At 44.7% G+C, this 144,179-nt stretch overlaps 4 protein-coding genes and 1 pseudogene across 5 annotated transcripts; 4 read left to right on the top strand and 1 right to left on the bottom strand.

The window, feature by feature from the left end:
- Positions 1 to 45,904: 45,904 nt before the first annotated feature.
- LOC107374700 (non-histone chromosomal protein HMG-14A) lies at positions 45,905 to 48,937 on the bottom strand. The gene is made up of 6 exons (XM_015942932.3): positions 48,746 to 48,937; positions 47,752 to 47,784; positions 47,606 to 47,635; positions 47,117 to 47,164; positions 46,926 to 47,045; positions 45,905 to 46,850 (listed from the first exon to the last, which is right to left on the bottom strand). Exons 1-6 carry the CDS (start codon positions 48,758 to 48,760, stop codon positions 46,803 to 46,805), a joined length of 294 nt encoding a protein of 97 aa, XP_015798418.3. The 5' UTR covers positions 48,761 to 48,937; the 3' UTR covers positions 45,905 to 46,802.
- Positions 48,938 to 49,605: 668 nt separating this feature from the next.
- Positions 49,606 to 85,167, top strand: sh3bgrl (SH3 domain binding glutamate-rich protein like). Its single transcript, XM_015942810.3, has 4 exons — positions 49,606 to 49,975; positions 81,455 to 81,640; positions 84,151 to 84,231; positions 84,511 to 85,167. The coding sequence occupies exons 1-4, from the start codon at positions 49,931 to 49,933 to the stop codon at positions 84,544 to 84,546; spliced, it is 348 nt and encodes a 115-aa protein (XP_015798296.1). The 5' UTR covers positions 49,606 to 49,930; the 3' UTR covers positions 84,547 to 85,167.
- A 117-nt stretch (positions 85,168 to 85,284) lies between these two features.
- si:dkey-237j10.2 (uncharacterized) lies at positions 85,285 to 96,450 on the top strand. Its single transcript, XM_015941963.3, has 2 exons — positions 85,285 to 88,801; positions 95,236 to 96,450. The coding sequence occupies exons 1-2, from the start codon at positions 88,546 to 88,548 to the stop codon at positions 95,946 to 95,948; spliced, it is 969 nt and encodes a 322-aa protein (XP_015797449.3). The 5' UTR covers positions 85,285 to 88,545; the 3' UTR covers positions 95,949 to 96,450.
- A 2,622-nt stretch (positions 96,451 to 99,072) lies between these two features.
- On the top strand, positions 99,073 to 104,223 carry LOC107372316 (sodium/hydrogen exchanger 2-like; annotated as a pseudogene).
- LOC107397113 (transmembrane protein 182) lies at positions 101,431 to 132,150 on the top strand. 2 transcript variants are annotated; one of them, XM_054738367.2, is made up of 6 exons: positions 101,431 to 101,449; positions 111,036 to 111,268; positions 123,439 to 123,559; positions 130,324 to 130,410; positions 131,289 to 131,426; positions 131,672 to 132,150. In XM_054738367.2, exons 2-6 carry the CDS (start codon positions 111,101 to 111,103, stop codon positions 131,890 to 131,892), a joined length of 735 nt encoding a protein of 244 aa, XP_054594342.1. In that variant the 5' UTR covers positions 101,431 to 101,449; positions 111,036 to 111,100; the 3' UTR covers positions 131,893 to 132,150. The 2 variants fall into 2 exon arrangements, with proteins under 2 accessions (XP_054594342.1, XP_015796009.1); XM_015940523.3 differs by lacking the exon at positions 101,431 to 101,449 and having other exon boundaries at positions 110,952 to 111,268.
- The last annotated feature ends 12,029 nt before the right edge of the window (positions 132,151 to 144,179 follow it).

Below are 144,179 nucleotides of genomic sequence, written 5' to 3'. Positions count from 1 at the left end.
TCCCTCTGCAGCCTCATGTCCTCCCTGATCATCTCCAGAAGCTGGTCATCGCTGTCACCTTCCCCTGGATGCCCATTTTCTCCAGAATAGTCTTAACAAACATGTAAGAAAAGAAACAGGAAGAGAAAAGAGGACAACGGGTTATTCCTTTCATGTTTTCGCAGAAAAAAATAAACTCAAACGAGTTTTTAAAAATATGAGATGTTATTGTACCTCCATGCCACAGCCGCCGAATACTTTGCTCCGGTGATCATGTGGTCCATTTTCGCCCTAAGCTTAATAAATTCCCTGGTTTTCTCTTTTCCCTAAAATACAAACTTCTATTAAAATCAGGGGGAAACGTAGCGGGAGAAGTACGACACCGAGCGCCGCCGAACATACGAGCCGAGACCGCAGTACAAGCACTTTTACTCTAACATTTCTAACTAAAATAACGTTCATGTATCCCAAAAAGCCCTTAACCTAACAGTTTAAGTTTATACTGACATTTATATGCGCAATCCTCTCCGACAGCTCCCGCTTCACTGTCCGCCATTGTTTTTAAGTTTTTCTGCCGGCCGGCCCGCAAGGCATCTTGGGAAATGCTACCTATTGAAGGATACACCGGACCCATCCTTCGTTCAGGCGAAAAGAAGGCCGCATTCGTCGACCGCATTTGAAGGAGTCTTCGAATTGGGACAGGCCTAGTCGCGGCGCTGTGACGTAACCGGCCGACGAATCCGGCCGACGTAGGATGCAGACCCTGAATTGAGACACAGCCAATGATTTGCTATGATAATATGTTGATTGGAACTGTTTAATAATGGCAGTAGTACACTTTTCTATTGGCTTTGCTCAGACTAGCCATTAGCGTATCAGTCCTAACAGAGTGGCTGGGGTTAGGGTTAGCCAGCTGTAACGTGATGAAGGAGCTATTCCTCCAAAGGTATTTAACCTTTTCCACAGTTCCTTTTGACACAGCGCCAGAGTGCATGAAACAGCCTCAAGGTCATGCATTCGCTTCTAAACTGTTTACTTCCCAGCAATGAAGATAGAAGATGAAGACTCTTTTCTTTTCTTTTATTAAAATCAAAGAACTCTAATTTCAATAAAGCTAATCAAAACAACTGTTAGTTAATAATACAATGTGACCGATCTGTGAAATCACAATAGTGTGATTAATATGTTTTTAATAAGTAATATGACTTATTCTAGTCACTAGACATAGTGTTACACTAAGGTAAATAATCACATGACACATTACTGTGCTGATCCAATCAGAACCTTCCTAGTCTGAAGCGTGGCAGAGTCTCTGTGGTGTTTGTTAAATCTGTCAGCTTTGATTCGTCCAGAATCAAAAACATCCAGATTAATAAAACTGTTCCAACGCCATCTTAAGTTCAGTTCTCAAGATCTCTTCTCAAGATCCCATGAAGTTCACCGCATGTTAAGAGAAGTATGGAAAGGCCATCTATACTTCTCTTTTTAAGCTGAGAACCATTAAAGCTGGGACAAACCTGTTGTTGTTACCAACCAAGCAACGGTACCTTCAGAATAAAAGCTGAACTCGCTGACCCAAGGAGGGTCCCTTTTGGACGCTGTGAAACACCTGTCGCTTTTTACCTGGAGACTATCCAAAGACTGGTTTGTCGTACTGTCGAAGCTGTACCATTGGCTCCAGTACCGAAAGGAGGGTCCGTGGACCTGGCATCCGGATCTGTACGGAGGTCTCACTGAGGGTATGTGGATGCGACACAATGGCGACTCGTGTTTATGACTACGAGTCTAAAACTCTGATCAGTTAGGAGCAAAACATCATCTCCCACTCAGACTTGTTTCTCCGGATGCGAAGGTTCTGAATTCGACATCATTCACACACACTATTCACCTCACACTTCATTCCAACAGAACATCCATCATTAGAGAGTTAGTCTTGATAAATTGTTTAAAATTATTTGACAATAAATTTCCTTAAACGTTTGAAAGTCTCTCTGTCTTCTCTTGTCTCTCAGTTAATGCAACGTGTTATTAGAAAATCCCTGTAATAAAAAGACCCAATCTTCTGATTTAAATAACCCAGTGTCCATAAGATGGGATTCATACTAAATATGAATTTTTAATGTCTTATGGTCCTTAATTAAATGTAATTAATTTCTATCATTACTCAGCTGTTCAGTGAGCTTCCTACGACGGGTAGTAAATTAAACCGTTTTAAACCTGAAAATGATTGAGAGATAATTGTAAATAGTATGAAACAAAATAAACACTACACTTGTTTTGTACAGAGTGTTTTAAGTTAGAATTTTGATTTGCTGTTGATGTCGCCATAGCTGACCCCCCTGGTGGAATAGCACTGGTACTTAAGCGTTTTTGTGAAATTTACCTGAATATGAATTTTATGTTTCAGAATTAGATTTAAAACGATGTGTTTTATGAATATCTGGAACAAGAATTCCTACTGTTGAAGCTATTTCTTCATGTGCTTTGTCTTTTAGTTGCACCCTTGTCTGACCTTTGGCCTTTAAATTAGCAGAAGTGTTTGCCGTGATGGGAACACTTGTAGACCGCTGATTAGGTCAACCCTGGGCAGTAGTAAAACACTGAGTACCACAGTTAAACAATTAAGAGTGTTTAACAGATATCTGCATGTATCTACTACTGAATTGTTGACTTGGAGAGCACCTTAACAACCAGACTGCTTTATGCTGGGCTTTTCTGGTCCTGCTGAGCACTCCAGGAGCATTTGAGTTTCACTCACAAACTCAGATTGGCTTCAGTTTCTTGTCCAAAGATACTTTGTCATGTGGAAGGGGAAGCTAAAATAAAAATAAAAACCTCTCAATTGACAGATCACCCTTCTGAGCCGAAGCCATTCCCCTTCTAGAGATTCCCAAAGCAGCAATGTTACTGTTTCTCTGTCAATATTCCTTTCAAATAATTATTTTCCTGAAAACGATTATGCAAAAAGTGCATTAAAATGTACGTCTTTATACTTTTTCATACCTGCTAAGTAAACGTGAACGCATGACCAGACTCTGCTGCGTATTAAATGCATATTTTTGACAGGACTTTACATTTTTGCTCAGCTGCAGTTTGTTTGAGGTTTGACTTTTGTTTACAAGAAGGCCATCCTGTCTATCTCTGTCTATCTATGCATTTACGACAGAGCGTAGCAGGTGATGTTACCATGGTGATTAGGGATGCACAATATATCGGCATCAATATCGGTATCGGTGCGATAAATTAAACTGGGCCGATATTAACAACCGATATTTTTCCATCTTATTTCCATTTGTTTATCTGATACAGAGGGTCTGTGTGTGTGTGTGTGTGTGTGTGTGGGGGGGGGGGGGGGGTGATGTGTAATTGTTTAGTCACATGACAGTGACTGTAATCATCTCAGAAGTGTAAATGTGTGTGGTGTGTGTACATAACAATGTAAATTCAGCTTTAAAATGTTTTATTCTATTCAAAATCTGCTGATTTTAGAAGCATTAATGTCAGCATATCGGTTATCGACCATGACAGTGATCTTAATATTGGATATTGGTATCGGCCCAAAAGTTTCATATCAGTGCATCACTAATGATGATCATAATCAGCTACCGGCAGCAGCTTTAACATTTTTGTTTTCTTCTTTTCTATTTTAGATTGTTACAATTGTACTATTGTTAAAAAAGTTTTTTGTTGTAAGAAAAAAATGTCTCTAAATTATTCAATTATGTTTATGATGAAATATAACTTCTGTAGAATGTGAGTAAAATATCTTGCATTTAATTTTGACATAAAACAAAAAATAAACCACAGCATGCGTCTCCTTATGTTTTCCTCATTAAACAAACAAAAATGAATAAATAAGGGACTCTTTTTGCCACCTTTGTCTAAGATAAAGTAGTTCAGCCACTGAGCCCTAAGGCTGTGTTTAGGGTCCACTCCTGTTTTATTATAGATACACCCTCCTTTCATAATGTCTCCCATCACCCATATGCAGATGACATCCAGCTGTGCTGCTCCTTTAAATAGATACTTAGCAACTTTTTTGTATTTTAAAAAACATTTCTAGACCCAAAATGACCCTTTACAGGGTTAATAAAATGTCGCTCAGACCCCCGCCGCCCTTCTGTGCCAGAATACTGCATTTGCAACTCCAGTGTGGGCGGTCCGCTCTCTTTGAATTTGAAAAACCATTCAGCTGACATACCTGGCGTTACAGTCTGGTTCCAGTGCATTTCCTGCATGTTTTAGATCGTGGACACAGCTGATTTGTTTAATTTAGACATTAATCAGATTCCGAATCAGAAGGGTTTTATTGCTATTTGTGCGAGAATCCCAACATTAGGAAATTGCTGCGGAATTACTCCTGTAGACACAAAGGCAGGCTGGGGAAACTTTTCAGCCTTCAGATTAAGGTGTTAAAAAAAAGGAAAAATGTTTTGCTTTCGGTTCTACTAAACGGACACTAGAGGGTGCTAAAAGCATGCCAAACTGCCTAGTCCCTCTTTAAGGATTCTGGGTTATATTAGCTGTCTGAACTACTCAAGTGCCTGTCACCAACACATTCTCACACCCAAAGTGGCTAAAACTGATTCAGCATTAATTGGGAACTCCAACGCGTTGGGAGGTGACACATTCTGCATGAGCGTTGCTTTCCGACGCTCGCGGTAAAACTGAGATTTTAGCTAATTGTGACCTTTACCCTCTTGCGACTAAACCTTCCCCTAACCCCCATCCTAACCTTAACCCACTAGTGCATGCAAAACTTTGTTTCTTGTTGTATCGTTCCTCTCAAACCCATTCTTTCGTTCTTTTTTAAACACAGAAACAGTTTTGTTTACCTGTTTGTAGCACACGGGGCCGCGTAACTAGTTAGCATGCCGGAGTCTCGTTCGTTATCGTGGTGGTGCATGGCCGTTCTTAGTTGGTGGAGCGATTTGTCTGGTTAATTCCGATAACGAACGAGACTCCGGCATGCTAACTAGTTACGCGGCCCCGTGTGCTACAAACAGGTAAACAAAACTGTTTCTGTGTTTAAAAAAGAACGAAAGAATGGATTTAGAAAGACACAGCAAGAACACACCTAAGAGGTTCCTCTCAAACACGGTTAAAGGGAAATTTAGAACAAGAAACTGGGTTAAGGTTAGGATGGGGGTGAGGGGAGAGACTGAATGTCTCATCATTGCCCTTGAGAGCATAGTTCCTCTGATTAGTCAACAACTTGAATATGCAACAATTTAATAAAAAGATATATTAAAAAACACACATGAGGCATTTAGAGGTGTGAAGAATGAAGATACACTATTTTGGCTTGCTTTTAGCACCTCCTAGTGTCTGTTTGTAGAACCTAAAGCAGAACCTATCTCCTTGCTGTGCGTTCATCTTTTTAACCTTAACCTAACAGCTCAAATGTCTCCCCAGCCTTCATTTGTGTCTACAGGAGTGATTCAGCACTAAATTAAACAAATCAGCTGTTCATGATCTAAAACATGTGTCAGACACAAGGCCCGTAGGCCAGATGTGGTCCACAGAGCATTTTTATGTGGCCCCCGAGATAAATATCAAAAATATATTACAACTGAGCCTCTGGCCGATTTTTCAACAAAGACTACAACTCCCATGATGCTTTGCGGCGTTAGCGCGGAGCCGAAGCGCCCCCTCCTTTGTGTTTTTTCCAGCGCCTGCTGCCGGTCTCTGCAGCTCCGCTGTCTCGGACAAACTACACTCCTCTCAATCAGCGCCGAGTTTACTCAGCTATTTTCCGACGCTGAAGCCCAGAAACGGAGATTTTAACCGCTCAGTAATGTGTTCACGACTGAAAAAGAACATTTTCCAACTAACGTCCAGACAGAGCTGATATAAGTCCAGCAAGCAGTGACACGCCCAAACCAGCACGGCTCTGTGGCTGCTGTAGTTGTTATTTTTCCTCCCCGACACACAACAACGTGGTCAAGCTGCTCAGACATGTTCATCAGCACAAACCTATGTGAGCACCTGTTGTCATCTAATGTTGTCATTATTATGATGAAGATGAACAAAACAACAGGAGTCTCCTCCTCAGCTCAGATCAACCCCATGATGCAGGTATCTGGCTGGAACAGGTGAGCATCACAGTAAACCAGTGGAGCAAACTGAGCTTTAAATATGTTGGTTTTATGCTCTTTTTCTGCTCCAAAACATGAAAGTTAACAGGTGAAATTTTACATTTTCATTTAAGATAAAATTATATTTTTATTCTGTTGTTGGCCCATGAGAAAAGATTTAACCTACAGTAAACAGGAAGTGGAAAGGCTGCAGATAGATGAATAGAATAGAAAATCCCTTTATTGTTCCTCAGTGGGGAAAGCTAGACGTCACAGCAGCGATGACACGTATTACAGGAGAAAAAAAGGAGAATAAAAAATAAGAAAAATTAATAAACAACAAGAAAACATAAATCCTGAATAGATTTTAAAAATGCTGAATATACCACAAGTAATGAATACCACTGATGCCTTTTATTTAAAATTGACTTGCTCGTGTGTAATTTGGTTATTCCACATTCAGTGTTAATGCAGAAATAAGTGTGTTTCCAAATTTAAACGTTCAAAATTGCATATATGTTGATAAAGAAAATGTGCAAATTTGCATCACTTAAAAAAAAAATAATAAGTTTGGCCCTCGACTCCGTCCCAGAGTTTCATTTTCGGCCCCGTGTGAGTTTGAGTTTGACACCCCTGATCTAAAACATGCAGGAAACGTACTGGAACCAGACCGCAGTGCCAGGTATGTCAGCTCCATTTTATGAAGTCCCAACAGAGCGACTGCCAGTCAGAAGTTGCAAGTGCAGGGGGTGATGGGGCTGGGTGACCTTTCATTGACCCTGTAAAGGGTCATTTTAGCACATACTGGCTCAAGAAAAAGATTTAAAATATGAAAAAGTTACAAAGTATTGCTTTAAAAGCTACATTTTAATTAAAAAGATAATCAAATATTTATTTTGATGGGCACAGCACTGGGTTTATGTTTACAACGACCAGCCAATAGAGGGCGGGTTGCCAAATAGTCACAGTGAGGTTGGCACTGTGGAAAATGGTGGACTCTGCAAATCTAGCAGCTACTTCTGAGCCCAGAAGATGTCGTTATCCTTCTCATAAGAGGGGTGACCATAAAAGATCTAAAAGTAGAGTGATTTTAGGTGAAGCCTACAACAGATGGACCCAAATAGAAGATGTCAAATGTCGGCAGCGAAACAGGTCCCCCGACAGCTGAAATTCTTGTTCTGATGTTTCAACTACAACCGCCAAAACAAACTTAAGGAATTTGGGTGTGATTTCTGACAAATCAATGTCTCTTGAATGCCACTCAAAAATGCTGGTCTGGTTTTTATCATTTGAGAAATATCTCTAAACTTCAAAGATTGGTGGCATGAACTTGAAATGGTTACCCATGCTTTTATCTCCTGCCATCTAGATGACTAACACACTTTTTACACGTTTTAACAAAAATTATTGCCTTCATTTGGTCGAGAGCTCTGCAGCAAGGTTTCTAACTGGAGCAAACAGAAGAGCGCACATCACTCCTATTCTGATGTCTCTGCACTGGTTACTGGTTTTTAAAATCCTGACTATAATTTTCGATGCTCTACATGCTCAAGCCTCTCCTTATATTACTAAACCATGGACGTAATTTGGGGTGGGGGGTGGGGGGGGGGGGGAACGGGGGGACATGTCCCCCCCACTTTTTCCAAAGTCAAGTTTTGACCCCTGCACTTTTTACCATCCAAAAACAATATTACGCTGTATTAAATTGACACTGGTTGAGCTCTAGGACCAAGCGGAAAACAACCGTTTGTGTTGAAGCCGGTTTCCCCTTAGAACATACAGGTGCTGGCCAGTAAATTAGAATATCATCAAAAGGTTGAAAATATTTCAATAATTCCATTCAAAACGTGAAACTTGTACATTATATTCATGCAATGCACACAGACCAATGTATTTCCGATGTTTATTACGTTTAATTTTGATATTTATAGGTGACAACCAATGAAAACATCAAATCTGGTATCTCAGAAAATTAGAATATTCTAAAGGCCAATGAAAAAATGTTTGTTTCTCTAATGTTGGCCAACTGAAAAGAATGAACATGAAAGGAATGTGCATGTATAGCACTCAATACTTAGTCGGGGCTCCTTTTGCCTCAATAACTGCAGTAATGCGGCGTGGCATGGACTCGATCAGTCTGTGGCACTGCTCAGGTGTTATGAGAGCCCAGGTTGCTCTGATAGTCGTCTTCAGCTCCTCTGCATTGTTGGGTCTAGCGTATTGCATCCTCCGCTTCACAATACCCCATAGATTTTCTATGGGGTTAAGGTCAGGCGAGTTTGCTGGCCAATCAAGGACAGGGATACCATGGTCCTTGAACCAGGTGCTGGTGGTTTTGGCACTGTGTGCAGGTGCCAAGTCCTGTTGAAAGGTGAAGTCTGCATCCCCATAAAGTTGGTCAGCAGCAGGAAGCATGAAGTGCTCTAAAACTTCCTGGTAGACGGCTGCATTGACCCTGGACCTCAGGAAACAGAGTGGGCCAACACCGGCAGATGACATGGCACCCCACACCATCACTGACGGTGGAAACTTTACACTGGACCTCATGCAACGTGGATTCTGTGCTTCTCCGCTCTTCCTCCAGACTCTGGGTCCTTGATTTCCAAAGGAAATGCAGAACTTGCTTTCATCAGAAAACATAACTTTGGACCACTCAGCATCAGTCCAGTCCTTTTTGTCCTTGGCCCAGGCGAGACGCTTCTTGCGCTGTTTCTTGTTCAAGAGTGGCTTGACACACGGAATGCGACACCTGAATCCCATGTCTTTCATGAGTCTCCTCGTGGTGGTTCTTGAAGCGCTGACTCCAGCTGCAGTCCACTCTTTGTGGATCTCCCCCACATTTTTGAATGGGTTTGTCGTCACAATTCTCTGCAGGGTGCGGTTATCCCTAGAGCTTGTACACTTTTTTCTACCACATTTTTTCCGTCCCTTCGCCTGTCTGTTAATGTGCTTGGACACAGAGCTCTGCGAACAGCCAGCTTCTTTAGCAATCACCTTTTGTGTCTTGCCCTCCTTGTGCAAGGTGTCAATGATTGTCTTTTGGACAGCTGTTAAGTCAGAAGTCTTCCCCATGATTGTGGTGCCTTCAAAACAAGACTGAGGGACCTTTTAAAGGCCTTTGCAGGTGTTTTGAGTAAATCAGCTGATTAGAGTGGCAGCAGGTGTCTTCTATATTCAGCCTTTTCAGAATATTCTAATTTTTTGAGATACCAAATTTGGAGTTTTCATTAGTTGTCACTTATGAATATCAAATTTAAATGTAATGAACATTGGAAATACATTGGTCTGTGTGCATTGCATGAATATAATGTACAAGTTTCACGTTTTGAATGGAATTACTGAAATATTTTCAACCTTTTGATGATATTCTAATTTACTGGCCAGCACCTGTATTGTAAAGATACCCCCCCCCCACCCGTGTCCCCCCCACTTCTAAAGTGAAAATTACGTCCTTGTACTAAACTGTTAAAGCCTTACGCCAGGACCACACCATCAGCGAAGCGCCGCGAAGTAGATCGCTGAACGCTGCTCCTCTGTTCACATCAGGCGAAAATTCGACGAGCGCTTTGCTCACGCCTACTGTTTTCCAGATCCCCCCACCCCACTCCCGTGTCCTTGCTGTGTGTGTGTGTGTGTGTGTGTGTGTGTGTGTGTGTGTGTGTGTGTGTGTGTGTGTGTGTGTGTGTGTGCTCATTTACGTCTCTCTAGTGTTTTTAGGTGCACAAAAAGGATCACATTACTCAATTGCAGTGTTTTAGTTAGAAACGTGCCTTTATTTTGTTAAATTTACCGGCCTGCCTCTTCTGCTTTGGTCTGACTTCCTGCCAGATTTGACACGGCTCACGAAAAAAATAGAGTGCACGCTGGAACGTTTGCTGCGCGGTGTGAGGCTTCGTCGTGCTTCGCGGCGCTTCGCAGCTGATGCGATCGAGACCGTTACGGTTCATCGCCACGCGTCCACCTCTGATGTGATCCAGGCTTTATGCTCCATCCCAGCCCTCGGGTCCGCAAACCAGAACCTTCTAGAAGCTCCAAAGACCAGATGTAAAAGTCGAGGCCATCGCTCCTTCCAGGCTGCTTTACTAGATTTTGGAAAGAACTTCCTGCATCCTTACATTAATAGTCACGGTCACCTTTAAAAAGCAGCGGAGAGCCTTTTATTTAAATGTTTAGTTCTCTTTTCATCGGTAAAATTACTTTTTATTATATTTCTGTTCATTTATGATAGTTTTGTAGTTTGATTTATGATCATGTTTTATTTTCATGACTTAGCAGTTTATTTGAATTTCTGATTTTAATAATCTTTCATCTTAATTTTGTAATATTTGCTGTTAGTTTTAGGATCATTTGATGACTTTATGATTTGTTTCGCACTTTGTGATTTTCCTTCCTGCGATAAGTGATGTCTATATATGAGCTGTTTCCTTTATTACATGTATGATGAGGCAGAAACCCACAGAAAGTGGCTTAAAGTGCTTTTACCATGTCCACACAGGAAGGTATTGTTGTTCTGCTTCTGAATATTTCATTCATGAAAAGACTTGAGAGGTGACATCATCTCTTGTTTGGTTTGAAACAGAAAAAATAGACATATTTTAAATATTGCTGTAAAGAACCACCTCCGAGCTATAAATGGCACCTATGATGAACGAGTCTTTCCAGTGTGTGAATGGCAGCCGTGAGAGCGTGACCTCATGAGCCAGGTCAGGGATGAAACTCAGAAGTGCATGTCTGAGTGTTTGTGCTGATGTTAGGGATCCGTGGCGCTGCTGCTGTCTGTATTAGCATGGGACTGGAAGAGGAGTGTCTAACTCGGCGTGCACGAGCGTGTGCATGTGTGTGTCTACACTGATTGACGTCACAGACGCCCACTAATTTCCATCTTGTCTCCGTGCACGGAGAGAATAGAACCCCATCTGCATCCAGCTCCTCTCCTCGCTCTCATCCTGCCTCTTGTACAAGCTTCCCACCCCGTGGAGCGCAGCCAGTCTGCTAGATAAACAACTCAGAGCAACACTAACTGTTTAAGACAGCCAGACACCATCATCCTGGCTGAGGAGGACGTGTTATTATTAGAAGTGCACCAGAAAAACGCCTGCTCATTTCCACTGCTTCCGAGTTTAAAAGTCTGGAGAAGAGCCATCTGACCTCAACTTTCTTTACGTGACCCGTTGGAAGATCTTGACTGTGCACTTTGTCCGTCGCGCCTTTTTACGCACGAGCAACAAGCGTGACGTTCTTTCCACAACAGTTGCTCATCCACATTCACACACAGCGATGTCTCTGCTGACGACAGAGCACGATTTAAATCACTTCCTGGCAAAAGGTCATCTTCATTCTTTTCACAGAAAACACCCCCCGTCCATTCCTCACACCCAACCCCCTGCCAGCTTCTTTACAGCAATGTGCACAGATGAGCGTGCACGGTCCTTGACCAGAACGCTGTGGACTGTGGACATGAATAGATACAGACGGGGGGTTGCAAAAGGCGCTGGATGAGAAAAGGTTGATTTTGTTTTTTTTATTAAAGGCAATCATTTCATTCATCAGAAGCAGAAAGGGCAGGATGGCGGGTTCATGTGTTGCTGGTGCAAAACTCCTCTGTGATGAGACTAGACAACCAAAGGATACAGAGGAGGATGCAGCAGTCGGGGCAGATGGTCAGAGACATGGACATATGTGGTAAATGGTAAATGGTCTGTATTTGATATAGCACCTTCTAGAGTCCTAGAACCCCCCAAGGCGCTTTACAACACAACCAGTCATTCACCCATTCACACACACATTCACACACTGATGGTGATGAACTACAATGTAGCCACAGCTGCCCTGGGGCGCACTGACAGAGGCGAAGCTTACCGAGCACTGGCACCACCGGTCCCTCCGACCACCACCAGCGGGCAACGTGGGTTAAGTGTCTTGCCCAAGGACACAACAACAGCGACAGACTGAGCGGGGCTCGAACCTGCAACCTTCCGATTACGGGGCGAGTACTTAAAGAGCAAGTCACCCCCTACCAGAATCTTACTCCACTCCCACTTCCTGTTTGAAAAATGCAACAAATGCTGTTGCCAAGCAGACCGAGAGGGCGGAGCCGCTAAGAAACACACACAAATACAGGTTCACAATGACATTGTGACATCATATGGTACCAGTTGATGTCATTTGATACTTCTTAGCCAATAGCAATGGCAGATTTAAATAAAAATGCAGTGCAGAGTTTTTAACTGAAGGGGTGCAACAGTGACAGTTTAAGGCAGAATATTTATATTTGAACAAAGATGCACTACAGCGCCAAATTATTGATGGCATCTGTCTACAGTACGGTCAGACACTCATTTATATAGTTTATCAGCAAAAAAAAGTTGATTTGGGGGTGACTTGCTCTTTAACTCCTGTGCCACCGTCGCCCAGGACCGCACCATCATGCAAACACTCAGTTCCAACATTAAAACAAGTAAGCGGCTGATGAGCCTTCTGATGCCTCAGGAGAGAGTTGCATGACTGCATCTTTCAAAGTCCTTAATGAGTCAGAGAGCTGATCACAGGAAACAGGATGAATGGACAGATCACCGAAGGTGTAGGAGCTGTAGGAAGATCACAAGAATGGATAGGGGATGGAGGGGGCGCAGAACGAAGAGACCACCCTGGCTGAGATCTGAAACTTTCAGCCAGATCAATAATGTGTTTCCTTTAGTTTTCCTCACATCACTGCGCTTTATCGACAGATCTCACACGCGGCAGCCACTGCTAGATCCATACTCCGGGCCTGATTATGTGCCCTCAGTGTTAAAATGAAAAGCGAGTGCATTAAACAGTTTGATAAAAGAGGGCAGAAATAAGATGTGAATGAAAAGGGGAGCTGGGAGACATTTGAAGTCTTTGAAGTTTTTTGTTATTTTTAACGAACAAATGCGTGAATCCAGATTTGGTTATTTGAGGCCCAGCATTTCATGAATAAATTCCTTTTGCCCCCTGAAATCTTAAAGTTTGCAGAATCTTATATTCTTCTAAGATTTTGTGTCATCTGTTAGTAGGGGGGGGGGGGGGGGTCGGTATCGTTAACAGATCGATACGAGCCTAGTAAGATCGATGCTTTACTTTAAGTCCCGCTCTTGTTTCCAATGTTGTGGTTTTGGCAAAAAGGAAACAGTGAAGTGTGTTTAGACGTTGCGCTGTCACCTGAGTCACATGACTTAAACCAGCAAAGCAAACCATAGAGGTCATATATTCATAGAGGCGACATTGGGCACTGGAAAGCGTAACTGCTTCGCTGCCATATTGGATGGGTCTCTCACTCTCCAAAACCAAGCTGGAGTCTACCCTAAGTGAGCAACTATGCCCGTTTTTGTGCAGCTTACTTTTCTAACGACTGGCGTACTACTGAAAACAGGTCAGGTGACTTTTTGCTGGTTTGCATGCACTTTTTATTTAAGTTTGAAATTTTTGAAAAGAAAGCGTTTTCTATTAAATTATGAACTTTGTTCCAATTCTGTCCTGGGTTTTAACTATAAAATAATTAAAAAAAAAGATCAGAAAATCACTTAAGATCACGAACATTAATTGAGATTTAGCAATTCAATGACACGTCCGTCTTATTTATTGAAAAATACTGGTATCGGCATCAGTATTGTCGATACTGGCCCGTATGTACTTGGTATTTGGATCGATACCTAAATATGCAGTATTGCACACCTGAATCACACATCGGTTAGTGTCATGGTGCTGCTGAGTTGAAGGGCTGAGGTGAGGATCCAAACGCAGGTGAGTGACACAAAAGGCTGGTGTGGATGTATTGAATGGTTTTAATGAGAAGCACGAAAGACAAGGAGACAATGAACAGACAAGACGCACAAGACTGAGAGGGTTTAAGTACATGAGGAGCTGGGACCTTGAGTGATTGGGAGACGAGAGGCAAGTGGGAGCAATTAACATGGACACAGGACTGAACAGAAACGGAGTGGGGGCCTCCGTCTGGGGCACAAGAGGCGACTGTTTATGGGAGCCCGTGAGGACCAGATCCCTGAAAGCAGGATAACCAGCTGGGCTGGGCCACTGGGGGCTGGATAGGCTGGAGATTGGAATTCAGGAGGATGCGGGAACACCTCTGAGAGAAAGCTCGGGAACGACTCGTCCGGTGGTCAAACTGGGCCTCTTGGACAGGCTGGGGCGGAGCCTCTTGGACAGGCTTGGCTGGGGGTGGAGTCTGTTGGGAGCGCTGGCTGGACTGAAGATGGCTGTAGCGCTGGGGGAAACTGGAGCTCCAAGCCAGAGTGCAGAGCAGGGGCCTCTGAGATAGGCAGCACAGCTTCAAAGGCCCCGTTGGCTGGTCTTTGGAGAAGGAAATCCCAGGTGCGAGACAGCTGATAGGCCCCCTCGTCTCTGTGCAGGCCTATCAGCTGTCTCGCAATGGGATTGCCTTCTCCAAAGACCAGCCAGCGGGGGTGGGCGTGACCGACCCAACAGCTCTGACAGATCTGGTTTGATCACGCCCACCAGAAAAGCACTAGCAGCTTGCTCCAGGAAAGGCCTTGCGTTAAAATTATTTGGCCATTTTGATTCGGAGGTCTGTGGCTCACCGAGCTGCTGTGTTTCTGTGGTCTCCCTCAGAGAGCAATGCAGGCAGCCAGGACTGCTACAGCCTTGCACTGCAGTGATCAAACATGGGGAGCCTGAGCATGCAGCTGACCCCAGCCCTTACACTGGTCGTCCACGGTCAGATATCTGCAAACTGCTGCTCCAGAATGTACCATCTCCCTGGAAGATCTCTGACAACAGTGAGGGCAGCAAACCGGGAGCCGCTGGGTGCTCTTGCCGCCTGGGTCTGACTGCTGTGGTGTGAGGCTGCTTGCCGTGCTAGCTGCTTGTGGAGTTGTCTGAGGGAGACCACAGTAACACCACAGCTCTGTGAGTTGATTCCTGCTTCACGTTAGACACTAAACAATGTTTTTCTTCAAGCATAGGCATGACCAGGTAGATGTAGACGCCCCATTGGGAGAGCGTAACAGCACCGCCGCCATATTGGATGGGTCTCCTCACTCTCCAAAGTCAAACCAGGGTTGGCAACTATGTCCGTTTTTGTGCAGCCTACGGTTGCAACAACCAACATACTATGGAAAACAGATCACGTGGGACTACTATTGGCTTTTCTAGCCTATCTGTTGGAATTTTGTAGTTTCATTTATTTTATTTAATTATATTTATTTTTTTAATTACCGTGCTATACCATGTGTCTGAATTTGTTAAAATGGATTATATAATGTGTTTTTAAAATAGAATAGAATAGAATAGAATAGAATAGAATGGGAAAGAAAGGTGATTTAAGCTATTTAGAGCGTGGCATGGTTGTTGGTGCCAGACGGGCCGGTCTGCGTATGTCACAATCTGCTCAGTTACTGGGATTTTCACCCACAACCATTTCTAGGGTTTTCAAAAAATGGTGTGAAAAAAGAAAAGCATCCAGTCTGCGGCAGTCTCGTGGGCAAAAATACCTTGTTGATGCTAGAGGTCAGAGGAGAATGGGCCGACTGATTCAAGCTGATAGAAGAGGCACTTTGACTGAAATAAACACTCGTTACAACCGAGGAATGCAGCTGGATAGCTTCCAGTCAGGTTTTCGTAGAGCTCATTCTACTGAAACAGCTCTTCTTAGGGTCTCTAATGAGCTTCTGACCCACAGTGATGCAGGGGACTGTTCTGTTCTGGTCCTGCTGGACCTGACTGCAGCCTTTGACACTGTTGACCATCACCTGCTACTGGAGAGGCTGAGAGACTGGGTAGGCCTATCAGGATCTGCTCTGGAGTGGTTCTCCTCTTATCTCTCTGAGCGCTCCTTTTCTGTGGCCGTCTCCAAGATTAGGTCCTCCCCCACCTCCCTTACCCATGGTGTCCCACAAGGTTCTGTGCTGGGGCCTCTGCTCTTCTTCCTCTATCTGCTTCCTCTTCAGCACATCCTGAGCTCCTTCAAAGGAATCTCCTACCATCTTTATGCAGATGAAATCCAACTGTACATCTCCTTTAAGCCCCATGAGATGTCTTAAGCCGAGCGTACGCTGTGCGACTTTTTCACTTTTTTGAGCCGATTTTCCACTCGTGCGAGAATCCACGACATCGGGGCGAGTTTTGCGCCGAGCGTCGTGTAGTGTACAGGGGGTTACGAGAGGCGATTAACACCACGTGACCAGCTGCCGATCAGCAGTCGTGAGGTCGCACGGACTTCTGGCGTGTTTAATATTTCGCTCGTCCCTCGTGAGGGGATCGCACTGTTGAAGCGGCGCTGCGAGCAGCTGCGACCCAAAAAGTATCAGAACCGCTCACGGCACATGCGCAATCCTGCATCAACCCCGGTCGCTCGCTATTTCCCTAATAACACACGCTGTTCGTTTTTGTTTCTACACGTTTTTTTTACTCACAAAGATTGTCAAGAAAGCGTGTTTGTCGTGTTCATGTCAAATTAAACTGATCACAAAACACAGATTTACTTTCTTTATTTCGTTTTCCTCATCCAACCCCCATAAATCCCTGTGTGTCCTCCTGCAGCACTCCCGAAGGACAACAGGCAAATGACGTGTTGAGTAAAAACTGCTATTTTTAGCATATTTTTAGGGCCAACATGTTGCTACCAGACGTGCAGTGTGAGCGCATGACTCGTGAGATCTGCTCTGCGAGGAAGTCGTACAGTTTGAGCTGAAGCTGAGTGCTACGAGTAAAAAAGTCGCACAGTGTACGCCCGGCTTAAGCTGCAGCTGTTACACACCTGCTTAGACTCTATCAAAGCCTGGATGGTGGGAGCTTTCTTCAGCTGAATGAAGATAAGACTGAGATCCTCATCTGTGCCCCAGACAAGCTGGTTCCCAAAGTCAGAGACTCTTGGTCAGCTTGCATCTCACACCAAACCTTCTGTCAGGAATCTTGGCGTGACCTTTGACCCAGCTCTCACCCTGGATTCTCATGTCAGTTCTCTTGTTCGCTCGTCCTTCTTCCATCTCAGGAACGTTGCTAAGCTGAGTCCCATTCTGTCCCGCTCTGAACTTGAGACAGTTCTCCACACCTTCATCTCCTCACGCTTAGACTACTGTAACTCTCTTTTCACGTGTCTGAGCAGAACCTCCCTGAACCGTCTACAGGTGGTTCAGAACGCCTGTGCTCGGCTTCTGACCAAGTCCTCCAAACACACCCACATCATCCCGCTTCTCCTCCAGCTTCACTGGCTGCCAGTCACCTTCAGGGTTCATTTCAAGATCCTGGTTCTGGTCTATAGGGCCTTACATGGACAAGCACCATCTTACATTGGTGATCTTCTTAGTCCCTACACCCCCAGCAGGTCCCTGAGGTCCAGTGACCAAAGCCTACTGGTTGTGCAGCACCAGGCTAAAGGTCAAAGGTGACAGATCATTTGCTGCTGTGGCCCCCAGACTCTGGACCTCTCTCCCCCTGAGCCTGAGATCAGTGGACTCTAAAAAAGCAACTGAAAACTCGCCTGTTCAGACTGGTTTTGGTGTGATCTTCATCACCCTCTCCTTGTTCTGCTCTCCCTACCTGTTTCACCTTCCTCCGGATCCGCTGATTTCCGTCTTTTCTACTCACTCTCTCTCTCTTTCTTTACATTTTTTAATCACAATTGTAAATTTTTTGCTCATTTTAAAAATATTTTTAATCATTTTCAAAAAAATTTTTATATTTTACATTTTTTGTTTTTGTGAAGCGCCTCGAGATTTTTATCATGAGAGGCGCTATAGAAAAGATCTTTTCTTCTTCTTCTTCTTCTTCTTCTTCAAAGCATTTGTGAAGTCACAACACGCACAACCTTGAGGCGGATGGGCTGCGACAGCAGAAGACCCCACCGCGTACCACTCATCTCCACTACAAACAGGAAAAAGAGGCTACAATTTACATGAGCTCACCAAAATTGGACAGTTGAAGACTGGAAAAATGTTGCCTGCTGGTGAGTCTCGATTTCTGTTGAGATATTCAAATGGTAGAGTCTGAATGAGAACATGGATCCATCATGCCTTGTTACCACTGTGCAGGCTGGTGGTGGAGGTGTAATGGTGTGGGGGATGTTTTCGTGGCACACTTTAGGCCCCTTAGTGCCAACTGGGCATGGTTGAAATGCCACAGGCTACCTGAGCGTTATTACTGACCATGTCCATCCCTTCATGACCACCATGCACCCATCCTCTGATGGCTACTTCCAGCAGGATAATGCACCATGTCATAAAGCTGCGATCATTTCAAACTGGTGTCTTGAACATGACGATGAGTTCACGGTACTACAACGGTCCCCACAGCCACCAGATCTCAACCCGATAGAGCATCTTTGGGATGTGGTGGAACGGGAGCTTCGTGCCCTGGATGTGCGTCCCACACATCTGCATCAACTGCAAGATGCTGTCCTATTAATATGGGACAACATTTGTAAAGAATGCTTTCAGCACCTTGATGAATCAACGCCATGTAGAATTAAGGCAGCTCTGAAGGTGAAAGGGGGTCAAACACCGTATTAGTATGGTGTTCCTAATAATCCTTTAGGTGAGTGTATAGGTCTGTGGTTTCAGGTTTATGGGGTGCTGTTTGGAATGTCAAACACAATTTAAAAGCTGTATTTAGGATAATTTTGCCCTTTGTAAGAAAGATACCAATGGGACTTCATTTTTCAGTCATATTTTCACCGTGTTGTGCATAGATTTATAAATGTAAATGTTCCCAAATAAATGTTTAGTTAGTAAGCAAAATATTTCATTTAGAGGTAAATATTCATTTTACAATATGTCTGTGAAAGTTCTCAGTCATCCAGGTCATTGTAGTCTAATGAGCTTTGAAAGAAAAGCGTCTGGACTTCTTTGAGTTGCTTGAAGACGTTTCACCTCTCATTCATTTTACAAACTAAATATTTTGACCAGACCTCAATATTTAGTTTGAAAAATAAAGATTTTATTAACTAAATCAATATTTAATTTGGCCACCCGATCCACATTGCACCTTGCAATGTGGATCGGGTGGCCAATCCACCCGGGCTTGCAATCTTGTTCACGAGTGAGGGTAGGAGGGATCGGGAGATCGACAGGCGGATTGGTTCGGCGTCTGCAGTGACGCGGACGCTGAGCCGATCTGTCGTGGTGAAGAGGGAGCTGAGCCAGAAAGCCAGGCTCTCGATTTACCGGTCCATCTACGTCCCAATCCTCACCTATGGTCATGAGCTTTGGGTAATGACCGAAAGAACGAGATCGCGGATACAAGCGGCCGAAATGAGTTTCCTCCGTGGGGTGGCTGGGCTCAGCCTTAGAGATAGGGTGAGGAGCTTGGACATTCGGGAGGGACTCGGAGTAGAACCGCTGCTCCTCCGGATCGAAAGGAGCCAGTTGAGGTGGTTTGGGCATCTGGTCAGGATGCTTCCTGGACGCCTCCCTGGGGAGGTGTTTCGGGCATGTCCTGCCGGCAGGAGGCCCCCGGGTCGATCCAGGACACGTTGGAGAGGTTACATCTCCAATCTGGTCCGGGAACGCCTTGGGGTCCTGCCGGAGGAGCTGGTGGAGGTGGCCGGGGAGAGGACGGTCTGGAGCTCCCTAGTTGGGATGCTGCCCCCGCGACCCGGACCCGGATAAGCGGAGGAAGACGACGACAACGACCAATATTTAATTTGGAGTTAAATATTTTACTTTGATCCCAGCTAAATATTTGTTTTGGAGTCGGGACATTTAGTTTGCAAAATCAATTTTTAGGTTTAGCCCTAAAATATATATTTAGCTGGGATCTAAATATTCATTTTGGAAAATCAGTATTTATTTGGAGCTGAAATTTTAGTTTTCAAACCAATACTATTTAGCTCCAAATCAAATATTTAGTTAAGAAATTAAGTATTTGTTTTCCAAACTAAAAAATGTAATCTGACCTAAATAATTTAGTTTGTAAAATAAATATTTAGCCTGGTAATTGAATATTATGTGGGAGATTTAACATTTATAAATGAATGCATAACAAGGTGAAAATATAACTCCCTTTTTTCACTTGTGAAAGGCAAAATAACCCAAAATTAAAGCTGCAAGCAGCGTCGTTCGGCCCTCGCAGCTCCGCGCCGCTCCGGCCTGGCCGGCAGCCCGGGGCACCAGGGCATGTCTGGCAGAACAGAAACGTCAATCATCCCGTCACCGGAAACAGCAAATGGCCTCCTAGTCCGCACCTCACCCTGACTAAGCATCCCCTCTGAGCTCACCATTAAATTGAATTGTAAGGTTACGGCGTTACGCCAGAATTCGCCATGGCATCAAAGCCCCTCCCTTTCTGGAAAGCTATCAGATTTGAATGGCCATTACAGCATCATGAAGACAGTGCATGACCTAGGTGTCATGTTGACTAAATTAGAGGGGACAAATATGGGCATTTCAGCATAAAATAATAACTTCCTTTAGTCAGGGGGCGGGGCTTGGATGATGTCAGCTGTCCACATTGTCATTGTTTACAGATATGGTCAATGATCACACAGACAAAGTTCGAAAAAGATCTGATCATGCACATGGGAGTTATTAAGTCAAGTAATGGCGAAAGGTCAAAGTTTGAGGCTTAGCCACGCCTACACCTTTCAACTTTTGAAAAATCCGACGGTTGACTTTTTTCCCCTATGCCTTAAGAGTATATAGCAGAAGTTTGAAGGCGATTGGTGAAAAGGGCGAAGGAGCATCACTCTCCAAACAACGTGTGCGAAAACCACTAAATCGCGTACTTGGACCAAAATGGCCGACTTCCTGTGCAATTTTGTGCTTGGCTCCAAGAGACTTTTTTGTAGGTCCTGGGACACCACATTAGTGTACCAAATTTCGTAATCCTCAGTGAAAGCATGGCTTGGGGCTAATAGTTTAAATGGTCCTAGGGGGCGCTATTTCAGAAATTAGGCCACGCCCACATATTTCAGGTGTCTATGTCTCTTTGGGGTCAGACTAGGATCACTCACCAGAAGTTTCGTAACAATATCACGATAAATGAAGAAATGAGAGGCAAACGTATTTCCATGGCGTGATGGCGATTTTCGACATGCTCCCAAAGCCCCGCCTTTTTTTGAAACCTTCCAGTACTGGATACCAAGTGACCTCAAGTTGTCTACTGCTATTTGCCAGAGACTCCTGCCGATTGGGTAAAAGGAGTCCAGTAGGGAGCTGTGAAAAAAAGAGTGGCGCGGCGACAGGTCAAAGTTTGAGGCTTAGCCACGCCCACACCTTTCAACTTTTGAAAAATCCGACGGTTGAATTTTTTCCCCTATGCCTTAAGAGTATATAGCAGAAGTTTGAAGGCGATTGGTGAAAAGGGCGACGGAGCATCACTCTCCAAACAACGTGTGCGAAAACCACTAAATCGCGTACTTGGACCAAAATGGCCGACTTCCTGTGCAATTTTGTGATTGGCTCCAAGAGACTTTTTTGTAGGTCCTGGGACACCACATTAGTGTACCAAATTTCGTAATCCTCAGTCAAAGCATGGCTTGGGGCTATTAGTTTAAATGGTCCTAGGGGGCGCTATTTCAGAAATTAGGTCACGCCCACATATTTCAGCTGTCTATGTCTCTTTGTGGTCAGACTAGGATCACTCACCAGAAGTTTCGTAACGATATCACGATAAATGAAGAAATGAGAGGCAAACGTATTTCCATGGCGTGATGGCGATTTTCGCCATGCTCCCAAAGCCCTGCCTTTTTTTGAAACCTTCCAGTACTGGATACCAAGTGACCTCAAGTTGTCTACTGCTATTTGCCAGAGACTCCTGCTGATTGGGTAAAAGGAGTCCAGTAGGGAGCTGTGAAAAAAAGAGTGGTGCGGCGACAGGTCAAAGTTTGAGGCTTAGCCACGCCCACACCTTTCAACTTTTGAAAAATCCGACGGTTGAATTTTTTCCTCTATGTCTTAAGAGCAGATGGCAGAAGTTTGAAGCAGATTGGTGAAAATGGCGACGGAGCATCACTCTCCAAACAACGTGTGCGAAAACCACTAAATTGCGTACTTGGACCAAAATGGCCGACTTCCTGTGCAACTTTGCACTTGGCTCCAAGAGACTTTTTTGTAGGTCCTGAGACACCACATTAGTGTACCAAATTTCGTACTCCTCAGTCAAAGCATGGCTTGGGGCTGACAGTTTTAATGGTCCTAGGGGGCGCTATTTCAGAAAATAGGCCACGCCCACCGGATGTTCACATCAGATCTTTTGAGGGGCCGGACTAGGATCACTCACAACAAGTTTCGTGACGATATCTTTAGAAATGACGAAATGGAAGGCAAACGTAAGGCCATGGCGGTACGCCTGACTTCGCCGCGCCGCCACAGCCCCGCCTTCTGCCGAAAACTCCCATAAAGTGACGCCAAGCAACCTCCACTTGTCTTGAGTTACCAGCTACAAGTTTGTGGTGATTAAGTGAAATGGGGCAATTTGGGACCTTTCACAGTAAAACTTGACCTTTTTGGTCCTGAGGGGGCGGGGCTTGTGTGATGTCATCATCCGACCATTCAATTTACTTTGTGGCTGGATGACGAATGACCACAGAAAGTTTGGTAATTCTATTCCTTTCAGTTATTAAGTTATAGCAATTTTAAATTTTTTGGCGAGTAGTCAAACTTCGAGGCCTGGCCCCACCCCTTCAACATATACGAAAACTCAGAATCCTTGTCTCATTTTGTTCGCCCATTCCTTCTGAGCAATTTTACACAAGTTTTGAGACGATCGTGCGAAAAATGATCGAGCAATCCAATCAGAAACGGACCCTAAAAACGGCAAAAACGGCTAAAAATCGCCATTTCAACCCAAAATGGCCAACTTCCTGTTTGATATTGACCATGCTTGCAAGAGACTTTTCTGTGCGGACTGTTGAGTTCTACAAATGTACCAAATTTCATAACTGTACGATAAACTAAGCTTTATGGAGAGGGTTTTTTTTCACTTTGTAGGGGGCGCTGTTCAGCCATTTTCTTTGCGATTTTTTTGGGACCTTTAAAATATCAAATTTTTCACCAGGCCTGAGAAGTTTGCAAAATATTGTGAGTTTTGGGGTATGTTAAGGTCCCCAAAAAGCCGTTCAAAGGGGGCACGGAATAACAAAAAATAATAATAATTAAAGCTGCAAGCAGCGTCGTTCGGCCCTCGCAGCTCCGCGCCGCTCCGGTCTGCCGTCGCACCAGTGCACGTCTGACAGAACAGAAACGTCAACCACCCCGACACCAGAAACCGCGAATGGCCTCCTAGTCTGCACCTCACCCTGACTCAGCATCCCCTCTGAGCTCACCATTAAATTGAATATTAAGATTACGGCGTTACGCCAGAATTCGCCATGGCATCAAAGCCCCTCCCTTTCTGGAAAGCTATCAGATCTGAATGGTCATTACAGCATCATGAAGACAGTGCATGACCTTAGGGTCATGTTGACTAAATTAGAGGGGACAAATATGGGCATTTCAGCATAAAAAATAAATTCCTGTAGTCAGGGGGCGGGGCTTAGGTGATGTCAGCTGTCCACATTGTCATTGTTTACAGATATGGTCAATGATCACACAGACAAAGTTCGAAAAAGATCTGATCATGCACATGGGAGTTATTAAGTCAAGTAAAGTAATGGCGAAAGGTCAACGTTTGAGGCTTAGCCACGCCCACACCTTTCAACTTTTGAAAAATCCGACGGTTGAATTTTTTCCCCTATGTCTTAAGAGTGTATTGCAGAAGTTTGAAGGTGATTGGTGAAAAGGGCGACGGAGCATCACTCTCCAAACAATGTGTGCGAAAACCACTAAATCACGTACTTGCACCAAAATGGCCGACTTCCTGTGCGACTTTACGCTTGGCTCCAAGAGACTTTTTTGTAGGTCCTGAGACCCCACATTAGTGTACCAAATTTCGTAATCCTCAGTCAAAGCATGGCTTGGGGCTGAAAGTTTTAATGGCTCTAGGGGGCGCTATTTAAGAATATAGGCCACGCCCACAAACTTCAGCTGTCTATTTCTCTTGGAGCTCAGACTAGGATCACTCACCAGAAGTTTCGTAGCAATATCACGATAACTGAAGAAATGAGACAAACGTATTTCCATGGCGTGATGGCGATTTTCGCCATGGTCCCAAAGCCCCGCCTTTTTTCAAAACCTGCCAGTACTGGAGACCAAGTAACCTCAACTTGTCTACTGCTGTTTGCCACAGAATCCTGGTGATTGGGTAAAAGGAGTCCAGTAGGGAGCTGTGAAAAAAAGAGTAGCGTGGCGACAGGTCAAAGTTTGAGGCTTAGCCACGCCCACACCTTTCAACTTTTGAAAAATCCGACGGTTAAATTTTTTCCCCTATGTCTTAAGGGTATATAGCAGAAGTTTGAAGAAGATTGGTGAAAAGGGCGACGGAGCATCACTCTCCAAACAACGTGTGCGAAAACCACTAAATCGCGTACTTGATCCAAAATGGCCGACTTCCTGTGCGACTTTGAACTTGACTCCAAGAGACTTTTTTGTAGGTCCTGAGACACCACATTAGTGTACCAAATTTCGTAATCCTCAGTCAAAGCATGGCTTGGGGCTAATAGTTTAAATGGTCCTAGGGGGCGCTATTTCAAAACATAGGCCACGCCCACAAAATTCAGCTGTCTATTTCTCTTGGAGCTCAGACTAGGATCACTCACCAGAAGTTTCGTAGCAATATCACGATAACTGAAGAAATGAGAGACAAACGTATTTCCATGGCGTGATGGCGATTTTCGCCATGGTCCCAAAGCCCCGCCTTTTTTCAAAACCTGCCAGTACTGGAGACCAAGTAACCTCAACTTGTCTACTGCTGTTTGCCACAGAATCCTGGTGATTGGGTAAAAGGAGTCCAGTAGGGAGCTGTGAAAAAAAGAGTAGCGTGGCGACAGGTCAAAGTTTGAGGCTTAGCCACGCCCACACCTTTCAACTTTTGAAAAATCCGACGGTTGAATTTTTTCCCCTATGTCTTAAGGGTATATAGCAGAAGTTTGAAGGAGATTGGTGAAAAGGGCGACGGAGCATCACTCTCCAAACAACGTGTGCGAAAACCACTAAATCGCGTACTTGATCCAAAATGGCCGACTTCCTGTGCGACTTTGAACTTGACTCCAAGAGACTTTTTTGTAGGTCCTGAGACACCACATTAGTGTACCAAATTTCGTAATCCTCAGTCAAAGCATGGCTTGGGGCTAATAGTTTTAATGGTCCTAGGGGGCGCTATTTCAGAAAATAGGCCACGCCCACCAGATGTTCACATCAGATCTTTTGGGGGGCCGGACTAGGATCACTCACAAGAAGTTTCGTGACGATATCTTTGGAAATGACGAAATGGGAGGCAAACGTAAGGCCAAGGCGGTACGCCTGAATTCGCCGCGCCACCACAGCCCCGCCCTCTGCCGAAAACTCCCATAAAGTGACGCCAAGCAACCCCCACTTGTCTTGAGTTACCAGCTACAAATTTGTGGTGATTAAGTGAAATGGGGCAATTTGGGACCTTTCACAGTAAAACTTGATCTTTTTGGTCCTGAGGGGGCGGGGCTTGTGTGATGTCATCATCCGACCTTTCAATTTACTTTGTGGGTGGATGACGAATGACCACAGAAAGTTTGGTAACTCTATTCCATTCAGTTATGAAGTTATAGCAATTTAAATATTTTTGGCGAGTAGTCAAACTTCGAGGCCTGGCTCCGCCCCTTCAACATATACGAAAACTCAGAATCCTTATCTCATTTTGTTCGCCCATCCCTTCTGAGCAATTTTACACAATTTTTGAGACGATCGTGCGAAAAATGATCGAGCAATCCAATCAGAAACGGACCCTAAAAACGGCAAAAACGGCAAAAAATCGCCATTTCAACCCAAAATGGCCGACTTCCTGTTTGATATTGACCATGGTTGCAAGAGACTTTTCTGTGCGGACTGTTGAGTACTACAAGTGTACCAAATTTCATAACTGTACGATAAACTAAGCTTTATGGAGAGGGGTTTTTTTCACTTTGTAGGGGGCGCTGTTCAGCCATTTTCTTTGCGATTTTTTTGGGACCTTTAAAATATCAAATTTTTCACCAGGCCTGACAAGTGTGCAAAATATTGTGAGTTTTGGGGTATGTTAAGGTCCCCAAAAAGCTGTTCAAAGGGGGCACGGAATAACAAAAAATAATAATAATCAGAGCAAAAACAAGAGGCCTTCGCAGCGCTTTCGCTGCTCGGGCCTAATTAAAGCTGCAAGCAGCGTCGTTCGGCCCTCGCAGCTCCGCGCCGCTCCGGTCTGCCGTCGCACCAGTGCACGTCTGACAGAACAGAAACGTCAACCACCCCGACACCAGAAACCGCGAATGGCCTCCTAGTCTGCACCTCACCCTGACTCAGCATCCCCTCTGAGCTCACCATTAAATTGAATATTAAGATTACGGCGTTACGCCAGAATTCGCCATGGCATCAAAGCCCCTCCCTTTCTGGAAAGCTATCAGATCTGAATGGTCATTACAGCATCATGAAGACAGTGCATGACCTTAGGGTCATGTTGACTAAATTAGAGGGGACAAATATGGGCATTTCAGCATAAAAAATAAATTCCTGTAGTCAGGGGGCGGGGCTTAGGTGATGTCAGCTGTCCACATTGTCATTGTTTACAGATATGGTCAATGATCACACAGACAAAGTTCGAAAAAGATCTGATCATGCACATGGGAGTTATTAAGTCAAGTAAAGTAATGGCGAAAGGTCAACGTTTGAGGCTTAGCCACGCCCACACCTTTCAACTTTTGAAAAATCCGACGGTTGAATTTTTTCCCCTATGTCTTAAGAGTGTATTGCAGAAGTTTGAAGGTGATTGGTGAAAAGGGCGACGGAGCATCACTCTCCAAACAATGTGTGCGAAAACCACTAAATCACGTACTTGCACCAAAATGGCCGACTTCCTGTGCGACTTTACGCTTGGCTCCAAGAGACTTTTTTGTAGGTCCTGAGACCCCACATTAGTGTACCAAATTTCGTAATCCTCAGTCAAAGCATGGCTTGGGGCTGAAAGTTTTAATGGCTCTAGGGGGCGCTATTTAAGAATATAGGCCACGCCCACAAACTTCAGCTGTCTATTTCTCTTGGAGCTCAGACTAGGATCACTCACCAGAAGTTTCGTAGCAATATCACGATAACTGAAGAAATGAGACAAACGTATTTCCATGGCGTGATGGCGATTTTCGCCATGGTCCCAAAGCCCCGCCTTTTTTCAAAACCTGCCAGTACTGGAGACCAAGTAACCTCAACTTGTCTACTGCTGTTTGCCACAGAATCCTGGTGATTGGGTAAAAGGAGTCCAGTAGGGAGCTGTGAAAAAAAGAGTAGCGTGGCGACAGGTCAAAGTTTGAGGCTTAGCCACGCCCACACCTTTCAACTTTTGAAAAATCCGACGGTTAAATTTTTTCCCCTATGTCTTAAGGGTATATAGCAGAAGTTTGAAGGAGATTGGTGAAAAGGGCGACGGAGCATCACTCTCCAAACAACGTGTGCGAAAACCACTAAATCGCGTACTTGATCCAAAATGGCCGACTTCCTGTGCGACTTTGAACTTGACTCCAAGAGACTTTTTTGTAGGTCCTGAGACACCACATTAGTGTACCAAATTTCGTAATCCTCAGTCAAAGCATGGCTTGGGGCTAATAGTTTAAATGGTCCTAGGGGGCGCTATTTCAAAACATAGGCCACGCCCACAAAATTCAGCTGTCTATTTCTCTTGGAGCTCAGACTAGGATCACTCACCAGAAGTTTCGTAGCAATATCACGATAACTGAAGAAATGAGAGACAAACGTATTTCCATGGCGTGATGGCGATTTTCGCCATGGTCCCAAAGCCCCGCCTTTTTTCAAAACCTGCCAGTACTGGAGACCAAGTAACCTCAACTTGTCTACTGCTGTTTGCCACAGAATCCTGGTGATTGGGTAAAAGGAGTCCAGTAGGGAGCTGTGAAAAAAAGAGTAGCGTGGCGACAGGTCAAAGTTTGAGGCTTAGCCACGCCCACACCTTTCAACTTTTGAAAAATCCGACGGTTGAATTTTTTCCCCTATGTCTTAAGGGTATATAGCAGAAGTTTGAAGGAGATTGGTGAAAAGGGCGACGGAGCATCACTCTCCAAACAACGTGTGCGAAAACCACTAAATCGCGTACTTGATCCAAAATGGCCGACTTCCTGTGCGACTTTGAACTTGACTCCAAGAGACTTTTTTGTAGGTCCTGAGACACCACATTAGTGTACCAAATTTCGTAATCCTCAGTCAAAGCATGGCTTGGGGCTAATAGTTTTAATGGTCCTAGGGGGCGCTATTTCAGAAAATAGGCCACGCCCACCAGATGTTCACATCAGATCTTTTGGGGGGCCGGACTAGGATCACTCACAAGAAGTTTCGTGACGATATCTTTGGAAATGACGAAATGGGAGGCAAACGTAAGGCCAAGGCGGTACGCCTGAATTCGCCGCGCCACCACAGCCCCGCCCTCTGCCGAAAACTCCCATAAAGTGACGCCAAGCAACCCCCACTTGTCTTGAGTTACCAGCTACAAATTTGTGGTGATTAAGTGAAATGGGGCAATTTGGGACCTTTCACAGTAAAACTTGATCTTTTTGGTCCTGAGGGGGCGGGGCTTGTGTGATGTCATCATCCGACCTTTCAATTTACTTTGTGGGTGGATGACGAATGACCACAGAAAGTTTGGTAACTCTATTCCATTCAGTTATGAAGTTATAGCAATTTAAATATTTTTGGCGAGTAGTCAAACTTCGAGGCCTGGCTCCGCCCCTTCAACATATACGAAAACTCAGAATCCTTATCTCATTTTGTTCGCCCATCCCTTCTGAGCAATTTTACACAATTTTTGAGACGATCGTGCGAAAAATGATCGAGCAATCCAATCAGAAACGGACCCTAAAAACGGCAAAAACGGCAAAAAATCGCCATTTCAACCCAAAATGGCCGACTTCCTGTTTGATATTGACCATGGTTGCAAGAGACTTTTCTGTGCGGACTGTTGAGTACTACAAGTGTACCAAATTTCATAACTGTACGATAAACTAAGCTTTATGGAGAGGGGTTTTTTTCACTTTGTAGGGGGCGCTGTTCAGCCATTTTCTTTGCGATTTTTTTGGGACCTTTAAAATATCAAATTTTTCACCAGGCCTGACAAGTGTGCAAAATATTGTGAGTTTTGGGGTATGTTAAGGTCCCCAAAAAGCTGTTCAAAGGGGGCACGGAATAACAAAAAATAATTAAAGCTGCAAGCAGCGTCGTTCGGCCCTCGCAGCTCCGCGCCGCTCCGGTCTGCCGTCGCACCAGTGCACGTCTGACAGAACAGAAACGTCAACCACCCCGACACCAGAAACCGCGAATGGCCTCCTAGTCTGCACCTCACCCTGACTCAGCATCCCCTCTGAGCTCACCATTAAATTGAATATTAAGATTACGGCGTTACGCCAGAATTCGCCATGGCATCAAAGCCCCTCCCTTTCTGGAAAGCTATCAGATCTGAATGGTCATTACAGCATCATGAAGACAGTGCATGACCTTAGGGTCATGTTGACTAAATTAGAGGGGACAAATATGGGCATTTCAGCATAAAAAATAAATTCCTGTAGTCAGGGGGCGGGGCTTAGGTGATGTCAGCTGTCCACATTGTCATTGTTTACAGATATGGTCAATGATCACACAGACAAAGTTCGAAAAAGATCTGATCATGCACATGGGAGTTATTAAGTCAAGTAAAGTAATGGCGAAAGGTCAACGTTTGAGGCTTAGCCACGCCCACACCTTTCAACTTTTGAAAAATCCGACGGTTGAATTTTTTCCCCTATGTCTTAAGAGTGTATTGCAGAAGTTTGAAGGTGATTGGTGAAAAGGGCGACGGAGCATCACTCTCCAAACAATGTGTGCGAAAACCACTAAATCACGTACTTGCACCAAAATGGCCGACTTCCTGTGCGACTTTACGCTTGGCTCCAAGAGACTTTTTTGTAGGTCCTGAGACCCCACATTAGTGTACCAAATTTCGTAATCCTCAGTCAAAGCATGGCTTGGGGCTGAAAGTTTTAATGGCTCTAGGGGGCGCTATTTAAGAATATAGGCCACGCCCACAAACTTCAGCTGTCTATTTCTCTTGGAGCTCAGACTAGGATCACTCACCAGAAGTTTCGTAGCAATATCACGATAACTGAAGAAATGAGACAAACGTATTTCCATGGCGTGATGGCGATTTTCGCCATGGTCCCAAAGCCCCGCCTTTTTTCAAAACCTGCCAGTACTGGAGACCAAGTAACCTCAACTTGTCTACTGCTGTTTGCCACAGAATCCTGGTGATTGGGTAAAAGGAGTCCAGTAGGGAGCTGTGAAAAAAAGAGTAGCGTGGCGACAGGTCAAAGTTTGAGGCTTAGCCACGCCCACACCTTTCAACTTTTGAAAAATCCGACGGTTAAATTTTTTCCCCTATGTCTTAAGGGTATATAGCAGAAGTTTGAAGGAGATTGGTGAAAAGGGCGACGGAGCATCACTCTCCAAACAACGTGTGCGAAAACCACTAAATCGCGTACTTGATCCAAAATGGCCGACTTCCTGTGCGACTTTGAACTTGACTCCAAGAGACTTTTTTGTAGGTCCTGAGACACCACATTAGTGTACCAAATTTCGTAATCCTCAGTCAAAGCATGGCTTGGGGCTAATAGTTTAAATGGTCCTAGGGGGCGCTATTTCAAAACATAGGCCACGCCCACAAAATTCAGCTGTCTATTTCTCTTGGAGCTCAGACTAGGATCACTCACCAGAAGTTTCGTAGCAATATCACGATAACTGAAGAAATGAGAGACAAACGTATTTCCATGGCGTGATGGCGATTTTCGCCATGGTCCCAAAGCCCCGCCTTTTTTCAAAACCTGCCAGTACTGGAGACCAAGTAACCTCAACTTGTCTACTGCTGTTTGCCACAGAATCCTGGTGATTGGGTAAAAGGAGTCCAGTAGGGAGCTGTGAAAAAAAGAGTAGCGTGGCGACAGGTCAAAGTTTGAGGCTTAGCCACGCCCACACCTTTCAACTTTTGAAAAATCCGACGGTTAAATTTTTTCCCCTATGTCTTAAGGGTATATAGCAGAAGTTTGAAGGAGATTGGTGAAAAGGGCGACGGAGCATCACTCTCCAAACAACGTGTGCGAAAACCACTAAATCGCGTACTTGATCCAAAATGGCCGACTTCCTGTGCGACTTTGAACTTGACTCCAAGAGACTTTTTTGTAGGTCCTGAGACACCACATTAGTGTACCAAATTTCGTAATCCTCAGTCAAAGCATGGCTTGGGGCTAATAGTTTTAATGGTCCTAGGGGGCGCTATTTCAGAAAATAGGCCACGCCCACCAGATGTTCACATCAGATCTTTTGGGGGGCCGGACTAGGATCACTCACAAGAAGTTTCGTGACGATATCTTTGGAAATGACGAAATGGGAGGCAAACGTAAGGCCAAGGCGGTACGCCTGAATTCGCCGCGCCACCACAGCCCCGCCCTCTGCCGAAAACTCCCATAAAGTGACGCCAAGCAACCCCCACTTGTCTTGAGTTACCAGCTACAAATTTGTGGTGATTAAGTGAAATGGGGCAATTTGGGACCTTTCACAGTAAAACTTGATCTTTTTGGTCCTGAGGGGGCGGGGCTTGTGTGATGTCATCATCCGACCTTTCAATTTACTTTGTGGGTGGATGACGAATGACCACAGAAAGTTTGGTAACTCTATTCCATTCAGTTATGAAGTTATAGCAATTTAAATATTTTTGGCGAGTAGTCAAACTTCGAGGCCTGGCTCCGCCCCTTCAACATATACGAAAACTCAGAATCCTTATCTCATTTTGTTCGCCCATCCCTTCTGAGCAATTTTACACAATTTTTGAGACGATCGTGCGAAAAATGATCGAGCAATCCAATCAGAAACGGACCCTAAAAACGGCAAAAACGGCAAAAAATCGCCATTTCAACCCAAAATGGCCGACTTCCTGTTTGATATTGACCATGGTTGCAAGAGACTTTTCTGTGCGGACTGTTGAGTACTACAAGTGTACCAAATTTCATAACTGTACGATAAACTAAGCTTTATGGAGAGGGGTTTTTTTCACTTTGTAGGGGGCGCTGTTCAGCCATTTTCTTTGCGATTTTTTTGGGACCTTTAAAATATCAAATTTTTCACCAGGCCTGACAAGTGTGCAAAATATTGTGAGTTTTGGGGTATGTTAAGGTCCCCAAAAAGCTGTTCAAAGGGGGCACGGAATAACAAAAAATAATAATAATCAGAGCAAAAATAATAATCAGAGCAAAAACAAGAGGCCTTCGCAGCGCTTTCGCTGCTCGGGCCTAATTAAAGCTGCAAGCAGCGTCGTTCGGCCCTCGCAGCTCCGCGCCGCTCCGGTCTGGACGGCAGCCCGGGGCACCAGTGCACGTCTGACAGAACAGAAACGTCAACCACCCCGACACCAGAAACCGCGAATGGCCTCCTAGTCTGCACCTCACCCTGACTCAGCATCCCCTCTGAGCTCACCATTAAATTGAATATTAAGATTACGGCGTTACGCCAGAATTCGCCATGGCATCAAAGCCCCTCCCTTTCTGGAAAGCTATCAGATCTGAATGGTCATTACAGCATCATGAAGACAGTGCATGACCTTAGGGTCATGTTGACTAAATTAGAGGGGACAAATATGGGCATTTCAGCATAAAAAATAAATTCCTGTAGTCAGGGGGCGGGGCTTAGGTGATGTCAGCTGTCCACATTGTCATTGTTTACAGATATGGTCAATGATCACACAGACAAAGTTCGAAAAAGATCTGATCATGCACATGGGAGTTATTAAGTCAAGTAAAGTAATGGCGAAAGGTCAACGTTTGAGGCTTAGCCACGCCCACACCTTTCAACTTTTGAAAAATCCGACGGTTGAATTTTTTCCCCTATGTCTTAAGAGTGTATTGCAGAAGTTTGAAGGTGATTGGTGAAAAGGGCGACGGAGCATCACTCTCCAAACAATGTGTGCGAAAACCACTAAATCACGTACTTGCACCAAAATGGCCGACTTCCTGTGCGACTTTACGCTTGGCTCCAAGAGACTTTTTTGTAGGTCCTGAGACCCCACATTAGTGTACCAAATTTCGTAATCCTCAGTCAAAGCATGGCTTGGGGCTGAAAGTTTTAATGGCTCTAGGGGGCGCTATTTAAGAATATAGGCCACGCCCACAAACTTCAGCTGTCTATTTCTCTTGGAGCTCAGACTAGGATCACTCACCAGAAGTTTCGTAGCAATATCACGATAACTGAAGAAATGAGACAAACGTATTTCCATGGCGTGATGGCGATTTTCGCCATGGTCCCAAAGCCCCGCCTTTTTTCAAAACCTGCCAGTACTGGAGACCAAGTAACCTCAACTTGTCTACTGCTGTTTGCCACAGAATCCTGGTGATTGGGTAAAAGGAGTCCAGTAGGGAGCTGTGAAAAAAAGAGTAGCGTGGCGACAGGTCAAAGTTTGAGGCTTAGCCACGCCCACACCTTTCAACTTTTGAAAAATCCGACGGTTAAATTTTTTCCCCTATGTCTTAAGGGTATATAGCAGAAGTTTGAAGGAGATTGGTGAAAAGGGCGACGGAGCATCACTCTCCAAACAACGTGTGCGAAAACCACTAAATCGCGTACTTGATCCAAAATGGCCGACTTCCTGTGCGACTTTGAACTTGACTCCAAGAGACTTTTTTGTAGGTCCTGAGACACCACATTAGTGTACCAAATTTCGTAATCCTCAGTCAAAGCATGGCTTGGGGCTAATAGTTTAAATGGTCCTAGGGGGCGCTATTTCAAAACATAGGCCACGCCCACAAAATTCAGCTGTCTATTTCTCTTGGAGCTCAGACTAGGATCACTCACCAGAAGTTTCGTAGCAATATCACGATAACTGAAGAAATGAGAGACAAACGTATTTCCATGGCGTGATGGCGATTTTCGCCATGGTCCCAAAGCCCCGCCTTTTTTCAAAACCTGCCAGTACTGGAGACCAAGTAACCTCAACTTGTCTACTGCTGTTTGCCACAGAATCCTGGTGATTGGGTAAAAGGAGTCCAGTAGGGAGCTGTGAAAAAAAGAGTAGCGTGGCGACAGGTCAAAGTTTGAGGCTTAGCCACGCCCACACCTTTCAACTTTTGAAAAATCCGACGGTTGAATTTTTTCCCCTATGTCTTAAGGGTATATAGCAGAAGTTTGAAGGAGATTGGTGAAAAGGGCGACGGAGCATCACTCTCCAAACAACGTGTGCGAAAACCACTAAATCGCGTACTTGATCCAAAATGGCCGACTTCCTGTGCGACTTTGAACTTGACTCCAAGAGACTTTTTTGTAGGTCCTGAGACACCACATTAGTGTACCAAATTTCGTAATCCTCAGTCAAAGCATGGCTTGGGGCTAATAGTTTTAATGGTCCTAGGGGGCGCTATTTCAGAAAATAGGCCACGCCCACCAGATGTTCACATCAGATCTTTTGGGGGGCCGGACTAGGATCACTCACAAGAAGTTTCGTGACGATATCTTTGGAAATGACGAAATGGGAGGCAAACGTAAGGCCAAGGCGGTACGCCTGAATTCGCCGCGCCACCACAGCCCCGCCCTCTGCCGAAAACTCCCATAAAGTGACGCCAAGCAACCCCCACTTGTCTTGAGTTACCAGCTACAAATTTGTGGTGATTAAGTGAAATGGGGCAATTTGGGACCTTTCACAGTAAAACTTGATCTTTTTGGTCCTGAGGGGGCGGGGCTTGTGTGATGTCATCATCCGACCTTTCAATTTACTTTGTGGGTGGATGACGAATGACCACAGAAAGTTTGGTAACTCTATTCCATTCAGTTATGAAGTTATAGCAATTTAAATATTTTTGGCGAGTAGTCAAACTTCGAGGCCTGGCTCCGCCCCTTCAACATATACGAAAACTCAGAATCCTTATCTCATTTTGTTCGCCCATCCCTTCTGAGCAATTTTACACAATTTTTGAGACGATCGTGCGAAAAATGATCGAGCAATCCAATCAGAAACGGACCCTAAAAACGGCAAAAACGGCAAAAAATCGCCATTTCAACCCAAAATGGCCGACTTCCTGTTTGATATTGACCATGGTTGCAAGAGACTTTTCTGTGCGGACTGTTGAGTACTACAAGTGTACCAAATTTCATAACTGTACGATAAACTAAGCTTTATGGAGAGGGGTTTTTTTCACTTTGTAGGGGGCGCTGTTCAGCCATTTTCTTTGCGATTTTTTTGGGACCTTTAAAATATCAAATTTTTCACCAGGCCTGACAAGTGTGCAAAATATTGTGAGTTTTGGGGTATGTTAAGGTCCCCAAAAAGCTGTTCAAAGGGGGCACGGAATAACAAAAAATAATAATAATCAGAGCAAAAACAAGAGGCCTTCGCAGCGCTTTCGCTGCTCGGGCCTAATTAAAGCTGCAAGCAGCGTCGTTCGGCCCTCGCAGCTCCGCGCCGCTCCGGCCTGGCCGGCAGCCCGGGGCACCAGGGCATGTCTGGCAGAACAGAAACGTCAATCATCCCGTCACCGGAAACAGCAAATGGCCTCCTAGTCCGCACCTCACCCTGACTAAGCATCCCCTCTGAGCTCACCATTAAATTGAATTGTAAGGTTACGGCGTTACGCCAGAATTCGCCATGGCATTAAAGCCCCTCCCTTCCTGGAAAGCTATCAGATTTGAATGGCCATTACAGCATCATGAAGACAGTGCATGACCTAGGTGTCATGTTGACTAAATTAGAGGGGACAAATATGGGCATTTCAGCATAAAATAATAACTTCCTTTAGTCAGGGGGCGGGGCTTAGATGATGTCAGCTGTCCACATTGTCATTGTTTACAGATATGGTCAATGATCACACAGACAAAGTTCGAAAAAGATCTGATCATGCACATGGGAGTTATTAAGTCAAGTAATGGCGAAAGGTCAAAGTTTGAGGCTTAGCCACGCCTACACCTTTCAACTTTTGAAAAATCCGACGGTTGACTTTTTTCCCCTATGCCTTAAGAGTATATAGCAGAAGTTTGAAGGCGATTGGTAAAAAGGGCGAAGGAGCATCACTCTCCAAACAACGTGTGCGAAAACCACTAAATCGCGTACTTGGACCAAAATGGCCGACTTCCTGTGCAATTTTGTGCTTGGCTCCAAGAGACTTTTTTGTAGGTCCTGGGACACCACATTAGTGTACCAAATTTCGTAATCCTCAGTGAAAGCATGGCTTGGGGCTAATAAATTAAATGGTCCTAGGGGGCGCTATTTCAGAAATTAGGCCACGCCCACATATTTCAGGTGTCTATGTCTCTTTGGGGTCAGACTAGGATCACTCACCAGAAGTTTCGTAACAATATCACGATAAATGAAGAAATGAGAGGCAAACGTATTTCCATGGCGTGATGGCGATTTTCGACATGCTCCCAAAGCCCCGCCTTTTTTTGAAACCTTCCAGTACTGGATACCAAGTGACCTCAAGTTGTCTACTGCTATTTGCCAGAGACTCCTGCCGATTGGGTAAAAGGAGTCCAGTAGGGAGCTGTGAAAAAAAGAGTGGCGCGGCGACAGGTCAAAGTTTGAGGCTTAGCCACGCCCACACCTTTCAACTTTTGAAAAATCCGACGGTTGAATTTTTTCCCCTATGCCTTAAGAGTATACAGCAGAAGTTTGAAGGCGATTGGTGAAAAGGGCGACGGAGCATCACTCTCCAAACAACGTGTGCGAAAACCACTAAATCGCGTACTTGGACCAAAATGGCCGACTTCCTGTGCAATTTTGTGATTGGCTCCAAGAGACTTTTTTGTAGGTCCTGGGACACCACATTAGTGTACCAAATTTCGTAATCCTCAGTCAAAGCATGGCTTGGGGCTATTAGTTTAAATGGTCCTAGGGGGCGCTATTTCAGAAATTAGGCCACGCCCACATATTTCAGCTGTCTATGTCTCTTTGTGGTCAGACTAGGATCACTCACCAGAAGTTTCGTAACGATATCACGATAAATGAAGAAATGAGAGGCAAACGTATTTCCATGGCGTGATGGCGATTTTCGCCATGCTCCCAAAGCCCTGCCTTTTTTTGAAACCTTCCAGTACTGGATACCAAGTGACCTCAAGTTGTCTACTGCTATTTGCCAGAGACTCCTGCTGATTGGGTAAAAGGAGTCCAGTAGGGAGCTGTGAAAAAAAGAGTGGTGCGGCGACAGGTCAAAGTTTGAGGCTTAGCCACGCCCACACCTTTCAACTTTTGAAAAATCCGACGGTTGAATTTTTTCCTCTATGTCTTAAGAGCAGATGGCAGAAGTTTGAAGCAGATTGGTGAAAATGGCGACGGAGCATCACTCTCCAAACAACGTGTGCGAAAACCACTAAATTGCGTACTTGGACCAAAATGGCCGACTTCCTGTGCAACTTTGCACTTGGCTCCAAGAGACTTTTTTGTAGGTCCTGAGACACCACATTAGTGTACCAAATTTCGTACTCCTCAGTCAAAGCATGGCTTGGGGCTGACAGTTTTAATGGTCCTAGGGGGCCCTATTTCAGAAAATAGGCCACGCCCACCGGATGTTCACATCAGATCTTTTGAGGGGCCGGACTAGGATCACTCACAACAAGTTTCGTGACGATATCTTTAGAAATGACGAAATGGAAGGCAAACGTAAGGCCATGGCGGTACGCCTGACTTCGCCGCGCCGCCACAGCCCCGCCTTCTGCCGAAAACTCCCATAAAGTGACGCCAAGCAACCTCCACTTGTCTTGAGTTACCAGCTACAAGTTTGTGGTGATTAAGTGAAATGGGGCAATTTGGGACCTTTCACAGTAAAACTTGACCTTTTTGGTCCTGAGGGGGCGGGGCTTGTGTGATGTCATCATCCGACCATTCAATTTACTTTGTGGCTGGATGACGAATGACCACAGAAAGTTTGGTAATTCTATTCCTTTCAGTTATTAAGTTATAGCAATTTTAAATTTTTTGGCGAGTAGTCAAACTTCGAGGCCTGGCCCCGCCCCTTCAACATATACGAAAACTCAGAATCCTTGTCTCATTTTGTTCGCCCATTCCTTCTGAGCAATTTTACACAAGTTTTGAGACGATCGTGCGAAAAATGATCGAGCAATCCAATCAGAAACGGACCCTAAAAACGGCAAAAACGGCTAAAAATCGCCATTTCAACCCAAAATGGCCGACTTCCTGTTTGATATTGACCATGCTTGCAAGAGACTTTTCTGTGCGGACTGTTGAGTTCTACAAGTGTACCAAATTTCATAACTGTACGATAAACTAAGCTTTATGGAGAGGGTTTTTTTTCACTTTGTAGGGGGCGCTGTTCAGCCATTTTCTTTGCGATTTTTTTGGGACCTTTAAAATATCAAATTTTTCACCAGGCCTGAGAAGTTTGCAAAATATTGTGAGTTTTGGGGTATGTTAAGGTCCCCAAAAAGCCGTTCAAAGGGGGCACGGAATAACAAAAAATAATTAAAGCTGCAAGCAGCGTCGTTCGGCCCTCGCAGCTCCGCGCCGCTCCGGTCTGGACGGCAGCCCGGGGCACCAGTGCACGTCTGACAGAACAGAAACGTCAACCACCCCGACACCAGAAACCGCGAATGGCCTCCTAGTCTGCACCTCACCCTGACTCAGCATCCCCTCTGAGCTCACCATTAAATTGAATATTAAGATTACGGCGTTACGCCAGAATTCGCCATGGCATCAAAGCCCCTCCCTTTCTGGAAAGCTATCAGATCTGAATGGTCATTACAGCATCATGAAGACAGTGCATGACCTTAGGGTCATGTTGACTAAATTAGAGGGGACAAATATGGGCATTTCAGCATAAAAAATAAATTCCTGTAGTCAGGGGGCGGGGCTTAGGTGATGTCAGCTGTCCACATTGTCATTGTTTACAGATATGGTCAATGATCACACAGACAAAGTTCGAAAAAGATCTGATCATGCACATGGGAGTTATTAAGTCAAGTAAAGTAATGGCGAAAGGTCAACGTTTGAGGCTTAGCCACGCCCACACCTTTCAACTTTTGAAAAATCCGACGGTTGAATTTTTTCCCCTATGTCTTAAGAGTGTATTGCAGAAGTTTGAAGGTGATTGGTGAAAAGGGCGACGGAGCATCACTCTCCAAACAATGTGTGCGAAAACCACTAAATCACGTACTTGCACCAAAATGGCCGACTTCCTGTGCGACTTTACGCTTGGCTCCAAGAGACTTTTTTGTAGGTCCTGAGACCCCACATTAGTGTACCAAATTTCGTAATCCTCAGTCAAAGCATGGCTTGGGGCTGAAAGTTTTAATGGCTCTAGGGGGCGCTATTTAAGAATATAGGCCACGCCCACAAACTTCAGCTGTCTATTTCTCTTGGAGCTCAGACTAGGATCACTCACCAGAAGTTTCGTAGCAATATCACGATAACTGAAGAAATGAGACAAACGTATTTCCATGGCGTGATGGCGATTTTCGCCATGGTCCCAAAGCCCCGCCTTTTTTCAAAACCTGCCAGTACTGGAGACCAAGTAACCTCAACTTGTCTACTGCTGTTTGCCACAGAATCCTGGTGATTGGGTAAAAGGAGTCCAGTAGGGAGCTGTGAAAAAAAGAGTAGCGTGGCGACAGGTCAAAGTTTGAGGCTTAGCCACGCCCACACCTTTCAACTTTTGAAAAATCCGACGGTTAAATTTTTTCCCCTATGTCTTAAGGGTATATAGCAGAAGTTTGAAGGAGATTGGTGAAAAGGGCGACGGAGCATCACTCTCCAAACAACGTGTGCGAAAACCACTAAATCGCGTACTTGATCCAAAATGGCCGACTTCCTGTGCGACTTTGAACTTGACTCCAAGAGACTTTTTTGTAGGTCCTGAGACACCACATTAGTGTACCAAATTTCGTAATCCTCAGTCAAAGCATGGCTTGGGGCTAATAGTTTAAATGGTCCTAGGGGGCGCTATTTCAAAACATAGGCCACGCCCACAAAATTCAGCTGTCTATTTCTCTTGGAGCTCAGACTAGGATCACTCACCAGAAGTTTCGTAGCAATATCACGATAACTGAAGAAATGAGAGACAAACGTATTTCCATGGCGTGATGGCGATTTTCGCCATGGTCCCAAAGCCCCGCCTTTTTTCAAAACCTGCCAGTACTGGAGACCAAGTAACCTCAACTTGTCTACTGCTGTTTGCCACAGAATCCTGGTGATTGGGTAAAAGGAGTCCAGTAGGGAGCTGTGAAAAAAAGAGTAGCGTGGCGACAGGTCAAAGTTTGAGGCTTAGCCACGCCCACACCTTTCAACTTTTGAAAAATCCGACGGTTGAATTTTTTCCCCTATGTCTTAAGGGTATATAGCAGAAGTTTGAAGGAGATTGGTGAAAAGGGCGACGGAGCATCACTCTCCAAACAACGTGTGCGAAAACCACTAAATCGCGTACTTGATCCAAAATGGCCGACTTCCTGTGCGACTTTGAACTTGACTCCAAGAGACTTTTTTGTAGGTCCTGAGACACCACATTAGTGTACCAAATTTCGTAATCCTCAGTCAAAGCATGGCTTGGGGCTAATAGTTTTAATGGTCCTAGGGGGCGCTATTTCAGAAAATAGGCCACGCCCACCAGATGTTCACATCAGATCTTTTGGGGGGCCGGACTAGGATCACTCACAAGAAGTTTCGTGACGATATCTTTGGAAATGACGAAATGGGAGGCAAACGTAAGGCCAAGGCGGTACGCCTGAATTCGCCGCGCCACCACAGCCCCGCCCTCTGCCGAAAACTCCCATAAAGTGACGCCAAGCAACCCCCACTTGTCTTGAGTTACCAGCTACAAATTTGTGGTGATTAAGTGAAATGGGGCAATTTGGGACCTTTCACAGTAAAACTTGATCTTTTTGGTCCTGAGGGGGCGGGGCTTGTGTGATGTCATCATCCGACCTTTCAATTTACTTTGTGGGTGGATGACGAATGACCACAGAAAGTTTGGTAACTCTATTCCATTCAGTTATGAAGTTATAGCAATTTAAATATTTTTGGCGAGTAGTCAAACTTCGAGGCCTGGCTCCGCCCCTTCAACATATACGAAAACTCAGAATCCTTATCTCATTTTGTTCGCCCATCCCTTCTGAGCAATTTTACACAATTTTTGAGACGATCGTGCGAAAAATGATCGAGCAATCCAATCAGAAACGGACCCTAAAAACGGCAAAAAATCGCCATTTCAACCCAAAATGGCCGACTTCCTGTTTGATATTGACCATGGTTGCAAGAGACTTTTCTGTGCGGACTGTTGAGTACTACAAGTGTACCAAATTTCATAACTGTACGATAAACTAAGCTTTATGGAGAGGGTTTTTTTTTCACTTTGTAGGGGGCGCTGTTCAGCCATTTTCTTTGCGATTTTTTTGGGACCTTTAAAATATCAAATTTTTCACCAGGCCTGACAAGTGTGCAAAATATTGTGAGTTTTGGGGTATGTTAAGGTCCCCAAAAAGCTGTTCAAAGGGGGCACGGAATAACAAAAAATAATTAAAGCTGCAAGCAGCGTCGTTCGGCCCTCGCAGCTCCGCGCCGCTCCGGTCTGGACGGCAGCCCGGGGCACCAGTGCACGTCTGACAGAACAGAAACGTCAACCACCCCGACACCAGAAACCGCGAATGGCCTCCTAGTCTGCACCTCACCCTGACTCAGCATCCCCTCTGAGCTCACCATTAAATTGAATATTAAGATTACGGCGTTACGCCAGAATTCGCCATGGCATCAAAGCCCCTCCCTTTCTGGAAAGCTATCAGATCTGAATGGTCATTACAGCATCATGAAGACAGTGCATGACCTTAGGGTCATGTTGACTAAATTAGAGGGGACAAATATGGGCATTTCAGCATAAAAAATAAATTCCTGTAGTCAGGGGGCGGGGCTTAGGTGATGTCAGCTGTCCACATTGTCATTGTTTACAGATATGGTCAATGATCACACAGACAAAGTTCGAAAAAGATCTGATCATGCACATGGGAGTTATTAAGTCAAGTAAAGTAATGGCGAAAGGTCAACGTTTGAGGCTTAGCCACGCCCACACCTTTCAACTTTTGAAAAATCCGACGGTTGAATTTTTTCCCCTATGTCTTAAGAGTGTATTGCAGAAGTTTGAAGGTGATTGGTGAAAAGGGCGACGGAGCATCACTCTCCAAACAATGTGTGCGAAAACCACTAAATCACGTACTTGCACCAAAATGGCCGACTTCCTGTGCGACTTTACGCTTGGCTCCAAGAGACTTTTTTGTAGGTCCTGAGACCCCACATTAGTGTACCAAATTTCGTAATCCTCAGTCAAAGCATGGCTTGGGGCTGAAAGTTTTAATGGCTCTAGGGGGCGCTATTTAAGAATATAGGCCACGCCCACAAACTTCAGCTGTCTATTTCTCTTGGAGCTCAGACTAGGATCACTCACCAGAAGTTTCGTAGCAATATCACGATAACTGAAGAAATGAGACAAACGTATTTCCATGGCGTGATGGCGATTTTCGCCATGGTCCCAAAGCCCCGCCTTTTTTCAAAACCTGCCAGTACTGGAGACCAAGTAACCTCAACTTGTCTACTGCTGTTTGCCACAGAATCCTGGTGATTGGGTAAAAGGAGTCCAGTAGGGAGCTGTGAAAAAAAGAGTAGCGTGGCGACAGGTCAAAGTTTGAGGCTTAGCCACGCCCACACCTTTCAACTTTTGAAAAATCCGACGGTTAAATTTTTTCCCCTATGTCTTAAGGGTATATAGCAGAAGTTTGAAGGAGATTGGTGAAAAGGGCGACGGAGCATCACTCTCCAAACAACGTGTGCGAAAACCACTAAATCGCGTACTTGATCCAAAATGGCCGACTTCCTGTGCGACTTTGAACTTGACTCCAAGAGACTTTTTTGTAGGTCCTGAGACACCACATTAGTGTACCAAATTTCGTAATCCTCAGTCAAAGCATGGCTTGGGGCTAATAGTTTAAATGGTCCTAGGGGGCGCTATTTCAAAACATAGGCCACGCCCACAAAATTCAGCTGTCTATTTCTCTTGGAGCTCAGACTAGGATCACTCACCAGAAGTTTCGTAGCAATATCACGATAACTGAAGAAATGAGAGACAAACGTATTTCCATGGCGTGATGGCGATTTTCGCCATGGTCCCAAAGCCCCGCCTTTTTTCAAAACCTGCCAGTACTGGAGACCAAGTAACCTCAACTTGTCTACTGCTGTTTGCCACAGAATCCTGGTGATTGGGTAAAAGGAGTCCAGTAGGGAGCTGTGAAAAAAAGAGTAGCGTGGCGACAGGTCAAAGTTTGAGGCTTAGCCACGCCCATACCTTTCAACTTTTGAAAAATCCGACGGTTGAATTTTTTCCCCTATGTCTTAAGGGTATATAGCAGAAGTTTGAAGGAGATTGGTGAAAAGGGCGACGGAGCATCACTCTCCAAACAACGTGTGCGAAAACCACTAAATCGCGTACTTGATCCAAAATGGCCGACTTCCTGTGCGACTTTGAACTTGACTCCAAGAGACTTTTTTGTAGGTCCTGAGACACCACATTAGTGTACCAAATTTCGTAATCCTCAGTCAAAGCATGGCTTGGGGCTAATAGTTTTAATGGTCCTAGGGGGCGCTATTTCAGAAAATAGGCCACGCCCACCAGATGTTCACATCAGATCTTTTGGGGGGCCGGACTAGGATCACTCACAAGAAGTTTCGTGACGATATCTTTGGAAATGACGAAATGGGAGGCAAACGTAAGGCCAAGGCGGTACGCCTGAATTCGCCGCGCCACCACAGCCCCGCCCTCTGCCGAAAACTCCCATAAAGTGACGCCAAGCAACCCCCACTTGTCTTGAGTTACCAGCTACAAATTTGTGGTGATTAAGTGAAATGGGGCAATTTGGGACCTTTCACAGTAAAACTTGATCTTTTTGGTCCTGAGGGGGCGGGGCTTGTGTGATGTCATCATCCGACCTTTCAATTTACTTTGTGGGTGGATGACGAATGACCACAGAAAGTTTGGTAACTCTATTCCATTCAGTTATGAAGTTATAGCAATTTAAATATTTTTGGCGAGTAGTCAAACTTCGAGGCCTGGCTCCGCCCCTTCAACATATACGAAAACTCAGAATCCTTATCTCATTTTGTTCGCCCATCCCTTCTGAGCAATTTTACACAATTTTTGAGACGATCGTGCGAAAAATGATCGAGCAATCCAATCAGAAACGGACCCTAAAAACGGCAAAAACGGCAAAAAATCGCCATTTCAACCCAAAATGGCCGACTTCCTGTTTGATATTGACCATGGTTGCAAGAGACTTTTCTGTGCGGACTGTTGAGTACTACAAGTGTACCAAATTTCATAACTGTACGATAAACTAAGCTTTATGGAGAGGGGTTTTTTTCACTTTGTAGGGGGCGCTGTTCAGCCATTTTCTTTGCGATTTTTTTGGGACCTTTAAAATATCAAATTTTTCACCAGGCCTGACAAGTGTGCAAAATATTGTGAGTTTTGGGGTATGTTAAGGTCCCCAAAAAGCTGTTCAAAGGGGGCACGGAATAACAAAAAATAATAATAATCAGAGCAAAAACAAGAGGCCTTCGCAGCGCTTTCGCTGCTCGGCCCTAATAATAATCAGAGCAAAAACAAGAGGCCTTCGCAGCGCTTTCGCTGCTCGGGCCTAATAATAATCAGAGCAAAAACAAGAGGCCTTCGCAGCGCTTTCGCTGCTCGGGCCTAATCAGAGCAAAAACAAGAGGCCTTCGCAGCGCTTTCGCTGCTCGGGCCTAATAATAATGTGAAGTTATAACACCCCATACAAGCACGCCGCCTGAGCAGGATCGACAGGAAGGTACATCCTATGGACGACGCTGCCATCTAGCGGCGGAAAGAAGTAGCGCGCCTCCGGTTTGATCTGAAAATCTCGACAAAATGGAGCCGGTGAGCTCGGCCATGACAATGCAGGTCAGACAGACTGCATGTGCTGCTCGCTGAAGCGGAAGAAAGGTCCTGAAAACGAGCATGCAGTCGTGTTGTGCTCTAAATCCACACAGTCACTCAGGAGGCAAATGCTGTAAAGGAACTGGCCGCCATATTTAATTTATAACCACACGTGAATCATCGTGCATTTTTGAAGTTTTAAGCAGAAAGGGGAGAAAATGAAAGCAAAAAATGCATTCACAACCTCAGAGAGAGCTGGAGGCAAACACCGAAAGCGTCTGAATGTATAAACTAAACATGGGGCCGTCTTTATGTGATGATAAATAAACCGGTGATGCTTTCAGCTTCAGGGTTTGAGATGGATATATGGGTCATGAATGAGTTCACGCAGGGTTTAACATGAGTGAAAGACAGGATTATAAAGGGCTTTACTAAAGGCCTTCGCTTGAGTCCTCTACAGGATGCGTCAAGCCCAAGGGTACGGCAGAAGCGAATAGACCTGACCTTCACGAGAAATGGGCAGAAAATGAGTAAATGTGGTTAATTTGGGCTTTGACAAGACATATGAATCCAGCATTTGCACTCAAGAGAAGGCTGCTTATGTATGAAGCCATTTTTGGTGTTGTCAGAGGTCACAGCAGCAGATTTCTGGTCTTTTCTTTACATGATGCACCCGTTTTCAGGATTCCTCGTGACTAATAGAAGAAACAGGACAAAAAAAGCACCTCAGTGCCATTTAACTTCACAATGATTCACCATCTCATCTTATGGAACTGTCTGATACAAGGTACGGCTCATGTAGCAAGACAACCTGTTCATTTGACAGGAGAACGACCTGAAGCCGCCCTAAAAGAACCAAACTGGAGACCGATTCGAGGAAAATTCCCAGGACTTCTTTTTATTAAGAGAATTTCACAACATAAGAGAGGGACCGGACACCTGCGTTTATCAGAGAAGAATTCCAAATCCAATCTTTCAGAAATAAAATAAAAGAAAGAAAAAAAGTTTGAGTTTTTAGAAAAAGCCGACATGACAGCCCGGATGGAGAGGGAGCTGAGGTTTTTTTTCTTCTTTTTTCCACGCAGGGTCGTCTAGGAGACGGGTCGGAGGCTATCGCTGTTCCCGGAATGTTTCACATGTTCGTCTTCCTCTTTCTTATGGACAACACGCTTAAACACACTTTTTTTTTTTTGTTTAAAACACAATTTAAGTGAAAAAAAAAATCATGAAACAAAAGCAAAAAGGGGAGCTCACTGCACATTTAGAGGTCTAAAAGTATTACCCACATTAAGATGGCTGAACCGTTAATAAAAGATGGGCAAAAGGCTAAACTGTCGAGGGGAAGGAAATCTGTGGAGGGGGAGGGGGGGTAAGAGCAGGGAGGCGGGTGGGGCAGAGAAATAAACAAAAACAGAAAACACTAATACACAACTCACGACATAGCCAATCCGGCAGGGACACGCTTTCTACACCAAAACAAGCCGTCAACAATCATGAAATGCCATTTTAAAAAAGATTTTTAGTGTGGTTTATCCTGCTTGCAGACACCTGATATGACCACTGCAAATCTGCAAGGCGCCCCTTTATCAGCTTTGCTTTTTGTGCTAAAAATCTGTACGGATACTTATAAAATCATTGATAAAAATATTCATCTGTTAACAATACGCCTTGGAGGGAAACCATGTGAGACTTGAAGGGAGGGGTCAGGGAGGAGAGGGCTAGCTGACTGGGGGGTGGCCGTAGAGAAGGAGGACGCTTGGGCAGTGGTGCTACTCGGACTTGGCCTCCTCTTTGGCCTCCTCGGGGGCTTCCTCCACCTGCGGGTCCAAGCACAGGAAGTCAGACGTGTTGGTTTTGAGCGCTACGCCGGATGGCGCCGACGGTCCACTCACCTCATTGGTCTTGGCCTCTCCGTTCTCAGAGTGGTTCTCCTCGTTGGCCTCTGCCTCAGCGTTCTCCTTTGCCTTCTTGGTTTTCTTGTCCTCCTTCTTGTCGTTCACAGCCTTTTCTTTCTGTTTCACAAGAATTAACGAGTCATTTACCGGCTCAACGCCCCGACTCGCGTTGGAGGGACTTCTCCTACCTTTGCTGCCTTCTTCACCTTTGGTTCTGGCTTGGGAGGGGTCGGTTTCTGAGGGGGGAGGAGGCAAATCATCAAAAAACAAACACCTCTACATCCACTCTAATAATGCTTTTTGAAGATTTTAAGTATTTTAAAAGTATAGAATTCTGCAAAGTAAAAAATAATAAATTAAGTAAAAATTGTGCAACATTCCCTGTTTAAGAGCCACAATTATGACAAACTAGGTAAATGGGATTTACCATTAACTAATTAGGTAGCAGTCATTAATTTCTAATTGCAGTTTTAGTTATAAAAATATTTTTCACACACGCCTTCGCTTTTTAATCTCGTCAAACATGCTATCCGTTTCCTTTCCGGAAACTTTGTCTCATAATCAAGAAAAATGCTTACTCTTTAATTCCCTACGACTAAAAATGATAATAACTGCATATATTTAGCTAATTAGCAGCATTTAATGATGTAAATGTGATTAAACGGGTGTGTTCTTACCGCCGATAACCGAGCTGATCTCCTCTGGGGCTGAAACACAATAAAGACTGTTAAGATACATCAAAAACCAATATCTAACCTATAAATCCTCCTCGTGCCGACTGATTAAACTTTAACCAAATGCGTGAAAAGTTTCAGAGCCTCACCTCCTCCTTTTCTCCTCCTTCCGTTCCCTGTGACTGAAAAACAAACATAATCGGTTAATATGATAAAATAAACAATAAACAACATCGTGGGGGTTAAATTTGTGTTAGCATTGGAATTAAACAGCTGCCAGATGGCCCAGTCACGCAGTCTGATCAGTCCCAGTCTTGTTGAAAAATCTTTTCAGTTTCAGGTGAGAGTGATAAAATCCCTCAGGCGCAGGTGGATTTATTGGATTAGAGGCTCCAAATGTTGTGTTAATGCGTGGATTCAGAAGAATGCCGTGTGGGTTCGGCCATGCGGGTCTCTGGAGCCTCATCCTGGGGGTCCAGGCCCCGCTTTCCCCCTCACTCCCCTCCCCATCTCTTTCTCTCATTCAAAGCATGGAGCTCAGATTTGAAAGCTGGCGCGAGAGACTTTCACAAGGGGGAGGGACCTGCCGGTGCTCTCGGGCGCCCCCGCACGGTGGAGGCGCGCCATCGCAGCCATTTGGGACCGCGAACAAAGACAGAAAATATATAAATTTATCGAAACGCGAAGGTCAATGTTCATTTTTGCGGTCAAAATGCAAAGAAGGGGCACTAGAGCATTTTCTGACGCTACTTCCAGTCGGTTCGGAGGCCGAACGGCGATAAGCGAAGCGTTTGTTCTCCGCTAGGTCGGCGACGAAGGTGGACAAGAGCTGCAAAGCATGGCTGCTGCTTGTGCTTTAACTGCATGGAGACCGAGAGAGACTTTGGCTCCCCAAAGGACAGCGGCTCGCGCGCGCAAAAAAACGCATTTTAAAGGCCGTGTCCGAGCGGGAAAATATTCAACCCAACACAAAAAAATGTACATTATATCTAGAACACAGGCAAAAATCCCCAGCGATTAAAAGCGATTATTCGTTGCGTTATAATTAAGTAACGTCTCAGAGGGATGTCTCCACAATCGTTTGCACCGGATTCTCCGCCGATTTATCCCCTAAAATATTTGTATTATTTTGAGAATACGCACCTTTCTCTTGGGCATGTTGATCTCCTGGAGGTTTTCTCACAAAGACAACTAAAAACTGTTTTTCTCAGTCGGTTCAGTGCATGTGAAGACGAGTGTCTCCCTTATGCTCGGCAGTGTAGTAAACACACTGGAACAGAGAGGCGAGTGGTTGAATGGGGGGAGGGGTGCGGCCAAAGGCATGATTGATAGGCTCTCGGCCAATCAGACGACGCCATTCGGGGCTGCAGAACACTCGGAATTTTGGAGCCGGTGGTGTTCTGGGGGTCTGCACGGATGGCTCCTTCACGCAGGGCAGGGATGGCAGAGAATGGAGAAGCTCCATAAGCTCCGCGTCGCCTGAAGAGTGGAGGCCGCGAGGCTGAGCCGCACGCGCGGTTATCACAGGCCCCGGCGCAGGCGGCGAGCCCCGGCCGTAGAGCCGTGTGCATCCCCGCTGAATTTTACAGCCGTCTGCGGAGATGTTTAACCACAAATCTACTTTGTTGTTTGAATCCAACATGGCGCCCACTCCTCCACGACACGTTTATTTTTTTCCCCCTGTTGTCATTCGGCTTTCTCTAAATTTGTTTCAGGCACAAGAAAGGCATCCCTGTCCGCTTAGCACAGGCCTGCAGGGGGCCTACAGAGCCCGTGTAATAAGAAAGGGCTGCCGCTACACAAAGAAGCTGTCAGGCTGGAAGTAGGGGCTCCAAATCACAGCAGATTCTCGCGTTCAGCCGCAAAGAATAAAAAAGTGGCGCACAGACTGCGCAGTCATTGGGTTTGGGAACAGCGAGCCAGAGTCTGGCTCTGAAACAAAGAGGGCGAAGCTGAAATATTCAGACAATATAACCTCGATGTGTTGCCACCTTGAAAGGCCTATCAAGTCTCTGTGTGTGCGTGCGTGCGTGCGTGTGTGTTGCACAGAGAGAGAGAGGGAGTCTAGAGTGAGGGAGAAGGGGCGGGGAGGCGGAGGAGGAATGCAGAAGCTCCATCCACTGTTCACAACTGAAGCATTTGCGCAGAAAAGTCTGCGATGCCAGGAGCACACGTCCAGTCCCTCAGCTCTGGAAGTTTGCTGTAATTGTTTCTTTTCGTCATCTGCGGTTTTGTGCTGCTCCCTCCGCACACACACGGGCCTGCAGAAAGCAGCAGAGCAACAGCCATCCGGTCTTCTCGCGACAGCAGCAGCATCAGGGATCTATCATGGTGATCAAAGTGTACATTGCAACGTCCTCTGGATCCACCTCGGTAAGGGACCTAACCATGCACGGCTCGTTTACTCCGGGGTTTAGCTGCACCTATCCAGGGCTTGTTGAAGGGGGTTAGCTGAACTTTTACTGAACTTTCACAGCTGATGTCCACCAGGCTGTCATCCTCTCAGTTTGAGAAGTTTGGTCTCATCAGGAAATCTTCTGATGTTTGGATGTTTTTCTGTATTTAATCTTTTATTAATTTTCATCAACGGTGTCAGAGAGGAAGTGTGGCTGTGTGCACAGGCCCTGCTTCTCTGTAGAGCTGTGGTTTGTCACAGTGCTCCCTGGAGCGACAGTTTCCTCCCCCCAGCTGAAACTATGCTGCAAAAAACAGAAACTGCAAAAAATCAGTGAGGGTTAAAATTCTGTACGGTGTCACCTGATGCCAGTGCAGGACATTTCAGGGGCGTGTCCAGGGAGTGGCCTGGGGTAGCACATGCCACCCTTGGAATCTGATCGGCCACCCCAGGCGACACCACACTAATTTACCTTTAAATAGGCTTTTCATTGTCCAAAAAAGGCTTGGAGGTAAAACAAAAATAGCATAACCATTGGTGCCACCCATGCACAAAGTTGTGCCTCACCTGGGCCACCCCATTTTAAAAGATCTGGACACGCCACTGGGACGTTTGGGTGAGGGTTGATAAAGAGGATCCAACTTGCTGTGTTAGACTTCTTGTCTGTGTTTATGCAGCCCTGAGGTACATTTGCAACTTTCATGGTCATGCAATTCTCCGGGTTTCCCTTTCAGACAAGCGGCTGCAGTTAAGTCTGGGTAGGAGTTTCTGAAGCCCCGGACTGACCTTGGCTGCACAGTTGTAATATTGTTGCTTGTTAACCCACATATTCTATCATGATGCTGCAACGCTCTTCATGCATATATTGAGCAGAATGGCATCCATATATATTTGCAAGCATTTTTATTCCGCTGTTTATTAGAAACCCTTACAATAACAATGCATTTTCAATATGTTGTGCAGCCCTACGTAGACTTGAATAATAAACAGAAATGTGCTCATAATTTGCTCATTTGTCAATGAAATGTAGTTTGCCGCAACATAAATTAGCTTCAATCGCCTTTGGTCTTTCATAAGTCTGCTTGTGAAAAGGCTCCTCTCGTTTGAATAGCTCTGAGAGACTATTGCTTCTACTGTAAATGACGTTTGCTCATAAGGAGCCTCGCAGATACCGGACAGGAGCTTTCTGCAGAGTCAGAGCAAACCCAGTTTAGAGCCAGAATCGTGCTGGAGTGTGTCTGAGGAAATGCATTACCTCTCATCGATCGGTCGTTAGTAATTTCTGCTGGAAGGGAAGGTCGAATATGAGTGTTGCAGGGAGACGAGTAGAAGTGTTTTGGAGCTTTTGCTCTACAAAGAAAAAGCATAACAGATGGCGTAAGGTTAGCTTGAGTGAGGTGTTACATCCTGCACCTGACAAGCTGCAAAACTGAGGAAAAAAGTGCAACAAGTTAGTCTTCATGTCAGACACCCCAGCAGCTTTAGCTTTAATTTATATTGACTTGAAATTTAATTATCGATAGTGTTTAGTTGGATGGAGCATTCCTAGACCAAACTTTGCAAAGCAAGAATTTGGTCTAGTTCACCAGGCTATCTCATTACTGCTTTGCACACTCTTGGCATTCTCTTGATTAGCTTCAAAACTGTTGGAAACCCATTTCAGTTGACCACCGATTGAAGCCCATCGAGAGATTGCCAAGAGTGGCTGCCATAGGCAGTAGCGGTCGATACCGCGTCTACTCTTCGATGCCTGTGTATACAGTAGGGCTGTCGCGGAAACCGCAAAAATGAAATATCGCAATATGAAGAAGCCCACCGCGCTGCATCATGGGCCACCGCGATTACTGAACTTGGTTCAACTCAATGATGCATGTTGAGAAGGATGGCTGCACTGGTATCAAAACGAAACGTTACTTCGCTCCTTTGGGAGCACTTTGGTTTTCAGTACGTCAGCTGCTGCGCAGCCAGAGTCCTTGGCCGAGACAGAGCTGCCACCAGCGGCAAAAATAAATAAATAAATAAACGCTCGGAGACCTGCTGAAGTCCCGGACAAGCACTGCTTCTGCAGCCGTCCCGAAGAGAGTTTGAGCCGAGCTGCAGCTCACTCGCTACCTGCAGGAGGAATGCACCCACCCTAAAGAAACCCCCCTGACATGGTGGAGCAACAACCGGGAGAGATTCCCTTTGCTCACCAGAGTCGCACGCAAGTACGTGTGCGTTAGTGCAACGAGCGCACCATCCGAGAGGGTTTTCAGTGTTGCTGCAAATGTTGCCACCCCTCTCAGATCCTCTCTCAAAGCGTATATGGTTAACATGCTGGTTTTCCTTGTGGGTAACAAGGACGTGACCGAGCTATAAAGCACCGTCATTCGTGTGTGTGAAAGTGAAATGATAGTGCCCCGCGCCCCGGCGCGCGCGCGCCCGGTACATGTAATTTTTTTATGCTTGATTTTAAACAACTAAACAAAATGGGGACTTGTTTCTTATTTGTTAGATGCTGCAGCCAAATTTGCATTTAAAAGTTTAACCTTCTCCTGAATTTTGTTGTTTTTAAGTTCAGTCGGACTCCGACTGTCGGACAAACAAACGTTACTGCGATCTGTGTTGTTACTGCCCTTTGATCTGCATTCAGTAAAGTGTTATTAAAGAAGGCACGGCAATTTTTAACCTTTTTTAAATGTGTAAACATTATGTTTAGATAGTACTGCAATAAAAAAGGGCTGCAATAATATCGCACACCGCAATATTAATCCACCCTGAATCACCGCAGGAGGAATTCCTCAACCGCGACAGCCCTAGTATACAGTGGTGTGAAAAACTATTTGCCCCCTTCCTGATTCCTTATGTTTTTGCATGTTTGTCACACAAAATGTTTCTGATCATCAAACACAATTAACCGTTAGTCAAAGATAACACAAGTAAACACAAAATGCAGCTTTGAAATGATGGTTTTTATTATTTAGGGAGAGAACAAAATCCAAACCTACATTGCCCTGTGTGAAAAAGTAAGCATTTTGTGTTTACTTGTGTTATCTTTGACTAACGGTTAAATGTGTTTATGATCAGAAACATTTGTGTGACAAACATGCAAAAGAATAAGAAATCAGGAAGGGGGCAAATCGTTTTTCACACCGCTGTATGTGTGTATGCGCTGACATTCTTCTTTGTTGGTTTCCTCTCATCCAACAAGGAAATTAGCAGTAGCTTGAGCTAGCTTGTTCTGCATTAGCATTATCATGGCCAACACGTATGTTGCAGTCATTGAAATGTATTGGTACATGCAAATTTAAGGCAGTGTGTCCATGATTTTGACGAGTTATACCAGCTTTTCTCAAAACAAACAGTTTCTCCGTGGCCAATACAAGGCCACTAGTTTGACTAGTAAAGCAGGTGGGAGACAAAAGACTTTTTGTAATGCTACGCTAGATACTCCAAGCTTCTTATATTCCAGAACAACAAGGTAAAAGTGGTTTTAAAATTCTTGGAGCCATTTAAAATATGTGTTTAAAGCCCTGTCAAATTTCTTACTTATTTTGTGAAAATACCTGTAATGAGAAATCAATTTCATTTTAAAGGTTTATAAAATAACACCGCATAAAGCGCTGGAAAATTATGGAGATTTCTTTTGACCGAGGCAGTTTACAAAGCTCTCAGCATCGACACACGTCTCAAAAAGGCTGAAGTATCACTTTAAAGACCCAAGTTCACTCATTCTCCAATACATTTGCAGTGGGCTCCAGTATGAATGAATACCTTGTGAGTTGATATCTGTGAAAAAAAAAAACTGTTGTGCCAGAAGAGTAGGGAACAGAATACAGCAGGAATTGGAGTCTTATGCTCTGATACTCGGACTTCAAGCTTCTGATTGGCTACAGCAGCAACGTGATTGTGACACTGCCCTTTTTGCTATGCAATGATGATGTTAGTGAGGATCCGAAAGGGTTTGCATGAAGGCAGCCGCACTTGTTTTGTTTCTTGAAGATGTTTCAGTTCTCATCCAAGAAGCTTTGTGAATTCTGACTGGATATGGGAGGGTCAAGCTTATAAGGTGTAGCTGTCTATTGTTGCTTAACGAGCAGAAACTCTCTCTGAATACCCCTCCTCCCTACCCCCGATGAGTTGTAGGCCTCTGTTGTGAGGGAGTCGTGTTGATTAGATGCAGGAGGGTGTGACTTAAGCCCTTTTCAGACAGATATTCTGGAACATTTGCGGACAATTCAATCCGGTTTTTTACCGGAACTGTGTTTTCAGACACACCACTTTTGTACCGGAACTTGTCCTTTCGGCTGCGTTCACACAGCAGGGAAAAGTTCCAGATGTCTGACGGCGGCGGGGGGTGGGGTGGGGGGGTGGGGGGAATCGGACTTATGTTAAGAAGAAGAAGAAGAAAACATCATTTCTATAGCGCCTCTCAAGATAAAAATCACGAGGCGCTTAAGCATAATTCTGCGCACAAGAAGATGCGTAAGAGACCTGGATGATGAAGCTCAATGGTTAAAGGAATCACTGAAGCGGTGTGAAGCGCTCCGTCGCGCGTCTAGGTGGTACCGTAGGAGGCGAGCTGCCGTGGTTCGCTGCATGCTACAGCAGCGGGCTATCTAGGTGCGCATAGCGTCCCCCGGTCCCCTCCTCCTCCCCCTCCCCCTTGTCCGGAACTTTACCTCACTAGTCTGAAGCAGCCACCCTGTCCGTAACAAGTCCGGACCTGTTACTAGGGGCTTCGTCCGGATAAATTCCGGAACACGTTATCCGGATGTTTGTATTCAGACAGAAAGGTCTTACGGACAGAGTCCGGAACATTTCCGTTTTTCATGGCCTGTCTGAAGGGGGCTTTAGACTGAAACTGTTTGGATATTAGATTCAGAGCTGCATTATAGGTGATGGAAAGGTGAAACCTGAGTTCCTCTATTTAAAGTAGGTTTTTCCTATTTTACATAGATAGCTTCCTGTACTCCTCTCTCAAACCGTCTTTCTTCTTTGTCCGGAATGTGTACTTCGGTTTCTGTTGCTTTGTGCCATGGGCTTATGGGTGTATTTGTTGTTTAGTTTCCCCAATGTAAAGGTCTGGACAGGCACTACACTGGACTGCATAAACGATGCCACTAAGCTTCTTTTTAGGTGTTTTGTCTTTTGGATGGACCAATTTCTGACTGAGGGTGTTGCTGGGTTTAAAGTTTAACATTATGTTGTGCTTGAAGAAAATTCTTCATAGTTCTCCCAAGGCTCTGAAGCCCTTTTCACAAGACACACCATGCCGGTGTTATGTCGATATGAGTTCCCCCGTCGAGATCTGTTTCTTCCGCCCAGCTGTGAGTTGGAACCATCCACTCACAAAAAATAACCCTAACCATAACCACCCTGTCACCAAAAATGTGTGCTTTGCATAATTTAAATTTATGAAATTACTCACACAATTTTTTTGTTTGTTTTAGGGTTAGGGCACGCATTTTTCCGAGTGCATTTTGCTAATTCGCAGCTGGGTGGAAAAGAAACCGATCTCAATGGGGAAACTCAACTCTATTTTCTACATGACCTGATATTATTTTGTACATTTTTATCATGTCATTTGTAGGACACTGAATTGTGAGCCCTTACTGCAGGTAAGAGGTTACACGAAAGTCTCATGGTATTGTTTTATGGTGAGTTCTGAATCTGTCGCTCATATAAAAATTCCTTTTAAATGAACTTTTGTATTTTCACTCTTGAGTCTGAACTCATTGGATCATTAACACCTTCAGTGTTAGCCTTCTTTAAAAGTTAGACTATAGTACTTGTTAGACTTAGCGTGGTATAGATATCCAGGACTAGTACCTTTGGAGAATATTTGCACATATTTCCCATTTTTACCTTGTCCTGGCATTATAATGAAATCCCATTTGACAAGCAAACTAGGTTTACCTAAAACGCAGGTGCAAATGCACTGCACACCTGCAGCTGGCCAGGAAAATGCTGTAAAATCAACTCGGTAGCTCGTGTTACTCCCATAAATATTCAGAGATTGTGTTTTGCATAAGATGCTGAACATCAGGCGGGTTTTTGATGGCTGCTGCGATGGGTGACTGATTCATCTTGTGTAACAAGTGATTCTTTAGAGTTTTTATTGCTGTCTCACCTTTAGGGAGCTGTAGGGAATCCAGCCAGAGTGGCTCTTTTGTAACAGCGTTATAAATGCTGACTGAGCTGAGGACTGGGCGGAGGAAGCTGCTGGCTTTCACATTCCTGCATGACAGTTTACAACAAAAATAAAGATCTGACATCATCTTATCAAGACAAACCTTGATCCCTTATGGACACTCCGGGGCTTTGTGTTTCCTTTGACTCTGATGGTAGAATTAGTTCAATGCACGTAGCTCATTGTTTGACATGAGTGGTTTAAATCTCCTTTTCCTTCTGATTGAAATTGACATAGGTTGACCCCAACAATAGGTCAAGAGAACTGACTGAATCAATGTGCCCCTCGATCCAAGCCTGTGTTGTGGAGACAGTCTGTCTGATCCAGTCAATGCCTGCAATTGTCTAGTAGCTGTTAGCTTTGACCATATTTATTTACTTTCTCAGTGGCCTGGTGGTAGAGTGTCCACCCTGGGACTGGGAGATCAGGGTTCAAATCCCATTTGGGTCACACTAAAGACTTTAAATGTGGGACCTGATGCCTCTCTGCTTGAGACTCAGCTTTAAGGGGTTGGATTGAAAGGTTAAACCACCAAATAGTTAAAAAATGCGGCCACAGCTGCAGCTCATCGCTCCCCACGGGGATGGGCCAAATGCGGAGGTGTAATTTCACCAGAGTGTGATGAATTAATGGGACTTTATTTGGATGGAGATTCCACCTCCAACAGCAACAGATAAATCAATCCAAAATGCAACGTCACTTTTGACCTATAGAGCTCCGGGAGTTGACGTCACGTTTCCCGGCATGCAACAGTTCAAATCGAAACGGCGCCATTAGGCAGGCAGAAGCCGGCAGCTGGATTATTTGTTATTGTCAGAAAACTCAATCAAACAGGAAATATGGTAGATTCCTGTTGTGCCCCAGGATGCAGAACAGACGCGGACGACATAAGGGATGAGCCATCTACAGGATTCCCCAAGATCCGGAGCGCCGCAAACGTTGGATCATTGTAATAAAACGCGCTAGTGACCGGGCTAAAATGAAACTGTGGGATTCGAGAGTAAAGGTTTTCACTTATGCAGCGACCGCTTCATATCAGGTACTTAAACCAACGTTTCCTCAACTGTGTATGGTATTTATTTTAAATGCTTTTATTACGATTCTTAGTGGGCTTCCTAAACTTATTTTGGCGTGGCTTTTTCTGTCTTATTACTCATAGCAACAAGTAAACATCACGTAAAACGTTGCCTCGTGAGTTCTGCGTGCTGCCATTTACGTGTTTTATGATCACAGCAACTAACCGGCTAAGCTGTATTTAATTTTTAAGCAATGGTTGATCAATTGTCAGATCACACATAGAAAGCACTTTGGATTGCTATTATCTGTCTCACCGAGACGGATCTCAGACAGATCCTGAGACGCTCCTGCCTGACATATTTATTTTATTCACGAAAAAAAAAATCAAACTAGTGATTTCTCTTGACGTTCAGTTTATACATTCAAACAGCACAGCACTCTGTTTAAACTACTTACATGTAAATCTGTTATTTGTCCATCCATCCATTTTCATCCGCTTATGCGGAGTCGGGTTGCGGGGGCATGTAGCGTCGAGAGGCCCTGACTTCCCTCTCCCCAGCCGCCGGAGCCAGCTCCTCTGGGTAAATCCCAAGAGGTTCCACGGCCAGGTCCAGTAAGAAGTCTGCTCCGACAGCTTCTGGCGTCGGAGCCAGTGTTGCCAACTGTTTTTGACTGAAAGTAGCTGAAGTTCCCCCCAAAAGTCACTAGATGTCGCCAAATGACGTCACGTGCTAATTTGCATACGACACATTGATGTCATCTTGTTTGCGTGATGACGTCACCGGTCTTGTAGAGTAAATCAAATAAAACCCACGTGATTTTATTAAAAAAATTATTTAATTTCTTTTTTAATATTTTATTAAAATAAAAAACCCATGGAATACAAAACAGTAGCCTTTAAAACATCAAGGAAAGATGGCACAAAAAATGGAAGGAATATTTATATTTTGTCTGAAGAGAATGGAACTCTTAAACACAAAAAATATTAAATTTTTAGGATTGTATGTACAATTGAATTAAAATGAATATTGTGTTGTAGTTTTCAAGTGCCTTGAGATGTATTCTTCTGTTGTGATTCAGTGCTATATATTGACCTAAAAGATTATATATATATATATATATATGTATATATATATATATATATATATACATATATATATATATATATATATAGTTTTTGTTTGGTTTTGTTGTTTTTAGTACTTTTGTGTAAAAAGAAGCAGGTCGTATTTAGTATTCAGACACGTTACATGCAAACTGCCAATGACCTGCCTGTGACTTACAGTATTTTTCAGTTTTTTTTATAAAAGTTTTAAATGTGCTACGTTATTGAACTCATCATAGAGTTCCAATGTTCCTTGAGTGTGAGTGCGACGCTGCCTACCAGTGCCAGCCGAGCTCAGCTGCCGAAATGAGGCAGGATGGCGGAAGGAGCGGTCGCCCTTTATGTACAGTAGCTCCGGTGACTATCTCAAATAATGGACTTGTGAAAGAAAACCCACAAAAGGTTTGATTGGCCAACGGGGGTAGCGTGATCATGCTGCAAGCACATGCGCAGATCATTTTCTTTCTGATCCTCTGGAAGGAAGGACGGTCCTGTCGCTTCAGATGCATCACTAATCTGCAGGTAAAGTCTGCTACAAAGTTGTAGTCAAAGTAGCTGAGGGGGGTCAGAAATGTCACCAGAATTGTCGCTAGGCGCTTTTTTGAAAAATAGTCGTTACGGGGGTCTGAAAAGTCGTTAGAAATGGTGACAAATTCGCTAAGTTGGCAACACTGGTCGGAGCGGGCAGTAGCGTCGAGAGTCCCAGACCTCTCCCCAGCTCCTCCGGCCGGGGGAATCCCAAGGGGTTCCCCGGCCAGGACCGGTAAGAAGTCCGCTCCGACAGCTTCTGGCGTTTTTAAAAAGTATCCCAGGGGCACGGTCGTCGGAGATGTTTAGTCTGTTTAATTTCTGACTGTATAAAAAGATTTCTTCGGTTTTAAAGTATGAAGTAAACTCCGACGAAGTAAAGTCCAAGCGGATCCCGTTCACGTTCATGGTTACATCCGTGTTTGCTTAACTTTTTTTCCTGCCAAAATGGCGTCTACTAACTGAGAGTCACGTGGGGTCCGGAGCTCTATTATACCATCTAATAAGCAAAAGTTAAATCCTAAATTAGCCTATTGGGATTATGGTATGGTGATCAACATATAGGAAGCCTAAGTCACTTCCGCATCATGGGTCCCCGGAAGAACAAGTCAACGCGGCAAAAACGCAATTTTCTAATCCGCTTTGCCTTACGCCGTGGATCGCACATATGTTGTACTGCAATTGAAATGAAAAGTAATGATGGGTGTTTCGACCACGCCAGCCACGTACTTTAAGATAGTTGGCTTGTAAAAGTTCGTAATTAGCATGACTACAAACTACAAATCGGCACGTCGCATATAATCTCCTCTCCTCAAAGTAGCTGCTACTTACCAAATGACCAGATTTATGGCAGTTCTTTCCTCCTGTGGGAAGTTTGCTGAACTTACAGCCATTTTCCCTCAGTTTTCTCCGTGTCTGGTTCGATGACGTCACTTTCGTGAAGCGCATTTGTAGTCCTGGACTTATTTTCACACAAAACCTAAAATATCGTTCACCCCGTTCGAAAATAAGCGCCTTCTTGGTATCAAAATGTGTCTTTAAAATTCACGGACATCATATGTGAAATCCATGGCACAAAACAAGCAGAATTGGTTAAATAGCATTTTTAGCCCCGTTGACTTGCATTCATTTTTTTTTTGTTCTTCCATGCACCCATGATGCAGAAGTGACTTACAGTAGGCTCCCTATTGCGTAAAGATGGCTGGCTATGCCACACTGTGGCGCATAGCCAATAGAGACGGCTGATTCAAATTGAAATGTAGTGTAGACTTTTAACCTGAAGAGGGCGCTAAATTGACAGTTTTAGGCTGAATATAAGCTTCCACAACAGTGTCAACACATCTTTACAGCACTAGACGCTCACGTTTATCTGCAAAAAATGGTTGATTTGGGCGTGACTTGCTCGGTAACGGGGAAATATTATGCAAATTTTATTTTTGTATCCTTTTGTGTTGCCATAAAAACTTCCGCAAAACACCTGTGTTGATGGGTGATGGTGTTGTGTGTTCCCACACGACAGAGAAGTATAAACTTGGCTTTTAGTATGCAATGTCTTTGGTGCTACATGGATCGGAATGCGTCTTCTGCAGACATATTTTGCCATTTTCAAATTGTGTCTTAAAAATGCAGATTGACAGTTTGTAGGTTGAAATTGTTGGTGCTTTAGGTTTTGGTCTTTCATTATGCCAAGAATAAAAGCAGAATTTAACACATGAAAGGATAATTTATGAGACAATGCATTTCTGTAAGTGTTTATAAATCAGAATTTATAAACATTTTTCGTATCTCTGCCAATCTGACAGAAGTCTGCTTTCATGCATGGAACCCTCTCCCCTGCTTTCCACCAGACATGAAAGCGGTCGCTTATCGTAATAGAGGCGTTTAACCCGCTCATTCCCAACTGGGAGCTTTACTGTGTGAGGGATTATGTGTAACCAGTTATTCGACATTTTTGATTGGATACATTGAACTTTCAATTGATGAAATTACCTTATAAAATGTGAGATGGCTAAAATCGTCAGGATATTATAGTTTACTAATTCTCGTGTTTAAAAAGATTTTGAACAAGATTTTTTATTACCTAAAGGGAAGGTTCAGCTGTTAAGAAGTGATCTAATTTTGAAGAAATGTCTGATTATCAACCCAACCACTAGTTGGAACTCACAACTACTCTTATCTAGTTCCTTGGTAGTCAGTTATAATAATTTGAGCAAAAGTATTGTGAAATGTCTGCTAAAAGTGCTACACTGGAGATGCTACAGCTAGCTGCTGCTGCTACAGACTCTTGCAAATAATCCCATAATTCTATGAAAACATTCATGTAAAGAAAAAACCTGTAAAGAATAAAGGTTTATGGTGTAGAGTTAGCAAAAACCACCACAGCAGAAGTCGTTTAAAACAGACTCTGATTTGACTAGCTGTTAACTCGTCAGTCGAGTCTTAAATTATTCTGTAATTCTTCAAACCAAGGTCATTTGAGGAAGTAGCAGAGTTGTGACCAAGTCACTGCTTTACAAGTCACTAGTCTTTCCAGTCAAGTCTCGAGTCAAGTCCAAGTCAAAGATAACCAAGTCCAAGTCCTTAACTTTGAATTTCCAAGTCATAATCAAGTCATTTGTTAAATTTAAATGTAATGACAATGATAATAAATAAATTCCAGAAATAAAGCTTCTTAAAGCTTAATTTTTTTGCACTACAGAATCAAATCCAGAACGAAGAATGATTTATGATTTGTGTCCATGTCGCGCCACTTTTGTGCTAAAATATCACATATGCTCAAGTCATCTTTGCGTCAACAGATGCAAGTCAATTCAAGTCGCAAGTCATTGGCGTTCAAGTCCGAGTCAAGTCGTAAGTCTTTATAGATTTTATCAAGTCAAGTCAGAAGTCATTAAAATAATGACTCAAGTCTGACTCAAGTCCAAGTCATGCGACTCGAGTCCACCCCTCTGGGAAGTAGTTTTTAACTCTTTAGTCAATACTTAATGCTGTGGTCTCTAATAGGAAGAATGCCTTGGTAGGGATGGGTACCTTTGACATTTGAATTGATTCGGTACTAATTCCCGGTACCTAGGAATCGATACCAGTACTTAAAGGTACCAATTTTAGATACTTTTGAGTGTTTATTATTTTAATTCTCTTTTATAATTATATATTTTTCTCAAAATATAACCATATTTGATAAATATCACGATAAATAACATACAACTGTTTGTATTTTAACATCGTCCTTGTAGTTTTATAAGCTGATAATTAAACTGAAGCAAACATCTTTACTGTGAACTAAATTTACCGTGTATCTTCATTCCTTTTGCCGTCCTTTTTCGATTTTCCCTACTGGGAAGTTAGAATTTCCGAGGAGAAAGCGAACACACCATTAGCTGATAACAATGGTGGCAATGCAAGCTAATTTATCAAGCTAACGTTATCTTAAACAGTTTATTTAGCTGCTGGAGCAGATTAAAACGATGATGCCTCACACTTAGATCGTTGTCGCTGGTTTCATCTTCACCCAATCACCCGTCGCATTTAGTAAAGTGAAGCCAAACTTTAGAGCGCATTCATGTTCTTCTATTCAGAAATTTGGAGTTCCGAGGAGAAAGCGAACGCACCATTAGTGAAACGGAAGCTAACATATCAAGCTAACGTTATCTTAAACATTTTATTTACCTACCGGAGCAGATTAAGATGAGGATGTCTCAATTAGATTGTTGTCGCTGGTTTCATCATCACCCAGTTACCCATCACATTTAGTGAAGTGGACCCAAGCTTTAGCGTGCGTTCTTTCTACCGTGCTGCTCTGTTTACGACTGGCTAGCAGCGACCGACGACATAACGCTCTTGCGCATGCGCAGCTGTCTAGGCAAGTTCTCGTTATGAAGGACGGGTACCGAAACGAGGCACCGTTTCAAATGACGTGAATCGGTGCTCAGTCGGTACGATGGAATTCGGTCGGTACCTTAAAAAGTACCCAATTTGGTACCCATCGCTACTTGTAAGTCTTAAAAAATATACCGGTGCGCCATTTCTCGGACCTAAAAGTTGCCCACATCACAGCTGAGCTTCAGGCAGGTTTTGGAGTCATATATTTGTACATCTTGCATCGGATTGGATGACAGCTCTGAGACTCTACCACTGGCTTTCAACGTGGGTGTTTTATCTCAACAAATAACACTAGGCTGGAGGAGCTTCTGCTGTGTGGTGGTGTTGCTAATGCTAACAGTTAGCTTAAACTAACCAAGACGTTTTCTGCTGATTCCCGGACAATAAACCAACAACAGCCTTCCCCGCCGTGAGTCATGATCAGTGAGGCCATGAATGCTAATTCACAGTGATGTAGATATGTGAGGAATTTCACCGTCTGTTTTCTGTCCGAAGCTAATTTAGCAGGTAGGAGATTATTTTCATGTTCGGTGTTACATCGGCTTGAAAGAAAAACTCTGAGTGACTGATTAAAATGAGATAAAGCATTAAAAATAAGTTTTTATATTCAACCACACCTTTAAAGGATTACTTTACAGCAGGTGTTCATGTCTTTTAAACAGAAAGCCACTCTTATAGATTTGGTCTAACAGCACAAACAAGAAGAAATCTTCTCAAGAAATTTAAAATGTATATAAATTAGACTAGAAATCTGAGCGTTTTAACTTAGGACATCTTAAGAATGGAGCACAGACTGACTGCATGTAAATGCGGGTTAAAACACCACCTCCAACCGTCTGGTCCACAAGTGCACAAAGAAAATGACACAGGGATGGGTTTTTCTGTGTTTACTCAGCTCAGTGATCATTTGCATGCTGTTTTGGTGGGAACATTAGACGCTGCGACACAAAGCTCGATTCAAGAGAAAAAAGCTTGTGGCTTTCTGTTTGCTGACTGGAATCCTGGTAATGACTCAGCAATTTCTTTCAAGGAAAAATGACAGGATAATAAATTTGTTGCGTTCCAGAGGTTTAGATAAGGACTGGATTATCTGAGGCAGACAGGACCTGCTCATTAACTTACCCAAAACAAGACCGGTCCGTGTAAAATCACCACGGGCTCAGCTCAAGTCTGAGGGCAACACAGAGCAAAGCTGCAGGATCTCACTGAGCAATTAGAGTTGGGGGCAGATGGCATGTGGCCAGTTTGTCTCACAAATTAATTTTGCTTGGCAACAGTACAATGAGCTTGTTGGGCCAATGGCCAGAGGGAAGCAGCTCCATGTTGAATCGGTCCTGATTGAGATTTAGGGTGAAGCTAGCCTGTTGTGCACAATGCAAGACCCGGAAGACGATGCAAATTTCTCCAGTGAGCCAGTTGGAAGAGTGTGTTTAAATGTTCCGCTTGGTTGCTTTAACTAATTCGGAGCAGGTGGGGGGAAAGCCGGCTCTGGACTTTGCTCTTTCCTGGTCCAACTGCCATTGCCCAATTCAAATCAAGCTAGGTTTCTTTTAGTTCACATGCTTGTGTGTTCAAGCAGATGGCTGTTAAACAACCTACCTGTCCATTCTGCATACCATGGAGGTGGGGACAAACTGATTTCTCATGGATTTACTGTAAACTCGATTTTCAATGTGTGTGTGTGTATGCGGCTCGGACTAGCTGTGTGTGTGTGTGTGTGTCCATGTAGGAGGCCTTATTTGGCTCATGTTTGACCAGTTACCTCCTCTCGAGTCCCGAAGGAGCTCCTGTTTCCGTCTGGCCTTGTAGGGCCATCCTCCTTCTCTCACACACCCACCCACTGACAGCCTATTGGACCATCCTCTCACACACCAAACCACACACACACACACACAGACTTACACAGAATAATGTGCTGAGAAGAAAGTCAAACACTTGAGGTCACATACAGCCTTTAATCCATTTTGTAGCTTGTGTTTTATCCATCTGGGATTCTCTGTGACTTGAGTAACTCAGCATGAAGGTTTGATTTGAAAGACGACCGATCCGAAGGGCTCTGGAGACAACTCTTAACTTCCGGTAGTGCTGTGGGGTTTTTGTAGCTTCCAGGATGAAAGACTTGCCGTTTTGTTTGGGCGAGACATAAAAAGTGTCTGGAAGTGTTAATGTTTGACAGAACAGAAACCTACGTGGAAGAAATGGTTGTCATGAAATGATCACACCCACACACCAGTGCCAGACAGCGAGAAATATAATTACAGAACTTCGTCTTCGTCTTCGTCTTCCTCCGCTTATCCGGGTCCGGGTCGCGGGGGCAGCATCCCAATTAGGGAGCTCCAGGCCGTCCTCTCCCCGGCCTTGTCCACAATTACAGAACATGTGTTTATATTAAAAAAGAATCGTTAAATTAAAATTATGCAAATTTCAATGACAAACTAAATAGAAGTGTTAACATTTTAAACAGTCAAATGATGTTCTTGTTGGTTGCCTTAGTTGGAAAAATGCGGGACAGAAAATGACAGGATTTGGAGTCTTACTCATTATTACTCTATAATATTTGAGCATCTTGCCTCTGACTGACAGACAGCAGCTGCCTCTGTTAACACTTCTGTCTTGGGTAAAAAATGCAACACTGATGTGTTATCTCCACAAACAGTACACTGTGCTGGACTGTGTCCTGTGATATTGTGGAACTGCTATTGCTAATGGTTAGTTTCCACTAGCAGAGACGTGCTCTGCTCTCTCCTGGATGCTAATCAACATCCTTACATTGCCAGTGAATAGGGATGGGTACCGAATTCTGTACTTTTTGAGGAACCCACCGAATTCCATAGTACCAACTGAGTACTTATTCACCTCATATGAAACGGTGCCTTTTTTCGGTACCGGTGCCACGTGCCGGCGCAAGAGCGTAATGTCATCAGTCACGAGCTGTAAACAGAGCAGCATGGCAGAGAGGGAATGTTCTGAAGTTTGGGTCCAATTCACTAAATGGGATGGGTAACTGGGTGATGATGAAACCAGCAACAATGATCTAAGTGAGGCATCATCAGTGTTGGGAGTAACACCGTACAAAAGTAATTAATTACTGTAATGCATTGCTTTTTGCTGTAATGTGGTAATGTTAGGCATCACAGGGAAAGAAATGGTAATATTTACAGTGGGGCAAAAAAGTATTTAGTAAGCCACAGATTGTGCAAGTTCTCCCATTTAAAATGATGACAGAGGTCAGTAATTTACATCATAGGTACACTTCAACTGTGAGAGACAGAATGTGAAAAAAAAATCCATGAATTCACATGGCAGGATTTTTAAAGAATTTATTTGTAAATCAGGGTGGAAAATAAGTATTTGTTCACTTCAAACAAGGAAAATCTCTGGCTCTCACAGACCTGTAACATTTTCTTTAAGAAGCTTTTCTGTCCTCCACTCGTTACCTGTATTAATGGCACCTGTTTGAACTCAATATCTGTATAAAAGACACCCATCCACAGCCTCAAACAGTCAGACTCCAAACTCCACTATGGCCAAGACCAAAGAGCTTTCGAAGGACACCAGGAAAAGAATTGTAGACCTGAACCAGACTGGGAAGAGTGAATCTACAATAGGCAAGCAGCTTGGTGTGGAAAAAATCAACTGTGGGAGCAATTATCAGAAAATGGAAGACATACAAGACCACTGATAATCTCCCTCGATCTGGGGCTCCACGCAAGATCTCATCCCGTGGGATCAAAATGATCATGAGAACAGTGAGCAAGAATCCCAGAACCACACGGGGGGACCAGGTGAATGACCTGCAGAGAGCTGGGACCACAGTAACAAAGGTCACCATCAGTAACACACTACAACGGCAGGGAATCAAATCCTGCATTGCCAGACGTGTTCCGCTGCTGAAGCCAGTGCATGTCCAGGCCCGTCTGAAGTTTGCCAGAGAGCACATGGATGATACAGCAGAGGATTGGGAGAATGTCATGTGGTCAGATGAAACCAAAGTAGAACTTTTTGGTATAAACTCAACTCGTCCTGTTTGGAGCAAGAAGAATGCTGAGTTGCGTCCCAAGAACACCATACCTACTGTGAAGCATGGGGGTGGGAACATCATGCTTTGGGGCTGTTTTTCTGCTAAGGGGACAGGACGACTGATCCGTGTTAAGGACAGAATGAATGGGGCCATGGATCGTGAGATTCTGAGCCAAAACCTCCTTCCATCAGTGAGAGCTTTGAAGATGAAACGTGGCTGGGTCTTCCAACACGACAATGATCCCAAACACCCCGCCCGGGCAACAAAGGAGTGGCTCCGTAAGAAGCATTTGAAAGTCCTGGAGTGGCCTAGCCAGTCTCCAGACCTCAACCCCATAGAAAATCTGTGGAGGGAGTTGAAAGTCCGTGTTGCTCGGCGACAGCCCCAAAACATCACTGCTCTCGAGAATATCTGCATGGAGGAATGGGCCAAAATACTAGCTACTGTGTGTGCAAACCTGGTAAAGACCTATAGTAATCGTTTGACCTCTGTTATTGCCAACAAAGGTTATGTTACAAAGTATTGAGTTGAATTTTTGTTATTGACCAAATACTCATTTTCCACCCTGAAAAACAAACAAATTCTTTAAAAATCCTGCCATGTGAATTCATGGATTTTTTTTCACATTCTGTCTCTCACAGTTGAAGTGTACCTATGATGTAAATTACTGACCTCTGTCATCATTTTAAGTGGGAGAACTTGCACAATCGGTGGCTGACTAAATACTTTTTTGCCCCACTGTACCTCAGTTAAGGCCAGTGTTCACCACTCCACCATAAGAAAGAGACTTGGCAAAAATGGCCTGCATGGCAGATTTCCAAGACACAAACCACTGTTAAGCAAAAAGAACATTAGGGCTCGTCTCAGTTTTTCTAAGAAACACCTCGATGATTGCCAAGACTTTTGGGAAAATACCTTGTGGACTGATGAGACAAAAGTTGAACTTTTTGGAAGGCAAATGTCCCGTTACGTCTGGCGTAGAAGTAACACAGCATTTCAGACAAAGAACATCATACCAACAGTAAAATATGGTGGTGGTAGTGTGATGGTCTGGGGTTGTTTTGCTGCTTCAGGAACTGGAAGGCTTGCGGTGATAAATGGAACCATGAATTCTACTGTCTACCAAAACATCCTGAAGGAGAATGTCCGGCCATCTGTTCGTCAACTAAAGCTGAAGCAATCTTGGGTGCTGCAGCAGGACAATGACCCAAAACACACCAGCAAATCCAGCTCTGAATGGCTGAAGAACAACAAAATGAAGACTTTGGAGTGGCCTAGCCAAAGTCCTGACCTGAATCCTATTGAGATGCTATGGCATGACTTTCAAAAGGCGGTTCATGCTAGAAAACCCTAAAATTAAGCTGAATTACAACAATTCTGCAAAGATGAGTGGGCCAAAATTCCTCCAGAGTGCTGTAAAAGACTCGTAGCAAGTTATCGCAAACGCTTGATTGCAGTTATTGCTGCTAAGGGAGGCCCAACCAGTTATTAGGTCCAGGGGGCAATTACTTTTTCACACAGGGCAATGTAGGTTTGGATTTTGTTCTCTCCCTAAATAATAAAAACCATAATTTCAAAACTGCATTTTGTGTTTACTTGTGTTATCTTTGACTAACGGTTACATGTGTTTGATGATCAGAAACATTTTGTGTGACAAACGTGCAAAAGAATAAGAAACCAGGAAGGGGGCAGATAGTTTTTCACACCACTGTAACTTATATATATATATATATATATATATATATATATATATATATATATATATATATATATATATATATATATATAGATAGATAGATAGATAGATAGATAGATAATTTAAATGAGGGTAACAAGTAATAAAAAATGCATTACAGTTTTGAAGTATACACTGGGCATCATCACCTTAATCTGCTCCGGTAGGTAAATAAAATGTTTAAGATAACGTTAGCTTGATATGTTGGCTTCCGTTCAGCTAATGGTGCGTTCGCTTTCTCCTCGGAACTCCGAAAATCTGACTAGAAGAAAGCGAACGCGCTCTAAAGTTTGGCTTTATTTCACTAAATGTGATGGGCTATTGGGCGATGAAGAAATCAGCGACAATGACCTAAGTATGAGGCATCTTAATCTGCTCCAGTAGCTAAATAAACTGTTTAAGATAATGTTAGCTTGTTAGTTCAGTTTTTTTACAGCGCTACGCCCTCTGTTGTCCTGGCGGGGAATTGCTTTGCAACGCTCCGCTGCTTGAACCGAAGTTTGAATGTGAAAACCTTTCCGACACTCATGTGCATCTCTCCGTTGCGGAGCTCACGGAGAAGTATAAATAAGGCTTAAGGAGACGACTTTTGGAGGATGGTCTGGAAGGACAATAAAGACACCAATTTTCTTCAAGAAAATTATCAGGAAAAAAAAACTGTAAATGTACCAAAGATACAGGTTTTGCTGATGAATCTTTTTTTTTTTTGGAAAAAGGATTGCCTAATGAAGAAAAAGTGAGCGCACCCATCAGTCCCACTATGTTGCAGATGCTTGGAATTTGTCCTGTAAATGGTGGGTTGCTGGCTCAAACCCCAACTCTATTCCTCTCAACTCCTTGGGCAAGACACTGCATGCTCCTTGCCTGCTAGTGATGACCAGAGTGCCTTGCTTCTGTCAGTGTGGTTACATGGACATCTGTGGCAATAACTGAGCTAATACCTTAACCAGAATGGGAGCCTTTCTCTAAGTTTACATCTTAGTTAGAAAATTGAATTATTGAATGAATCTTGGTGGTGAATAGCGTCACACAAGTACTAAACAAACACTGGCGGGAGTGAAGAAGACAGAGTAAAAGCATATTGTGCACAGTGGCCGAAGAAATGGACAATCCTGCATCACAGTATATATGCAGAGTCTTGTGGCGATCATATTTTCAGAAGACCGCTTCTGCAGTTTCATGCCGGTCATAACTCGGCTAAGCGGGAGGTCGCTCAGATTTACATAAATTAGTTAATACTGCATCACAACTTGCTTCATTTGTTCATATGTTTTATGTGTTCATTTCTATGTCATGTGATTGTACAATTGCCTATATGGGTATAAAGGTTGGGGGAAAATTGGGGAGCTGTTTACATGCAGAAAAATGCATTGTTTTTACCCGTGTTATGTGGGCACCTTAGCTCGATCAGGTGCAGGCCAGTTTGGTTTGGCTTCAACCAGATCAAGGTGTGTACATGCATTTCAAAAGTCCAAATTTACTCAGACTAAGGCAATAATTTGTGTTTGTTTTCTTTTACTGTATGTAGACACTTGTATGGGCATGGAATTGCTTTGCAACACTCCCGAGGCCACGGAGAAGTCTAAAAGAAAAATGGTTACACTGATTTGTGCATTTCTCCACACCCAAGCTGAGTTAAAAATAGGCTTTAGCCAAGGGAATTACTCACACACAGTTTAGCCTCAGAACACAAATGTCTGCTCAGAGGAACTCCACCAACAATCCACACACAATTTGGTGATGAGCCACGTCAGAAATCTGCATTGCCTTAGTTCGACTGAAGTTGGACTTTTTATTTGCATGTAAATATGTTAGTCTGGCTGAAGTCAGAATAAATTGGACTACTAATCAAGCTGATGCTGTTAGAAACCAATTTTCTCTGCATGAACACAGCTTAGCCGAGCTGTGACTGGCTGGGCACTCCCGTTTCAGAATCAATATCGCGGAAGTGGTCTTCTGATAATATCATCACCACATTGTAAAGGTAACACCATCAGCATGTCTATTTGATGGACAGGTAATAGATGAGCCATCAGCCTCCTTCTTGCTCCAGGAAAGGCCGAAGTCTTAGCTTGATGTCAAAAGTGTTGTAGCCTAAAAAGCAAAGGATAGCAGAGTCGCTCAATCATGGTTTTCTGGCTAAAAGCACCTACTAACCTTCGTTAGCTTCGGTTAGCTCCGTTAGCTCGTAGCTACATCGGATTTGATAGATGTCAGTCATCTGCCCTTGAACTGACAAGCACGTGCCACAGCCAAGATTGCGGTGGTGGAAACCAGGGGTGGACTGGCCTATCTGGCATTCTGGCACTGGCCCGGTGGGCCGCTTAGCAAGCTTGGGCCGACACTTCTCCACAGTTGGTGATCTGCAGAACATTAGCTCCATGGTAACCTGAAGCTAACAGAGTTTTTCCAGGCATTTTCAGCAAGAAAAAGGCCGTAGAGCGACGACGTAGAAGTTGTTTTACCACGTTAGCATGTAGCTATTCTCCAGCTGATCTCCGCCCGTGGTGAATGAGCTGATCTGGAAGGCCAGGGCTCCTGGTCACAGCGGTCTGGCCCTGCTTGTAATTTAACAGTCCCAGTCCATATTCGATCTCACATTCGGCCTAAAGACGAGTCTGCAGGCGGCAACACCCCCCACCCCCCACCCCCACCACTCTCCCAATGGGGAGGACTGATGACTCGTAAAAATGCCAGGGCCGAATTTTGGTCCCAGTCTACCCCGGTGGAAACCACCTATTGAGATTCAGTTCAGCTTTGTTTAGGGTGGTTGTCTTGTAGAAAGATCCAGCACCAGTGCAGCTTCACCTTTGTCACTGATTCCTGGACATTGGTCTCCAGAATCTGCTGATATTGAATGGAATCCATGCGTCCCTCAACTTTAACAAGATTCCCAGTCCCTGCACTGGCCACACAGCCTACAGTATGAATTACCACCATGTTTTGCAGGTTCTACTTCTGTAGGTAACAGGTGTTTTTCTTGGAATGCTGTGTTCTTTTTCCTCCATGCATAACGCCCCTTGTTATGTTATGTAATAACTCAGTTTTCATTTCATCAGTCCACAGTACCGTATTCCAAAATTAAGCTGGCTTATCCAAATGTGCTTTAGCAAACCTCAAGCAGCTGTTTGTGCCATGGGTGGAGAAAAGGCTTCCTCTGCATCTCTCTCACATACAGCATCTCCTTGTATTACCCCCAAATTCCACTACCTCCGCTCCGGTCCCCCCCCGCCTTCCGCAGCCGCTCGCTTCCGAACTCAATTTTTACTGGAACCCGCTCTACAACGGCTCCGCTCCGGTGCGGAGACCTGAGGGGGGCAAACAAGCATGCGCGGGATTTCCGAGATCTTGCGATACAGTCCGAGCAATAAACGCGGAAGTTAGATCCAAACACCCGTTGTGTGGGAGAAGCATCGAAATGAACTGTTTAATCTGCCCATCATTTGTGTTGAGAGATCAGCAGTGTTTGGATCAACAAAGTGTGACTATTTTGATAGTGGAAACTGTATTTATGGCTTATTTTTGTGCATTTAAACTTCAGCCGCCATTGATAGTTGTTAAAAGTTGTTAAACCTGTGCATATGAAACAAAAAACGCCTTTTGTTTATCGATTTATTGTGAAAAATGGAAGTTGTGCTTGCTCCTTTTCCTGTTGGGCGGTTGTGATTTCTGTCCATTTACTGCGGAGGTGCTCCGGCGTCTGGCAAAAATAGGATCGATTCTATTTTTGCCGGACGCCGGAACAGAGGGCGGCGCACTGCGCCGCACTGCCGGAGCACGGCCGCAGTAGTGGAATTGCTCTGATTGACTACAACGGGACCGATTTTGCTCCGGCGTTCGTGCCGGAGCGGAGCGGAGGTAGTGGAATTTGGGGGTTTGGTGCGCCAAATGGTTGAACAATGCACAGTCAGGGGCATGTCCAGGGAGTGGCCTGGGGTAGCACATGCCACCCTTTAAATCTGATTGGCCAGCCCTGGCATCACCCCACTGAGTTCCATTTAAATTTAATTTAGAAAAAGGCTTGGGGTTCAAAAACACCAAAATAGTATGTGGCAGTATGCACCTTTAACATTGTTTCTAGCCCCAGGCCAACAGAACTTTTCTGTATAATTTTTATTATTTTTTCATATTGACATAATTAGTATTTAGAATCCCCACTACTACTCAACACCAGTTGGTGGCAGTAATGCACCCAAAAGTGGCTTTCAAACCACCACAAAGCAGCTCAAAGGCAAGGATAAAGGGAGAAAATTGGTCATGGCGCAACATGGAGCTCACAAATTCACTAAAATGAAAAAAATAATAAAGATTTTGGTGACACTACCTCCCCCCCATGCATAAACAAGTGCCCCACCTGGGCCACCCCAATTTAAAAGGCCTAGACACGCCACTGTGCACAGTAACTCCATCTGCGGAAAGATGATGTTGTAGGTCTTTGGTTCTGGTCTGTGGGTTGACTCTGGCTGTTCTCACCATTCTTCACTTCTGTTCATCTGAGATTTTTCTTGATCAGCCATTTTGAGTCTTAACTTGAACTGTGCCTGTGGTCTTCCATTCCCTCAATAAGGCCCTGTCCACACGTAGCCGGGGATCTGCCAAAAAGTAGGTATTTTTCTACGTTTTGGCCTGTCGTCCACACGAAAACGGAGTTTTTTCACATGAAAACGGATCTTTTTAAAAACTCCGGCCAAAGTGAAGATCTGCGTTTTCTCCGTTTTGGGTGTCTGCGTGTGGACGGACAAAAACGGAGTTTTAAGGTCCGCAACGTCACTTTCCGCGACAAAAAATGCTGACATCACGTGTGCGACCTGTGTTTACACTAGCCGGCATCATGGATGCCCTCAGAGCTGCGCTCTGTCACTACCCGATCCATCAATGGTCCAAGCGCTTTTTGCTTGTTTGTTTTTGCAAGCGGAATTACTGCTCCTTGCAGAAGACCACAGACGAAGGACGAGGTTAAGAACGGGGGAAGTACTGCCGCCTACAGGTCTGGCATGTCCTTAACAACGTATTTATCCGGGTACGTGTGGACAGTTTGTTTTTAAAACGCGGTGGTGTGGATGCAAGTTTCTGGAGGGGCGGATATTCGTTTAAAAAAAAACCCGGCTACGTGTGGACTAGGCCTAAGTTCCCAACTGTGGAAACAGACAGCTGAAATCCCTGAGGCAGCTTTCTGTATCCTTCCCCTAAACCATGATGGGGAACAGTCTTTGTTTTCAGCTCATGTGAGAGTTGTTTTGAGACCCCCATGTTGCTGCTCGTCAGAGAATATTCAAAGAGGAGGAAAACTTACAATTGACCTCCTTAAAGAATCTTTCTCATTATTGGATTTGCCTGTGTATGGAGATCAAGGGTCACTAAATCCTGGGTTCACACCGGAGGCAGACGCGTCGTGCCCGTGGGTTTGAGAAGTCAAGTGGTCCCACAGGACGCGCCGCTGAGTGAGCGATATATTCACAACACGCGGGACTTGAAAACAGGAAGCAGGAAGTGACTTTATTGTTTATAAGTGATCAGACTCGCCGTTGTGTTTTGTGAGACTCAAATTAATCAAAAATGGCTAAGTACGCTACTCATTAGAATATTTTAAGATCAATAGTACTTTAAAATTATCAAAAATGCATCTAGGTTTGAGCCGTAAAGCCGTTCCTCGTCGTAATTTCTGTTGTAAAGTACTTCACAATGTTGTAAACAGCGGCGGTGCCACAGCGCTTGAGATACAACTAGCGCCTATCTTTAGCGCCTTCTGGGACGCGGCGCCCCCCGTGCAGCCACTTTAACTATTACGGCTTCTATTTAAAATGATGGCGCGATGCCACGTGTGCCCTAGGCTTGAGCTTACCGAATCAAGTTAGAGTTCTAAAAGTTTTGGAATCAATAAAATGACAACGGTGTCCAAATGTATGCGCCTGCTTAATTTTGTTTAAACAATTATTGCACACTTTCTGTAAATCCAATAAACTTATTTTTACCTCTCAATTATCACTGTGTGTGTCTCCCCTTCATGTTATAACAACCAACAATTTATACAGGAAAATCATGGAGATTAACAACTTTAAACTTTTGTATCTCACTGCATTTTGGTCACAGGGCTCCCAGCTCTCACCTTTGGTTTGGGATATTTTCATTAAAACTAACTTAAACATTGCGGTTTCTCTGGACCCAACATTTTAAAGGTTGAATATGGAACACTGACACTGACGAACACTCTGGCGAACTCTGGTGTTCAGAGGTAGTACTGCAACAACAGGACTCATTTTTCAGCCTTTGTGATTTTGGTTCACTGCTCACGTTCCAGCACCGTGTTCAGAGACAAATCATACAGGATAACGACTGATTTCTACTAATAAGTTTATTTTACAGCAGTATTTACCGTTAGAACATCTTCTGGGCTCAGAATCCGCTGCTTGACTTGTCAAGTCTGCCATTTTACACAGTCCCAGCTTTTTAGTGCAGCGGTGCCCTCTAGTGGCTGGTAGCTGTAAACAAAAACAGTGTTGTGCCCGACAGAATAAAAATTAGATTATTTATCTTTTTACAGAAAGCTTTTAATGCTAGAACTCCCACAATTCTAACTTCACTAGAACTCCCTGTCACCCTCAATTTGACGGCTGTCATTTTGGCCATTAAATGCTTGCTGATGATGATATTGTGGAGCAAAACGGTTCAAGTGCGTTATAAATTAACATTTATGGATTTGTGAACCTAATGTGGTAAGAAAATAGAAAACAAAATTGAATCCAAACATTGAAGATAAGTCTCTCTATTGTTCGCTAGGAGACCGACACAGATCCTTTCCGTGGGTGGGGTCGAGGGGTCCCAGATCGTCTTCCGCGTTGCTGTCAGGGTCGCTGCTGCTTCCTACTGACCAGTTTTCATCAGTTTTCCCCTGACTGTCTGAAGCAGCTTCATTTCCCATGCTTGTTTCACTGAGAACAATCTTCTAAAGGTCATTTTAGAAGCTATGTCACACTGAGTTTGAACGGAAAGTGAGCTGGAATGTTGGTTGATGAGCAACGGCGACGCTGTCTGTCATCCGCGGGGAAACCGTGTAAACAACAGAGCGGTCAAATTGACGGCTTGTGGGTAGGGCTGGGTGATACGACGATTTTAGACCGTTTTACGATCTACACATCTGACGGTCTGTCATGTTTGAGAGACCTTTTTATCACGATTCGCAGCTCTGCTGTTGAATTTCTGCCTCTGAATGAAAATGGAACTTACCCCAGGCGAATGACACGCCTTTGTTTGACCCTTAACCAATCAGAGTAAGTCATAGTAATATATTAGCGCCCCGCTTGTTTTCACCTGTGTGTGAATAAACATGGCTTCGGCCGCGGCTGAGAGCGACAACGAGGTTTTCGTTCCGAAGAGGAACGCCTCGTCCGTCATATGGAACTGGTTTGGTTTTTCACCAGATGACAAAGAGCAGCGAAATGTCATTTGCAAGGAGAGCGTCAAGGCAAGTGATGGCAACACCACAAACTTGTTTAATCACTTGAAAAGAAGGCATCCCAAACAATGCAATGAGAGCCAGCTGGCAGCTAAAGCTAAAAAGCCTGCGGCTACAGCGACAGCGGCTAGTGCTTCTTCCTGGCAGCAAACGCTAACAGAAACACACACAAAACTCACTCCTTACGGCAGAGACAGCAGACGATGGAACAGCGTGACAGATGCAGTGACGTACCACTTGGTTAAAGATTTGTGTCCCGTGTGAACAGTAGGAGCGGGATTTAAGAACATGATAAAAACATTGGATCCGCGCTACGAGTTTTCCAGCCGCAAGTATTTTCCGAACACCGCCATTCCACGTATGTACGCTGAATGCAAAGTGAGAGTTGCAGAAAATATTCAGAATGCGCAGGTATTTGCTACCACAAGCGATCTCTGGTCCAGCCGCACATCAGAGCCGTATTTGAGCTTAACTATCCACTACATGAGCAACTGGGAGCTACATAGTATTTTGAACAAGTTAATGTTTGCACAATACGTTTGCAATTGACATGTTTGCACTTTAAATATGTTTACGATTTTAATTTATGTTAAGTCACTTGAAAAACGAGAAAAACTGATTTTTGTAATTGTTTCTCTCAGGGCTTTCATCATCTCTGGTGTGAGTTTAAAATATAAGTGTGTTAGCGCTGAGTTGATTATCCCTAATATGAATAAATGTTTATTATTCAATGTTTCTCTTCTTTAATACGCAATTGAAGTTATGCTATTCATGGATTAAAAATCGTGATAAAATCGAAATCGTGATAAAATATTGGAAAAATCGTGATATTCTATTTCTGCCATATCGCCCAGCCCTACTTGTGGGTGACAAAGTCGTAAACAGCTATGTTTCTTTTTTGATACATTATTTTATGGAAATAACACAAAAATAAGAAAAGCCGGGAAGAAAGGACAACACGAGATCCATCTAACTAAATTAGTACATATCAAAATATGAAAATAACTGCTTTGGGAGTTCTAGTGCGTACGTTCATTCTGCACATCTCTGGAGGTATTTTTATTTAATTATAGCTTTCTATTAAAATGTTCCATATTCTAACTTCAGGTGTCCTTTGAGGTATTATTTTTTTATTTTACATGGACCATAACAGTTGGGAGATGCATTTGCAAATCTTGGCTTTCTGGCTTCATGATATTTGAGGGTTTTTTTCTGCTTGATGTTGTAGTACTTAGTGTTTCTAGAATAATGGGTGTGGCCATATTTTATCTTGTGCATTGGTAATCAAAAAATTTGAAGCCACGTTTTTAGGTTTGTGCTGCTGTTTCAATGGCACTACAGGGAGTGCAGAATTATTAGGCAAGTTGTATTTTTGAGGAATAATTTTATTATTGAACAACAACCATGTGAACCCAAAAAACTCATTAATATCAAAGCTGGATGTTTTTGGAAGTAGTTTTTAGTTTGTTTTTAGTTTTAGCTATTTTAGGGGGATATCTGTGTGTGCAGGTGACTATTACTGTGCATACCGTAAATCCTCTAATATTGGCCTGTATTCAATTAATGGCCGGGTATCATATTTTGTCCGGTGTCGGAGTCGGCGGAGGTGAATAATGGCCGGTCTCTTATTGTGGCCGGGTGGAATGTGGTAACAATCAAGTACGGGGGGCGGTTGTGTCATCGTCTCACTTTTGATTGGCCAGTGATAGACCGCGAGGGTAACTTTAACCATGCGGAGACGAAGAGGAGGCGAAAATTTGATATCAAGTTCAAAGAGAACGTGCTGATTATGCTGCAGAACACTCTGGGGAGCAATAGGGGTTGTATGAACTAGTCGACTTCACTACAGTGACTTTTTATGCCTGTCGTCAACTAGTCGCTGTCACGTGATGATGACCGGTAAGATGCAGTCCACGGAAAAGACAGCAGCCTGCTGTCAGCAGGTGACAAGCTCCTGCAACGCGCTGTGCCAGAGCGTCGGTACTGACACACGATCGTTCATGTCGGCTCATTTCCTTTAATGTTTTCTGTCTTTTATTTGCGCCTGATGCGTTTCGCTGCTGTGGAGCGGGACGCATCACCTTGTCCTCCGGTGATGCACCGATCACTGATGCGGCCGCCAAGCAGCGGCACTCCCCTGTTTTTGCGGTCGGTAGATCTTTTAGAACTGCAGTTCAAAGGTAACTCATGAGGTGAATATATATGAACCCAGGTAGCAGTTTTTCTTTAGGATTGAGAGGAGATGCAGGAAGATAATAAACAGGCAGGACAGAAAAATAGTCAAATAAAAACAAGTTAGTTTTTGTACCTGCTGGTTGCAACAAACAGACACCATTGAAGGTAATCAGAAGTGAGGAACAGAAAATGAAATAATTATTTTAATGTTTAGAGCAGCAGGAACTCCGAGAGGCTGCAGGCGCATCAGTGAGTTTGCGGCCGCTGCGCAGGGAGAGGGGAGAGATGGCTGAAGCAGAAACTACCGTTGTTAAAAGAGATGTGTTTAACTTTGAAAATGTGGGCGCAATTTTAATTGTCAAAAACTCCAGCGAACCATTAGTTCATTTTGCTCAAATAGAAATAGAGGCCTGCCTCTAATTCTGGCCCTCCTTCCAATAAAGGCCTGGAGCTTGATGAGCTTGAGTCAAATACAGGCCCAGGCCTGTATTAGAGGATTTACGGTAATTATTAGGCAACTTAACAAAAAACAAATATATACCCATTTCAGTTATTTATTTTTACCAGTGAAACCAATATAACATCTCCACATTCCCAAATATACATTTCTGACATTCAAAAACAATACCAAAACAAATCAGCGACCAATATAGCCACCTTTCTTTGCAAGGACACTCAAAAGCCTGCCATCCATGGATTCTGTCAGTGTTTTGATCTGTTCACCATCAACATTGCGTGCAACAGCAACCACAGCCTCCCAGACACTGTTCAGAGAGGTGTACCGTTTTCCCTCCTTGTAAATCTCACATTTGATGATGGACCACAGGTTCTCAATGGGGTTCGGATCAGGTGAACAAGGAGGCCATGTCATTAGTTTTTCTTCTTTTATACCCGTTCTTGCCAGCCACGCTGTGGAGTACTTGGACGCGTGTGATGGAGCATTGTCCTGCATGAAAATCATGTTTTTCTTGAAGGATGCAGACTTCTTCTAGCCTGGCTCCATTGGGCGGGTTCTACCGTTGTCTTTCAAATGATCTCCGCATTCCACTGGACAATGAATGTGACATACTCTTGTTTCACTCTGTTGCATCATCCCACCCACCAGGCATATAGAGTGCCCTGATTGGCCCACAAAGCGGATAAAGCTCTGTGATTTGTTCACTAAGCAGATAGAGCACTATGATTGGCCCACCATTATGGACCAATCACAGCTCTTAATGTGTTTGAAACCCCTCTAGAGAGCTGTGATTGGCTAGCCAGAGTCCTGGTAGGAGCTGCGGAGGTTCCAATGGAGCATGCCTAGACCAAAGTTTGCAAAGCAAGAATTTGGTCTAGTTCACTAGGCTAGACTTCTTCCTGTACCACTTCTTGAAGAAGGTGTCTTCCAGAAACTGGCAGTAGGACTGGGATTCGAGCTTGACTCCATCCTCAACCCGAAAAGGCCCCACAAGCTCATCTTTGATGATACCAGCCCAAACCAGTACTCCACCTCCACCTTGCTGGCGTCTGAGTCGGACTGGAGCTCTCTGCCCTTTACCAATCCAGCCACGGGCCCATCCATCTGGCCCATCAAGACTCACTCTCATTTCATCAGTCCATAAAACCTTAGAAAAGTCAGTCTTGAGATATTTCTTGGCCCAGTCTTGACGTTTCAGCTTGTGTGTCTTGTTCAGTGGTGGTCGTCTTTCAGCCTTTCTTACCTTGGCCATGTCTCTGAGTATTGCACACCTTGTGCTTTTGGGCACTCCAGTGATGTTGCAGCTCTGAAATACGGCCAAACTGGTGGCAAGTGGCATCTTGGCAGCTGCACGCTGGACTTTTCTCAGTTCATGGGCAGTTATTTTGCACCTTGGTTTGTCCACACGCTTCTTGCGACCCTGTTGACTATTTAGAATGAAACGCTTGATTGTTCGATGATCACGCTTCAGAAGCTTTGCAATTTTAAGACTGCTACATCCCTCTGCAACATATCTCACTATTTTTGACTTTTCTGAGCCTGTCAAGTCCTTCTTTTGACCCATTTTGCCAAAGGAAAGGAAGTTGCCTAATAATTATGCACACCTGTTATAGGGTGTTGATGTCATTAGACCACACCCCTTCTCATTACAGAGATGCACATCACCTAATATGCTTATTGGTCGTAGGCTTTCGAGCCTATACAGCTTGGAGTAAGACAACATGCATGAAGAGGATGATTTGGACAAAATACTCATTTGCCTATTAATTCTGCACTCCCTGTATTTATCTTCCATTGTTTTTTCTGTTGTATTAATATCCTTAGATGGAGGACCTGTGAGGACAACCGAACACATCTAGAAGTTTTTTTTTATTTAACAGTTCAGGTATTTGTTACCAAAAATCCAGAAAGATGTCAGGGGCTTGGTCAGGTGGAAGCGTGGGTCAGAACCAGAGAGAGCTGCAAGGGATAAAAGGAGGCAGGCGAGAGGCTTGAAGTCAGAAGACAGGCCAAAAAGATCAAAGATCCAGGAAATCCAACAACGGGGGCAAGGAAAGGCAGAAATCTGGGAGTCAGAACAGGGTCGGGGTCTGAGAGTCAGGTAACAATCAGAAGGCCGGAGAATCTACTTGCTGTGGCGTTCAAAAATCTGGCAGGGAGCTGGTGGCTGGCTGGGGAATATACTATATAGCTGCTGGGTCAGGTGAACAGGATGATATGATTACAGGGTGCAGGTGTGGTGAATTAGGAGGATGAGGGCTTGGCTGAGGAGGATGGCAGCCTGGGAGACATGACAGTTGTTTTGTTTTCTGTGGGTAATCCTCAAAAACCAGGTGGACGAACAAAAGCTCCAAACTGTGAAACTCAAAGCCCTGATCAAGCAAAAACTGATGGCTCAGAAGGTGACTGAGAGCACTACACAAAACATAAAGACAAAGGTTTTGGGGCCAACTCTGCAGAGAAGTCTTCTTTGCATAAGCTTTGTGTGATTATTGATCAAACCTTTGGAAATGCGAGTAATTATGCTTCTGTATTTGTTAGAACAATCTAAAAATAGGATCTAAAGCTACTCTTTGTAAAAAAAAAACACCTTTGACCTTGGGTGTTTATAATTTCACTGGTTTTGCCCAGGTGTCTTGGTGTTTTTTCCCCATGCAACTAAATTTCAACTCCTCCCTGATTAGTTTTGCTGAAGATAATATTGTTAATACTTTTTTACCTACTTAACTCGGCAGCAGGGCGGTGGTAGCTTAGTAACAGGGCAGCCAGCACTTCTCCGTGTCGTTTCTTACACAAACAAGCTGTCCTTATGTTCAAAGCAGACAGTTGACAGCATGGTGAACCTTCTGTTTCCTCCTAATTGTAGCGTTAATGACTGACAACTTCCCCTTTCCCATTTCCCCATCACACAGATTAAAAAGCAGCAGCAGGATGTGATGGGCTTCCTGGCGGCCAATAAGATTGAGTTTGAGGAGTGTGACATCGCGGCCAACGAATCCAACAGGAAGTGGATGAGAGAGAATATCCCAGAGGAGAGCAGACCTACCACGGGGAACCCTCTCCCCCCTCAGATATTCAATGAAACCACATATTGTGGGGTGAGAACAACACACACTGTAATAATGGGACAATGTTTCCTGTACTGATTCTGATACCTTCATTAGAGGAATGCTAGCTACTTTTGGCTAGCTTTTAGCACCCTCTAGTGTCCAAGTAGTAAAACCAAAAGTGACACTTGTCTCCTCGCTGTGCATTCCATTTACACACCTTAATCTAACAGCTGAAATGTCTCCTCAGTCTTCATTAGTGTCTACAGGGGTGGTTCATCACTAAATCAAACAAATCAGCTGTGTTCACAAAATAAAACATCCAGGGAATGTGCTGGAAGCAAATTCCAGCGCCAGGCATAATAATAATAATAATAATAATAATAAATAATGCATTGAACTTGTATAGCGCTTTTCAGGACTCTCAAAGACGCTTTCACACACACTTACATTCACACACTGCTAGTGATGGTAAGCTACTACGTAGCCACAGCCGCCCTGAGGAGGTCTGACAGAGGCGAGGCTGCCATTTGGCGCCGTCGGCCCATCTGACCACCACTAACACAGGCAAGTTGGGTGAAGTGTCTTGCCCAAGGACACAACAGCAGAATACCCCTGGTGGGAGCTGGAATCAAACCCACGACCCTCCGATCATGAGGCAACCCGCTCTACCTCCTGAGCTACTGCTGCCCCAAAAGCATGCCAGCTCTTCTGTTATTAACATTCGCTGCCAGCGTTTTTCACCGTTTTTACTGTTTTTTTAAGAGTCACAGAACGTTGCACGCTAGGATGATGTCGACGCCGAAACTACCAAAACAAAGCGGAGACTCACCTCTTACATCAGGAAAAATCAGCGCGTTTCGAGCGTTATCCGTTCTTTCATAATCCGTTGTTGAATTGTGATCGGCAGAAGCTTTTCCGGTTCGCGCCTCACTTTTTTTACAGCAGCGGCCCAAAACGATCTCCTAACACGTGGATGTTCTGCTTCCTGATCATGTGACGTGTGACGTGTGCGGATAAAGATCGGCTTTAGAGCTGGGATGTTTGTTCTCTCGGTGGGGGGGGCTCGTTCCGATGCCCACACAGTAAAAAACGCAAATGACGACTTTAGTCGTCAATGGCAGTGAATAAGTTAAGTCCAACAGGGACCGGACCGGCACTCTGAAGTTGCAAGTGCGGTATTCTGGCCACAGGGATCGGTGGAGGTCTGAGTGACCCAGGCCTGGATTTGAACCTGGGACCTTCTTGCTCCCAGGCCACAATGCTAACCAGTACCATCGCATTACTGCGCAGCCCCTTGTGATAAATAATAGTGCATTTACATGTTTTGAATATTATGACAAAGCTCCAGTTTCTGTGTCACTCGTTTCAGACAGTGACACATACCAATTCATTACACACACTGTAAGTATGATGCTTATGCTGGTGAAGGTTCTTATAGCTACAGATAAGAAACTCCCACTTTTCCGTGCCTCAGAGGACTGGAATGTTGTGCAAAAGTGAAATATTGAACACTCGTCAAACCCTAATCAGCTAATTGAATTATAAGACACGTATGAAGGCTTGCCGAGCTTCTAAATGTTGTCTCAGTCTGGGTCAGCAGGCTGCCCTGTCATGGACTATTGAATGGACATGTCAGTCCATCCCTGAACCGGAGACTACGTCAGGAGCATCTTAACTGCTCCAGAGTCCAGAGTCTGGAGGAAGAGTGGAGAAGCTCAGAATCCTTGTTGCTTGACCTCTGGGGTGAAATTTCCTTAGTTAGTGAGGTTGTCATCAGCTGGTTTAGGTCCACTGTGTTTTCTGAAGCCCATAGTCAACACAGACATCTACCAGGACTTTTTAGAGCTCCTCCCTTCAGCTAACAAGCTTTATGGAGATTTCATTTTCCAGCAGGACCTGCCCTCACTGCCAAAGGTACTAAACGCTGGTTTAATGGCCCTGGCCTGAATCCCGGTAGAGAATCTATGGGTTATTGTCAAGAGGAGACACCAGACCCAACAATGCAGATGACCTGAAGGCTGCTGCTAAAGCAGCCTGGGCTTCCATCACACCTCAGCAAATCCAGGCTGATGGGCAACCTTGAGCCCAGGCAGATGTCAGTAGATCATGCAAAAGGAGGCCCGTTCATGCTGATACATAGAAATGAACAATGCAATGCAAATGCACGGCAACAAAACTGCACAAACCGGTTTATTCCCACGACCACCAAGCAAGCTGTTAGCAGGCTTACAGCTAATGGGTGGACGGAGGTGGAGTTGCACATGGAGAATGTATTGAATGTCACTCCCAGGTTTGCTGCAGCTGTAGGGCGTGTTTGAGTGAGTGGGAGAAAAAGAAAAAGCCAGCTACAATCCAACAGGTGACCAACTTTGTTAGCTTCTTAGTCTTGGTTGCATTCTCTAGCACAATGTCCTGCTATGGGGTTTTCTGCCGAGACCTTTCTTCAGGTATATAACTAGCTCGGGTACTCGGATTGCAGCTTTGAGGCCCAGATTCAGGATTTAAGCAGGTTTAATTTAGGGGAGCTGATACCATACACTCAACTGTTTTGCTTTCAGAACTACGAGGCCTTTTTTGATGCCAGAGAAGATAATGCTGTTTATGCATTTCTGGGTTTGACTGCTCCTCCGGGGTCAAAGGTAAGCTCTCAGACAATCACGCTCGTTAGCATTTCTCCTTTCTTTGAACTGCTCTCCTGCAGACCTCCCATTTAAATCAGGTGTCCTGGCGGTCATTTACATACAGGAGACACACACTAGACGTGTGTCGGTGATATTTAAACACCACAACAGGCTTCTTCTCCTTTTTTGTCTTCCACACCTGTACACTGGCGCCTCCTGTCTGCCTCAACAGAAACTGCAGGATAGCCTACCTCTGTGTTTAGATAGTTAACATATTCTTCTGTTATTTCTCACCAGGAAGCCGAGGCTCTAGCAAAGAAATCACAGCAGTAGCATCTTTACGCCGTTCCTAACTTGAACCTCAGGCCTTCCCCAGACCCCCACCTGGACCTACTGACCAGAACAGAACCAGAAACTAAGAAGAATCGACTCCTTTCTCAGCTTATGAATAAATCCACTGTTTTGACTTGTTAACTCAATATGTTTGTTATATCTGATCTTGAGATGTGCCTTTGCAGCTGCGGTGAAAGGAGGCGCAGTTTGGAGAATTTAACCTCAGCCTATTGGCCTTCTGACATGTCAGCCACTCATCATCACGAACGTGTAGCTACTGCAAAACTAGGCAGTAACAGAAGTCACTCTAATCGTTTCCATATTGTGAGGTTTAAAAGTCCTGGGAACACCAAATGAAACTTTTTGGAGAATTTATCATCTATTATAATCTCCTTTTGTTTACCTAACCGAGTCTTAATGCGTTTTATTATTATTTTTGTTTCTAAGCGGTCAAATGTTTCGGATGTTGGTGACACGTGCCCAAACGGCCAAACGAGGGATTGGATTTTTTTGTAATAGTTTGAATTTTGAAGAAGTTGCAGTTGGAATCTTGATTCCCATTTTGTTGTGAATGTCTGTACAGAGTCCTCTCTGAAATAAACAAAAACAAAACAAGCCTCAGTGAGTTTGTTGAATGAATTTTTCCATACAATAGTGATGTTTTTGTGTGCAGGGTTCGCGAAAAGCTTTCAAATGTGTGCGATTTAGTTTTATTCATATCCATGTCTGGATAGGTTTGGAGAAAAGAAAATCATTTTTTTATATGTAAAAATCACAAAAACACACAGAAGTCAGACACAGTTAGCACCTGATCTGTTCAACAGTTTGAACCCGTGCTACATAAATAATGAAAATGCAGCTTTTTCAGATGATTGAAAACATATGAATGCAAAAATAAAGTTTATTTTTGCTTTACTTTAAAAGACCAAGGCAACAAACACTCATGCTGAGAAACATTGCCATTTCCTGTTTGCAGTAGCGCAGGAGGTAGGGCGGGTTGCCCAGTAATTGGAAGGTTGCAGGTTCAATTCTGGCTCCTGGTGGAGAATTCTGCTGTTGTGTCCTTGGGCAATCCACCTAACCCTTCTTTATTGCTGGTGGTGGTCGGCTAGACCATGTCATGTTCTGCGTCCTGTGTCCCCCTCATGTGTTCCCTTTAGGTCTCCAGCTCCCTCAGGTTCCCCTTAGCGATTTCAGATTTAGTCATCCCATCCCTGTTAGTGTTTTTCTTCTGGTGTCTAGTTTTCAGGTTTAGGAGGTCACTTATCTTTCGTTCTCTGTAGATTAATTTTACCTAGTCAGTTTTCCCCACTTAGGCCCTGTCCACACGTAGCCGGGGATCAGCCAAAACGTAGATATTTTTCTACGTTTTGGCCTGTCATCCACACGAAAACGGAGTTTTTTCACACGAAAACGGATCTTTTTAAAAACTCCGGCCAAAGTGAAGATCAGCGTTTTCTCCGTTTTGGGTGTCTGCGTGTGGACAGACAAAACCGGAGTTTTAAGGTCCGCAACGTCACTTTCCGCGACAAAAAATGCTGACATCACGTGTGCGACCTGTGTTTACACTAGCCGACAGCATGGATGCCCTCAGAGCTGCGCTCGCTTCATCAATTGTCCAAGCGCTTTCTGCTTGTTTGTTCTTGCAAGCGGAATTAGTGCTCCTTGCGGAAGACCACAGACGAAGGACGAGGTTAAGAACGGAGGAAGTACTGCCGCCTACAGGTCTGGCATGTCCTTAACAACGTATTTATCCGGGTACGTGTGGACAGAGTTTTTTTTTAAAACGAGGTGGTGTGGGTGCAAGTTTTTGGAGGGGCGGATATTCGTTTTTTAAAAAACCCGGCTACGTGTGGACTAGGCCTTAGTTAACTAGTCTCACCAGATCCCTTCTGATCTCACTCCCCACACACCTGTCACCTGTTTCCCTGATTGTTTCCCTGTGTTCATAACCCTGTCTGCGTCTCAATATGTTGTCGGTCCATTGTTTGTGTCAGCGCTGTCTCGTTTTCCTCTCCTGGTCTCTGGTCTCTAGGTATTTGGATGTCTCTAGGTTTTGCTCTTTAAAGGAGCTCTTCGCCTCTTGGTCTCAAGGTTTGCGCATTAGGATTTTTGGATTTAGGTTTTTGGCTACCTGCCCTTTTTGGACTTTACTTTTGGACAATTATTCCTAATAAAGGATTTTACGTTTCCTACTACTGCGTTGTGTCATCCTGGTTCTGCATCTTGGGTCCTAACCTCCTCCTGGCTTACATCGTGACAGACCAGTGGCGCCTGTGCTCAGAAGCCTCACCTGTTAGTGTGCCCTAGGGCAGCTGTGGCTACATGGAAGCTCATCATCACCAGCATGTGAATGTGTGTGTGAATAGATGTATCCATCAGAAGATGGTCTATGTGGTCATACAGGGACAGACGTGGTCAGCAGCAATACTCCGGTAGGCTCTGGTGATGAAACCAGCCCCAGGTGGGACTAATGGTCCCACTTAAACTTTGTCCAGCTCGACTTGGGCCGCCCCATGTGGCCAGGTTATGCTTACACACCCTTCTTAGGAACGCGGATGGCCGAGCATGTGGGCAGGTCCACTAAAGAGGCACAGAGATTGTGTCCTTTCTGAATGCCACGTTACGCTAACAAAAGTGGACATGAGCAGTGATGCTTTTGTAGACTGACATGAATCTCACAACTCCCTACTCTTCTCACTGAGCAGTGGTGGTGTTGTGGGATCCTCTTCCATCCAAATGCACTCACAGGAGACGATCAGTCCTCGTGCTGCTGCAGCCGCTGCTGCCGGTCCGAGCTGAAGTCAAATATGTTTGCACCACTGCATCCAGATTGTCATTGAATCACGCATGCAAGAAAGTGCTGCTGGCTGATTCTACCCACACCACTCTGAGGTTCCCACTAGTAGGTTGGAGTGAGAGTGGCATCACTTCATCTGGCCATTCGGTCCACAGGTGAGTTTGACACGCTCAACACGAAACAGACCGCAGGAAAGCTGGGTTGGAATAAATGGTCAGCTCTGCACGGAGAAAGCCGATGTTAATGCATTTACCCCACCTGGCTCAGACTGAACTGACCCCAGTCTAACTGGCCCATCAGGGGTCCAGAGTGGGCCAAGAACATCTCCCACATACCATTACACCCCCACCACCGTGCTGAAGCATTACAAGGCAGATTGGATCCATGCTTTCATGTTGGTGACACCAGATTCTGACTCGACCATCTGAACATTGTAACTGAAATCCAGACTCTTTGGACCAGAAAAGGCTTTTCCAGTCTCTTCTGGTCCAGTTATGGTGATCCTGTGGAAAGTGTAGCCTCGGTTTTCTGTTTAGCTTACAGGAGGGACATCTGGTGGGGTCTTCTGCTGCTGGAGTCCACCTTTTTCAAGGTTCTACATGTTGTGGTTCAGAGATGCTGTTCTGTAGACCTTGGTAGGAACCAAGCTCATGGGGCAATGGGAGTCTATCTTTATTTGTCATTGGGCGAGAGGTAGGAGACCCCCTGGACATGTCTAGTTCTTCACATCGGTACACTGAGACAAGCGAATAGTCACATACTCACCCCTAGTGACAGTTTAGCCTCCAATCTACCTAATATGCATGTTTCTTTGTCTGTGGGAGGAGACCCGAGTACCGGAAGAAAACACGTGCATGTATAAGGAGAACTCCATACATTAAGGCAGCAGCTGAGATTTGAACCACCGTTTGCAGAAATACTGAGACCAGCCTAGCTGCTACCAACAACCACGCCTTGTTCAAAGTCCCTTAAAAATTTTTCGTTTAATGTTAAACTTCATCAGGATTTCTTCACCACATCTAAATGTACTGAGTTGCTGGCCAATTAGATATTTTCCACGTCTGCCTTTTATTTTAAAATCAAAGTGAAACGAAGACAGTTTGTGTTTCTGCTGCTGTCAGATAAAGGAAGTGGAGGTGGGGGACTAATTCTTATTTACAGAAGTGAAACAAGGAACTCGGCCCTGTTCTTGCAATCAAATGGTGCATCAGCGATTACTAATAAGAAGTTATCTTGTTATTCACAAGAATCAAAAAAGGGCAGAAAACGAAGAAGACACTCCTGGTGTCATGTTGGCCGAGGGATTTCTTAGGCTGTTGTGTTACCGGGAGGAGAGAAAGTTTGCTGTCACTTCCAAACAGAAGAGAAGGCAGAAAGGTGGCCTGTGTTCCGACCCGCCCGGCACTGTCCCTGACCCAAACTGCACCGAACCACACACGATCTCCGCTGAAGAAGGTAAACCATCTCATGACCTTACACCGTTCACAAGTGCAGAAAACTAAAACTGTCTGCTCTGGACTTGTGTTGCCATGTTTTCTTTTTGTTTACTTTGATGCAAATGCTTCCTGTTTGGTCAGATCTGTTGTCACCATCTGTTGTTGTCGAGTGTCAGATCCACCTAGAGCAGCACGTTAAACCAGGGAGACCATGGGTCTGTTAGATGTGTTCTTCATTTAAAAACAGATGATGGTAAGGGTTGTGATCTCAGGTTGCTGGTGTTAGATCAGATCTAAACCCAAAACAGTCGATTTAACCCATTGATGACAAGTCAAAGGAAAAGATTCAAAGTTGGATAGAAACAAAAATGTTAAAGGTCAACTTAACTGATTTTTTAAAGGTATTGACCAGACTTGCCATTAAAATTGTAGAAATGCAGTATGACTACACTTTACCATCTATATAAATATGAACCATGTTCAGTTTATTAAAATTTTGTTAAGGACTTTTGTCATAAATCATTACAGAAAATCTAAATCCTCTCCTCGAGAGAGTGAATAACTGTGTTTCAATTCAATTCAATTCAATTTTATTTATGTAGCGCCAAATCACGACGAGTCGTCTCAAGGTCAGTTCATCAAGCCAATCAGTGAAATGTTTCCTATATAAGGAACCCAGCAAATTGCATCAAGTCACTGACTAGTGTCAGTGACTATACAGCAATCCTCATACTAAGCAAGCATGCAGCGACAGTGGAGAGGAAAACTCCCTTTTAACAGAAAGAAACCTCCAGAGAATCCTGGCTCAGTACAAGCAGCCATCCTCCACAACTCACTGGGGATGGAGAAGACAGAGCAGACACACACACACACACGCACGCACGCACGCACACACCAAGTAATGTGTCTATGGTTACATTATGATGTCTTAGTAAATATTCTATTTGGTGAGAGATAAACTTTATTGTATTTATCCTAGTGGTTCTATAATTAAACAGGTAAACTAGTAGTAGCACATCCAACGTCAAGGAAAGCAAAAAGTTATTATCAGGAGAAGGAGAATGTTTAAGTGGTTAGCAGCAGTGTGCTAGTTGATGGCCCCCTCCATGAGGCCACCACAGCTCAGCATAACATCATTGTAGCTTCTTCTGGGGAGAAAAACACTTGAGAGAAAATAAAGTTACTGAAATAGCAGGAAATAATACAAATAAAGAGCAGATTGTAGAAGAAAGTAGTAGAGTGTGAAAAGTTGTCAGTGTGTCCTCCAGCAGTCTAAGCCTATAGCAGCATAACTACAGAGATAACTCTGGATAATCTATCCTATTTAGATGTAGGCATGTTGGAGGCAGGGCAAGGGAGAGCCGTCTTTACCGACTGTACACTCCACCTCCCTCTACTCCCCCACTTGTCCAGATTTAGGCTAACATCAGATTTTAACCATAGGCCCTATCAAATAAAAATGTTTTAAGCCTATTCTTTTTTTCCCCCCCCATGTCCTGTCTGGCTGTGAGGCAAACAGAATTGATGTCTGAATGTTGGTGACAAGCCTTACAGAATGTCACGCCTGATACTTAAAACTTTATTGTTATTGTTTTTGAATGCTTTTTAATTCCGACCAGACACGGAGTCAGAGGTGAAAGAGAAAGGAAGAGACAAAAGGTGTGTGTGTGTGTGGGGGGGGGGGGGGGGGGGGGGGGTTTACACAAAAATAAACAATAATGAACAAGAGCCTGCTTCTAGACCTGCATAAAGAGAGAAGAAAAAAAATGGGACACAACAACAATATAACAAGATCCAGTTATCACCGCGTCAACTTGATGAAGAAATATATAAACCAAATTGTTTAACTGAACAATCACAGGATAATAAATCACAGTGCATTAAGTGCCCACCATAGTTTTAAGACCTGTGTTGAATGTGCCCAAGTCCATACTTATGTCAGCACCTGTGTGTGTGCACGCGCTTGTTTATGTAAGGTTTCTCTATAGGAGCGTCCGATAGAGAGTGTGAGGGGCCACAGATCCGCCCCATAAAGATGTGCAGGAGACGGAGGTGTCACGCTGCGAGTCGGGGGGGGGGGGGGGGGGGGGGGAATTTGGACCCCAAATGCAGACACCCAGAACAACACAAGGCAGGAGTGGATGTAAATGAAAACATTCCTTTATTAGGAAGTAGAACAAAAAAATTCCAAAAGAGCAGGAAGCCAAAAACCAATATCCTGAAACCCTGGAGACAAAAGCTCACTTAGAGCACAAAACCTAGAGACGAGGAACAAAACAACACTGACACCAAACAATGGACCGACAAAACATTGAGACACAGACAGGGTTTTTACACTGGGGAGGATGAGAGGGAGATGACCTGCAGGTGTGTGGGGAGAGAGACCAGGTGAACTGAGTTACTAATCAGGGAGGAAAACTAACATGACCTAAGAATAAAACCTAAAGACATGAAGAGCAGGAAACATAACTTAATAATCTAAGGGGGGCAAAAAACCTCAAACACCGATGGGAAAAACACACTAGAGAGACTAATAATTTGAACAGCTCTAAAGGAAAATGACCTAAGAGAAAAACCTAAAGACCAGAAGGGCAGAAAACTTAATATTCTTAGGGGGGGGGGGGGGTAGGGGGGGGAAAGCTGAAACTAAAAGAAAAACACTACAGAAAGAAAAACTACAGGGGCGTGACTAAAGGGGGCCACGGGAGTACAGGAACTGGGGGGGGGGGGGGATATCTGGGGAGGGAAACGTAGAGGGCTGAAGATCTGGGGAAAAATGGGGAACACCATGAGACACATGAGGAAGACGCAGACAGGGACACATGAGGGCGCTAGGAGACACAAAAGGAGAACCTAGAGAGGGATGGAGAACACAAGGAGACAAATGAGGGAAGACGCAGATGCCGACCATGACAGGAGGGAGCTCCAAGTCCCAGAGATCCAGGAGCTGCCCCAGAGCACAGGAACCCCAGGGAGACTGCAACCAGAAAAGACCCTGCCCCCCTCGAGAGGCGCAGAGGATCCCCCCGTGGGGCCACAACCAGCAGCCGGCAGAGTCCCGGTAGATATCGGTGGCAAGCCCACAGGCCTACTCGCAGCCTCCCACCCCCTAGCCGGCCGAGCCCGGGACCTAGCGACCCGGGACCCAGGGGCGACCACCCCCGCCGGGGACCCAGCAGAGCCCAGCGACCCAGACCCCACCAGGCAGCCACCGGGATTGGTCAGGCAGACGCCAAAAATCTTAAACTCCCTGACCCGGGAGCCACAAACACTTAGGCAGACTAAGGCACCGCACTCCACACCAGGTGTGGCAGGGGGAGGGGAGACGAAGATGTATATCATCAAAAGAAGTCCCAGGAGAAGGGAGGAGTCAAAAGCCCCACCTGACATATACAGTCATACACAAACACAGTCACACACTCCCTCCCTCATGCTCACACATGCACATACAACCAAATACTTACAAAAATGCACGCCGGACACCCACTCATGCACCCCATACACACCCTATTCACTCTGGTCCCGGTACTGCTGCACATGGGGTACAACCATTACCCGCTCCCAGAGTTCGACCCTTTCTGCTGGCGGTTGTGAGTGGGGCCCCTTGGAGGTCTTGGCGGTGGCCATGGGTCACTCACTGCCCAGCAGCTGAATTGCCCCTGGGCGGGTCTGGGTGGGGTCCTGGGGGTTCAGGGTGTGGGGTGGCCGCCCCCATGGGGGGATCTGAGCGGGGCGTTGGGGGTCGGGTCCTGACATGTATGCTGCCGGGGAGAAGGCAGGAACATGCAGCAGTCCAGGGGGAAGTCCAGGAGGGGGAGGACCCAACCTTACCTGGATGTCCTATGTCTTTTATAATCTGGAAGTTGTGCAAATGCAGGGATGGGCGTAGATATTCTGCAGGCGTGGGGCTGGGTTGCTGCCCTCGGACTCTGCGAGGCTCTGTGATGCTGCTGCTTTGGGCCCTGGCAGGATGGGCTGGGGTCTCCATGCTCTGGGTGGCAATTTGACAACAGAGGTGCCTATTGGGGCCAGTGGGGGAGCTGGCTCCCTGGAGGGCTAAGCCCAACCAGCCATTCCTCCCCATCCCCAAACATTTCTCTCCTCCTGCTCCCTCACATCATTACACAAACATGCACATAGGACCTTGGGGGGTGGACAAGTCAGGGAATGCGGGTATGGACCCCATTTCCGCATTCCTGTGGCAACCTGACCCCAGTTTTGTTTGCACCTTAAACACTTCCACCAACGACATTCCACACAAACACACACTTAGGGCCTTGGGAGTGAGCACATTCAACGGCATTTGGCAGGGGGATTTCTCAGCCTCATCCCGAATGCTGGTGCCCATTTTAAGCCTAGTCTTAAAAGTAGACAAGGTGTCTGCCTCACGGACTAAGGCTGGGAGCTGGTTCCACAGGAGAGGAGCCCGATAACTAAAAGATATCCTAATTTTAGACATTCTGGGAACCACCAGTAAACCTGCTGTCTGAGAGCGAAGTGCTCGGTTAGGAACGTATGGAACAATCAGATCACTGATGTATGATGGAGCTTGATTATTAAGAGCTTTATATGTGAGAAGAAGGATCTTAAAATCTATTCTGAATTTAACATGTAGCCAATGTAGGGAAGCTAAGACAGGAGAGATATGATCTCTCTTTTTAATTCTCATCACACACGTCACTCCGTAAACACGTAAAACAAGGTAGCTGCTGTTGTTAGTATTGTGAATGACTGTATTTTGTTAACTTTTGTGCTCTTATTACGGAAAATTGGGTTTACAGCTGCAGCAAAAGGTCTGAGCCATATGTCCGTGTCCTACATACATTTTTAACTAACATGGGTCTGATCTAAAATATTAACCTATGTCTATAAATCCATCTGGAACTGCACCGCTACTTGTAGACTCCAGACGAGTCCCGTTAGCAACATTGCTAACCGTGTTAGCTCCGGTAAGGAAAAAAACAAGTCATTTGGGAAAGCTACCACACACACACACACACACACACACACACACACACACACACACACACACACACACACACACACACACACACACACAGAGATTAAATCTAAAAGATGATCCTCATAATTCAACAATGATCCTCGTTGAATCGGTAGAACCTCCGTGCCATCCTGGAGTAGTGTAAACAAATAGTCAAACTAAGGAGTTACTCCAGCATCAGGAAGATTTATTCTGGTAAATTCTCAGTTAAATATTTTCCGGAGTTATATAAATATATACACACAGCGGTAAAACTGGCAGCACATTATTTTATTTATCTGTAGATTACTGAATTATAATATTGGGACACATGATGGAGCTAAGACCAGATGAGAACTCGTAAACTTAGAGCTCCCCGGTGGCGACAGAAATGAAGAGTAAAATATAAAAGTAAACAAACCAATTTTGGTTCTGAAGATGAACAGAATCTTCCTCGATGTGCAGACCAAGTCGCGTGTCTTCTGAATCGAACATGTCTGCACCTCTGAAAGTGACATCCAGCTAGCGGGGTCGGAGTTCGGTTGAGCTTCTCCGGTAATCCAATACCGTCCTCGTTGCCGTATCCCAGAGAAAAAACAAATCTGACCGATTAGCAGAGGCTTCAGAAGCTACATCTGACTGATGACACATTGTTCTCTGCTATAACGCTAACACAGAAACATATCTCCTTGTGAAACGTCACCAGCAGCCCAGGGCCTAGACCGGAAGCTAGTTTCTGCTTTTCCCTCTCCAGTCAGAAACATAAGATTTTCTTAAAATTCCAGCTGTGAAAATCCAAAAACCTTTTTCATCTGAGGTTTTCATACTGCTTTACATGTGCCGTTCAAAGGAATTTTGCCTCTGGCCAATACCTTTAATGCAGTGGTCTCTATTAGGAATGGATGCCTTGTAAGTTGTTCTCTGGTGCGCCTGTTTGAGGACGTAGAACTCAGCCAGAGGGGAAAGTGTCAGAAAACGACAGGATTTGTTGTCTTCTGGCCTCTGATTGGTTAACAGGAACAGAACTCTACCTCAAACTCTGTTTGCTTTGAAAACATTGATGTTTTATCCCCACAAATAACACAAGCCTGAAGGAGTTCTTCTGTGTGGTGGAGCTGCTAATGCTAACAGTTAGCTTCTACTAGCTGACGTGCTCTGCTGTTTCCTGGTCGCTAAACCAATAACAGCCTTTAATGTCGTGAGTCAAGATGAGTGAATCTATGAAAGTTAAGTGGCATTGTGACGTAGATCTGTCAGAATTTTCTGAACCGAGTATTTTTCTGTTTATTTTCTATCGGAAGCTAAGGAAATCGGGGTAGAAGACTGCGTTCATGTTCAGCCTGCATGTAAACTTCAGAGTGACCGATCATTTTCAAAAACAATAAGTAAAAATGTTTCTCAGTGAATCTGTTCTTTAAAGTAACTGATTACAATAAAATGTTTGAATAATCCCAATTATTTTCTGTAATTAGGGTTTAACCAAGATGTTCAAGGCTGCCATCATGGCCCGCACCCGAGAGTGCTTCCTCGGGTCCCAGGCCTTCTAATCCCTGGGTGTTCACCTGCAACTGCCCTCCAGCCCGTCTGTGTGGATGACTGCAGCCTTTTGGAACAATACCCAGACCTGCAGGTGGTTGATTCAGGCCTCATTCCACACAACCCACCCAGAGGCTCAGAAAACCTTCAGCGTCCTGACCCTGAACTGAGTCCTCATCCGGAAGCCCAACAAAACCAACACGGCGATTTGATTTCATCCACCCCAGACCAGGGTTATCTGGTGATGGGGGACAGAGAGAACATCAGCTTGGATCTGCCCGGTTTGGGTTTGGAGCCCATGTCCAACTCCGTGCTGAACAGGCTCCTGGAGAAGAAGCTGGAGGAGGTGTACATGCAGCACCTGACTGACAACCTGGCTCGATGCAACTCTCATCTGGGGAACAGCCTTCTGCACGGCCTGGTGCCACCACCGCAGCCCAGCCACCAGTCACAGGCACTGTACTCACTGGAAACCAGTCTGGAGAAAGACTCAGAAGGGAATAGCTGGGACATCTATCTGAGCGTCCCAGTAGTCTCCTCATCCATCTTCAGCTCCCCGGTGTTGAGGATTTCAGACTTAGAGCACCCTCAGCTGCAGGGAGACCCAAGGTCACAAACTCAGTCTTTAAAAGTGCACCCACCCACTTAAAGACCCGACTGTGACAATAATAAAGCAGTTCACTGTATCAATCTGGTTTATTAACCTCAACATGAGCTGCTTCCATACGCCATCTGGTGTTTGATTCTGAAACTGCACCACTATGATTTTTACCTGGCAGCCATTTAAGTGTATTTTACTCACCTGGTGAAGATTAAACCAAGTTCAACACTAAGTGTATGCTTCTTGCTGTCACAGGCTTCTTTTCTGAGCCACTTACTGAAGTCAAAAGCTAGATTATGTAGCAGTGTGTGTGCAGAAAGCATCAAAACAGTTAAAGCTTTATTTTTTATTATTGTTACCCTGCTTCTTTACATCTGAAGTCATGAAATAGCCAGAGTCTGGAACAGGGGAGGTATCAGTGGCACTGGTAGAGGTGGACGGGAGTGTGTTTTACAACAATTGTCGGAGCCATAAAATCTAGTTTTTTAATTTCTAACTACCTTAGGAGTATGGTGTTTAAATCTTAACAGGCGACTGAAGTGAGCGTCCTCTCTAGGGCAGCTGAGCTCAGCCTATAGAGATCAGATGAGGTGCTCCATCATCATCTTGGGAGAGGTATGTTCCACTGGGAGGAGGCTGGTAAAAGACCAAATAACACCTGCATGATGTATGCTTTCTCTCTGGCCTGGAAAAACCATGGGATTCACCCCAGGAGGAGATGGAGGTTGTTTCTGGGAAGTGCGGCCATCTGGGCTCGACCCTGGAACTGTGACGTTTGAGACCTGACCTCGGGTAAGCAGAAGAGGAACGTTTGGATGGATAGAAGTTTGGATTTACAACCTGAGCCTCAAACAGTGGATAAAGACGCTGATCCTCCAACAAGAAGTCTTGTTTGCATGACTGTTAACGTCCAGGAATCCAAGCCAGCGTGTGACAGGACAAAAGTGTTCATGATGTGTCTGTTTGTGCTAGATTAAAACCCATGAAGCACGAATCCTCACGAGCAGGTTCGTAGGGGTGGGGGCTCCACCGACACGTTGGGAGCTGAGGGCGTTTGCTCATGTGGGCAAAAGGGTGGAAAACAGATATTCACCGAGGTTTCTGGGTAATTAACGGATTAGAGCTGTCAGTCGAATCAGGCTTTGTAACGTGTCCCTGTCAGTGCTACGGCAGGTAAATAGCTAATTCAAGGGATTTTAATCTGCCAATTAAATGCAGAGACACAGAAGAGGAATTTATTCTTTCTTTCTTTCTTTCTTTCTTTCTTTCTTTCTTTCTTTCCACATCATTTTCCAAATTTTGTTAAAAAAAACCTGGAAGACGTGAGACTGGAGGATGACCGATATTGGTGTTTCTATGACCTGACCAAGCAGAGACCGAACAAACCAGTTTGGGACTTTTAAATAGTTTAGATGATTTTAGAAGTACTGCTGGTTGGTATGGGCTGACCTCCATATCTGATATCTAGACTTTTCCCATCTTATTTTCATCTTAAACTGTTAACAACATCAGCACAAATTACAACATTTCTGCAGCTGAATCAGTTTTTTTTACTCTGAATTGAACTAAACGTTAAATCTTAACTTTGTGCACTTCTCTGTGTTCGAGTCAGACACCTAAAGAAAGTTAATTTGGCGTATTTATTATGCAGATCTTATTAATGAATGCAAAAATACATTTAAAGGAATACCTGCAACAGCACCAGGACTGCCCGAGGACACGCCTAACTTTAAATCAGCTTTACTAAGGACAAACATCGGCCCGATATATCAGTCTAACTCACATAAACATATGTTTTCATTCTATCCATCCATCTGTTAGCTGAACCTCTTCACGCTTCTTCATCAGGGTCACAGGGAGCTTCGGCAAGTCTCCAGGCCCTTCAACTCCCACACAGGCTCACACCTTAAGATAATTTTGGGTTGCTAATTTACCTAAATTTGAGTATTGTTACTAATATTCTATTCTATTCTATTCTATTTCAAAGTCCTACCTCAAGTGGAGGAGTTTAAGTATCTCGCGGTCTTGTTCACGAGTGAGGGTAGGAGGGATCGGGAGATCGACAGGCGGATTGGTTCGGCGTCTGCAGTGATGCGGACGCTGAGCCGATCTGTCGTGGTGAAGAGGGAGCTGAGCCAGAAAGCCAGGCTCTCGATTTACCGGTCGATCTACGTCCCAATCCTCACCTATGGTCATGAGCTTTGGGTAATGACCGAAAGAACGAGATCGCGGATACAAGCGGCCGAAATGAGTTTCCTCCGTAGGGTGGCCGGGCTCAGCCTTAGAGACAGGGTGAGGAGCTCGGACATTCGGGAGGGACTCGGAGTAGAACCGCTGCTCCTCCGGATCGAAAGGAGCCAGTTGAGGTGGTTTGGGCATCTGGTCAGGATGCCTCCTGGACGCCTCCCCGGGGAGGTGTTTTGGGCATGTCCTGCCGGCAGGAGGCCCCCGGGTCGACCCAGGACACGTTGGAGAGGTTACATCTCCAATATGGTCCGGGAACGCCTTGGGGTCCTGCCGGAGGAGCTGGTGGAGGTGGCCGGGGAGAGGACGGTCTGGAGCTCCCTAGTTGGGATGCTGCCCCCGCGACCCGGACCCGGATAAGCGGAGGAAGATGACGACGACTCTAGAGAACAATTCTAACTTGTGTTGCCAGGTGAAGATTTATCAGCATGTTTTAATTAGACCTAGAGCTCAAACCATCAGAAGTGTGTGTGTGTGTGTGTGTGTGTGTGTGTGTGTGTGTGTGTGTGTGTGTGTAACTGTAACTCTATGCTTTACCGGTCTGAGCATAAATATTCTGAAATGAGAGCTCTCCATAAGATTTTGGGTGGAAGGAAAAACTGTTTGTTTAATGAAATAAATAACTTCATTTTTTTACTTTTAGAGTTTGACAATAAACGTTCTCTCTCTGTGAATTTTTAAAGACTTTGTAAATTTCTGTGAATAAAAGCGAAGTTTTCAACGCCGGTGCTTGTCAGCCCAGCTGAGCTCTGTACAGTTGGATGGGTGTCAGTGCTAGCTCGGAGATTCCTGTGCACATTAGCAGCTGAGTGTTTTCTGCTCGGCCCGTTTTGCTAGCGTTCGTGTGCTGTCACCCATCTCTCTCTCTCAGCTACCCGCCCTGTCCTCCCTGTTGGCCTGTCGGCTGTTGTCCCTTCGTGGTTACAGGATGGCGGCCAGGTGGACTTTCCTGGATCTTTTGGGGTGTCTGCTGGGCTGTTGGGCCCTGAAACCTCCTGAGGAACTACCTGGGGAAAGGGTAGGTCTGGCCCCCTTGCTGGGCCTCAATAGCAGCAGGGGTGGTGTGTTTACGGATCTGCCCATGGTTCTGAAGGTCTTCAGCGTGGACTACCACCACGTCCAAGCTCCATTTGAGATTGTGCTGTGGATCATGCTGGCCTCCCTAGCCAAGCTCGCTAAGCCTGTACCCCTAAATACAGCCTGGTACCCACAGGGTATGTAGGGGTTACCTATGGGATATTTACCTACAGTGTACAAAAGACCCCCTCTGACTCTCATCCCCTCAGGTTTCCACTGGTCCGGTCGGGTCCCTGCAGTCGTCCCACAGAGCTGCGTCCTCATCATGGTGGGTTTGCTTGTTGGAGGGGTGATTTATGGGGTCCGCCACTCAGCTCCCCCTACTCTTGAGTGCTGAGGCCTTCTTCCTCTTCCTGCTACCACCAATCCTTTTAGATGCAGGGTACTTCCTGCCCGGGAGGCTGTTCTTTGAAAACCTTGGCACTATTCTCTGGTCGGTGAACAGTTTCAACTCAACGAATGACTCGTCTTTCAAATGACAACGTGAGAATTCCATTGTAGTTGTATGAGTTGACATCCCGAATCAGGACCATTGAAGTGCTTACAAAGCCCATTGTGTGGCACATTTCCAGGTATGCTTTGCTGGGGACCCTGTGGAACGTGCTGGGCGTCGGCGTGTCCCTGCATGGCGTTTGCCTGCTGGCTCCAAGCTCTCTAGGAGATGCCTCTTTGCTTCACTGCCTGCTGTTTGGCTCTTTGATTGCCGCCGTCGATCCTGTGCTCTCCGGTTTCCAAGAGATGCATGTCAGCGAGCAGCTGCAAGTCTTGGTCTTTGGAGAGTCTCTGCTCAATGATGCAGCCACAGTGGTAAGAGCAGTTGTCTGATAATGAAACTGCTTCCCTTGCTATCAGGTGCTGTATAAGCTCGTTGAGTCCTTCCTGCAGCTACCATCCGTGACAGGGCTGGATGTGTTGCTGGGAGGCTGCAGGGTGGTGGGCCTTGGAGGGCTCTTTGCAGGTTTGTTCTTTGGTCTGGTGGCAGCCATCACCTCACGTTTCACCTCCAGAGCTCAAGTCATTGCTCCCCTTTTTTGTCTTTCTTTATTCCTACCTGTCATACCTGACGTCAGAGATGCTCCACCTCTCTGGCATCACTGCGTGAGTGCTGCTGAGCATCATCCCACTTCCTGTAACGCTGAGCTGGTTTGGAAGTTTTACTGTTTGTTTCCTCCCATTCTGCAGCATCGTGACCTGTGCTGTAGCCATGAAACAGGATGTGGACGCTAACGCGTCGCAGCGCAGCAACACCAGCATCCAATACTTCCTGAAGATGTGGAGCAGTGTGAGTGAAACGCTGATCTTTATCTTCCTGGGGGTGTCCACCATACAGGAAGTCCATATGTGGAGCTGGCCCTTTGGCTGCTCTACGTTGCTGCTCTGCCTTGTCTGGAGGGCCACCGGTACTTAAAACGCACGCTTCATACGGCGTTATACGGCTGGTGCTGTCACGGCTGGAACGTTTTTGCCCTGGGAACTGGGGCCACAGATCTCCCCCTTCGCAGGGCAAAAAAGGTACCAGCCGTAACAGACCGGCTTTTCATGGATATAAGATAACTAATTCACACGTTATCACTTCCTTTAAGGAGTTCTCCTGCTCACTGCTGTGGTGAACAAGCTTCGCAGAAATGCCGTAACCATCAGAGACCGGTTCATCATTGCCTACGGTGGACTGAGAGGGGCAATCTGCGTCTCCCTGGTCTTCCTGATTGGCGACTTCCCAAAGAAAAGACTATTTATCACCACTACCATTGCAGTCATTCTCTTTACTGTCTTTGTGCAGGTGGGGAAAGTGATTTCTGACACAAGCTGTCTTCTTAAGTTGTTAATTCAACTTTTGGCTGACCTTCCAGGGAATGACCACGAAGCCTCTGGTAGAGCTGCTGGATGTGAAGAGGAAGAGGAGAGCTCTTCCTACTGTCAGCGAGGAGGTCCACAGCAGGGTGAGGGATCACTGGGTGGAGTCTCTGATCTACATGAGCGTGATTCTTAAATGATATAATATGTTGGATAAGTAAAACTAAACAAAAAAAAAACCCTAAAATAAACTCAAATAAAAGAACATTATATGGCGGCATAACCTTTAATCTTGATTTTGTGTCCGTTAGAACTAAAATTAAAATGAATTGAGGGAATAATGACATATGCTGTGTGCTCTCAGCTCATAGATCACCTGCTGGCAAGTACAGAAGATGTGGTCGGCTACTGGAGCAGCACCTCTGGAAAGACAAGTCAGTGGATAATCTTCTAGATGGGTTCAAGTAAAGTGCTTCTAGAAGGCTCATAAAGTCTCCAGTAGGTGGCAGCATTTGATTGATTATCTGCCCTGTGTGTGTGTGTGTGTGTGTGTGTGTGTGTGTGTGTGTGTGTGTGTGTGTGTGTGTGTGTGTGTGTGTGAAAGTAGTTAAATATGAGGTACCTACGGCATTTTTTGACTGTCAGGTCAAGTCAACTTTATGTATAAAGCACTTTACAACAGCATAAAAGCTGACCAAAGTCCTTAACAAGCCAAAAAGAACAGAAGTTCCTTAAAAATTCTAAAAACAAGATAAAAAGTTCATCACAAAGTAAAAACATGATAAAAACAGACATATCAAACTGACATAAAGGCTACTAAAATGCATTCTCAAACTGAATTAAAGGCAAAAACAGATGAGTCTTTAAAAGGGATTTAAAACCCGACAGTGATGAAACCATCCTAATCTGGATTGGGAGTGCATTCCACAACCTTGGAGCTGCTACTGAGAAAGCTCCATCACCCCTGAGCTTTCTCTTTGTTCTCGGCACCTCCAGGAGAAACTGGTCGGCTGACCTCAGTGACCGAGACGGGGAGTGAGTAACTAAAAGTTCACACAGATGCTGCGGAGCAAGGCCATGTACGGCTTTAAAAGCCAATAAAAGAACCTTGTACTGGACCTAAAACCCACAGGCAACCACAGTGCAGCAAAGCTAAAGTTGGGATGATGTGCTCCCTCTTTCTTGAACCCGTCAATAGGCGTGCTGCTGCATTTTGCACCATTTGAAGACGGGACAGGTGAGACTGAGGAAGACCAAGGTACAGTGCGTTGCAATAGTCAAGGCGTGATGTAATAAACGCGTGAATCACCGTCTCAAAGTCATGACTTGAGAGCAGATGCTTAACTGTGGCGATCCTCCTTAACTGATAAAAACTGGCTTTTGGTGATTGGTGAGAATCACCAGTCTCGCTCCAGCATCCTCAGAGTCTACCAGGAGCTGGAGCGGCAGGGGCAGAGGGGAGACGAGGAAGCCCCTCCAGTGTAAGAATGCTAACTTAGAGATTTTAAAACAAGAACACCCTGTTTTAATTTCATAGTCCAGGATATAAAGCGATCAGGTCTTTATCAGGTTTTAAACCATTCAAATCAAGCCCAAAGTATCCAACAACACACGACAGATGGCACCATGTTGTTACTGATTTAAACAAAATTAAGCCAAAATGGAAGTGCTATGCCCAGAGCATACAGGTGTGTGTTAAAGACACGAGCAACTGCTGTCTATCAAACTAAGAAGGATGAAATGTGTTTTCTAGGCAGTCTGGAGTCCATCAAACACTGAAGATTGCTGATAATCTTCCAACAGCTGATGCCAACAGCTGGCTCGGGGGTTGTCCGTTTTTCTTCTTCCAAAAAAGCTAAAGAGGGACGTAGTCTTTGTTTACATCCAGGGTCCGAAATTAACGCTCGCCACTCGCGAGCAAATTGCTCCATTTGGCGAGTAAATTTTTGAGCTCTATCTGCCACCTGGCGAGTAAATGTTTGCACCAAATTAGTTATGTTTATCAGTCATCTTCCATGGATTTCTAATACTCCTCCCGCCTGCATGCAACGTACACAAACGTACGCGAAACGTGAGCGCCGCATCCAACGTTTTTCCCACCTATCCCATTCAATCAGTTTATCAAGTTAGCGGTTAGCTTCGTGTTAAAACTAGCGGTGAAATGTGGCGGTTTTTAACTGGAGTCAGCCAGCCTTCCAAAGGAAAACTCGTGGAACTGGAAGAAAAACCACCAGGACCAGTGGCAACCAGAAGATTTTGTGAAAAGTGGCGAACTGGAGGTGGCGGAGTCGTGAGACAATGGCTACATTATGATGGCCACGTAGCGTTGCTGCCTTTCACAGACAACTGTCCCTCGGCATTCTTCAAATGTCCAAAAAAATGCCCGTACTTCCGACTTTGTCTTCTTTGAGGGATAATAAATGTCCCGAGTGCTGCCGTCTCCTCCTGCCATTATTTCAGCTTTAGCTTAAAGAAAGTTTTGGTTGTAAACAACAAAGTGCGCCTGTGCCGCCGGCAACTTCAGCAGATGATACGGTGGCTGGTAAGGGTCATCGCGCCTACACCGCAGCCACGGTAATCCACCGAGATAATATATATTTTAAAAACAAGACGGTTATTATTATTGTCAACTTACTGCTACACCGGTTACCGTGACAACCCTAGCCCTGACACACTTTCAGATATTCTCATGGTGCAGCTGTGTTCTCCAGAGATCAAGGACTAGGACCCAAATGAGGCTGTAATGCTTTGGCACAAAGACGGCGTCAGAAGCAGGAGGCCAGACTTCATGGACAGAGAAAACAAGGAGTCTGACTAGATTTCAGTGAAAGAGTTCATAAAAACCATCTCTAAAAATAAATAAATAAATAGTAAAAATGACAGACGAGTTGTTTTTCTTGTTAATTGATGTTTTAATTATTTTGTCACTCTGTTTGGAATCAACATAATATAGAATAACATGCTTTAGGTAGATCTAAATCATTTAGAATTTTGGCCGGTAAAAAATATGCTTGGCCGGTAGATTTTCATCATCTACCGGCCAACTTGGCCGGTGAGTAAAAAATTTAATTTCGGACCCTGTTTACATCACAAGAGTCTGCAGGGTTTCTGAGCCTGTGCTGAGTCAGCGCTGCAGCGCAGGACAATTGTGATTCGACACCGTCGAAACGCAGCAGTCTTTTGTAAATATCATAAGCCAGTAAACGAGCAACCCAGAAGTTATTTCTTGTACCCCTAAAACGCCACAGGACCATTTGTTTTTACTCTAATATCGGTTAAAAAAGGCTAGAGGCTATTGTTGAGCTAACAATACTAATGGTGAATGGTCGGCTCTAAAAAATATCTCAAGCTTCTTTTTCACTTACTAACAACTCAATGTTACAGTGAAATGTATTTGTTTACATGTCAATTTGCTGTAGGACTCATCTTTGTTTGTCATCTAGAATCTCCTGGTGCTGAGTTGTAGCTGGAATCAACCATGAAACTCACTCAGCATAGTGAGAAAGTGACTCGATTTCAGTGGCGTGTCTAGAAAAAAAATTGGGGTGGAACACAAATTTGGACAGGAGTGACACATGCAAATGGCTCATATATAGATATTCGGTACCCGTCCTTCATAACGAGAACTTGCCTAGACAGCTGCGTATGCGCAAGAGCGTTATGTCGTCGGTCGCTGCGAGTGAGTTGTAAACAGAGCAGCATGGTAGAAAGAACGCACGCTAAAGCTTGGGTCCACTTCACTAAATGTGATGGGTAACTGGGTGATGATGAAACCAGCGACAACGATCTAAGTGAGACATCCTCATCTTAATCTGCTCCGGTAGGTAAATAAAATGTTTAAGATGATGTTAGCTTGACTTGTTAGCTTCCGTTCCGCTAATGGTCCGTTCGCTTTCTCCTCAGAACTCCGAATATCCGACTGGAAAAACATGAACGCGCTCTAAAGTTTGGCTTCACTTTACTAAATGCGACGGGTGATTGGGTGAAGATGAAACCAGCGACAACGATCTCAGTGTGAGGCATCATCGTTTTAATCTGTTCCAGCAGCTAAATAAACTGTTTAAGATAACGTTAGCTTGATAAATTAGCTTCCATTGCCACTGTTGTTATCAGCTGATGGTGCGTTCGCTTTCTCCTCTGAAATTCTAACTTCCCAGTAGGAAAAATCAAATGAAAAAGGACGACAAAAGGAATGAAGATACACAGTAAATTTAGTTCACAGTAAAGATGTTTGCTTCAGTTTAATTATCAGCTTATAAAACTACAAGGGCGATGTTAAAATACAAACAGTTGTATGTTATTTATCGTGAAATTTATCAAATATGGTTATATTTTGAGAAAATATATATTTTATTATAAAAGAGGATTAAAATATTAAACACTCAAAAGTATTTAAAATTGTATTTAAGTACTGGTATCAATTCCTAGGTACCGGGAATTAGTACCGAATTGATTAAAATGTCAAAGGTACCCATCCCTAATCACAGGCAATGACTGATACAGCTAAAGGCCTATTCTACCCATAATCCCCAGAGTCAGAGAAGTGGGAGAAAGCAATTTGCAACCAACCCAGCTATTCATCTAATCTGGACTATTTTGTTAGCTTTAGCTTATTATAAACATTGTAAGTGAATGGTAATAGCTAGCGTTCAATGTCATTTGGGTGAAATGTTGGCTATGTTGAACTGGATTGACTCCAAAAACTAATCAGGTGTAGACGTACATCCATCAATACTTCAAAATCAATCCAGTGACTCATTAAATACGATACACACAAACTCATTATTGCCACATTTTCCCAGTGAGCCATAACACTCTCAAATGAAAAAAGATAACAAAGGCATTTCACCCAGCTCGTTCCCAGTGAGAGATGGACTCCGCCAAGGCTGCCCTTTGTCACCGATTCTGTTCATAACCTTTAAGGACAGGATTTCTAGGTGCAGCCAAGGTGTGGGGGGCATCCGTTTTGGTGGCCTGAGGATCAGGTCTCTGCTTTTTGCAGATGATGCGGTCCTGTTGGCTTCATCTGAACGTGATCTTCAGCTTTCGCTGGAGCGGTTCGCAGCCAAGTTTGAAGCAGCTGGGATGAGAATCAGCTCCTCTAAATCTGAGACCATGGTCTTGATTCGGAAAAGGGTAGAATGCCTTCTCCGGGTCAGGGATGAGGTCCTGCCCCAAGTGGAGGAGTTTAAGTATCTCGGGGTTTTGTTCACGAGTGAGGGAAAACTGGAGCATGAGATTGATAGGCGGATTGGTGCTGCATCTGCAGTGATGCGGGCGTTGTACCGGTCTGTCGTGGTGAAGAGAGAGCTGAGTCAGAAGGCGACGCTCTCGATTTACCGATTGATCTACGTTCCTACCCTCACCTATGGTTTGGACATCTGGTAAGGATGCCTCCTGGACGCCTCCCTGGTGAGGTTTACCGGGCACGTCCAACCGGGAGGACACCTAAAGGTAGACCCAGGACACTGTGGAGGGACTATGTCTCTCACCTGCCAGGGAACGCCTTGGGATTCCCCACAGGAGCTGGCCCAAACGGCTGGGGAGAGGGAAGTCTGGGCCTCTCGCCTTAGGCTGCTGCCCCCACGACCCAACTCCGGATAAGCGGATGAAAATGGATGGATGGATGGATGGATGGATTTCACCTAGCCTGTCTCACATGACTGTGTCTGGCAGTGTGCTCTATCAGCCTAAGGAAGATCCTTGCTTTGACCTCTACGACCTCAAACCAAAAGCAGCTTCTGGATTCAAATCCAGCTGAAGAAGATCAGGCGCCTGCAGAGAGAACCCTGGTTCAACAGTTCTCGATGTTAAAATCAAGGAAGATGGTGCCTGCTGTAATGGCTGCTCGTCTGCCGCTCCTGTTTTTGTTTCTTATTGTTGTGTTTACAAACTGCTGGATTACCGAACCCATTACTGTTATCTCATATGACTGACTTACCCTCGTCGATCTCCGGCAGAACCTCGGATCTCTTCAGTTCCACAGGCATGAGTTTGGAAGGTTTTTTGGCTCGCTGTTTGCTATGGTCCCAACGTTTCTGCTCACCGCCCCGCGTCCAGTATGGTTCCGAAAGTGGCGCCGCTGACGCAGGCGGGGGGGATGCCAAGCGAAGCCTCGTCTTTGATAACTATCATTCCTCTGCAACCGGATCCTCAACTCTGTCACTGGCAGGCGGAGTCCATTCAAACCCTCTGTCGGAAGACCCCTGAGAGTGATCGCATGGACGGTGGCTTTCGGCGGCGGCGAAGCAGTGTGGCTAACTTGGCTAACCTTAGCTATCCTAAGGTGACATCTGCTTCACTCTTCAGGATTGCGCTCACGAATGTCCCGTCAGTTGGGAATAAAACGGCTTTTCTGAAAGACTATTTCATCGACCAGTCAATAAACCTGTTCTTTCTGACTGAAACCTGGGCCCAGCCTGGTGAGTCGGCCCCTCTATCAGAACTTTATCCTCCTGATTGCCTAGTTTTAAATGAGCCTAGACCTTCTGGTCATGGTGGTGGTTTGCTTCCTTTATACAACTCCTTTCTCCGTCTGAAACCACTCTCTGGTTTTGTGACTCCCTCCAGTTTTGAGCTGTCAGTGTTGGAATTAGACTCCTGCCCACCTGTACTCTGTGCTCTCTGTTATCGTCCACCTAAGTATAACTCAGTCTTTCTAAATGAATTTTCAGACTTTTTAGCTGATATGTTTATGTTTATTTATTAGGCAGACACTTTTATCCAAAGCGCTTTACAATTTTATAACCTATCGGGCATGTTGTGATCTGTGGGGGACACCGGAGTACCCGGGGAGAACACGCAACTCCACGCAGAAAGGCCGCAGCCGAGTTTCGAACCTGCAACCTTCGTGCTGCGAGGCAACAGTGCCAACAACTGTGCCACCATGATATCCTCCCAAAATATGAAAGAGGGATTATCCTTGGTGATTTTAATATTCATATCTGCTGTCCCACAAAGCCCTTGGTAAGGGAGTTTTTGGACATTTTAGATTTGTTTGATCTACAGCAACTGGTCAAAGATCCTGCCCATGAACGCTCCCATACACTGGACTTAGTTTTATCTTTTGGACTCTGTGTTTCTGATTTATTTGTAGATCAGGTTTGTATCTCTGATCATTTTCCAATCATTTTTAATATCTCAAACCTGGCATCTCTCCCTACAAGGCATCAGGCTAAACGTTATGCCCGGTATATTGCTCCCTCGTCCTCTGTCATGCTGTCATCTGGAGGCTGGCCTATTAACATCTTTCTCCCCATCTACATCGGTGGGGGTAGATGGTTTGGTGGACTCCTTCAATATGGCTTGTTCTGTTGCCCTAGACTCTGTTGCACCGCTTAAACTCAGGCAAAAAAAAAAGACCATCTCTGATCCCTGGTTAAACAACAACACTCGTGCTCTCAGGCGCCAGTGTAGGACACATGAACGTAGATGGAAACAGGACAAGCTACAAATTTCCCTCCAAATGCTGAAAGACTCCCTGGCAGCTCACCAAAAAGTTGTCAGATCAGCTAAAAATAATTATTTTGCCAACATCATTGAGAGGCATTGTGGTGATCAACGCAAGCTTTTCAGTACCATTAACTCTGTTCTTTCACTAGAGGAATCCACCGCCCCCTCCACACAAACTACAGCACTATGCACTGATTTTCAGAAAAATTTCCTGGAAAAAATCTGTACTATTAGACTTAATCTGTTGGGACCTGTTACCCAGAAGGAGTCACTCTGTTCTCCTTCGTTCTCTGATTTTGATCATGTCTCCCTTCAAGATCTGGATAAATTAATCAGGTCTATGAACTTGGGGTTCTACCAGTAGTGGGTCCTTTTATTCTGAATATTTTAAATTCCAGTTTGTCCTCTGGAGTGTTTCCAGAATCCTTTAAGAAGGCGGTCGTCCAACCGCTGTTGAGAAAACATGGCCTGGATCAAAATGATTATGCAAGTTTCCGTCCAATCTCCAAACTTCCTTTTTTATCAAAGGTTATTGAAATAGTGGTACATGCTCAACTCACATCATTTACTGGAACATTCACTACTCGACCATTTTCAGTCTGCTTTTCGGCCAAATCACAGCACTGAGTCAGCACATATTCGTGTGCTAAATGACATTCTGACAGAAACTGATGCTGGTTCCTTTGTTCTGTTACTACTGCTAGACCTATCAGCGGCATTCGATACGGTTGACCATAACATTCTGCTAACCAGGCTGGAATCTTTTGTTGGAGTCACAGGGACCGCACTAAACTGGTTTCACTCCTATCTGTCTGAAAGAAATTTTAGCATTCACATAGGCGACTGCTCTACTCCTTTTGTCCCGCTCCCCTGGGGAGTTCCCCAGGGCTCTATTATAGGTCCACTCCTCTTTATATATATATATATATATATATATATATATATATATATATATATATATATATATATATATATATATATATTCTTCCACTGGGAAATATAATTGCTAAACATGGCTTGCATTATCACATTTATGCTGATGACTGTCAAATTTATATGGTTTTAAATCAGTCAAGTTCCATTACCCAGCTCTCAGAATGTCTCTCAGAAATTAAAACCTGGCTAGCTTCCAGTTTCCTGAAGTTCAATGACAATAAGACTGAGGCCATTCTCTTCAAACTAAAACATCTTCTGCATACTTCTGCTGCCTTTGATCTCTCCCCCCTAAACCTTAATTCATGTGTGACCAGCCTTGGGGTTAAACTGGATGCTGACTTATCAGAGTGTACATGTTAATGCCACTGTTAGATCCTGCTTCTTCCAACTTCGTCGCCTTGCCCGACTAAAGCCCATTCTTAAGAGGCCACACTTAGAATCAGTGATTCATGCATTTATCATTTACCAACTCATTTCTTATCGGTGCAAATTTATCTGTCCTCAATCGTCTGCAGAACGTCTAGAATGCAGCAGCAAGATTTCTTTCAAATACAAAAAGACGCTGTCACATCACTCTCATTGTGGCTGATCTACACTGGATTCCTGTGCACTTTTGAGTACAATACAAAGGTTTAACTTTTGCCTACAAAGCCCTGAATGGTCTAGCCCCCTTATACTTGTCAGAGCTGCTCACCCCCTACATCCCCTCCCGGTCACTAAGGTCTGCTGATCATCTACTGCTCAAAGTCCCTAAAATGAAGTACAAAGCTCGTGGGGAGCGTGTGTTCGCCTTTGCTGCTCCCAGACTCTGGAACGCACTCCCTCTGGTGGCACGCCAGGCTTCCTCACTGGCACAGTTTAAATCCAGCCTAAAGACACATTTCTTTAATTTAGCTTTTGGTCAGTGATTGTTCTTTTATGCTGTGCCTCTATTCTGTTTTTGTAACGTCTGCTTTTATTGACTTCTGTTTTTATTGGCTGTTTTAATTTTTGTTTTGTTTTTAGGTGTTTCTATTTTATGACAGTTTTTAATTGTGTTTTATGTATATGTATGTGAATTTGAATGGCTTTTTAGGTTTAACTCTGTGCAGTGCTTTGGTCAGCTGGCATGCTGTTTTTAAATGTGCTATACAAATAAAATTGGATTGGATTGGAACCCTAAAGAAACAGCTCAGCTTTAATATGGAGAACGAGAAGCACCAATGAGACTGACAGACATGAGTCCAATCCCTGGCACGGTGACTTTATAAAAACTTGATCAAAAACATCATCTTGAGTGTTTGACAGCTACAATAAAGGCTTTGGAAGTGCTCCATGTTTAAGGATCATTTACATCTTCAGTCTAGCTCACTTTGAAGGGACACACCAACGGTAGCATCTAGCGAAGAAATGCGTTGCAGTCGTAGAAACTAAATCCATCCGTCCATATGAGCAGACTCAGCTCTGCATGTGTCTCCTTGTTTCTTTCACAAATGTGCACAACACACCCTGTAGAAATCTGACGAGGACGGACTTGCTGCCTCCCAAAATAACTCCTGTCCCCCCAGTCTGACCTCCTGGGTTACTGAAGCTTCTTTCCTCCCAGCATGCCAGGGAGTGGCAGGGACATTCATGTTTTTTTCTTTTGGGCAGGGTTTGGACAGATGATTTAAAGTGGACACCAACAAGGAGCTAAGACACATTTTATCGACATCATCATGAGAGTTGGAGCGGCAGCCTTGGCTGGGGGGACTTTGGGGGTTTTGGGGACCCTGTGTTTGATCGTGGCCTTTGCTACGGACTACTGGCTGTTGGTGAAGGAGAACTGTTGGTACCACCCTGCCCAGACCACAATGACACTGAGCAAAGACACCAACAGCACAGAGGTAGGACAGAAACACCATCCATGTTCACTAAAACAGATGCATGGAGTGAATTTTACCATGATAGTAACCACTACCCAAACAAAAACATCACAACACTGATAGAGAAGGGTCCTGCGGTGACCTCAAAAAGACTTGTGAGGAACCTGATCAGAGGCTGAGTACGGTGGGGATCCAAGCATACCTCAGTGAGTTGTTTAAGGAAACTCTGGAGTGAATTAGTAATTTACTTGTAGTGATGTGTGTGTGTGTGTGTGTGTGTGTGTGTGTGTGTGTGTGTGTGTGTGTGTGTGTGTGTGTGTGTGTGTGTGTGTGTGTGTGTGTGTGTGTGTGTGTGTGTGTGTGTGTGTGTGGGCATATTTATACATCTGATACAATTCAGATCACCTTCAAAACTCAGTCACACACCCAGGGTCGTTTCAAGACATTTTGGGGGCCATGGCAAAATGACCCCACCCGCCTTAAGCTTGGCTAAATGACACATTAGTCTGCAGAAAAACAAACAGCGTGATATTAAGGCTGATTAAAAATTTCACAGGCTAAAGAAAAAAACATTTATTTTCATGTATTTAAAGAGCAAGTCAACCCCCTACCAGAGTTTTACTCAACTCCCACTTCCTGTTTGAAAAATGCAACAAATGCTGTTGCCTAGCAGGCCGAGAGGGCGGAGTCACTAACAAATACACACACACACACAGGCTCACAAGAACATTGTGACATCATATGGTACCAGCTAACGTTCTAGGGTACCTCTTAGCCAATAGCGATGGCAGATTTAAATTCAAATGCAGTGCAGAGTTTTTACCTGACAACGGCACAACACTGACAGTTTTAGGCAGAAAATTAAATTTGTAACTAAAATGCACTAAAGTGCAAAACTATTGACTACACATGTCTGCAGCACGATTAGACACACGTTTATATAGTTTATCAGGGAAAACAAGTTGATTTGGGGTTGACTTGCTCTTTAAGTTTCACATTTATTCTCACTGCAGAACAGTTATGTCACATAATGTCATTTTAATTAGTAAGCTTATAGCATACAGGTGGCTATGTAAGGAAAAAAATGAAGGGTCAGCATCTCGTAAAAACGAGAATGTCTCTCGTTTTCACGAGAAGCGTTGCCGTAATAACGACATATAAAAGTTGTTTGAATGAGAAACTTTCTGGAAACGACAAGTTTAATAACTTGTAACGAGGAAGATTATAACGGTAAAATGTGTCGATAAAACATCTACTCAGAAGGAATGAGGCAGCTCCAGTTCCTGATGTTGAACCTTCAGGAAGAACAGCAGCAGCAGTGTCGCAACAACAGGGTAAAAACGCCAAACAACGCTGCTTGAATCAACAAATTACGCTAGCTAGCTCTCTTCTCTGCTGGCTCTGTCATACACAACCCGTTGCCAAGGACTGACAGCTCTTCATACAGATAGTTTGCGTTTACTTGTGGACACCTAACAACATAAAAACACCCACAGATTTCCCACACAGAGAGAATATGCTAGTGTAATATCAGGACATATATTTTATGCATATCATTCTATTGATGTGAAAATGTTTCAGAGTTTTCAAAGGGTAACTAAACCCCCACATTTTTGCTTGTAAACTGTATAATTGGGTCTTTACAAATGCAATCATTCTGTTTCTGTGCATTTTTTTTACATGTTTGTGTAAACTTGGTTAAATCTAGAATCTCAGTCTCAGAAAATCTTAGTGCTGCCCCCTGTAGGTTGAACTGTGGCTACTGCATTTTAAATTTGTGATTGACTGGGGCTGGTACAATTTCACGTCATCGGCACAGTCTCCTCCCACTCCCCCTTCCCTCAGAGATGGAAATTCCCCACACTTGGCTGTGCCATTCTGCCTCCTGACAACGTCCACTTTCATTGCATTTTTCAAATCTTGGCTGGGGTGGAGTTACATTTTCTGATGGTGTGTCTTCTGTCTTTAAATGTGAAAAAGCACAAACAGGAAGACAACTTTTATGCTGAAAGCCGCACCTCAACTACAAAGGGGATGTATCACGATATAGCTCGGTCCAGAAATCCAAGTGAGCGCTGTTTTCTCCGTTCTGTTCAAAGTAAACGACGACCTGAGAAAGTGAGAAGGAATGCGTTCTTCTGACTGATTTTTGCTTTTTGAAAAGACATAAAGAAGCTCTCTCTGACTCCATCTTGTTTCTTCTGGACGTGATTCAATCATCCCGCCGGTTTAATCCGTTTGAACACGTTATTTCGAGAAACGTTCTCGGTAAAACAAGATTTATATCACGTTTTAACAAGAAAGTTTCTCGTCATTACGAGATAGCCATCCTTAATTTGTTTCCTTGCATTAACAGTAATACACTGCCAGAGCCACCTCTATGCTATAAGCTTGCTAACTAAAATGACATTATGTAATGTAACTGTTCTGCAGTGAGGAAAAAGTAAAACTTAAGCACATGAAAACAAATGTTTTATTTATTTATGTTTGTTAAATTTGTTATGCTTCTGTAGATGGCCAACCCTTAGAAGTAAGATGATACTAGTATTACAGTCAGGGTTAAATACTGTCTTGGTTTATGTTGGGCTGCTCTCACAAACACACATCATCTATTTGATGGTTATTAAAGCTTCATTATGAATTCTACCTTTATTTATCATTTTTACATGTAACTTTTTGACTATATTATTGTTAACCTCCTGAAACCTGAATATGTATTTGGTGTGATGTAAAATAAAATTAAGTAAGAATCTCAACAGGTTTCCTAGAAAATAAACTGGAATAAAATATATTTTTTACTTACATTCAATAATAAATGTTCTAAATAATAAAACAAATTCTAGTGCAGGAAGCCAACGTTCGTATATGTGTGGACGCAGTGTCTCAGGAGGTTAATTTGTATTTGGGTTTTATTTGAATTATTTGACTAGTTTATACATTCATTATGAATTCCAAATACATCAAAGCTTTTTCTGTTTAAAACAAAATATGGACCTGTTGTAAAAAAAATCTATACCTGCATTAATGATATTATGATCATCATGGCTTGTATTTGATATAGCGCCTTCTAGAGTCCCGGAACCCCCCAAGGTGCTTTACAACACAACCAGTCATTCACCCATTCACACACACATTCACACACTGGTGGTGATGAGCTACGATGTAGCCACAGCTGCCCTGGGGCGCACTGCAGGGGCGAGGTTGCCGAACACTGGCGCCACCGGTCCCTCTGACCACCACCAGCAGGCAAGGTGGGTTAAGTGTCTTGCCCAAGGACACAACAGCAGCGACAGACTGAGCGGGGCTCAAACCTGCAACCTTCTAACTACGGGGCGAGCACTTAACTCCCGTGCCACCGTCGTCCCAAGAACGATTTTTATTGCTTATTGTACTTATTGTACATTGATGATGTCATTTTAAGACGGAAAAATGAAAAAGCTTAAGGTGGCGTTAAGAATTATTTTAAAACGGCCAAGGAGCGTGAGTCAGATGTTTGCTATGCACCACGTCTCTTAATTCAATGCTGTAGGGATAAATGTTATGTATAAATTCATGTGGAGGTTCAATAGTTATGTTAATGAGATGGTTCAAGTTTTAGTTTACCCAAAACAGTGACACCAGACCTTTTTACACTATGTATTTTATATTATCACTGTTACTTTTATGTATTTAGTCTTTATTGTATTTTATACTTATTTTATACTGGACCGGTGTGTCTGTTAATAAAGTTCATATACACTGTCTGAATGTGTTCATCTGATGCAGTTAGGTATTTATTGGTCTTTGAACTAATAGCTAATAGTTTTATATGTAACATCCAGGAATGGTCAGTTTTCACCTACAGATTGACCTTCATGCCACCGGTCATCTACAGACCTAATTCCATCCTCTAAGGTGGATTTTACATTCTATCTTCCAACAAGCTACAATGTTCTGCAAACCTTGACATTTCAGGAGGCACAAGATGTCAGCCTGTGTTCCCAAACAACGCCTTCTTTTGATAAGACCGCAGGATTGCTCACTCTCATGAAAAAGGAACTTTTACAAAGCATGAGTTAAATAATCATTAAATAATAATATGGTTGAATGAACAAATGCTATATGAATACTAATGAAATGTTTTGATTAATCTGTGCTTAAATTACTGTGGTTGAAATGAATTATATTATTACGATGAAACATGTTGGTGGTATGATCAGTAATGTTTGATTTAACAAGTCAGTCATTATCTACACTTATACACAATGTTCATTAGATATGAGTTAAAGTAACGTCACCACACATAGATATTTTCTTACTCACACATCAGATCATCCTGTGTCTGAAAGAAGGCGTGATGTTCTGAGGTTTGTTTGTTAACACACCTCAACATGGCACGTCCCGATTGGCCACGTCATTTATAATATGATAATATTAAAACAGGATTGCTTGCGGAGCATTCCAGCATTCTGTGAGATTCGGCATTCTGTTAGTTGAGTTAACTCTGACTGGCCATCGGAGGGAAACTCTGCTCACACCGCATCTCTTGACAAGCTTTCGACAAGCTAAAAGCTGCCTACAGCTGACACAGCAAAACGGCTATTCAGAGACAGCTGTTCTAGACGCAAACTAGTTCCAACCTGTGTGCCCGGCGACATCTCTGGACTGGAGTGTCGGTGCTGCGGTTAATCTACTGAACCTCGGTGCCCAGAGGTCATCCGACCTCCCAAACCTCCGGGTCTGTGAAGGGGTCTCCAAAGAAAGGGTGAGGTAGACACAGCATGAATGCGCCTGATGCCGTTTTGATAAGAACCAACTTCATAGTTTAATGCTAACCAAATTCTTTTCACACCCAGAACTCAGTTCTTCTAGATACAAGGTTCTGATAAACACACACCATTAAATAACCACACATCACATCACATCCACTTAGATTCATCCATCACAGTCGTCTTAGTTAACTTGTCATGTTTTTAATTTGGTTAGAAAATAAATTCTTACCTTTCATAAACTTGATTCTCTGAATTAATACGAAGTGTGTGTGTGATCCCTGAAAAAGCAAAGAATCCTAGAATCTTCTGATTAAACATCCAAAGACCAAGCAGGCTGATATTCTATATTTATATAGGTCATAAGTAAAGGTAATATATTAAGCTTAAATGCAACAATATTTAACCCTAAACATATCTGACATGTTTGATTAGAAATTACAAACACATGCTGGTAAACATGTGTAACTAAATACATTCATTGGACATAACCTGTTATTAACTTCCTTTAATTTACGAACGGTAAAATCCCTCCGAGTCAGGGGTGGGCAACTCCGTTGCTAGAGAGCTGCTATCCACCCTGTTTTATAGGTTTGTAGAAGCTTGATGAGCTCCTGAACAGGTGACTCAACTGTGTTGAAGTGGAAAACAACTAAAACAAGCTGGATAACGTTAGCCTAGCAAGCCTTTTTTCTATGTGAATATATAGTCCGGCCACAACCCGTTGACGGCTCTCAGTCGTGGGGCGGGATCTAAGGTTGTCTTTCAAACTTTCTCCACATGCTATTGGACAACCAACAATGTGACATACTCACCGCTACGGATGTCAGTCAACAGCGCCGTCCACCATGCACAGTTGAAGAAGATGCAAATGCATAATTTTTCTAAATTAACTTCAGTACCTCCATCTGCTCTTGACTCAAAAGAAATCCCAAGTCTAAATAGTCCAACGTTGATGCCAAAGCTGGTTCAAACAAGCTGTTTCAATCTCACTTTTGCTCAGTCACATTATCATCCCGCCCAGCAAACTGATGGCGTGTGATTGGCCAGAAACCAGACTGACAGACATGCTGCGGAGGTTCCAATGGAGCTTGGCTAGACTGACATGCAGAGCTAAATAATTTTGCTTCAGCGACTGACGATCTAGATTTCTAGGCTAGGATAGTGGCTCTTTAGGTCCAGGGTTGCCTAGCCCTTCTCTAAAGCCCCTTTAGAGGACACGCCGTGCTGGCAACTCAGCGTAACATTGCCACCACGGTGTGTCTGATGAACGCTTTTAGGTGATTAAGTTTAGGCTACTGCTGTTGCCTTTGTTAGAGGGTCACTGATGTTGTTGGTGTCACTACCGTCTCCGTTTATCTGTGGGTAGTAGAGGATGTTGTCACCCTTTACTGCCCGCGCTTTCATTGTTGATCACCATGTCCCATAAATGGTCCACTGTGTACACTACTTCATCCCTGTTCATGGTCCTGGGTCCTTATTGCAATTGCTTCCGTAATCCATCTTGTTCTGTTGTTATGATCCGTGTGCTGTCCCAGTCCATTATATGATTTTTCTCGTGTGCAGTGGTCTGTTATGGCCGATTTTTTCATAATTATGCACGCAGCAAAAAGAGCATGTTTTTACCTTTGCCGATACCATGAACAGGGACGAATCTCTGCTTGTCCTTGTGGAAAAACCAACGGAGGTGCCAACACCAACATCAGTGACTGACAAAGGTGACAGCGGTAGCCTAAACTGTCAGCAAGAAGGTATAACAAGCTCAAAGATGGCACTTAACCCACCTTGCCTGCTGGTGGTGGTCGGAGGGACCGGTGGCGCCAGTGCTCGGCAGCCTCGCCTCTGTCAGAGCGCCCCAGGGCAGCTGTGGCTACATCGTAGCTCATCACCACCAGTGTGTGAATGTGAATGGGTGAATGACTGATTGTGTTGTAAAGTGCTTTGGGGGGTTTCAGGACTCTAGAAGGTGCTATATCAAATGTAGGCCGTTTGCCATTTAGCTCTACTACTCTGTGTACAGATAAGAACCAAAAATATGGAATATGGAATAAAAATAGTTTTACCCTCTAATCTAATCCTGGGAGATTCAGAACTCCTTCAGGTTTGTGTTATTTGTGGAGATAAATCATAAGATTGCAGAGCAAACAGAGTCCAGAGTTGAGTTGCTGATATCCAATCAGAGGGGAGATGTCCAAAGATCAGGAAGTAGAGAGCTTAAGTCACGCCCATCTACTTCCGGACCACTCTGGGTCCCCGGAAGAACGAAAAAATGAATGTTTGTCATGGGGCTAAAAAGGTTATTTTCTGATTCCGCTTGTTTTGTGACATGGATTTCATGTATGATGTCTGTGAATTTTAAAGAAGCTTTTTGATACCAAGAGAGTGCTTGTTTTCAAATGGGGGAAATGCTATTTTAGGTTTTGTGCACAAATTACTCCAGGACTACAAATGCGCATCACGAAAGTGACGTCATCGAACCCGACAGGGAGAAAACTGAGGGAAAATGGCTGTAAGTTCAGCAAACTTCAAATCCTTCCCCCAGGAGGACAGAACCACCATAAATGTGGCCATGTGATAAGTAGCAGCTACGCTAGAGCTGGTTTTTCAGCTGACTAGTTACCTCCTCTCGAGTCCCGAAGGAGCTCCTGTTTCCTTGTAGGGCCACCCTCCTCTCACACCCACCCACCCACGGACAGCCTATTGGACCGTAAATTATTTGGCCTTAAACCTAAAGATGAGTTCTTTACAACGTTCATTATGTCCTCTTCTTAAATACTTTATCAGGTTTTTTTAAACAGTTTTTTATCTGGACATGTAAGGTTGTGTTATCGGTTTACCTTGACATGCTTCAACCGGCGACTGCGGTCTTCATCAGAAGTGTCACAGATGTTTCTGTGACGCATCGTCATCAGCTGTTTTTCTGGTGGGCGTGACCAAACCGGATCTGTCAGAGCTGCTGGGTCGGTCACGCCCACCCCAGCTGGCTGGTCTTTGGAGAAGGAAATCCCATTGCGAGACAGCTGATAGGCCTGCACAGAGACGAGGGGGCCTATCAGCTGTCTCGCACCTGGGAATTCCTTCTCCAAAGACCAGCCAACGGGGCCTTTGAAGCTGTGCTGCCTATCTCAGAGGCCCCTGCTCTGCACTCTGGCTTGGAGCTCTAGTTTCCCCCTGCAGTCCAGCCATCTTCAGTCCAGCCAGCACCTCCGTCGACTCCGGACAGAGGGATCAAGCTTGCAGCAGGCCACGTGGTGGATCTCGCTTGCCTGCAAGCTGAGCTGGCCCGGCCTGGACTCCTCATCGGCCTTCAGGAGTTCCAGGTGGAGACCCTAACCATCCTGGTTTTTCAGGAGCCTGCCCAAGAGGCTCCGCCGCCTCGCCCAGCCTGCCCAAGACCTCCGCCCCCCGCCCAGCCTGTCCAAGAGGCCCAGTTGGAGCACCAGCCACCGGATGAGTCGTTTCCAGGCTTTCTCTCAGAGGTGTTCCCACCTCCTCCTGAATTCAAATCTCCAGCCTATCCAGCCCCCAGCTGTCATGGTCTGGGGTGAGTCCTCCTCTCAGTCTAACCTTCTCTGAGCTTCTCCTGTAGGTGGGCGTGTCAGGGAGCGATTCAGCTGCAGTCCATCTGCTCATCAGCTGGCCAGGGACATATAAGCTGCTGGGAGACATCTTCACCTCGCTGGATGATTAGCTCAACTTGGCTTTCCGCCACCACCTTCATCACGTACCTGCAACCCATCCGGACCCGCTCCTCCATCTCCCAGCCAGTCCCTGATCATCCACTCCTCCTCGACCACCCACCTTACCGGATCCTGTCCTCACTCCCGTGATCAGCTCTTCCAGTCCGCCAGTAGCCTGAATCCCCAGTCTCCTGCTAACCGGAAGTGTGTGTCTCTGCTTCCCTCACTCCTCCCGGATCACCCCAGACCAAGCTACTCCCCCTTCTCATGCTCCCCCCTGGACCACGAACTGTAAGTCCCGACTCTCACCCCAGTGTTCCTCTCATCCACTTCCACAAACTCTCCCTCCCTGTCCCTAGATTCCTTCCGGAGTCTCAGCTGGATTTTCCTGCTGTGCTTTTCTTTTACCTTTTATAATAAACCTTATTTCTTATCATATCCGGCCTCAGTGTATGATTCTGCATCTCGTGGGTCATTCACCTTCCCCTCAACATGACAGTGAGGGGAGAGAGATTATGTGGCAACGTTACATACGCAACGTACCGATGCAGTCATGCTAACAATGAACTTATCTCAAAGTACATGACAGGCGTGGTCAAAAACACATCATAACTTTTCATTTAAGGATACCATGTGTGCGATGCAGGGCGTAAGGCAGATTAGAAAATGTCTCTTTTAGCTCCGTTGACTTGCATTCATTTTTTCGTTCTTCCGGGGACCCATGAGCCAACCGGAAAGGGAGGAGACTTAAGCTTGGTTTATGCTTGATGCATTCACTTTCCGCGCTGTGATGCGGCTCGCGGATGGACCGCGCTTCACAACTCGCAGCGTTTATGGTTTGTGCGGCTTGTCTCTGCGGTGAGCCAATATTCTCCCAAACTGTAGGGGGCAGCATGGAGCTCTACGGCATGCATCCAACACTACACCATAGTAGAAGTAGAAATTACTGTTTACAACATGGCATTTCAGCATTTTTAACAGCGTCCTCGTCTTTTCCGACAGTGCGAGCTATTTCTCTCCAAGAATTATTAACAACATGTTGATCACGGTGATCTCTGAGAGCTGAATCATACAAATGTCTGTAGTTACGAACCTCTGCCGTGCCGGTCCGCCATGTTTTTCCGCGTCCGACTGTCCGCGTGGTTAGAAATTTTCCGAGGTGCGCGTTGCGGAAATCTTGGGCCGTGCGGAGACGCGGTGGAGGGGCGTGGTTGTTAAAATGACGCAAAATGACGCAACTTTTCCGCGCGGAGCCGTGCGGACCTCGCGGACGCGTCAAGCATAAACCAACCTTTAGGCTCCCTATAAGAGTCATTTGACGCTACATTCTCCTCCAGCTGACTTCTGATAACGGTGCTTCTGGGCTCCCCCCTGACTACGACTCATAAGACATTAATTCTTTCTGGAGACAGCTGCAAATGTATTTACTAAACAAGTGTTACATGCATTTAAGAACAGTGATCTCATAAGATTAATTACAGTTAATTGCAACGTCTAAATTTGTTATGAAAATTGATTCAGCAAAGTGGCTTGGGCAGCAAAACCTCAGCATGTTGGCCCAGGAAAGTCCCCAGACCTTAACCCCTGCGAGAATGTGTGGCCAGCCCTCAAGAGGCAGGTGGACAAACCAAAACCAGCAAACTCCAAACACTGCTATGCAAAAGCGGGCTGCCGTCAGTCAGGACTTGAATCAGAAGGCGAACGACGTGTTGGGTCGATAGCAAAAGTCTTGGAAAAGAAGATCCATCACTGCAAATGTTGACTCTTTGCATAGATGCAGTTATCAATCAAAGTCTTTTACATACTTCTGCAGACATAGAAACAACTGGCAAGACCTTTAAAAAACACTGAATATGCAAACTTAACGCTTTTGTCATTGTCTAAAAGTTTGGCCATGGCTGTTCAGCGGTAACTAAGAAAAAGTGCTGCTGATGCAGAAACACGACTAACACAATAAAAATATCACAAAAATAGGTTTTTATCATCTAAAGAACATCGCCAGAGTCCGCCCCATTCTCTCTCGGGCCAATACGGAGACGTTGATGCACGCTTTTATCACCAGTAGACTAGACTACTGCAATGCCCTGCTTTCTGCTCTTCCCAAAAAGAGCATCTCAGGCTTAAAAATTTTACAAAATTCGGCAGCACGTGTCCTGATGAAGACCAGGAGGCGGGAGCACATGACACCAGTTTTAGAATCATTGCATTGGCTCCCCGTATGTTTCAGGATCAATTTTAAGGTTCTTCTAATGGTTTTTAAGTGTCTTAATGGTCTTGGGCCTTCTTATCTATCAGAACTGCTTTTACAATATGAACCCTCGCGGCCTCTGCGCTCCTCTGGCAGGCGTCTCCTGGTCATCCCTAAAGTCAGGACACAAACTCACGGCGAGGCGTCCTTCCAGTGTTACGGCCCTCGCCTCTGGAACGAGCTGCCAGAGGACCTCAGGGCCGCAGAGAACGTTCATGTTTTTAAGTCCAGGCTCAAGACCCGCCTCTTTAGGTTAGCTTTTATCTAAATATTTACTACAGTTTTATTTCTCGTTTTACATGATTATATTTTATTACTTGCTTTGCATGTTCTATATGATTATATTTTAGCACAGTTTAATTATTTAAATTATTATTTTACTGTCTATGATTTTATTTATTACCTATTTTCTAATTGTTGTCATTTATATTAGCTCTTTTATTACATTTTTACTCATTTTAATCCAGTGTTTCCTCTGTGGGGGCCCTCTGCCCCGGGAGCGGTGGTCGACTGTAGCTTCCTGGGCGCTCTATAGGTGGGGGTCTATGCTCCCCCTCCACTGAGCGCCCTGACTTAGTGTGGAAGACCTGATGCTGCCGGGGCAGACGGCTCCTCTGATGGCGTTTCCTTGCGTTACCTTACTTGGCTCATCTGGACTCAGCCTAATATAATTTTTACTCGTGTGTGTGTGTGAGTCTGTGTGTGTGTGCGTGTGATTGCATATGTTTGTTAATGTTTTTAACCTGTTATGGGAATCTGGGGTCATTTTGTAAAGCAGTTTGAATAACACTTTGTTTGAAAAGCGCTTTAGAAATAAAATTTGATTGATTGATTGATTGATTGAACAGCTAAATAAACACATTTATATTCCCATTCCATCATAGCTTTTACCGCCTAGCTGATCCTGTCACCGCCTGGAGCTCATGAGGTCATTTGCACAGAAACACCCTGTAGAATAAATAAACCAACGTTAAGCCCGTGAAAGTGGCTCATCTTCTGGTTGTATCTCAGCAAAACTCTTCAAGGATCACACGTATGACTGGTTTCATTAACTAATTCCCCTAACAAGTCTGATCTTCACATAGAAAATCAATGCAGTATCTCTTTAATCTTCTGGTTTACGCTCCTGTTCAGAATTTGTGAAAGAAAAAAATCACAAAGCACATATTGTGGAATATATTTCCAGATCTAATCCCCCTGCGAGCCCCTCCATAACATCTCAGTCTAACAAAGTCTTTCATTTCCAATAAAAGACGGTGATTAAAGGTGTTGTGTTGTACAGCACCATCAATCATATCTTTGACAAGCAAGTGGAGAGGATCGCTCATGCATGTTTAAAAGCTCCCCGCAGGAAACCTCATGGTCCAGCAGGCCATAATCAGAACCGCGTTTGATCCGTGTGGCAGAATCACGCAGAGCTTCACAGATGTGTGCTGACAGTGATGACAGAGAATGAGGAACACATCCATCTTTAGAGATCAGACTGTGACTGTGATGTCCATGTTTCTTGCTCAGGTTCAATCAGGAGAAGCAGCAACTGCAAATGGGATGTTCACGCTGCACCATGAGGGATTCTTCCGGTACTGTGTGCTGCGGGGGGACTCCGAGACGCAAGTCTTCCAGGCCTTTTACACTTGTAGGTGGACAAATGTTTCCTCTAGCAGGTCAAAGTACGGTTAACTGCCCCTGACAGGTTTCTCCGGTTTGTTGTGTGGTCACACGATTGTTTGAATCAGCAACCAAATTAAAATATTACACCGGGACAACCGGAGTAAATAAAAGGTGATTGTTTTCACTCATTAAAGGGAAAGAGGTTATCCAAATCATCCTGTTTGTGGGAAATAACTGGCCCTGACCGGCTGGATATGTGGAAGGGTGTCCAGCGTTTCGGAAACATGGCAATAATTCCAACATCATCTCACTCTCCTTTACAGAAGTGCTAGAAATCAGCCACATTGGAGCTGCCCAGCATGAATTTCCTGTTTAAGGTCGAAGGTCAGATGTTCTTCTTCAGGTTTGTTCTGCTAGAGAACGTGTGGCTCTAAATGTGTTTCAGGACAACTGGCAGGCTGAGGGTAAAGGACCGATGGTCATGTGCAAAAAAATAATTATTTACAAAATATTACAACTTTACCAGCTGTGTTTTACCTACAGCTGGTTTTTATTAAGAATGCTCACTTTTTAAACAAGGCGTTCCACAGGGAAGTGTTCTACGTTGCCAAAAATGAAAACTAATCCGAGCCAGCGCACGGCGATGTTTAGCGCCACGCACGAACAAAATCACTTGAGTGCAGGTTTTAAAAAACAGCTCAAAATGTTTTATTTTTTTACACTAATGCATTAATTTGAGTGATTTCTGTCTTCGGTTATCACTGCGACTGAGATCTCTTAAATCAATGGTATCTGCCCAGGGCTTTAATTGGATCATGTAACGTGTGTTGTGAATTATTCCTACATGTTTGATGTTTGTTGTATTCAATTCTATTCAATTTTATTTATACAGCGCCAAATCACGACAAGAGTTGTAATGGTGTTTCTGTTTGGTATATACTTAATGTTTTATGTAATGTTGTTTTCATATGTTTTGTGATTGAAACGACTCCAGGAAGAGTGGCTACCGGGGCATGCATGTAAACATTATAAACAAATAAACAAACACGCACCCATGCACACACACACACACACACACACACACATGCACGCACACACACATGCACACACACACACACACACACACGCAAGGCCAAGGCAGGTGAATGAAATAGAGTAGAGTCTGACACGAACTGACGAACTAGGGTGAGGAGGTATTTGTGTGTGTGTGTGTGGGGGGGGGGGGGGGGGGGGGGGGGGGACGGGACAGATGACAAGGAACAGGTGAGCTGATAAATTCTGACAGGTGTGCAGAGGGCCAGACTGGAGCCGTGGGAAAAGCTGAACTACAGCCTAGTCATGTTGTCGTTCAGGCTCTATTGAAGGGATTTCCTCATTCTGCAGGCCTCAGGGCTCTCCAGATGATCTAGTCCATCGATCACCAACCTTTGTGAGGCCGAGTGCTACTTTATGGTACTGAGCCACACAAAGGGCTACCAGGTTGATCCAATATTGACCTTTGAACTGGAATAGATCAGAGTTAACTAAACTTCATGCATAATAAACATATTTATTATATTTATTAAATGAATGCGTTGCTCCACCCGATTCGCATTGCACCGGACCCTTCATGTTCCTCCTGCGGGTGGTGGGTCCACAGTTGGACGAGCCCATGTATCCGGTTCGGGCTGGGCCCGGCCGGGCCCCATGGGCGAAAGCCCGGCCACCAGGCGCTCGCTCACGGGCCCCAACCCCAGGCCTGGCTCCAGGGTGGGACCCCGGTAACCCTCCGGGCCGGGTACTCCGACTCTTCGTTTTAACCGCCATGAAAGATCCTTCGAACCGTTCTTTGCGAATCGGGTGGCAGACCAAGGTGGGAGCCTTGGCGGTCCAATCCCCGGACAAGAAAACTAGTTTTTGGGACATGGAACGTCACCTCGCTGGCGGGGAAGGAGCCGGAGCTTGTGGCAGAGGTTGCGCGGTACCGGCTAGATATAGTCGGACTCACCTCGACACATTGCATTGGCTCTGGAACCCGAGACCTGGAGAGGGGTTGGACACTCTACTTTGCTGGAGTTGCTCCGGGTGAGAGGCGGAGGGCTGGGGTTGGCTTTTTGTTAGCCCCGAGACTCTCTGCCTGTGTGTTGGGGTTTACCCCGGGGGACAAGAGGGTAGCTTCCTTGCGCCTTCGGGTAGGGGAACGGGTCCTGACTGTTGTTTGTGCTTATGGGCCAAATATCAGTTCAGAGTACCCACCCTTTTTGGAGTCCCTGGGACGAGTGCTAGATAGTGCTCCATCAGGGGACTCCATTGTCCTGCTGGGGGACTTCAATGCTCACGTGGGCAATGACAGCTTGACCTGGAGGGGTGTGATTGGGAGGAATGGCCCACCTAATCTGAACTCGAGCGGTGTTTTGTTATTGGACTTCTGTGCAAGCCACAGTTTGGCCATAACGAACACCATGTTCGAACATAAGGATGCCCACCGGTACACTTGGTACCAGGGCAGCCTAGGTCACAGGTCGATGATAGATTTTGTAGTCGTATCATCTGACCTGCGGCCGTATGTTTTGGACACCCGAGTGAAGAGAGGGGCGGAGCTGTCAACTGATCACCACCTGGTGGTGAGTTGGATCAGATGGCAAGGGAACATGCCGCGTAGACCTGGCAGACCCAAACGCATAGTGAGGGTCTGCTGGGAACGCCTGGCAGAAGAACCTGTCAAGACGGTCTTCAACTCCCACCTCCGGCAGAGCTTTGACCACGTCCCGAGAGCAGTGGGGGACATTGAGTCCGAGTGGGCCTTGTTCCACTCTGCGATTGTCGAGGCGGCTGTTGCTAGCTGTGGTCGTAAGGTGGCCGGTGCCAGTCGTGGTGGCAACCCCCGTACCCGCTGGTGGACACCAGAGGTTCGGGGAGCCGTCAGGCTGAAGAAGGAGGCCTACAGGGCGTGGCTGGTCTGTGGGTCTCCGGAGGCAGCAGACAGGTACCGGATAGCCAAGCGGGGTGCAGCAGTGGCAGTTGCCGAGGCAAAATCTCGGGCGTGGGAGGAGTTTGGTGAGGCCATGGAGAAAGACTATCGATCGGCTCCAAAGAGGTTCTGGCAAACTGTCCGGCGCCTCAGGAGAGGAAGGCAGCAACTCGCTCACACTGTTTACAGTGGGGATGGGGAGCTGCTGACGTCAACTGAGGCTATAGTCGGACGGTGGAAGGAATACTTTGAGGAGCTCCTCAATCCCACCAATGCACATTCCGAGGAGGAACCAGAGCTGGGAGGCCTGGGGATGGACTGTCCGATCTCGGGGGCAGAAGTTGCTGAGGTAGTCAAACAACTACACAGCGGCGGAGCCCCGGGGGCGGATGAGGTTCGTCCTGGGTATCTCAAGGCTATGGATGTTGTAGGGCTGTCATGGTTGACACGTCTCTACAACATTGCGTGGTCATCGGGGGCAGTTCCTAGGGAGTGGCAGACCGGGGTGGTGGTCCCCATCTTTAAGAAGGGTGACCTGAGGGTGTGTTCCAACTATAGGGGGATCACACTCCTCAGCCTCCCTGGAAAGGTCTACTCCAAGGTACTGGAGAGGAGGGTCCGATCGATAGTTGAATCTCAGATAGAGGAGGAGCAATGTGGTTTTCGTCCTGGCCGTGGAACTGTGGACCAGCTCTATACCCTTGCAAGGGTGATGGAGGGGGCATGGGAGTTTGCCCAACCAATCCACATGTGCTTTGTGGATTTGGAGAAGGCTTATGACCGTGTCCCCAGGGGCACCCTGTGGGGGACGCTCCAGGAGTATGGGGTGGGTGGCTTTCTGTTAAGGGCCATTCAGTCCCTTTACCAGAGGAGCGTGAGTTTGGTCCGCATAGCCGGTAGTAAGTCGGACCTGTTCCCAGTGAGGGTTGGACTCCGCCAGGGCTGCCCTTTGTCACCGGTTCTGTTCATCACTTTTATGGACAGAATTTCTAGACGCAGCCGTGGTGTGGAGTGTGTCGAGTTTGGTGACAGGAGAATCTCGTCTCTGCTTTTTGCGGATGATGTGGTCCTCCTAGCTTCATCCAGCTCTGACCTTCAGCTCTTGCTGGGTAGGTTCGCGGCCGAATGTGAAGCGGCTGGGATGAGGATCAGCACCTCCAAATCTGAGACCATGGTTCTCGACCGGAAAAGGGTGGCTTGCCACCTCCGGGTCGGGGGAGAGGTCCTACCTCAAGTGGAGGAGTTTAAGTATCTCGGGGTCTTGTTCACGAGTGAGGGTAGGAGGGATCGGGAGATCGACAGGCGGATTGGTTCGGCGTCTGCAGTGATGCGGACGCTGAGCCGATCTGTCGTGAAGAAGAGGGAGCTGAGCCAGAAAGCCAGGCTCTCGATTTACCGGTCGATCTACGTCCCAATCCTCACCTATGGTCATGAGCTTTGGGTAATGACCGAAAGAACGAGATCGCGGATACAAGCGGCCGAAATGAGTTTCCTCCGTAGGGTGGCCGGGCTCAGCCTTAGAGATAGGGTGAGGAGCTCAGACATTCGGGAGGGACTCGGAGTAGAACCGCTGCTCCTCACTTCAACTGTGAGAGACAGAATGTGAAAAAAAATCCATGAATTCACATGGCAGGATTTTTAAAGAATTTATTTGTAAATCAGGGTGAAAAATAAGTATTTGTTCACTTCAAACAAGGAAAATCTCTGGCTCTCACAGACCTGTAACATTTTCTTTAAGAAGCTTTTCTGTCCTCCACTCGTTACCTGTATTAATGGCACCTGTTTGAACTCAATATCTGTATAAAAGACACCCGTCCACAGCCTCAAACAGTCAGACTCCAAACTCCACTATGGCCAAGACCAAAGAGCTTTCGAACGACACCAGGAAAAGAATTGTAGACCTGCACCAGACTGGGAAGAGTGAATCTACAATAGGCAAGCAGCTTGGTGTGAAAAAATCAACTGTGGGAGCAATTATCAGAAAATGGAAGACATGCAAGACCACTGATAATCTCCCTCGATCTGGGGCTCCACGCAAGATCTCATCCCGTGGGATCAAAATGATCATGAGAACGGTGAGCAAGAATCCCAGAACCACACGGGGGGACCTGGTGAATGACCTGCAGAGAGCTGGGACCACAGTAACAAAGGTCACCATCAGTAACACACTACAACGGCAGGGAATCAAATCCTGCAGTGTCTGACCTGTTCCGCTGCTGAAGCCAGTGCATGTCCAGGCCCGTCTGAAGTTTGCCAGAGAGCACATGGATGATACAGCAGAGGACTGGGAGAATGTCATGTGGTCAGATGAAACCAAAGTAGAACTTTTTGGTATAAACTCAACTCGTCGTGTTTGGAGGAAGAAGAATACTGAGTTGCATCCCAAGAACACCATACCTACTGTGAAGCATGGGGGTGGGAACATCATGCTTTGGGACTGTTTTTCTGCTAAGGGGACAGGACGACTGATCCGTGTTAAGGACAGAATGAATGGGGCCATGGATCGTGAGATTCTGAGCCAAAACCTCCTTCCATCAGTGAGAGCTTTGAAGATGAAACATGGCTGGGTCTTCCAACACGACAATGATCCCAAACACACCGCTCGGGCAACAAAGGAGTGGCTCCGTAAGAAGCATTTGAAAGTCCTGGAGTGGCCTAGCCAGTCTCCAGACCTCAACCCCATAGAAAATCTGTGGAGGGAGTTGAAAGTCCGTGTTGCTCGGCGACAGCCCCAAAACATCACTGCTCTCGAGAAGATCTGCATGGAGGAATGGGCCAAAATACCAGCTACTGTGTGTACAAACCTGGTAAAGACCTATAGTAATCGTTTGACCTCTGTTATTGCCAACAAAGGTTATGTTACAAAGTACTGAGTTGAATTTTTGTTATTGCTCAAATACTTATTTTCCACCCTGATTTACAAATAAATTCTTTAAAAATCCTGCCATGTGAATTCATGGATTTTTTTTTCACATTCTGTCTCTCACAGTTGAAGTGTACCTATGATGTAAATTACTGACCTCTGTCGTCATTTTAAGTGGGAGAACTTGCACAATCGGTGGCTGACTAAATACTTTTTTGCCCCACTGTATATATATATATATATATATATATATATATATATATATATATATATATATATATATATATATATATATATATATATATTGCTGTGGCCCCCAGAATCTGGGACTCTCTCTGTCTGAGCCTGAGATCAGTGGACTCAGTGGTCTCCTTTAAAAGCAGCTGAAAACTCACCTGTTCAGGCTTTGGTGTGACCTTCACCACCCTCTCCTTACTCCGCCCTCCCCAGGATCCACTGATTTCCCTCTTTCCCATTCACTCTCTCGCTCTTTCTTTATATTTTTAATCACAGTCGTCAATTTTTGCTCATTTAAAACATTTTTAATCGTTTTCTAAATCTTTATTATATTTTAAAAAATGTATTTTTGTGAAGCGCCTCGTGATTTTTTTTCTTGAGAGGCGCTATAAAAAAGAGAATTTTCTTTCTTTCTTATTTATGTTGGGCTTGTGCTATTTGGAGAAAATGCCTGAGGGCCCCTTATCTGGTTCCTGGGGGCACCAGGTTGGTGGCCCCTGATCAAGGTAATCACAGACGGCCAATGACTGTTTCTCTTAGGGGCAGGATGGTTTAGATACCTTTGTTCTCTGAATGTGTGAAATCATCATTTTAAATCTGCTGATCAGTTTAGTCGGTTACTGAGATGTTTGCTGATTTGAAGAATTAAAGTGTGACCAACACGCCTATAAGGGGGACTTATTTGAGGCTTTTCCAGTCTTTTTTAAACAAACCCTTTCAACTGTCCCAATCACGCCAGATCAGAAGCTGTGCACCCGTGGCTACCTCTTCCCTCTGCCAGTTGCACACGAAAACGTTCCTGATCCAGCATTTGATGCTACTGCAGGTAACTGAGTCAGTCAGCACGCACATGCATGCAAACACGTGAAGGGCTAATTCACATACATGATGCTGGAAGACTAGAGAAGTTGTCAGTGACACATGAATAACCAGAGGACCAGTCTCTCGTTCCAGCATCTTGTGTACGTAGCAGTTTCATCCATTAGCTAACTAAAATTAGCTTTTGCTTTATGGCTATTTGTCAAAGTTAGAACTATTCTTTTATAATGAAAAGGCAACAGAAGCTCAAACTTCTGGTTCCTGTTAAGATCTGCAGAATCTCCCAGCAGAACTCCGCACCATGTGTCCCTCCTGTCTGCTAAGATCAGGAAACCGAGGCTACGATTCACACAGGATCACCAGAACTGGACCACGAGAGACGGGAAAACCCTTCCTGATCTGATGAGTCTGGATTTTAGCTGTTGGGTCAGAATCTGAAAGCATGCATCCATCCTTCCTTATATCAATGCACAGTGGTGGGGGTGTAATGGTGTGGGGGAGATGTCCTTGTTCCACTCTGGACCCTTTAGTCCCACCTGAGGCTGATTTAAACACCACAGCCTACCTATTGTGGGCCATGCCTATCCCTTCATGCCCACATGGACCCATCTTCTGGTGGCTACTTCCAGCAGGATCATGCACCCCCCAACGACCTCCACAGCCACCCGATCTCTAGTCCAGAACCTTTGGGATGTGGTTGAACGGAAGCTTCTTGTCATAGGTGGAGCTGTGCGATGATGTCATATCAGTCTGGACCAGAACCTCTCCTCATATAGAACCAACCTACATAAGCAGATTTGGCCATGAAAGATTATATTAGCTCAAGTCTCCCTAAACCTGACTTCCGTCATGCTTTTGTGAACTCTCTCCCTGTGCTTCCTGCAGTGTTCCGGGGGTTCTGGACCGTTTTCATCATCCTTGGGCTGTTTGCAGCTCTGGTGGGAAGCTTCCTCCTGGTCTGCGGTGTTCCCTTCATCAGCCACAAGCTCTACAAAGTGGGCGGAGCTTTCCTGATCGCAGCTGGTAAATATAAACTTCTGTTGGCTACATGAGTGGAGTTAAAATAGGTCCTGCCAGCAGAGAAATGCAGAATATTCACACACAAACATGTCAGCTGTTTGTTCTAGTCACATGATTAACATGCTTCAAACACAGACAGCAGCAGGTGCCCCTCTGCTGTTTCCCCAGCTGGTGGAAACATCGCTGCCGTGGCAACAGCAGAAATGATCATGGCTGCATTCCCCTGATTCTCTGTAAACCCTCTGCAGGTTGCCTTTTCTTGTCCACGCTTCTGTTCTACGCCCTGTGGGTGGAGCTGGTGGATGTGAGGAGCTATATTCTGCAGGAGAGGAGAGCGTGGTGTCCAGATGCTTACGTGGACGTGTACTACGGCCAGTCGTTCATGGTGGCGGCGGCCGGCGTGCCTCTGGAGATCTCGTCTGGGCTGGTCTTCATGCTGGTGGGGCGTGCGCTCCGTTCCAGACAGTGAGCCGCGTTAGAGCGAGGAACTGACATTTCTACGTCCTGCACTGGGACTCACAGCACACCTACTGGACAGGAAGTGGTTTACATGCACTCATAATGAACATGAACTCCTCTGGTCCTACAACGATTTAGAACAACGTAGACGATTGCAGGTTTCTATTCTAATTTAAATATGGAAACATTATAGAATTTCTTCATATGAATGAAATAAAAGTGATAACGTGAGCCTGTTTTCCCAGAGAGCATGATGGGAAACTGAAAACCAATGTTTTTTTCTTTTTCTAAAAGGAGAGCCCATCTTTTATATTAATCAGGTTTTAAAATAACGCCTGAATCTGAAACTGGATTACACAAAACAATCCTTTTGCTTTCAAATTATTTTGTAAAAACCAAGAAAAAAACTTAAACATTCATGCTTTCATAAATTTAAATGAATAATTTAAAGCAAAGGGGAAAAAAAGACTCAAAGTCCCATTTTACTTTTGACGCCATGTCCACCATGAGACAACCTGAAACACTAGAGATTATAAGACAAGCACCACTGCTCTGTCATCTTGCACGAATGTTTTCACCACTTCATACGTGCACAACATTTAATAAGTGTTAAATGCAAACGACAAGCCTGCGGAGCATAAGGGGGATGAACAGGGTCCTAACATCCAAGGAGCCACAGCAGGAATCCCTGGAGGGACAGGAGATGGATCGGATCAGCTGGTCTGGGTTGGACCAGGTCTGTGTGTGTGTGTGTGGGTGTGGGTGGGGGTGGGGTGGGGTGGGGGGGGGTTGGGGCAGGGACACACGAGTACAATCAGAGACTACCAGCTGGTGTTTGCTTTAGCGTCCTGCTGCCTTACTGCTGCCCTGATTTTAGTTGAAAGTCTTGAAATTTAACCCACATGTTTGAACTTTGACCTACTGAGTGATGTCATCAGGAAATACTGTATTACCTCTTTTTACAAGTGTCCCTGAAGCATTAATCTGCTTTAAAAGGGATTTTTCTACCACCAGGAAGTGTTTTTTTAAGTATTCACCATCTCAACCATTCTACATTAATTGCTGAACAACCTCAGTTTGGAAAAATAGATATGTTATCTCCTAAAGCATGGGTCTTCCGCCCAGGGCCCAATGATCCCACCTGATCCACAGATCGTTGCCAGCTCACACGCAGATAACGCTTAGAACATCTACAGTATATACACTGGTGGGGTAATTTATTTTGAAAAACCATGCAATAAATCTTACAGGACTGAGGCGCTAACTGCTGGTGTGAGGACAAGGCCAACACGTGCCGACCACCCAAAATATTTAAGATTTCAAAAATTTCACAACAGTTCATGAAATAAATGATTGTTTACATGCAAATGTGTGATGGTTTGCAATGGCTCAAACATGTGGGGCAAAACAAATGGTAAAAAAAATAAATGCTCCTTTGAACTTTTGCACTGAAATCCTATTTTAATCACTTGTCTTCTGCAGCAAGTCCCGACTCTTTCATTCTAATAACAGTGGACCAGCAGAGAGAGCTCCAGCCCAATTCTTCACACTTCCTCTCATCGATGCTGCAAGGAAGAAAAATGTGGAATCAGTTGGTGGAAAGAAGAGGAAAGTGAAGGAAAAGAAAGTAATTAGTGAGCGGAGTACTGAGCTAGAACCCCGGCTGGTTCACTGACTGCAGCTCTTCCTAATCATAGTTAATGAACTCCTCCTCTGTCATCTGCAACAACAGAAGCACACCATCACTACATTTAGGGAAGACGAGACAGTGCACTTTAAGTGGCAGCAATTATGGCGTTAAGACATATTAGTAGCTAAGATTACACACTAGAAATGTGAAATTAAAGTAACGGATGCTTTCAGATGGAGACGTCCCGTAGAAAGTCCTACATCTGACTCGCACTGAGAGGACAGGTAGATGTAATTCCAGGCACGGCAGCAGGCTGTGAGTCCAGGTGATCTGTCAGACAGCAAACAGCAGGATGTGGTCTCACACACTGCTGGGAAAATTAACCCTACGCCGACCCCTCGGCCCTTCATCCTTCACAGCGCCTGGACTGAACACCGGTGGGCTCTAATCCAGTCGGGGGGTGGGGGGGGGGGGGGGGATACTCAGGGAGAGCCCTTTTCTTCCTCTACCTCCACAAGTGAGCTGATTACCTGCTCGCTCTCTCTCTCTCTCTCTCTCTCTCTCTCTCTCTCTCTCTCTCTCTCTCTCTGTGTGTGTGTGTGTGTGTGTCAGCCTGACAGGCACAGCTCCTTATGCTCTTGTGTTTGTCTCACAAAACTTGTGCAGGAAGTTTGTCTCGGAGTAGACAGCTGATTTGTAAAAGTTGGACAGTGTTATGAGTGGACACACGGTCCCTGCGGACATCTCAGACCACATGTTGGACTTGGACGAGGACGAAGACCTGGAGGTTTACAGTAAGGTAAAGCGGAGCTCCTTTAAACCAAATAAACTCCCTCAGTCTGGTTTACTCTGGTTGCTCTTTAGCCTCATCTCTCTGTAACTTTTAACTTAACACATAACGACTTAAAAAACAGAAACTTAACATTCCCTCAGAACGTCTAGAATCAGGCGACTCTTCAAAATAAAAGTCTTGTCCGTGCTGACTCCAGAGTATTCAGCTTCCTCTACCTCCACGAGTGGGCTGATTACCTGCTCTCTCTCTCTCTCTCTCTCTCTCTCTCTCTCTCTCTCTCTCTCTCTCTCTCTCTCTCTCTCTCTCTCTCTCTCTCTGTGTGTGTGTGTGTGTCGGCCTGACAGGCACAGCTCCTTCCAGATAAAGGTCTTTTCTCCTGTCAAAAACTGACTGTCCAGATGAGAACTGATAGGAGAGAAAAAGTGAGCCTCATGGCATCACTTTTGCGTTGTTGTCTCTTTTGTAAACCCCAAATCCCCATTGAACACACTCACCCTCTCTTTAACGCCCCCACCCCCGCATGCACACACACACACACACACACACACACACACACACACACACACACACAGAGCTAATCTCTGTTGGGGTGGGGGGTTTCTGAGGCAGTGGAAGGAGCAGGTGGAGGGATAAAAAGGGATGCTGTGTGTTTGCTCCATGAAGAAAACTCTCACATTAAAGACTTTCAAACTCCTCAGACACACACACACACACACACACACACACACACACACACACACACACACACACACAGATAATGTCTGAGACAGTCAGCGATCCTGCTTTCATTAACCTCAGGATGACAGGATCACTAACATGATGGTGATGTGTCTCAGTCCAGCAGCTTCAGCAGACTTATTAGTAAAGTATGTTTGTTATCCATGAGCGGGTTACGCTGCTGCTGAAAAGAGAAATGACAGCAAAACTTCAAAAGTGCTGGTGCGTGAAATCTGAAGAAAAGATGTTTGGGACAAAAAGCAAAGAAACATTTTGTTTCTACGTATGACAGGAAAATAAAATCACTGAGGGTGCCGTTGCTTGCGTGAGATGGGCTTGCTTTTTGCATATTTGTTAGAGTGACGGAAAACTACAGTAGGAAGCTGAACAGACCTCTTCAAAATAAAAGTATCTGTAAAAACTGAACCAATATAAAAATATTTGTTCTCAGATTGTTTTAGCCAGTGTTTCAGACCTTAATGCACTACTGGAGGTGGATATTTAAGTTGCTATAATAGCAGTCAGTCTTACTCATGTTCCTAAAAACTCTTTATTTTCAGTCTTTTCTGACGAACACATGAAGTAAAATCTAAACGGAAACAGGCAATGCAACTAGAAGAAACAGAAGCAGAACCTTTGTCTCTTGAGATAAACCATCGACTTGAAGCCGGGACGTTTCTCTAAAAAAAGACCCTGCATTTCCTACCAGCTATCGCCCAATTTCTCTTATTAATGTTGATCTCAAAATAATTTGTAAAGCCCTGACAAAAAGATTAGAGAAGGTAACCCCCTTCATAATACACCCTGACCAAACTGGTTTCATTAAGGGTAGACAGTCATCCACAAACTCACGTAGATTACTTAATTTGACAGATTTCTCTTACAGTAGAAACATAGAAACTCGTATATTATCTCTAGATGCAGAAAAAGCTTTTGATAGAGTTAACTGGAAGTTCTTATTTGCAACTTTACATAAATTTGGTTGTGGGAACTTCTTCATAAACATGCTACAAACATTATACAGGTCACCAACAGCACGTGTCAGGACGAACGACCAAATATCAGCTAGCTTCTGTCTTCAGAGGGGGACCAGGCAGGGATGCCCACTCTCCCCCTCACTATTTGCTATCTTTATTGAACCACTAGCAGCAGCAAATAGGCAAACAACAGATATTAAAGGGATAAAGTGTAAGATAATAGAACATAAGATCAGTCTTTATGCAGACGATGTTTTACTCTTTCTCCAGAATTCTCAATCCTCTCTCTCCCATTCAATAGAACTGATAAACTCTTTTTCCAGAGTTTCAGATTACTCTATAAACTGGTTAAAATCCACAGTTCTACCAATTAATTTCTCATTTGTCAATTTGCTTAATACACAGTTGGAGTCAGGGAATATCACATACCTGGGAATTAATGTCTCTCCCAAGTTAGCGGATCTAACCAAACTAAACTACATCCCACTTTTAAAGAAAGTGGAAGATGATCTTGCAAGAGGGAAATCCTTACCAATATCACTCATGGGGAGAGTTGCTACAATTAAAATGATGGTCTTACCCAGAATAAATTACTTATTTTCAATGATCCCAAACAAACCACCAGCTGACTGGTTTAAATCTCTGGACTCCTCAATTACTAAATTCCTTTGGCAAGATAAACCCCCACGAATTAGCTTAAAACGCTTCAGAAGACCAAAGACAGAGGAGGACTGGATTTACCCAACTTTTATTATTATTTCTTAGCCAACAGGCTGCAATATATACCAAGATGGTTGCAAGATAACCCATTAGACGAGTCCTGGTTAGATATAGAACACACTTTGCAATACGATAGAGCTTTCAGACTTACCATTTATTAGCTCAAGCATAAGAAAACATGAAGGCTTCAAAAGTATTAGTATCAGCACTTCTCTGACAGCATGGTGGGAGTATCTTAAAATGACAGAGTCTTCACTAGTACCATGCAGACGCACACCTATCTGGAATAATCCTGACATTTTGCCAAACAACAAAATGATGAACCTTCCGGACTGGAAAAATAAAGGAATCCTATACCTGGAACACATATATGAAGGACTGGACTTCATCCCATTTAATAGAATAGTCTCCCAATTTGGAATGGATAAGAATAGCTTTTTAGAATATCACCAAATTAAATCTGAAGTCAAAAAAAATTTAAGCTCAATAAAAAAGAATTACAAACACCACCAAGGGTATTAGACTTCTATAATCTCAACCCCCCCAAACTACTGTCTAAAGCATATAAGACACTGTCCAATAGAATAGTAATCCCTATTGAAAAATGGGAGGTGGATCCATCAGTTAGCTTTGACCAGGACTTCTGGTCCCAAACTTGTTTAAAAACTTTTTAAATGATCAGACACCCCAATTTACAATTAATTCAGTACAAAATTCTACACAGAGTACACTATACTGGTCATCGGATGTTCAAGATGGGGTTGGTGTCGTCTGACACCTGTACACACTGCTCAAACAACGTTCCTGACAATCACATTCATGCACTGTGGTCCTGCCCACCTGTCCAGGAATTTTGAGGTAGAGTGTGTGAAGACCTGTCCTTCGGGTCCTGACATGTATGCTGCCGGGAAGAAGACAGGAACATGCAGCAGTGCCTGGCCCGGGTTCAGGGGCCTCGAGTAGACCATGGCTCCTCTGCCGTTCCATCACAGGGGAGGGGGAGGTCCAGGAGGGGGAGGAACCAACCTTACCTGGATGTCCCATGTCTTATATATTCTGGAAGTTGTGCAAATGCAGGGATGGGCGTAGGTATTCTGCTGGGGTGGGGCTGGGTTGGTGCCCTCGGACGCCGTGAGGCTCTGTAATGCTGCTGCTTTGGGTCCTGGCAGGATGGGCTGGGGTCTCCATGCCCTGGGTGGCAGTTTGACTATTTGCCCGCACTGCCCGCTCACCACAGCCATGGAATACACCTCATCAACGCACAACACTATATTGGAGCAGGCGGAGGGAGACTAGGGGTCTTAGCCACCTCTGTTGTTTCTTGGCTTCCCGGGGCTGGAGGCTAGGAGGGAGATCTGGCCGTCTGGTTGGGGTCTGGGGTGGTGGGTTGCTGTGCTCAGCGTTGGGGGGGGGGGGGGGGGGGGGCGGGGGGAGCCTGCTCAATAGCACTCCAGCAGAAAGGGTCAAACTCTGGTAACCGGTGATGGTTGTACCCCATGTGCAGCAGTACCGGGACCAGAGTGAATAGGGTGTGTATGGGGAGCATGAGTGGGTGTCCGGCGTGCATTTTTGTAAGTCTTGGGTTGTATGTGCATGTGTGAGCATGAGGGAGGGAGTGTGTGACTGTGTTTGTGTATGACTGTATATGTCAGGTGGGGCCTTTGACTCCTCCCCTTTCCTGGGACTTCTTTTGATGATATAGATCTTCGTCTCCCCTCCCCCTACCACACCTGGTGTGAGGGGTTGTGCCATGGTCTGCCTGAGTGTTTGTGGCTCCCGGGTCTGGGGGTTTAAGATTTTGGCGTCTGCCTGATAGATCCCGGTGGCTGCCTGGTGGGGTCTGGGTCCCTGGGCTCTGCTGTGTCCCTGGCGGGGGTGGTCGCCCCTGGGTCCCGGGCCGCTGGGGCAGCGTCTGGATCTCTGGGACTTGGAGCTCCCCCCGTCTCCTGTGCATCTTTGGGGGGCGGATCTGTGGTCCCTCGCACTCTCTGTTGGACGCTCCTAAAGAGAAACCTTACATATACAAGCGTGGGTATACACACACAGGTGCTCACATGGTGCTCTCAAAAGTATGGGCTTGGGAACGTTAAACACAGGTCTTAAGGCTGTGGTGGGCACTTAATGCACTGTGATTTATTATCTTGTGATTCTTCAGTTAAGCAATGTTGATTTTATATTTCTTCATCAAGTTGACGCAGTGATAGCTTGATCTTGTTGTATTGTTGTTGTGTCCCTTTTTTTTGTTTGTTTTTTGCTTTTTTTCTTGTCTCTTTCTGCAGGTCTACAAGCGGACTCTTGTTCATTATTGTTTATTTTTGTGGAACCCCCCCCCCCTCCCCCCTCTCTCCCCACCTTTTGTCTTTTCCTTTCTCTTTCACCTCTGTCTCCGTGTCTGGTCGGAATTACAAAGCATTCAAAAACAATAACAATAAAGTTTTAAGTATCAGGCGTGACATTAAAAGCAGACGCTTTGATGCTCCACCTGAGAGTAAATCTGGAAGGCTTGTTACCAGCATTCAGACATTAATTCTGTTTGCTTCACAGCCAGACAGGACACGGTTTAAATAAATAAATAAAAAATTAAAAAAGGTGAGTTATTTTAAAGTTTCTTTGTCTGGAACATCTTTTAATTACTAAATTGGGCAAATTAACTTACTGGAAGTCTTTTCTTCATTGGACGAAATAAGAGACTTTATCCCAAATAGAGCATGCATGCAGATACGATTTCACTGTTTAAACATGATGTTAATATAAAATAGCAATTAATTATAACATTTTGTGGATTTCATAAAGAAAATATGAAGTTCAGAAGGAAATTTGTCAATTAAAACTCATTTGGATCCGCTTTTGTGCAAAAGGGTCGACTTTAAAAGCTAACAGCTAATCTGACTGGTGTCACAAAATGGATTGCTGCAGCTTTAAACAAGTTTATATGAATGTTATCCTATGAACTTATGAACTTTGACACTCGTGCTTCGTTCACACCGTTAATTCAGCAGAAATCTGCAGTTTTTCCTGCAGGCATCGTCCCAGGCTGCACCAGCTGCTGCTGTTTGTGCTGCAGGTATCTGAAGAATTCAGGTAAAAATTGTGTCGGTGTTCAGGTTTGTGAAACAGTGAATCGCTGTTGAAATTTCAAGATTGAAAATGTTATAATACTCGAACGCTCATTGGTAGCTGTAGAGCAACCTGGTATACACGTTTTTCTGTGCTCAAATTTCAATCCAAAGTGTGATTTCTGCAGGTGTTTTATGTTTTTACAGGTAATGCATGCGCTGACCGTCAGACTTGAACGCTTGAGGCTGAATCTGCAGAGTCCTGTTACATAAACGATTCGAGCTAGCTGTTCGTTACATTTCAGGAACAAGCTAAGTTAAAATCTTTTTTCTGGTTCCATCAAGTCGAGTTATTTTTTGGGGGGAAAAATGTTCAGATCCAAAAATAAAGACTAGTGAACCAAACCTCTTTCCACACAGACTCAGACATGTTTTTGGCTTCTCTTCCAACCAACAGCAGGAGGAACATTTCACTATTAAAGGAAAACTGGACTTCATTAGATGGCAGACTCGGAGACATTACAACATCAGAAAAAACAACAAAAAATTCTTTAAAAAAGGTTCTTTGAACAGGATGATTATGGTCTTAAACATTTCAGAATTCACACCGGACCTCCTAGCTAATTTAAAAACCAAAGGTGTTTTCTTTGTCTGTAATTACAGTAACTAAAACTTAAAAAAATGTTTGGAGTCACCTCAAATGAACCTTAAAAGGATAACCCAGATCCGTGGGACAACCTCCCTGGACGCTGCCACAGCAGGAATATTGATGACAAATCAAAGAGAGGGATAATCTGAATGGTAACAAAAAAGTCCAGAAAAACGTCTAAAGAGATCCAAGGTGATCTTAAGGCTCAAAGAACATCAGTGTCAGATCGCACCATCCGTCGTCGGTTGAGTCAAAGTGGACTAGATGGGAGACGACCAAGGAGGACACCATTGTTAAAAAAAACATTAAAGCCAGACTGGAATATGCCAGACTACATGTTGACAAGACTTAAAGCTTCTGTCCTGTAAACAAATGAGACAAAAATGGACGTTTTTAATAAGGCACATCAGCTCCATGCTCACATTTGGAAAAATGAAGCGTATCAAGGAAAGAACACTGTCCCTACTGTGAAACATGGAGGAGGCTGTATTATGTTCTGGGCTGCTTTGCTGCATTTGACAAAGGGTGTCTTGAATCGGTAAAGGGGACAATGAAATCTCAAGACTATCAAAGGATTCTGGAGATAAATGTGCTGGCCAGTGTCAGGAAGCTTGGTCTCGCAGGTCATGGGTCTTGCAACAGGACAATGAGCCAAAACACACAGCTAAACACACCCAAGGATGGCTAAGAGGAAAACATTGGACTAATCTAAAGTGGCCTTCTATGAGTCCTGACCTCAATCCTATTGAACGTCTTTGGAAGGAGCTGAAACACGCCGTCTGGAAAAGGCGCCCTTCAAATATGAGACAACGGAAGCAGTTTGCTGATTAGAAGTGGGCCAAAATACCTGCTGAGAGGTGCAGAAGTTTCACTGACAGTTACAGAAACCGTTTGATTGCAGTGGTTGCCTCAAAAGGTCGTGCAACAAAACATGAAGTTAGGGGTACCATCATTTTTGTCCAGGTCTGTTCCGTGAGTTTATTTTGTATTGTGCGTCTTTATTGCAAACTATCCTCCCCAGCTTCCCTTTTTCTAAAGAAAATGAGAAGAAGCCGAAGAGAAGAAGAGAAAGAGGCGAAGGAGGGAGACGGTGGGGGGTGCGATTAGTTTCAGGGTTCTAGGCCACTTGATTGGCAGTTGGCAGCATATGGAGCTGTGAGGAAGGTTTGCCCACGCTCACTTCTGAGGAAACAAATATTTGCCTGAAGGGGAGCGAGAACGAGGGAGAGAAAAAAAATATTAATTAGTTTGCAAGACGCACCGAGAGATAAAAGCCGGCAAGACGTAGCCATCAAAAGGCTGCAGTTAGCTGCAAAATGGAAATTTTCCCCAAGTTGACAGATCCAGCCGGCTGCTAACAGAGCTGAGGGGAAGAATAACACATGTGAGCTGAGGAAGCACTGAGGTGCACAAACAAAAGAACCCCACACGAAGTCGACATTAACATCTGTGCATGAGTTAACACATTCCGAGCAAAATTAACATTTAGATTTAAAATTTTCACACTCCTGTACCCGCTGAAATTACGTCTGAAATACAATCTCCACATCAAAAACGCAACTGATCGGAGACAATGCTCGCACGTATCTGCTCACGGTAAACACTGAGGCGCCGCAGACCAAAATATAATACGCAATCAGGTGGGCCAATAAAAAATTACATTTGGAGTTAGAACAAACATTTGAATGAGACATAAAAACCTTGTTGTGATGAGAGGAGAGACGCCAGAGAAGATCGATATGAATCAGTCAGTTTGTGATGGATTCAAACAGCAGCTGACTTCCCACCTTAAACCTTGTACATGTACTTCTGTCCTCTTTAAAGTGGCAGTGTGTAGTTTCCTGGCACTAGGGGGCAGTACATACATTTCAGGGTAGGTTCACGCCAACATTTGATGGCCCTTCAGTTACTTCCATTCAGAAAATTCAATGCCAATTGTAGTGGATCTGATTGGGGTCCTGCGCCTGCCGATGACATCATCACTACGGCAATACCACTCGGCCAAAATATATTGCATCTCTTTTTCGATTCTGTTCTTTTTCATATATTTTGTAAAGCAGCTTTATTGTTGAATTTGTGTTTCTTACTGCCTAAATATTTTTGAACGTGGTAATGTAACTTCCGTACGTCCAGCCAGTCATCTAGTGTGATGTCATCAAAAGGCGCCGAGCCGGCCAGTAAGAAACATGGGGTGTTTCTCAATGTCAAGGCGCCTGGCCTTGCGAGGCGGTGTCTTGCTAGGCCAGGCTCCTTGCTTACGAGGACACTGTCCTTCCAAGGTCAAAGAAAATGGTTAAATAGAACAGACTTGCATCACGTGACCGCGGCTTCCACGGTGGTCACGTAACTTCTCGTGACACGGGAGATAACGTTATATTATATATGTATTAGTTTCAATATAAATATATAACATGCCTTTTACTTTTAAAATTGTGTGTATATTTGTTAAATTAAAAATATGAGTGAGTTACTACCCACTAGCCACCAAAGCTGCATCTACTAAGCTACTAACCAACCATAGATAACTTCTTTGGATCTCAAAGGACATTTTAAATTAGTTGACTTACTTTTAAACTTGAAAATGGCTTCTGATCCGCCGTCTTTTTTAAAATACTGTGGTGTATTCTGGGTAGTTTTTGACCAAGGCTAGGCTACAAGACACCTCCCGTGTATCCTTGCTCAGCTAGCTAAACGGCTAACAAACGGCAAACAGACGCTTCGGTAGAACATGAACATTGGAACACTCTTGGCGGCTCCCGATGACGTGTCTCCTAGGCAACCGGGGCGGGGCCAAGACATCAAGGCAAGGTTCCTTGGCATTGAGAAACACCCATCGTGTCATCCCCAAAGACGCTAAACCTGTCCCCCATCTTATGTACTTTAGACTCGATTTTTATGGGTATAATGTACAAAGCCACTGATGATGTCATGGTTTTTCATTTTCAACGTTTTGATAGATATTTGCACAGATTACTGGTAAAATAAAAAACACACATTGTCTCTAGGTTCACTCTCCAGCTCTTCCTGGGCATTATAAGACATCCCAGGCCAGGTTTCCACCAGATGCATATTCACCTCGTAATGTCATCGAAGCGCAATGCACAAACAATGGCAGCCATTAAAGTTGACTGAATTGTTTCCACTTGGCGCAGAGCGGCACATCTCGTGTGTGTCTAAAACCTGCAGAGTTGCATCCTTTGCATCCATTTTATGATACGCTTCCAGAAAGCTTTACAGTTCAGATCCAGCCAGCAATGTGTCCTACATGGAGTCAGTGAAGCACATGGCAACTTTCATAGACTTCTCGTTGCCTAACTGGTAAAAAAAAAAAAAAAAAAAACATAAGGCGTCATTACTGGTGATGCCTCCATGGTGGGGATAAACAGAACAGGAAACAAAGACCTTTTGGATACATGCTGCTGCCTATTCCTTGGTGGTTATCATGTGAACTGGTGAAATCTCTCATGACCCGCAGATCTGCAGTAATCCCATGACCTCGCTAGACCAGCTGAGTGGAACGCATTTGCAGCCGTCTGGAACAGGTGTGCAGAAGAACGAGCGTATCATCGCAGAGAGAGCGAGAGAATGCATGTGCATAAGTGTGATCTGGAGGGATCAACCAAAGCAGCAGGTTTTAAGGTGGAAATAGATGATAGAGTTTTGAGTTTAAGGGTATTTGGTAGATTGTTCCAGTCATATACTGCTGCGAAGCGAGAGGACAGGTGGAGATGAGCTCATGATGATGTTCTTCTCAC

The sequence above is a fragment of the Nothobranchius furzeri genome, chromosome 1 (genome assembly GCF_043380555.1).
Source record: "Nothobranchius furzeri strain GRZ-AD chromosome 1, NfurGRZ-RIMD1, whole genome shotgun sequence".
NCBI classification, from domain to species: Eukaryota; Metazoa; Chordata; class Actinopteri; order Cyprinodontiformes; family Nothobranchiidae; genus Nothobranchius; species Nothobranchius furzeri.
The sequence above is the reverse complement of the archived record's forward strand: the minus strand, read 5'-3'. Positions and strand labels throughout refer to the sequence as shown.

What these genes read in the sequence shown, in the direction of transcription:
- LOC107397113 (XM_054738367.2), top strand. Translation starts at nt 111,101, where the DNA reads ATGAGAGTTGGAGCGGCAGCCTTGGCTGGGGGGACTTTGGGGGTTTTG. An exon ending in AAGACACCAACAGCACAGAG is followed by an intron (nt 111,269 to 123,438) that starts GTAGGACAGAAA and finishes TTTCTTGCTCAG; the next exon opens with GTTCAATCAGGAGAAGCAGC. An exon ending in CTTCCAGGCCTTTTACACTT is followed by an intron (nt 123,560 to 130,323) that starts GTAGGTGGACAA and finishes CAATCACGCCAG; the next exon opens with ATCAGAAGCTGTGCACCCGT.
- si:dkey-237j10.2 (XM_015941963.3), top strand. Translation starts at nt 88,546, where the DNA reads ATGGTGCATCAGCGATTACTAATAAGAAGTTATCTTGTTATTCACAAG. An exon ending in CACGATCTCCGCTGAAGAAG is followed by an intron (nt 88,802 to 95,235) that starts GTAAACCATCTC and finishes TTCTGTAATTAG; the next exon opens with GGTTTAACCAAGATGTTCAA.
- sh3bgrl (XM_015942810.3), top strand. Translation starts at nt 49,931, where the DNA reads ATGGTGATCAAAGTGTACATTGCAACGTCCTCTGGATCCACCTCG. An exon ending in ATGAAACCACATATTGTGGG is followed by an intron (nt 81,641 to 84,150) that starts GTGAGAACAACA and finishes TTTTGCTTTCAG; the next exon opens with AACTACGAGGCCTTTTTTGA. An exon ending in CTGCTCCTCCGGGGTCAAAG is followed by an intron (nt 84,232 to 84,510) that starts GTAAGCTCTCAG and finishes ATTTCTCACCAG; the next exon opens with GAAGCCGAGGCTCTAGCAAA.
- LOC107374700 (XM_015942932.3), bottom strand. An exon ending in AAGGAGGAGAAAAGGAGGAG is followed by an intron (nt 47,636 to 47,751) that starts GTGAGGCTCTGA and finishes ATTGTGTTTCAG; the next exon opens with CCCCAGAGGAGATCAGCTCG. An exon ending in AGGTGAAGAAGGCAGCAAAG is followed by an intron (nt 47,046 to 47,116) that starts GTAGGAGAAGTC and finishes CTTGTGAAACAG; the next exon opens with AAAGAAAAGGCTGTGAACGA.